Source organism: Pleurodeles waltl, chromosome 9 (genome assembly GCF_031143425.1).
Source record: "Pleurodeles waltl isolate 20211129_DDA chromosome 9, aPleWal1.hap1.20221129, whole genome shotgun sequence".
NCBI classification, from domain to species: domain Eukaryota; kingdom Metazoa; phylum Chordata; class Amphibia; order Caudata; family Salamandridae; genus Pleurodeles; species Pleurodeles waltl.
Genome location: NC_090448.1, coordinates 384,924,185 through 385,068,363, shown reverse-complemented (window position 1 = coordinate 385,068,363; position 144,179 = coordinate 384,924,185). Strand labels below are relative to the sequence as shown.

The 144,179-nt window shown below is 43.9% G+C and overlaps 1 protein-coding gene across 4 annotated transcripts; it reads left to right on the top strand.

Moving 5' to 3' along the window:
* The first annotated feature begins 49,089 nt into the window (after positions 1-49,089).
* Positions 49,090-135,740, top strand: LOC138259346 (zinc finger protein 586-like). Of its 4 annotated transcripts, none has more exons than XM_069207008.1 (9): positions 49,090-49,371; positions 59,009-59,135; positions 65,421-65,510; positions 72,749-72,847; positions 89,697-89,810; positions 107,855-107,965; positions 115,025-115,114; positions 118,793-118,903; positions 134,935-135,740. In XM_069207008.1, exons 1-9 carry the CDS (start codon positions 49,330-49,332, stop codon positions 135,591-135,593), a joined length of 1,443 nt encoding a protein of 480 aa, XP_069063109.1. In that variant the 5' UTR covers positions 49,090-49,329; the 3' UTR covers positions 135,594-135,740. The 4 variants fall into 4 exon arrangements, with proteins under 4 accessions (XP_069063109.1, XP_069063108.1, XP_069063111.1 ...); XM_069207007.1 differs by having other exon boundaries at positions 72,746-72,847; XM_069207010.1 differs by lacking the exon at positions 107,855-107,965 and having other exon boundaries at positions 72,746-72,847.
* The last annotated feature ends 8,439 nt before the right edge of the window (positions 135,741-144,179 follow it).

Here is a 144,179-nt window from a genome sequence, read left to right as displayed (position 1 = left end):
CTTACCTGTGAAAGCAGATTTAGCCGGACTTGTAGACCTTGTCTTTTCTTTCTCATATTTCAGATCAAGATGGTTGTTGTTACCAAGGTCACTAGAGTATAGATTTGAAAAATTTCTAAGCATAACATCCTCTGACATTTTACTAATAAAATATATACAATGCTCACCGCAAGTAAACAAGAGAGTATCCTGCATCTGTATTTTGTCATACGCTACCCTTTTAGCAGCCTTTCTAAATGCATGTGCTTTTTTTAAATACATGAATATAGGTTTTTTATAGATGTGGTGTGTGGGGAATGCTGCAGCGCCGTCAAACACTGTAACCGCTTGTTTATCTAAAAAAGAGCCACCCAATAAGTTCCTTCCCTATAGTGTGAATCTGTGTTAAACAAAAGAGTGACAGGCCTTTTTATCCCAATTTCAAAGGGTAACATATCAATTGAAAATACCTTTAAAAAGTATTTCTTGGCATATTTAAGTCACAAATCTGAAAAGTATCCATTTTACAATAGTTTAAAGATGATCAAACACAATCTGGCGAGTGTGGTTGATTTGGATGACGATGTCAAACACAGCAAATGCAACCATATTCACATATGCCGCCAGGGGTTGCTTAAAATGTACTTCAGCTGTTAGATTTCCATTCTTGATCAGGTTGCGGTGGTCGCCATTTTCCATGTTAAGGCATACATCAAATGCAAACGGAGTGTACCCCCCATAACTTTCTCTTGACATGACAATCCCAGAGTCACGCAGGTGTTTTCCTATTATTGAAACCAGTCCTAGATATTCCCTAGGGAAATTATTGTCCTCAAAGCAGGGTGTCTAGGTTTTTGCAGAAATCACAGTGCCCTCGTGGAGCAGCACCACATAGGTGATGTAGGTTTTGAAATTGAAAGGGTTTGCAGTGTACAGACTGTTAAAAGCTGTATTATCGATAAACCTTATGATAATGAGTTTTGGTAGGTGTCCCAGAAATGCATTTTGTTGGTGGGTTAACTTCGTCCCTGCGGGAATGCTGAATATCTTCAAAGCTACACTTTCAACCTTGTACTTAACATTCGATAGCTGTAAAGCTTCGCAGTGTGCCAATCTGATGCTGGGTGACACTTTTACTCCCTTTACAACTAAACTAGTGGCCAGTATGACAAGATAATACCGTTCTGCATCACCACTCATGAGGCAGAACAAGTCTTTGTTGCGGGTAAGTTTGATTTTAAGATCGATACTGTTGGTGAGCAGTTTATCTTGGAAAAAGAGGTTGGAATGTATACAGCCAAGGAAGTCAAACCGTTTACTTCCAGATGAGAATCTAGCTTCCTTTACAAAACCTTTATTGGGTCCGTCCAGCTCATTGTCTTCAAAAAGTGCATATGTGTCCTTGTAGGAGCTGAAAGCTAGGTGTTCAGGGCATTGCTGCTGTAATTGAGAATGCTCTTGATATGTAGGGTCTGTAGGTGTACCTGTTATCACGCTTTGTAATGGGACAATTGAAGAGAGTAATGTCTACTTGGTTAAACATTGTTGCTACGGGGTAAGTGATTGTTAACCACTTTAGCATCATCGTCTATGTTGGTACCGTTCATTTTTGTGATCTTACAGACCAGATGTAGTAGAGTATTGTTGAGATCCAGATACATATTGGTAAACTCTATTGCTGTGAGCAGAGTTAAAGCAGCAAGAGTCGAGACGTCCATGAAAAAGCTACTTTTGATGCTGGTCTGCATTGGCTTGAGAGTAATTAGGTCTAGCTCAGATTTGGCGCATTCTCCAGCAATGCAAAGCACAAAGGACATGGCTTCTGTTGTTGAGTTAAAAAAAATATTTACTTGGGCTGTTGTTTTCCTGTTCTTTGAGGCTTTCTTCTGGCTTGCGCACCTTCTTTTGTTAGAGACTTTTGAAGCGCGTCTCAGTTTTTTGTAGGATGTTGTCAGGTCCCTCCACATTGATGCTGTTTGCTTCCTTTTCACACCTGTGTTATGCTTATGCAGAAGCCCAGTTCCTTCTTAGGGTTGTTTTTTCATTTGTTCAGCTTGCGCCAATGGCACAGACCCTACCACGTCCTGGGAATAATTGTAGCAGCCGCTTTGATGTGGGATTTTGCAATGTCAAAACCTCTTTTCAAGACAGACCACAGCTCTTATAAGCAAACTGCGAAAAAACCTCCCAGCCCTGCGCCACATATAACCGGGTCACCTTGAAAGGATGGATGCCCGCCAAATCTGGCCTGGTGTCGATAAGAGTCACTGTACGGGGCAGGGTTGCCGTATGTTTTCATGAACATCATGATGACGTTAATATTCACTGTTGCATCGTGTTTTTAAATGAAGCCTGACAATCACTTTCCCGTATTTAACCCCTTCGCTGCTAGGCCTTTTCCCCCGTGCTAAGCCTTTTTTGGCTATTTGGACTAGTTTGCGCTTAAGCCCTAATAACCTTTTGCCCACATAAGCTATACACATCAAAATTGTGTCCTTGTTTCCAACATCCTGGGAATTCTAAAGGTACCCAGGTATTGTAGATTCCCAGGAGGGAACTGAGAAAATAGCCAAAATACAGCTAAATGTTGAGTTTTTAAGTGCTGCAGAAGAAAGCATCTGTGTTTTTCCCCTGCAAATGGCACCGACGAAGGGTTTGTGGCACTAAAATCACCATCTTTCCAGCTTTCAGGAACAGGCAGACTTGAATCAGAAAACCAAATTTTTCAACCCAGTTTTGGCATTTTACTGGGACATAGCCCATTTTTCCTATTTTTTGTGCTTCAAACCTCCTTCCAGTTAGTTTTAGAAATAGGTGTTAAACTATGGAGAGCTATGCATTTCTAAAAAGTAGATAACATTCTAAATTCAGCAAGGGGTCATTTGTGTAGATCCTTCAAGGTTTTCCTATAGGAAAATAACAGTTGAAATAAAAAAATAAAAAATTGAGGTGGAAAAAACAGCCATTTGTGTCTATGTTTTCATCTGTAACTTTTTCTAAGTATGGCACATTTTGAAAAAAAAACAATATACTGTTACATCCGCTGGACCATTCTGGTTGCAGGGATATACAGGGGTTGTATGTTCACCAAGAACCCGAGGGACCCAGAGCCAATAACTGAGCTGTACCTTGCAATGGTTTTTTATTGTGTACCAGGTATAGAGCAAATCATTTGGTAAAATATAAAGAGTGCAAAAACAGGTATGAAGGAAACCGATGTATTTCCTGAATGGGCACACGATATGGACTTAAGAAGTAGTATGTATTTGCACATCTTTAAATTTGTGAGTACCCATACTAGCATGTGAATTAGAGGGCATTTCTCAAAATGCCTTCTTTCTTATACACTGTCTTACATTTGGAAGGCACAAATGCAGAGAAACACAATTGGTAATAACACTTGTTCTACAATTCTGTGTTCCCCCATGTCTCCCAATACAAATAGTACCTCTCTTGTCTGAGTAGGCTTAGGTCCCGTCACAGGAAATGGCCCAAAACGCACTGTGGACACATCACATTTCTCCACTGAAAACTGACATTTTTTTGCAATGTGCCTAGCTGTGGATTTTGGGCTCTAGCTCAGCCGGTACCTAGGGTAACCTAACCAACCTGTACTTTTTTTGTAAACTAGATCCAGAGGGAAAGCAATTCAGGATGGAGTGCCTTGTGTGTCTCTTACCAGGTTCTGTCACCCAGACTCCCTTGCATACTTCAGAATTTGACTAAAAAACACATTTTCCTCACATTCCTGTAGTGGAAGGTTCCGGAATCTGAGGGGAGCCATAAACTTCCTTCCACCCAGCACTCTCCCATGTTTTCCAATAAAAATGGTACCTCACTTGTGTGGGTAGGCCTAGCACCAGCTCACACACACCACCAGCCAAGCACCAACCCGCACACACCGCCAGCCAAACGCCAGTACATGCACCATGCACCCCACCACCCAAGCCCCAGTACATGCACCCCACCAGCCAAGCACCAGTCCATGCACACAGCCATCCAAGAGCCAGTCCATGCACACCACCATTACATTTTTTTAACAAAAGAGAAAACAGAAACCAATTGTAAGTAAATACAAAACTACAAACACAACAGCTCTAGCTAAATACATCACACTAATGCCAACCATGAAATTGAACAAAAAATCAAAAATGATACAGACCAGGCTGTTCACTTTTACACTCACAGTTGCTCCCAAAAACTCTTTTGCATGTGGTACAATCTAAAACATGTGGGCACAAACAGCCCGGGTTTAGAAGAACAGTCAGGGCAGTGCATACGACTCTCCTTCCGCATGCCTGTTAACAGACACTACATCTCTGACAGGATTGTGTTTTTGTGCATGGAAGGAATGCAATCAGCAAACTGGTGATCTAGCCACATCTTCCACCACTCCAACTCTAGGAACAATTGCCCACTCCACTAAAACAAGGCTGGTGATCACAGACTCCTGCAACGGAACAAGCTTCATCTATGATTCTGGAGAACAATCCTTGAAGACAACAAAAGCATTGAAGATTGCTAAGAATGGATAGCCAACATTTTATATCAAATATAAGCCTTACGAACAGCACCGTAAGGTTCCAACCTCTGATCTACTCTAGCTACAGCACCCATGTGCTTACTGTAGTCTAAAATGCACACAGGTTTGCCCACTTCAGGAACCTGACCACAAACAGTCATAGGTCAGGTACAAATTACACAGCTAGCAGTTCAACACTACGCAAGGCCCTGTATTGTCCCCTCTCAAGTTTTTTTCAAACAAACTAGTTTAGATAACCTTTACATTTAGAGCGGACTGTGCCACAAGCAACAGTGCCCACTTTGAACAATCTCCTGAACAATTTCACAAAAGTGTAGAAGCTATCTACGTATATAAATGGTAACCTTTGTTAACCCCTTCCCCGCCACGGACGTAATGGTTACGTCCATGGCAGCGCCCGTGTGGCGCCATGGACGTAACCATTACGTCCTGAATGCCTCCCTCGGGAGAAGCGCTAGCGCTCCTCCCAAGGGCCGCCCCCCCACCCCCCTAGGTCAGGGCTGACCGGGGAATCCCTTCCCTTCCACCCCCGACCCCCCCAACCCCCCCCTGTGACGTCAGCGCGCGAGCGCGCGCTGATTTGTCACAGGGGCCTCCCTAGTCGCGCTGGAAGCTCTGCTTCCAGCGCGATTGAAAAAGAAATGCAAAAGCATTTCTTTTTCAATCACTTGGGAGGCCCGGAGGGGCTTCAAAGGGAAGGAAAAGTATTTCCTTCCCTTTGAAGTCCCTCCGAGGGTTTCAAAAGCCGGATTGCTTGCAATCCGGCTTTTGAAACCCCACTAGACACCAGGGATTTTTATTTTTTCATTGAAATTGACAAAAGGGAGCGACCCCTTGGGCAAGGGTCGCTCCCAGGGGGGGCATTTTTTTGAAAAGGCCTTTTCTGCCCCCCCTGGGGGCAGAAACCTCTAGGCACCAGGGACCATTTTTTTTTTTTTTTTTTTTTTTTTTTCATTTTTTTTTATTGAGGTGGGGAGCGACCCCTTAGGCAAGGGTCGCTCCCCTTGGGGGAAAATTATATTTTGGCCATTTCTGCCCCCCTTGGGGGCAGATTGGCCTATTTTGATGAGGCCAATCTGCCCCCAAGGGGGGTAGAAACCACTAGACACCAGGTTTTTTTTTATTTTTATTATTGTTATTGACAAAAGGGAGCGACCCCTTGGGCAAGGGTCGCTCCCAGGGGGGGCATATTTTTGGGAAGGCCTTTTCTGCCACCCCTGGGGGCAGATCGGCCTACTATTAGGCCGATCTGCCCCCAAACCTCTAGGCACCAGGGACCATTTTTTTTTTTTTTTTTTCATTTTTTTTTTTTTTGGTGGGGAGCGACCCCTTAGGCAAGGGTCGCTCCCCTTGGGGGAAAATTGTATTTTGGCCATTTCTGCCTCCCTTGGGGGCAGATTGGCCTATTTTGATGAGGCCAATCTGCCCCCAAGGGGGGTAGGAACCACTAGACACCAGGGAGTTTTTTCTTTGCGTGAATTTCACGCAAAGGGAGCGACCCCTTAGGCAAGGGTCGCTCCCTGGGGGGGAGGGCAATTTATTTTAGGCCATTTCTGCCCCCCTGGGGGCAGATCGGCCTATTATTAGGCCGATCTGCCCCCAGGGGGGGAAGAAACCTCTAGGCGCCAGGGCAAATTTTTTTTTGTGTTTTTTTTTTTTGTTCTTTCTTTTTTTTAGAGATGGGGAGCGACCCATCAGGCAAGGGTCGCTCCCCTGGGGGGCAAATTGTATTTAGACCATTTCTGCCCCCCTGGGGGCAGATTGGCCGATTTTAGGTCAATCTGCCCCCAAGGGGGCAGAAACCACTAGGCACCGGGGATTTGTTTTTTGGCGCCAATGTCACGCAGGGGGAGCGACCCTGTAGGCAAGGGTCGCTCCCGGGGGGCGTGGGGTGGGGGTTGGGGGGGCAAATTTATTTTAGGCCATTTCTGCCCCCCCGGGGGACAGATCGGCCTATTATTAGGCCGAACTGCCCCCGGGGGGGGGGCAGAACACTCTAGGCGCCAGGGCAATTTTTTTTTTGTGTGTTTTTTTTTTGTTGTTTCTTTTTTTAGAGATGGGGAGCGACCCATCAGGCAAGGGTCGCTCCCCTGGGGGGGCAAATTGTATTTAGACCATTTCTGCCCCCCTGGGGGAAGATTGGCCAATTTTAGGTCAATCTGCCCCCAAGGGGGCAGAAACCACTAGGCACCGGGGATTTGTTTTTTGGCGCCAATGTCACGCAGGGGGAGCGACCCCGTAGGCAAGGGTCGCTCCCGGGGGGGGGGGTTGGGGGGGCAAATTTTTTTTAGGCCATTTCTGCCCCCCACCCCCTGGGGCCTGCTGAGCTACAGGCCAAACACCACAGGTAGGCACCTTGCAAAAAACACCTCTGTTTTCTGTGAAAAAATATGTTGTGTCCACGTTGTGTTTTGGGCCATTTCCTTTTGTGGGCGCTAGGCCTACCCACAGAAGTGATGTACCATTTTTATCGAGAGACTTAGGGGAACGCTGGGTGGAAGGAAATTTGTGGCTCCTCTCAGATTCCAGAACTTTCTGTCACCGAAATGAGATGAAAAAGTGTTTTTTGGGCCAAATTTTGATGTTTGCAAAGGATTCTGGGTAACATAACCTGGTCAGAGCCCCGCAAGTCACCCCATCTTGGATTCCCCTGGGTTTCTAGTTTTCAAAAATGCACTGGTTTGCTAGGTTTCCTCAGGTGTCGGCTGAGCTACAGGCCAAAATCCACAGGTAGGCACTGCTTTTTATAAAAAAATGTGATGTGTCCACGTTGTGTTTTGGGCCCTTTCCTTTCGTGGGCGCTAGTCCTACCCACACAAGTGATGTATCATTTTTATCGGGAGACTTAAGGGAACGCTGGGTAGAAGGAAATTTGTGGCTCCTCTCAGATTCCAGAACTTTCTGCCACAGAAATGTGAGTAACGTGTATTTTTAGCCAAATTTTGAGGTTTGCAAAGGATTCTGGGTAACAGAACCTGGTCCGAGCCCCGCAAGTCACCCCTCCTTGGATTCCCCTAGGTCTCTAGTTTTCAGAAATGCACAGGTTTGGTAGGTTTCCCTAGGTGCCGGCTGAGCTAGAGGCCAAAATCTACAGGTAGGCACTTCGCAAAAAACACCTCTGTTTTTTTCCAAAATTTAGGATGTGTCCACGTTGCGCTTTGGGGTGTTTCCTGTCGCCGGCGCTAGGCCTACCCACGCAAGTGAGGTATCATTTTTATCGGGAGACTTGGGGGAACGCTGGGTGGAAGGAAATTTGTAGCTCCTCTCAGATTCCAGAACTTTCTGCCACAGAAATGTGAGGGACATGTGTTTTTTTAGCCACATTTCGAGGTTTGCAAAGGATTCTGGGTAACAGAACCTGGTCCGAGCCCCGCAAGTCACCCCTCCTTGGATCCCCCTAGGTCTCTAGTTTTCAGAAATGCACAGGTTTGGTAGGTTTCCCTAGGTGGCGGCTGAGCTAGAGGCCAAAATCTACAGGTAGTCACTTTGCTAAAAACAGCTCTGTTTTCTGTGATATGTCCACGTTGTGTTTTGGGGCATATCCTGTCGCGGGCGCTAGGCCTACCCACACAAGTGAGGTATCATTTTTATCGGGAGACGTGGGGGAACGCTAGGTGGAAGGAAATTTGTGGCTCCTCTCAGATTCCAGAACTTTCTGCCACAGAAATGTGAGGAACATGTGTTTTTTTAGCCAAATTTTGAGGTTTGCAAAGGATTCTGGGTAACCGAACCTGGTCCGAGCCACACAAATCACCCCTCCTTGGATTCCCCTAGGTCTCTAGTTTTCAGAAATGCACAGGTTTGGTAGGTTTCCCTAGGTGGCGGCTGAGCTAGAGGCCAAAATCTACAGGTAGTCACTTTGCTAAAAACAGCTCTGTTTTCTGTGATGTGTCCAGGTTGTGTTTTGGGGCATATCCTGTCGCGGGCGCTAGGCCTACCCACACAAGTGAGGTATCATTTTTATCGGGAGACGTGGGGGAATGCTGGGTGGAAGGAAATTTGTCGCTCCTCTCAGAATCCAGAACTTTCTGCCACAGAAATGTGAGGAACATGTGTTTTTTTAGCCAAATTTTGAGGTTTGCAAAGGATTCTGGGTAACAGAACCTGGTCCGAGCCACACAAGTCACCCCTCCTTGGATTCCCCTAGGTCTCTAGTTTTCAGAAATGCACAGGTTTGGTAGGTTTCCCTAGGTGGCGGCTGAGCTAGAGGCCAAAATCTACAGGTAGTCACTTTGCTAAAAACAGCTCTGTTTTCTGTGATGTGTCCACGTTGTGTTTTGGGGCATATCCTGTCGCGGGCGCTAGGCCTACCCAAACAAGTGAGGTATCATTTTTATCGGGAGACTTGGGGGAACATAGAATAGCAAAACAAGTGTTATTGCCCCTTGTCTTTCTCTACATTTATTCCTTCCAAATATAGGGGTGTGTGTAAAAAAGACATCTATTTGAGAAATTCCATGTAATTCACGTGCTACTATGGTCACCCCGGAATTCAGAGATGTGCAAATAACCACTGCTCCTCAACACCTTATCTTGTGCCCTTTTTGGAAATGCAAAGGTTTTCTTGATAGCTATTTTTTACTCCTTATATTTCAGCAAATGAATTACTGTATACCCGGTATAGAATGAAAACGCACTGCAGGGTGCAGCTCATTTATTGGCTCTGGGTTCCTCGGGTTCTTGATGAACCTACAAACCCTATATATCCCCGCAACCAGAGGAGTCCAGCAGACGTAACGGTATATTGCTTTCGATAATCTGACATTGCAGGGAAAAGTTACAGAGTAAAAAGTAGAGAAAAATTGATGTTTTTTTCACCTCAATTTCAATATTTTTCTTTTTCAGCTGTTATTTTCTGTAGGAAACCCTTGTAGGATCTACACAAATGACCCCTTGCTGAATTCAGAATTTTGTCTACTTTTCAGAAATGTTTAGGTTTCTGGGATCCAGCATTGGTTTCATGACCATTCCTGTCACTGACTGGAAGGAGGCTGAAAGCACAAAAAATTGCACAAATGGGTTATGCCCCAGTAAAATGCCAAAATTGTGTTGAAAAATTGGGTTTTCGGATTCAAGTCTGCCTGTTCCTGAAAGCTGCTGAGTTTAGCACCGCAAACCCTTTGTTGATGCCATTTTCAGGGGAAAAACCACAAGCCTTCTTCTGCAGCCACTTTTTCCAATTTTTTTGAAAAAAACAAAATTTTCCCTGTATTTTGGCCAATTTCTTGGCCTCTTTCAGGGGAACCCACAAAGTCTGGGTACCTCCAGAATCCCTAGGATGTTGGAAAAAAAGGACGCAAATTTGGCTTGGTTAGCTTATGTGGACAAAAAGTTATGCGGGCCTAAGCGCGAACTGCCCCAAATAGGCAAAAAAAGGCCTGGCACAGGAGGGGGAAAAGGCCTGGCAGCGAAGTGGTTAAAAAGTCCTCTACGAAGTTCCCACACAATTTTCTCACACTAACTCCAAAAGTGAAGGACAACCATGGCAGTCAATAGTGGAATCCCTACTAGTGTACACCCTGAAATTACAGACATATCCTGTACTACTCTCAGACAGCATACACATCCTAATTCCATAACATGCCCTCTTGCTAGGAATGTACTACCTAAAAACAAAATGGCCCTTGAACAGGACCAAAGGCTCATCCACAGCTATTTCTTTTCCTGGAACATAGATCTCTGAACCAGATCAAGGACAGGTCAAATCTTAAAAGGACGGTCAAAATCAGGGTGATCTTGTGGCAATGATGAAGCATTATCAACACAACACAGCATCCGAAGCAGAACCAAATACTGATCACGACTCATGATTGCAGGAAATATGGCCACTGCCATCAAGGGGCTGGTAGACCATTATGAAGACAGCAACAGCTTCCTTATCAAGCCCATCAAAAAAGTTAAACCCAAAAACTTCTTCAACTCATCCAGATTTGTGGAGTCCACTGGGTAGCTCTAGAGCGGGGCTTAAGTCTGGCACTGTTGTCCCTCAAATACTGTTCAGCATACAAATTAGTCTGGTCACAAATCTCATCCAAAAATACATCGTCTATAAACAACTGAAAGACATTTGTGAGCAAAACGTTTTCAGTATTCACTCTACACCATGTGACACAAATAATGGCAGGCAACACTGGCTGCACCATGTTTGTGGCAACCCAGGGTTCAGCTCTTCCAATGGAAAGACTTTCAGCCCCAGGCTGCAATCTAGATGACTCTTGCTCAGTATTGGCACATCAGTGTCCTCCTCTAAAACAGTCACTTCCTCCGCACTGAGGGTGGCTTCATCATCAGATGATTTCTGTTGGACAGAAATCTTGCACTTCCTCCTCAGCCTCAGATGCAGAGTCACACTCATACTCAGGGTCAGAGGAAGATTCAAAAAGCATACCAACAACCTGTTAAGCTGTGCACTTGCGGCTAGCCATAATCCTTACTAATAAAAGAAACTTGACAAATAAGTCAACAACAACCAACACAGTGTACAATAAGTAATAAACAAAGTGTGGCTTTATCACAAAGACATGTATACTCAAAAACGATACCACTCACTTGCCAGAGACAGCTAGATTCAACAGCACCTACTCTGCACAGACAGAGCAAGCACCAACAATATCCCACTTAAAAGGACAAAAATACACATAAGACAGCAAAATATACATTGTGCACAAATCCAAGGAACATTTCACACAAAATAAAACGTGAGCTAAATATGGTGCTATTATTACACCATTTACAAAAAAGTATTCATGCGTAACAATGATACTCATTTGGAGTAAACAGTACAAAAACCTTTTTCTTACTAAACACATATAACTATGCAAACTGCAGATCCACCAAAGCCGAAACTGCAAGCAGGAGTCACAGCAAAGGAATCAAAGGCTTTGCACTAGAATAAAAAGGAGAAATAAAACATTATGATCACAAATGCAAATAATGCACCAGTCCACACACACCAGACAAGCGCAAGTCCACACACACCACCAGCCAAATATCAATACACACACAGCCAGCCAAACACCAGTACACGCAGACCATCAGTCGAACTCCAGTTCACACACACAGAAGCTTTACCTGGGGACAGAAGAGCCGAAACATATGATGAATCTGCCCCCAGGGAAGCAGAAATGGCCACAACAATCACCAAGGGGAACAACCTCTTTGCTCAAGGGGCCGCCCCCACACAACAAAATACAACATCACAAAGACATCCTGGTGTCTAGTGGCTTCTGCTCCCCTTGTGGGCAGAGGGGCCTAAATATTATCCCTCTAGGGGGCAGATGGGTCTAAATCATATGTCCTATCTGCTCCCAAAGGGGGCAGAAAAGGCCAAAATATTATTCCCATAAAGGAGAGCGACCCTTGCCCAAGGGGACGCTCCCAAAACACAAATATTGCCAACACAAAGAAATCCCTGGTGTGTAGTGGCTTCTGCCCCCCCCCCCCCCCCTTGTGGGTAGATGGGCCTAAATCAAATGGCTGCTCATCCGCCAAGGGGGAGCAGAAGCTTCCAAAATATCATCCCCCTAAAGAGGCGTGACCTTTGCCCGAGAGGACGCTCCACAAACACAAATATTGCCAACACAAAGAAATCCCTGGTATCTAGTGGCATCTCCCCCCCCCCCTTGGGGGCAGATGGACCTAAATAATATGGCTGACCTGCCCCCAAGTAGGGCAGAAACAGCCAAAATATTATTCCCCTAAAGGGGAGAGATTCTTTGCCAAAAGGCCGCTCACCAAAAACAAATACTGCGCTCATACACATCACAAACACTTCCCTGGTGTCTAGTGGTTGCATTCCTGCTGTGCAGTCCTAGCCATCACACAGCAGGAATAAGCTACAAAGAGACATCAGAGGAAAGGAAACCCTTTCTTTTCCCCCCATGCCTCTTTGCCTTCTTCAAACCCTCACGGGAGAATTTGCCTACCTATCCTCTGACACCCTGGAAGCAAATGGTTCACCACGCGCACTGATGTCATAAGATAGTCGAGGGGAAGCAGGGGTGTCATCAGAAGCGCTTTTGCAGGCATTCCTGATGGGGGGTGCCAAAGGGTGGCCCAAGGGGGGTGTCAGCGCTTCCCCCAAGCGTGGGTGCTAGGATGGCTAGGAGCCGTCTGACGCACACGCCCACTGTGTCATCAGACGTCTACTGCCCATTTGATGCATGGAAAGGATTTAACACCACCAGTTCAGACATGTCATTGAATATCATAATGAGGATAGTGTGAAAGTGTTTTTAGGAATCTGTATGTATGCCAGGTTGATATATTGAATATTTACCAGTGTGTTGTTTTCACCCTCATAACTATCTCCCACCCTCTGAGGCTTTATAATATCAGTATATGTGAAGAGCGTATAGAATCCTCTGTTAATTTGAGGACATGATGGGTCCGACTCCACCATGCTTTTTATAGGTTATACAATCCCTAAAACCCTGCTTAATTTACCCATGCAAATAAACTCTGTATCAGGTCTGGGCATTCTAATAAACACCTCCCTTCTGATGTTATCTAAATGTAACTGAATATATGTGAGAAAACAGGGCTGATTGCAGAGGCCCCCTAACTTCTTGCTCCCATTTTCCATTTTTTGCTGGTGTTTTCCTGACTCTGATGGTGCCCTGGGTACTGCTAACCAGTCCCAGGGCCTGTGCTCTGTGTAAAATCAATATGCAAATTAGGCTAATTATAATTGGCTAAGTTAACCTACCTAAAAGTCCCTAGTATATGGTAGGGCATGTAGGTTTAGGGACCACAGCATAGGTAGTGCACCCATAGGTGCACTGTTGATGTGGCCAGTGTCATTTTAAAGGCAGGCCTGCCTTGCTGGCTGCTTTTAAATTAAAGTTGTATGCAAATTCGACTTTGGAATTAAAAGTGGTTCCAAAGTCTTAAACTACCTTATTTTTACATATAAGTCACCCCTAAGGTGTGCCCTATCTGCCCCTAAGGCTGGGTGCCATGTAACTATAAGCAGGGACCTTATAAAAATAGATTTATAAGCCCTGGTGAGGTAAAAACAGCCACATTTGTTTTTCCCTCATTGTAGTGAATGGACTCCATAAGCTAGAATGGGGAGACTTTATTTTAATTTTAAAAGTCCCCTTAAGTAATGGATATCAAGAGTTTGGTATCAAATTAATTGTTATAATAAATCCCACAACTTCCAGTTGTGGGATTTAATATAATTTGTTCAGGTAAAGAGTTTTAAACTTTACCTGAAAAGTTTTCAATTTCAGCCCTGCATTGTTTTTGCTGCTGTGCTCTGATTTGCCAGCCTCTGGCAGCCTGGCCAGGCTGCCTTGATGATGTGTGAAGTGGGCTGGCTTCACACAAAGAGATGTGCCAGTGGGAGGGAATTTCCCCTCAGCAGATGGTGAGGCAGGAAGGGGGAGGGCTGCCAAACTGGTCTTCAAAGGCAGAAAAGGACATTTGGAGCAACCCAGCAACACCCCCACATCCTGCAACCCCAGACAACTAGGTGCCCTCTTGATTAGATTAGGAGAGGGCAGAAGAGGGGTGTGTTTATGATTTTTAGCCACACCAGTGGGTGGGCTCAGCCAGATGTAACCTCCAAAAATCATTTTCAACCATGATGGATTTTTGAGGAATGTTGCCTCCTGGGATTGATTTTTGCCACACTTCCCAGGAAGTGGTCATCACAGGGGGAAGGACCCTGCACCTGATTGGAGAACCAGGACCCCCCTGCTTTTCACCCAGGAGCAAGGATAAAACTGGCAGACCTGCACCCACACCTCAGTTCCCTACCACATCCCTACCAGGAAGAACTACAGAAGAAGAAGGACTGCCCTGCTGGACCGCTGGCCTACACCTGGAACCTGCACTCTGAAGGACTGCACCAGCTGCACACTTGGGCTTCACCACAAGAAGGACTTTGCCTGGCTTCAACTGGTTCAAGGAGGGACTCCCTGTTTGCTACAGGTGAAGAATTGCTAACCAGAGTACCCTGCACCAACTCCTGAAGAAAACAACCAGCTGACCACTGCCCAGTGGCAAAAAAGGAGTTTGCGCCAGGTGCATTCTGGGAGTTGTAGTCCACACCCCCAAGGATCATCTCAGAGCTTCTGGGCCCTTGGGGTGAGCTGTGGGCCCCAAAAGAACCTTAAAGGAACATCTGGGAGAAGATCCAGAAGTTTGGAGAACTTTTGAAAAAAAGCTCCATAGAGGGACCAACCTGCCGGACCAACTCTAGCCAGCTTGCCTCAACCGCGACCCGGCCTGATTTGCAGGTTCGTCCCAGTGAAGAAAATCTCCAGAAAAGAGACTAAGGGCCTCATTCTGAGGCCGGCGGGCGGCGGTCGCCGCCCGCCTGGCGGGAACCGCCATATGGCCGCTCCGCGGTCGAAAGACCGCGGAGGCCATTCTGGCTTTCCCGCTGGGCTGGCGGGCGACCGCCAGAAGGCCGCCCGCCAGCCCAGCGGGAAACCCCTTCCCACGAGGAATCCGGCTCCGAATGGAGCCGGCGGAGTGGGAAGGTGCGACAGGTGCAGTTGCACCCGTCGCGAATTTCAGTGTCTGCTAAGCAGACACTGAAATTCTTTGTGGGGCCCTCTTATGAGGGCCCCTGCAGTGCCCATGCCATTGGCATGGGCACTGCAGGGGCCCCCAGGGGCCCCACGACACCCCATACCGCCATCCTGTTCCTGGCGGGCGAACCGCCAGGAACAGGATGGCGGTATGGGGTGTCGGAATCCCCATGGCGGCGCAGCAAGCTGCGCCGCCATGGAGGATTCCTGAGGGCAGTGGAAAACCGGCGGGAGACCGCCGGTTTTCCCTTTCTGACCGCGGCCAAACCGCAGCGGTCAGAATGCCCTTGAGAGCACCGCCAGCCTGTTGGCGGTGCTCTTGTGGTCGTTGACCCTGGCGGTCAATGACCACCAGGGTCAGAATGACCCCCTAAGTCTGAGCGTACAAAGTTGACCAGGACCTCCCAGCCAGCGTATCCGAGGAGGGCTCCAAGGACGTCGGATCAAGATCCAGGTTCACCCGGTCGAAGGATTTTCACCTCGAAAAAACGACTAAGTCCGAAGGTAAAAATCTCCACTGAGGGCTCCCGCGACACGTATCCAGAGAAGAGTTCCAGGAGGGCGGATTGGACTGGCAGGTTCGTCCCGCTGAAGAAAATCTTCAGAAAAACGACTAAGTGCGAAGGTAAACTTTTGACTGAGGCCTCTCGCGGCCTGTAGCCGAGCCACGCTCCATCGGGTCAGCCTTAAACTTTGACTTTCCCCCGGTCGAGGTGCAACCAGATGACCTGATTGGCGCTTTTTGTTTCTAGGCACTAAAAAACAATAATTCTTTAAAAATTCATATCTCCGGTTCCCCTTATCCGATTTTATTCATTTTTGTGTCATTTTAAATGTAAAAATATAATCTATTTTCATAAATTGGTTTTGGATTTTTAAACTGTTTCCTGTATTTTATTTAATTACTGTTTTGTGATATTTGAATGCTTTACACTCTGTCTCCTAAGTTAAGCCTTGTCGCTCGTTGCCAAGCTACCAAGGGTTGAGCTGGGTTTAATTTACTGAGACCTAACTGGACCTAAGTGGAGATTAGTGGCCTATTGCTAAGTGTAGGTACTTACCTGCCCTTACCAATAACCCATTTTCCTACAATATACAAATATGTGTCAAAGCTGGCTAAAGATTTGTTGATGGCCTCGACTACTACAGCAACATTGGGGTAGTATCTGGAAGAAAACCCTACGTGGAGCTATATGCCCTCCTGGTCACGCTTTATAGTAAATCTGGCCTCTTCCCTGGTAAACATATTTCATGTTCGGTGTATTGGATTTCAGTTAGAGCTGCCTTCCAGTCCCCTTTAAGGTCCACCGGTTTGGACAGTTTTACTGTAAAATTAGAAATTTGATTATCAGGGAACATGTCCTTCGACGTGTTGGAAGGTAATGTGATAAAAAAACTGCTCTGTCTCCTAACCTCTCCATTTGACTAAGGCTTGCTTCTTAGCCCCTCTACCTTTCCATTTTAGAATTTTTTCAACCGTGTAGACCCGCCAGGGATCAGCTGGCACCTTTTTTAACTCTTTGTTGTAAAAGCTGCCCACAACCTCTTCTTCATCATAATCTTTTAAACTGTAAATATATGTATGTTCATTAAGCTCTAAGTTTAATAAAAGTCTGTTGGTAGCCTTTTGAAAAGACCCCTTTCAAATTAAACACCCTAACATGATCACCTTCTTTGGAAAGAGTTTTTTTGCTTTGATTGCAAACCGATTGCCGTGCAATGTTATTCACACTGCTAAAGAATTTTTACGCGTTACAGGGATTGGTGCTATTTTGATGGTTCTGTGGTAGCTGGCATTATAAACATTTATAAATGTCTGTAACACATCCACATAAAAGTATGTGTGGTAAGCCATGAAATATCTCTACATCTTAGATTTAAAAGCTCTGTGAAAATGTTCTATCTAGGCAGTTTTGTCCTCCGTGTGTTATAAATGATGGATCAAGTGTAGTTTTAATAAGTTCTGAAATGGTTTGTTTAAAAAGTCTATTCCCACATCTGTCTGCATTTCTGAGGGGTTCTGCCTTTGCCTAATATGGCTTTAAAGGCCATAGTGACACTTGTTTCCGTCTTATCGTGTAGCACTTCCGCAAAGTTGTACTTGGACAACACATCTATGAGAGTTAACACATACTGTGCTCCGTTAGTGTCTGTAAAGATCTTGAAGACTGATTATATCGCCTGCCATTGACAATCTATTTGTGTATTAAAGATGGTGGGACTCCTCTTGAAATGCTTCCTAGTGGTCTTATGGAGCAAACATCCCTTTTCCCCAGACAGCCACTCCTTCACCAGCTTTCTACTTACTCTTTTCCAACCCATGCCCCTCTAAACTAGGGGACATATTTATAAGCGCTGCCTTAGCATCCTTTTTTTTTACACTAAGGCGTCGCTAACCAGTTCCCTAGCCTGGGCCATATTTACAAAGTGGTGCAATGCAAGTATTGCACCACTTTGTAACACCTTGGGCCACATTATACCTGCGCCAGGTATAATGTATGCAAGATGGGCGTTCCCCCGCAGGCAGGCAGGCACAAAAAATGGCGCAGTGAAATCTACAAGATTTCACTGCCCCATTCTAGCGTCATTTTTTAATGCCTGCCCAGGGCGGTAAAGTGATGCTAGTCCATTAGCCTATGGGCCTTCCTCTGCTTTGCTGCTAGTGCCAACATTTTGGGCTCTAGTCCAGCAAAGAGCCACAGTATTGTCAAATATGTTAACTCTATTGTCCTAACGTGTGTGCGGGTGCGCTGTACAACCACCAATGTATTACTCATGTATCTACATATTATTACAAATATGTCATGAATCTGTAAATCACTTTATGAACTCTTTCCTAAAAGTGATGGTACTACAATTCTAAACTAAAATGGTGTATTACATTGAAGTGGCATATCCATCTGATCAATTCTAGACAAAGAAACTTCAGATGTTTATAGACCATAATATACATGAAGTGCAAATAGTGCAAAATTTAGGTATATAAATTGTGAAAAAGTGTATCTTAAAAGTGAACAATCATAGTTAGATGGCTACAAAGTAGATATATTTTGGAGCTCAATACCAAGTATCCCCACAGGTATAACATCAATTAAGAATTGCCAGTGTTACTATATGTACACTTCTGAAAGTGACTCATTGTCACTATATCATTTAATGCTATGAGAATTTTATGATGTTCTCCTCTATTATTTGTAAATCGAAGGTTACAACATACATCTATTTTCCGGATGGGATTTTTTTCTTACCAATAGTAAAATAATTAGAGAACATAATTGGGTTTATTAACATTAATGCCCATGCAGTGATGCTCATATTTAGTGATTGGGAACAGACAGTGATGTTAGGTTACACAGACTTTTGTTATTTAGGAGGACTATTCAAATGGCCATGTGGATTCTGGCGGTAATATGGATATTATGAATAATATGTGTGACATTAGCAGGACAAACTACCATTAGCAACAAAAACCTACTTGGGCAAGAATGTAATAAACTATGTTCTGCTGAGGTAGAGCATGCCTGACACCTTGTCTAGAATCAATCAGCCAAATATACTCAATCGATGTGATACACAATTTTCGTTTTAAATTGTATAACTGACAAGTACTGGAAGAGTTAAAAAGTGACTCACAGAATCTTGACATATTTGTACTAATATGCATATATATGATAATGGCTTGATGGGTTGACCCAACAACATTGTATTAATTGAAGTCACTGTAATATTCTGCATATTCCATCAAGGAGGCATGAAAAATGTTTTGCACCATGGATTATTGTCTGTTTAACTGTCACTGATGCACAAGTATTTGTATTAAAGGGTGGCAGGGCACAATCAGGGTTGACAAAAGCGCACGATGAGACAAGTTACTAAATGAATTTAGCAACATAAAATAATTCTGGTCTGCCACCATCTTTCCTGTGGGGGATTTCAGTTGATTATGTAATTAAATATATAACATTTAATTTTTTCATGTTTTGTATTGGTATCTATATTTTTATTTTGTAAGAATATTAAATTGTGATGTTTTATAATATAATTTTTTTCTCATTTTATTTTTAGATTTGTATGATAATTATTATATTTTTTAAATTAATGTATATATTTAGGTATATTAGGTGAAATTATTTTTATATACTTTCTTTTCATATATATTGAGGTTGTTAGATTTTTTTGTTATTTTTCTTGTTTTTTTAAATTTAAGATTCGGAATATTAAAGCAGCCATCTGCAAAGTCAAACGCTTTCCCTGCTTAGGTTGGTGTTGGAAGAGTAATTCTGACCCCTCCAAAGTCCATCGCTTTCTTTACTGTTCCTTAGATGGAGTCAGAATAGTACATCTTACCCCTCCAAAGACACTCACTTTCCTTACTGTTGCTTAGGTAGAAGTGGGAAAAGTAAATCTGACTCCTCCAAAGTCCATGACTTTCCCTACAATTGCTTATATTGAAGTGAGAATAGTCAATCTGACCCCTCCAAAGTACACGGCTTTCAAAATTCAACACATTCTGTACTGTTAGGTAAGCTGTAGTGGGAATAGTAGTTCTGAGAATTTTTAAATCCAACACTTTCCCTACTGCTGCTTAGGTTGGAGAGGGAATAATAAATATGACCCCTCCGAATTCAAATGTTCTGCCTACTGTTACTTAGGTTGGAGTTGGAATCTTAAAGCTTACCCACACAAAATCCAATGCTTTCTCTTCTGTTGCTTAGGATGGCATATGAATAGCATACCTGACCCCTCCAAAGTCAAACACTTGCCTTACCGTTGTTTAGACTGGTGTGGGAGTAGTAAATCCGAGTCAACCAAAGATCAACACTTTCCCTAATTTTTCTTATGTTGGAACTGGAACAGTAAATCTGGTCCTCCAAATTCCAACATTCTCCTTACTGTTTCCCAGGTTGGAGTAAGAGTAGTGAATGTACCTCTCCAAGACTAGTGTCTTTATTTTTTCATTTCTAGTATCTGATAGTACAAACTGGTTTTATTAGATTTTATTCGTTTTAAATAATGTTTTTTTTTAAATATTAGGCTTTTGTGCTTCTTTCAAAGCATACATTTGTATTTTATGTTTGTAGTGCATCAATTTAAAAAAAAATATTTTTGATATTGTGTTCTTCTATAGTTTTATTGTCAATATTTTTGACTTTACATACAAAGGGCCTCATTACCAGTGTGGTAGTCTTACAACCGCCACACTCGCAGTGGGAGTCTGGACCGCCGCTTATGCAGCAGTCCGACTGCAACATAACAAACCTGGCGATCCGACTGCCAGGGAACCACCTGCTCTGCCAGGATCTTGGATCCCAGTGGTCTGGCGGTGGTAGAGATCGTAATCCGTCAGGGCAATGCTGCAAGCACTGCTGCCCTGCAGATTACGACTTTGTTCTCCGCCAGCCTTTTCATGGCGGTAACACCACCATGAAAAGGCTGTAGGAGAACAGGTGAAGGGGGCCCTCCTGCCAAGCACAGTCCCAAACATTGTGAGGATGCTGGTGCATCCTGCGGGCTACAGCATTGCAGCCGGCACAGTTATGAGCTGGAGACAATGCTGTAGCCTATTTCTCGCTAGGCTGACAGGCAGAAACTGAGGTTTCCGCCCCCCAACCTAGTGGGAAACTCTCAATGGGTCCGGCGGGGAGGTAGCCAGTGTGGCGGCAACCTCCCCTTCGGAAGTGCGGCGGATGGTAAAAACCGTCTGCCGAACTCCTAATCAGGCCCAAAGTATCTAAAGATGATACTTCTGTTCTTGACATTTTGGGGTAATACTTTTGTTGCCAATATTTTTAACAGCGATGTTTCATCGGACAGCACTTTCTCAGTGTGGGCAAGATTGGAGTGAGAATAACAAATCTAACTTCTCCAAAGTCTAAAATTTCCCACAATGTGCCTGGGGGCTCGATTATGAGCTTGGCGGTTGGGCAGCCATATCGCCGATGTGGTGGTCCCAAGAAGACTGCTGTGCCGGCAGTCTCCCGGCACCGTATTATGGTGTATGCAGGTTGAACAGCCAACCGCGTAGACATTTTGCTGTCCCACAGCAGCACAGAGGGCTGCAAAGTTGGCGGTGTGTACTCGCCGTCATGGCCAGGGCCAACTGCAGAGCTTAATACTAAAACACAGCTGACATGGCGGCCTCCTAGTGGCGGTTGGCTGACGGTGGTAGGCTGTATCAATGAGCTCACAGCAAAGCACCAGTAGAGCGCCCATTGGATGGATTCAACAACAACACAACTGACATCCATTGGCCACACCTGCAAATCACACAATAAAACACACCCCATCCCAGACCATGATCCTTTGCCTTGCCACTGCAGCACAGCAAGACAGGGACCACTCTACTTTTTTAAAGTTGTGTTACATAAGGCAGCCCTTTTATCCTATCCGATTTTACACCTTTCACACATTTCTTATATTTTTTTCTCCCCAATATCACTTGTCTTGTTTAGTTAGTCACTGTTACCAACTTTACTTTCAGCCATGTCACGGCCCAAAAATCCTTGTTTTTCAGAAGATGAGTTGAGAGTCATGGTGGGTGAAATGATAAGAGTAGAACCACAATTGTTTGGAGCTCAAGTCCAACATACTTCTCTCAGTAGGAAAATGGAAATGTGGCAAAGGATGGTTGACAGAGTGAATGCTGTAGGCACAACCTTGCACACAAAGGGGGATATTAGGAAGAGGTGGTACGAGCAGAGGCAGAAGGTACATTCCCTGGACTCCAGGCAACACCTGGAGTCCCTAAAGACTGGTGGGGGTCCTTCGAATGCCCCATTAAAACTCTTTCCCTGGGAGGAGAAGGTCTTGGCCATCCTGCATCATGAGGGCTTGAAAGGAATAGCTGGGGGAGCAGAGTCTGGTAAGTCACACCACAAACACTGTCACAAAACTTCAATGTCCTGTATGCTCACATCTCAGCTTTTGCCATTGTGTTGTTCATCTACGTTCATAACCTGCGATACCCAAAGTATCAGAGACGGTAGATTACCAATGTGTATTGTTATATGTAACATCACATGTACCAATCTCCATCAAATGCCATATGATAGAATGGGGCTGTATGCTTTTAATGTCAAAAGATCATCCCAGGACCCATGGTATGTGTCAACATGTTAATGTGCACCTCAGTGCTATAAAGCGCATTTCGTCTCCCAGTGGCACAGGACGCCTGTGAGTGCAGCAGGAGGGACTCCAACTACCAACCTACATTGGGGGTCCCAGGAGGTGGCCCCTTTCATCTGCAGCAGCACCCAAGCCCTATAAAGCGCCTTTTGACTCCCCATGGCGCAGGACACCTGTGAGTGCAGCGGGAGGGACTCCAACTACCAGCCTGCATTGGAGGTCCCAGAAGGTGGCCCCTTTCATCTACAGCAGCACCAGCATGCTATAAAGCACATTTTGTCTCCTCGCGGAGCGGTTTGCACCCGGGCCAAGGGCAGGAACATCCTGCACTTGTCAGAGACAGGAAGAGGCAGGGCAGGGTCACTTCCCTTGGTTTTGGTCGTGTGTGCCTTATAAAGTTGCTGTATTGCTGGACTACCACTATTGCCCTGTGAGGAGGTGGCTGGAAGCTGTTGGATCGCTTACCATAGAGGACTCTTTATTATTGAAATCTACATCATGGGTAAGCGCAAAGCAGTGGATCAGCTTCATGGTAAACAGAAGAAAAGCTCAAAGACTGTGCCCCTCGGGGTTGTTTTAAAGCCATCATCTAGCGTAACGCTTGAAGACACTCATATTGAAGAAGTGGAGCCCTGATTGGGGGGCCTAAGACTGGGGTAGGTGGGAACCAGCGCAAGGCGGATGAGAAGTTAGTTCCAATTTTCATGCCCAAGTAGGGGATGCATACTCAGCGCTTTCCCCAAAATCAAGCTAGAGCTGATATAGTCAAACCAGCCGGAGGCATCTCGGAGAGACTTCACAAATTGCACTTTCAGTCAGGGGCATAATCCTTTAGAGACGGGTATTGTCTGCGCTAACAGATATGCAGCATTGTCTGACAAGTTACAAAGCTCCTTAGATGAGGGGGATGATAGGGAAGGTTGTGTACCTGAAAAGGGTCGTGGCAATTCTAGAGTGGCAGACGCAGAGACAGGCCCGAATGCAGGAGTGGATCTGTTCTGGTTATATCTCTGGTTAAGCCGCTACAGGACGAGGTAATGGAGCTAAGGGCTCAAGTGGCATCTGTGGCGGGCGAAGTAGAACATTTGAAATTATCAAAAGTGGCAATGAGTGAACAGCAAGCCCCCCTCGGTGAACAGTGCCCATACCAGATTGATAGCTCACCAAACTAAAAGGAGGGACTACCCTGTAATAACTAGACTTCCACTCACGCTAGGCCCTTATGTGGCACAACCTAAAACTAACTCAAGTTCTCTGTGTCTCCACCCCCGAAGATTTCACCATGGTCCTGGTAGGACTCATGACCAAATCGAGGGTAGCAAGGGTGGTGGTATGAGTGAAAGTTAGTGGCTCAAGGATGGGTGTTCATCTGTACATGGCGATCAATGAAAGTTGTTTGTGAGTGATGCGGATCAGGGTGGAAGAGACTTGAATAGTGTCCTTTTGGTAAATGTTCCAAAGCTTGCTCAGGGTGTAAAGGACAACGAGGTGTCACTGACAAATAAATGTATACATTAGATAAGGCACATTAGCAGCTGTTATTCTGTCATCAGGGCTGACATTACATTTGTCAAAAAATGTCATGATCCATTCCACTCTACAGGCGATACCGACTGTGTTAAGATTGGTTACAAAAAGTGCTAAGATGGTAGAAAGGCTGGTGGGGTTGCAGCTGTGGAAAGTTCCCCAAAAACCTACACATTTGCAGTTTAAGCTTAAGAATACCTCATCTCATGAAACCTCACCACCACGATTCTGTGACGTCCCCCATACCCATGCGCAAAGAGAGCTGGTTAGGATGGCAAATGACCCCCAGGTCAGGACCACAGGTAACATTAGCATCTTATACTGGAAAGTGGCTGGGCTGAGCTCCAAAGTGGGCGATGAAGAGTTGGAAGATTTTATGGACCAATTTGATGTCTGTTTGATACAAGAGACCTGGCGATTGGATCTAATTTATAGACATGGCTATATTAGCTTCTTTGTGACAGCAACTACTGTGGGGAGGGGGTGCCCCTCGGGCGGTTTGGTAGTAACGATTCACACCTCTCTCAATGTTGTAACCAGTTCCATTTATGTTCCATCTTTAGATATTCAGTGTGTCAAAAATACAGGGCTAAATACCATCAAACTTCTAATGTATAATGTTTACAACAGGGGGCTCAGAGGTGGTAAAGAAACCATTACTCTCAAGCAACTGAGGGCACATAGAGAACAATATGCAGCATTCCATAATGTGATTATCAAAGGAGATTTCAAAACCACCTTCGAACCTATGGAAAGCAATGTTCACAAGATCACCGGGGAAGAGGACAAGGAGTGGGGGGGTCCCTCTTTTAATTTTCCAACAGCAAAAAAATGGACAAAGGCTGCCTATCAATTGCTCTCTTTCACACTCATGCATGTGATGATGGGTTGTAATGGGCATACTAGGTCAGATTTGCAGGCTGCCCACACTCATAACAGATCGAATTGCACCAGTCGAATCAATTATATTTCGCTCACTTTGCCCCTGTGGGAGTTTGTGGATAACAGCATGATTGTAAGTAGGATTGATAGCGATCATAATTCCGTTGCATGCAAATAGGTTAAGCTGCTGGGGCACTGAGTGCAAGGTTTTGTATTTAGGTCTGTTAACATGATCCCATCCAATGATAGGCGTAGGTTCAGATGGGATTGCATCTCTTCTAGGCCAGAGGAATGCCTCAGTTTCTGCAAAGGGGTTCACTAGGGATTGTCTGGTTGCCAAGCAGAATCTAAGTCGAGCTGTGAAGAATGGGGATCCTGCATGTATTAGACAGCAAAGGAAATTATATAAGTTGATCCAGGCAAAAGCCACACTAACTGGGAAAGCTTGGGAGGAGTTTTAGGAAAGCAGTGTTTCGAAGGACTGTAAACAGTTCTGGAACCTCATAGCCAATAGGGGCCAGTGTCTCAGGTGTTCTGTTTCTAGCTCCATCTAGGCAGAAACCTGGACAAAGAACTTTTCAGCTCTGCTCTAGCTTCCACCTGGTTTCCCCGCGACGAGCTGCACACCGTATGATTTGGGTCTACAGGCTTATTCACCATCACTCAGATTAGAAAGAGAGGAAATGTTATCTGCCATTAGCTGTGTTGCCTTGGGAGAGCGGCAAGGCCGGATGTGATCCCAGGAGACCTCTTTCGACAGGATCCCGAGACATGAGCAACATATATAAATCTGTTATCTAATGCGATTCTAGAGGGGGCTAAGATCCTGGTTAGCTGGAAGGTAGCCAAGATAGTTCCCATCTATACAAAGGGCTGTAGCTACTCTCCTCTAAACTACAGACCTATCAGGTCTGCTACCTTTGCGAAGGGACATGGGGGTCAATACTATCACCCATAAAGCTCAATTACGATTGCTGATGTTCTAGAGGCGGCTGAGAATAAAACCTGATCTGGCTGCCTATAACAATGCCCTTAATGAAGTGGTAGAGCTGGATAAGAATTTAAAGATCCGTTGGCTGTGGTTTGGTAGGGACACCTTGCTAGCAATTGGTTTAGGAAATTACTGGTGCAAGTCAGTGATGTTCAGTCCATCTGGATGCAGTGATTTTAAACTGTACATCCAGAATCCCATTTGTGGTTGACTATCATCCATCAGCTCCCAACTACTTCTGGATGTACCGTTTAAAATCACTGCATCCAGATGGACTGAACTGCACTGACAATACCACTTGATTTCTGGCACAGGTGACTCTGGCTATCCTAATCTTCCCTTGCTGTGGACACCAGGGAATTCAGGAATGGGGGAACTATGTTTCAGTGAGGCCCACAGGAGGACGAGGCGTGTAATAGAAAGAACATTTGGCCTCCTGAAGGCCAGATTCAAGCGCCTCGACCTATCTGGAGGTGACCTCCTCTACTCCCCCCCAAAAGGTATGCCAGATAATAGTAGCCTGCTGCCTGTTCCACAATCTAGCCCTGAGACATCAGATACCATTGCTAGCTGATGATGGTGAGGCAGCTGGACCAGTGGCTGTTAATGCTGACATGGCAAGTGATGAGGAAGCAGAGGAGGAAGATGCAGCTGACTCTGGGACTGAGCTCATCAATCAATACTTACAGTGACATACAGGTATGTTGAGTGTGAGTTTGCAAGTGTTGTATATCCACATGAACTGCTGACAATAGTCCTCCTGAGTTGACTCCTCAGTGGGGGTGTAATGTGGTCCTATTCCTATGTGTGTGTTGGGGGAGCTGACTGATGGAATGTAAGGTGCAAGACTTGAGAATTGAGGGTTGTACATGGCAGATGGCATCTAAAGTGATTTGTGATGAATAATCTGTGACTGGTGATGTATAAGTAGTATCTGGGGGGCCCTGCTTAGGAGGTATTCTACACTGGGCACAACATATGCATGTGTGCTTTGTGTGACTCCATGCCTTCCATCCTGATGGTAATATTGTGGGTGGAATTTTGTTGGGCTGGCAGTGCTGGTGGTGAAACCGCCTCTTCCCCCCCTCCTGGCAGTGTCGGATTTGTGGCTGTTTTTAGCGGTCTTCACAGTGTGAGTTGTAATACAGCGGTTGGATTACCGTCAACATGGCGGTCTTTTGGTGGCTGCCACCACAGTAGTCTTCCGAAAAGACTGCCAAAGTCAGAATGAGGCTCCATATGTTGTGGCCATACACTTCCCTTGTATAGTCACCTTAAAGGCTTCCCATACCACTCCAGCAGAAGACGATGCGCCTGTATTCACAGCAAAGAATTCCCACACTGCCTCTACAATTTATTTTCGGAATGCTTGATCTTGTATCGCTCCGAATTGGAAATGCCACTGTGGTACCGGCGCCACATAAGCCTGGCCCTGCAACTCCACCACAAGCAGAGCATGGTCCGATATAGTCCGGTCTAAACACTGTGCCACCCCAAAGTGAGCAACCTGTTCTGGATGAACAAGCATGTAGTCTGTTCTGGAGCAGATCCCTTGTGGCGGGGAATATAAAGACTAACCTCTCATCTTACCGTGCTGTGCCCCCCATATCTTCAGCAAGTTCAGAGTATCCATGCCTTCTAGTAATGCCCGAGATGACCTGCCAGTGGCCGGGTAGTGGGCCTTGAGCCATATAGATTTCTGTCCAGCACACAGTTATAGTCACCCATCGAGATGATGTCATAATATGCATGGTGTGTCAATAGACATACTACTCCCTCAAAGAAATCTGGTGTGTCAATGTTGGGTGCATATGTATTTATTAGTACCATTGGTCTGCCATATATTTCCTCTACCACGCCTACGTATCTGCCATCTGCACTGTCAGTTCAATTTCCACCTTAAGGGTGACACTAGCATCTACCCATAGTAATACCCCATGGGCCAATGATGTGAAACTGGCATACCACAGTCTGCCCCTCATTTAGTATGTATCTTCTTGTGTTCCTGTGGGAGTAGGTGCGTCTTCTGCAGCATTACAGGCAGCGCCTGATGCTTCCACACATATGACTATATTCTCTGCCGTTTGATATGACAAAGCTGTCACTACCATGTGGGTGAGGTGTGTTCCTCTCCTGTTCCATGATCTGCCAGTGTCATTATGTTACTACATTGTGTGTAGCTTAAACTCCTCTCTCTTGATATCATAAGCAAACATCCCCTCTCAAAAACCAGAAACTGTATTGTCCTCCCTCCCCCCCAATCTGTGTGGACCACCCAAACCTGGCCTCTACAAGTGACACATGCTGTGTCGACTCAACCCCCCCAAGCAAAAACAAACTTCCCACACATACTGCATTGCTCGCGTGGCCCTCAGTGATGGGATACCTTGAAAACCACATCACCAGTAGTTACACACGCTCTAGGGAACACTAATATACCTTTCCCATAATTTCCAACTTGTGTGTTATACTTAATCAGCGGATATTCACCCCTCTTGGTTCAGTATCAGTAACCTCCCACTTAGCCCAAAAACGGTGTCAATTTGTTTGCGCCTTGCTCTGTCTTGTCAGTCAATGGCTCTCCATAAACTGCATAGCATCCTCAGCATGGTCAAAATAAATTATCTTCCTGTGCAGGTCCACCCGAAGGTATGCAGGAGGCAAAAGAGCATATACTAGTCCACGGTCTCTCAGTTTCAGTTTCACTTACACGAACGATTTTCTTTTCTTTTGGGTTGCAATATCATAGTCGGGATAGAAAGAGATCTTGTTCCCATTGAATTCCACATTTCCTTGATGTCAAGCCACCACCAAATTGTGAATTTTATCCTTATACCTTAGCATTCGAGCAATTAGCATTCCTGGCGATGCTCCAGGTTTTGGTTTGACATCCAGGGTTCTGTGAGCCCTATCCACATGTAGCCCCCATCTTTCTCTAATCCCTGCAGAACGGTGGACAGCCAGGTTACCAGGAATCTTTCTACTGTCGTAGACAGACCTAATATGCAGACATTATTGCTCCATGACCTGTCCTCCAAATCCACCAGCTTAGCCTCCTGCATCTGTAGGCACCTCTCCCGGTCCGCCAGCTGACTAGTATGAGTCGCTAAGCTTTGTCTGTACTATCAGCTCTTGTGCCCAAGTCCTTCATGTGCTCTCTTACCTTGCCTATACCATGGACGTAGCGTCACTGTGATAGCCCCCCCCCCATCAATCTTTCTGGTAATGGCCTTGTTGGCTTCCAGTATCAAGATTTTAGTATCCACATTGGTTGTAGGCATTGTCTTCCCCCATGAGTGGCTTCTCACTAGGGGTTGTACCTTGGGCCATCCTGGCCAGTCCCTCCTCGATTGAGTGGCATGTCTTGGGGACTGTGCCCCCTTTGGGTTTAGGTGGCATTCATGTCCAGTAACATGGCGCTACTGGCGTCTGGGACCAAGTACACTATGATCGTCCCTTTGCAGCTCCCTGTAACAAAGCAGTCCAAGCTAGCCCCTGCAGTGTTCACTTTAGGTACTTTTGGGAGTATGCCATGTTGTGGTCAATAGAGAGAAAGATTAAATGGGGGAGGGGGTACTGCCGGGCATTCGCGATTGCACCCTAGAAACTGCAGAAGCGATTTGGCTAGCTAGGAGGGATGCGGAGCGAGGATGTTAGTTGCTAGGTTAGGAAGAGAAGGGCAATGAGAGATAGGATGAAGGAAGGTGGCACAAAAGTGGGTGAAGTTACGGGTATAAAGAGAGAAGAGTGGTGTACAGGGGAAGTCTAGGGTGAAGATGTAAGAAGGTGAGGTGAAGGGTGGAGTCTCTTGTGTTGTGCATAGTTTATGCCATGGGGCAGAGGCACCCTTTAGACTTCTCTTGCTTGTTTGCTCAGGCCAAAAGATCACCTGCCAGTGCTAAGAGACTACTAAGAGTGCTGAATGCTTTACAGTTCCTGTCATTCATTTGTTCAGAGGACGTAAGGTCATGTTTTGTACTATACAGAGTTGTTTGTGCGTATGTACATACCTCTCAACTCACACACCTTTTGTTGGTGCAACACACCCTGGAGGGGTTCTTTTTTATTTTATTTTAAGATTTATCTATTGAAGTTTTACAAAAAACAGAAGGACAGGGAAGGCAACGGCATTTGCAGCAAAAAGCATCAATCCAAAACAATTGTCCTATTGCAAACATGGTTTGAGATGTGTCAATGACTGTCTGAAGCATAGGGAGAATTCTAAGGTGGGCAAGAAAAATGCCAGGGCAGAGAGGAGGAAGGGCTCACTCAGCAAAGCGCCCGAAAGGATAGTGCCACGTATAGGGGAGCGGAGCACACGTATCATGGCCCACTTGTGCAGATTCCCAGCTTGTTAAGGCCCATCGTGTGTCAGGCACTCGTATCATCAGAGGGTGGATTTGCAGCTGCAGTAGACATGCCCACACTCCCAGCAGCTGGCACATTCAATAAAGCTCCAGGGGGACCAGATTTCATTGGGTCGCGATTTCACATGCATCAGGTCCCAGTAGAATGCAGCTGTTCTTGACAGAAGGCAGTGTCCTTGAGCCATTCTGCCGTGCTCTGCGTTGGAGGCCCCACCCCCCGGCAGTACCTCCGCCGTTTGTCTTTGAATATGACATGCAAATTCCCCTCCCACCCCCGTTTAGCATGGTGGAACGCACACTGGGTAGGTTTACTGCATTTCAGTATGTCATCTCGTGACTAATCTGTGTGAAGCAGGAATTGTGAATGTCGTCTCCAGGACTTGGAAGGTGGGGGGCACTGCAGGGAAGAAATCGTGGAGTGTGCGGAGTGCTGCAAGCAATTAGTAGTATGTGAATGTGTCTAGGAGGGACCCTGCAGGTCCTGCTGCGGAGTGATGAATTTGAACATTGCCCCCCATAGTTGTTAGTTGCAGAGCATGCATTCTGGATTCAGTGCCAGCACTCAATGTAATCAGCAGTAGGGGGGCGCCCAATTAGCGGTATTGAGGGGACATAGAGGAACTCAAACAGGCCTGCCTACAGAGGTCATTTCAGGCCCATATCGTTCAAGCCAATCTGGAGTAGGCAAGGGGCAACGTGACCGTGTTCTGGCACAGTGTACGCCATGAACTGTGTGGGGGAGTGCCAGTCATGCGCATACTGACCCTCAGCGCAGTAATAGTACAGGTCCATGTCAGGAGCACCCATCCCACCTTGCTCAAATGGTAGTGTCAACACCTCCCAAGTGATTTGGGGTAGCCTGCCTGCCCACACAAAGTATATTTAGTGGGATCAAAGTCTCCTATGAAAAACCAGCAGTATTGGAAGCGGCAAGAGGATAAATAGGAATAGCAGCTTAGGAAGCATCACCATCTTAGTGATGACCAGTCTTCCAGTCAAGGACAGCAGGAGTGAAATCCAGCCACCTATGTGCTCCTCCAGCCAGGTCATTAGGTGTCCATAATGGTCCCGCCACAGATCGTCTGTATTCCTACTAAGCCAGAGCCCCCGGTATTTCACAGATACCCTGGCCCATTGGAAGGGAAAATTTGAGGTAAATTCCTCAGTCACATCCGTAAGGGGAAACATGAAAGACTTAGCCCAATTGATAGTTACTCCTGACAGACCTCCAAATCTGGTAAACTCCTGTATCAGTGGGTCCAGGTTGTCGCATGGACACCTCACATATAACATCACGTCATTGGCGTACATACATATGAGGACCCCTCACTAAAGGCTCCATAGCAATAGCAAAAAGTACTGGTGACAGCAGGCATCCTTGGTGACTGCCAAGCATCACCGGGAAGGGGGAGTGACGCCACCACTGACACGCAGGTGGGCGACTGGTTTGGCATATAGGAGGGTGATTAAGAAAATAAACCTGGGGCCAAAGTCTAATTGAGACAGTTGTGCAAATAAGTAGCGCCATTTGAGGGAATCAAACGCCTTGGTGGCATCTAAGAACAACGCAGCCGTGCAGAGGCCTGGTTAAATATTGTGTACAAGTGTGAAAAAGGGACACAGGTTATGGGATGTCGATCTTCCGGAGACAAAATGCACCTGGTCAGAGCGCACAATATAGGGCCAGCAGGGGAGCAGTCGGGAGACTATAAGCTTAGCAAGGATCTTATTGTCTACATTAATCATAGATAAAGGGCGATAAGACTCGCAATGCTGAGGGGGCTTGTCTGTCTTAAGAATCGTGACAATTAAAGCTTCATGCAGTGAAAGGGGCAGTACACCAGCAGCGAGGGACTCCTACTACATTGCAAGGAGGTGGGGGCAAAAAGCTGTGCATATTCTTTATAGAATGCTGCTGTTAGGCCATCCAATCCAGGGGCTTTGTCACCTGGCAGGGCATTGATAGTCTGAATAATCTCTTCCTGTGTGAAGGGCTCATCTAACTATCATCTGCTAAAAATCATCTGTGATTATCATCAAGCTACAGCAGATATATTGAGTCAAGATAGGAAATGAGATCTGGGGAGGTCTCAGTCAGTCTGGACGAATAAAGGGAGGAGAAGAAGGCTGTCATCTCCCTCTGGACTGCCGCAGTGCCTAAATGTTCGCTGTGAAGTCAGCTATGTAATCTCTGGCCTAGGGCTTGTTCAGCATATTAGCTAGGGTCTTACCAGCTCTGCCCCCCTCCCCATATCTCTGGTTGCGTGCCTCCTTCCCCAGGAAGTGGGTTCATCTCTCTGCAGCTTCCTAGTCCTCTACCACTTTACTCCAAATGGTCGCCAGAGCAGTCGGCGAGCAGTTTTCAAAGTGTTGGAGCTCTAATGCACAAATCTCTCCCTCAAGCTGTGCCAGCTCCCCTCGCAGTGCCCTCCACACAACTGCGTGTTAGGCTATGCAGACCCTCCACACAATAGCCTTGAAAGCCTCCCACAAAAAGTCTACAATGTCACTTCTGACCTCCTCTTGAAACACCTGATCCTATAGGGCCCCAGAGGGGAGTTGCCATGTGAAAGGGCAAGGAGCGTAGCCTGGCAGGGTCAGCTGTAGTAGGGCCAGGGCATGGTCTCACAATGTCCGAGGCAAGTGTACAATGCTAGTAGTAGAGGTGTCCGCATCGTGCATCACCAGCCAATAATCTATGTGAGACCAAGTGGTATGCGTTGATGAGATACAAGTGCCCTCCAAGCTGTCTGCGTGTCTTGTGCTCCAGAGGTCCACAAGATGGTTGTCAGACATGAGGAGGCAAAGCTATGCAGCTTCATCTGGATGTGGATGTAGGACTCGCTGGAGCTATCTGCTCCGGAGTTCAGAATTATGTTAAAGTTGCCTCCACATAGACTGCACTCGTGCCAACCATGCCCACCAACCCCCAGACCTCGGCAAAGAAGAAGGGGTCATCCACATTGGGGCTGTACACCACTGTCAGCTGTAGCGGAAATCTCTGGAGGGTGCCTGACAATAATAAAAATTGACCCTGAGGGTCACAGAGATTCCCTTACGGATTAATATAGCCACTACCCAGGCATAACTGGAGTAGTAGGTTACGTGGCATTTTCCCACCCAAAGTGCGCACAAATCCAATAGTATGGTTTCAGTAAGATGTATCCCTTGAAGCAAACATATATCTATCCAGGGGCTTTGCAGATAGGCCAGTACACCATGCTTTGCCTCTGTCATTAAGACCGTGCACATTTCATGTTACATACTTAAACAAGCGCCTGGAAGTGGGAAGAAGAAGAGCAGAATCTCTGATGTATATGGAGCATGCAGCCGACCCAGGAGTGTGCAATAGAATGCTGAATAGCCACAGAAGGGGGTAAAGGAACAACAAGCAGCCGAGGGGCTGCAAACATTACCAGTATCCCACCAGTCCACCCACCACCCATATGACTCTCCAAAAAAGTCAAGGCAATCACACTCTTCCTCCCAACATCCCAAAAACTAGACTCAAGAAAGCAAGCAACCTCCCACTTCGACCTCCCAATCAGGCCAAACAAAATAGTACCACCTGCCTTGTAATCTCAAAACATAGAGCATTAGAAGCAATAAGGGAGTCATCCCGTGGGGGCGAGCCAGAGAAGCAACTCTATCCCAGCCAGAGTAAAGCTGGGTGGCCAGGTTTATGACAGTTTGGAGGCAGGGGGCCCGAGGTAAGCACCCGTCCACCCCACAAACCACCCGAGTTACCAGGGTCCCAGCTTGTGTGCAGTGTTATAGCATTCAACACTAGGGAAATTTTGTATCCACAGGCCACATGCTAGTTGCATGACCCCCAGCATGAAGCATGCCACTACTAGAGTGGGTGAGGGTCACTAAAAAAAGAACAGATGTCTCTCCTAGTAAGGAATAACTAAAAGATCTGACTTTGAAAATGTTAATAGCTTGTGGGTTTGGGGATACTTTGTAACAGAACATATCCCCATAATTTGCTGTGTTCTTATATACATATTAACTTTCAAACACAGTATAATACTCAAGTTCAGAAAGCATGGAATCAACTGTTTTTACATCCCAGTCATCAGAAACAACCCCAGGTGTAATAACATAATGCATAGAAACTTTGAAGGCATATGGAATTTGAATGACCTCAGTGGGTCCAAATATCATATGATACTTTATGCCAAACAATCCCATCAGGGGCAAGTCTCTTCGGAGTTTATGAGAAGACAGGCAATGTGTCAAAACGCATCCATCAGTTCAACAGCAGAGCGTTCAGGAAGATAATGACCATTTATCAACAGAAAGAAAACAATGACAAAACCAATCCAAAGCAAGAAGACAAGCTCTGTCAATAGTATTCATAGACAGTACCATGGACAAACCAAATTATTGTTTTTGAGGCAGTTATGCACCTTATGTGTTCCTCAAACAGGTGCAGCTGCAGATGTATAAGAATTTGAGGAAAAGTCATCAATGTCAACAAAATAACCAGAAGCAGTCTGTGCAAAAACGGGATCCAGTGCAGAACTGGTAAATGGACCCAATGGTGGTGGTTCATAATAAACATTGTAATCCGTTTGTGTTGAATTAGAATAGTAGAGGTCTATATTTCAGATGTTTCTTGTTGGGGAAGTGGTGATAGGAAGTAACAAAAGGTGATTCTCTACCCACCTCCCCCCAAGCTTGGGGAGGCAATTGTAATATTAGTACTTGAAGAGGCATTGCTGAGTGCTTGAAGAGGAATATCCCGTTGAGTAGTGAGAGAGGCTAGGGAACTATCCAGGAATCCTCATGGTCCATTTTGCAGGATTGTCCACATGGTGCAATTTGACATTGTCAATTGAAACAAACGGTTTTCTTTAGAACAAGGCAGCGGTGGTATAATAACAGTTCCAGTACCATGTATTCAAAGGACTGGAACCAGTGCTCTATTTGATGGGCCAAACTCCTTTTTCACAGCAATGTTTTCTCGCACTAGATCCCCAACTTTAGGACTCTAGCTGGTAGATGTTGTTGGCAAATCCCTCATTCCCAAGGTGCCGGCATTAGAAGATGAATTTTCATCACAGAATTGTTGTATTTCCTGTAAAACAGTGACATGTTCATTTATGTCAAAGGGTGTTTCTGCCACATAGCTAGGGCTATCAAGATCTAGAACAAACATAGGTATCCCAAATAAGAACTCGTAAGGTGAATGTCCTCCCAAGGAGCATCTGTCTGGGCAGATTATTTAGTTCTCTCTGGGCTCCACATAGGTGATGAAGCCAGCTACGTCCAGAACCTAATACCATTGCTGTTAAGGAAGGCTTTAAATCTCAGTTCTTCCTCTCCATGACTGATTTACCCTCAGGATGGTATGGTGAGGAATAATGGAGTTGATCATCCATCATTGCCAGGGTATCCCTGAATGCCTTGGAGGCAAAAGCAGGGCCCTGGTCTGACTGGAATGCTTCAACTGCATACGTCCTGATGAAGACTTGCAAATCTTTAATAACTGATCATTGTGGTCATACCCATAGGAATCTAGAACATGAGTCAACAGTGACTAAGATGTATTTGTATGTACCATCAAGTTGTAAGGGTCCACAGTGGTTGTAGTGGTTTGTTGAACACTAAGAGGGGTGCCTGCAGTGGGTGTTTGGTGGTGAACCCTTTAATTTGCTGGCAGATGTCACAACAAAGGACATACTGTTTGATCTGCTCGTATATAGACCTGGCCACCAATAGCATTTTTGTAAAAGAGAGATTGTAGCAACCAAACAAGCATGGGCAGAAGCAACACCCTCATGCGCTGCTTTAATGAGATCTAATCTCTGATCTTTGTTGGGGATCACGTGATCACCCACCCCCCGGATAGTTGCAAATGCAATGTTTTGGGCACTAAGGTGGTAGGAATATTTACCAGGGTATGCTTTTGGTAAAGGCTTGCCGTTAGACAAAGCTTTCACAGCAGGCAGTGTCTCATCATCCATTCTCGTATGAGAACAAGTAATTGCAGCAACAGAAGCCGTAGCAACTGCAGATTTGGCAGCTTTGCCAGCCAAAGTGTTTCCTACAACGTGTACTCCTACACATTGATGACCCAAAGTATGAACTGCATGAGCTTTTGGTAGTCTGTCCTTAAGATCTGCTACCCTCCCCCACAAGGTTTTGTGTTTGATGGTATCCCCTTTTGAGTCTCTGAACCTATTCAGGCACCAATGATATAAGTAATCATTGTAGGCCTGGACAAGTAGTACGAGTTACACACAATTAGAGTATACTGTTCGGGATCCGTATGTATCAGTGCCAAAATCAGAGCCTTAAGCTCTGCAAGATGTGCTGTGCAGTCCCCTAGGGTCTGCATGTAAGTATGTTGAGGGTGGAATGTACAATCCCTCATCACCCTTCTAACAGCTGTGCAAGAAGCAGAGTATAGGTGTTTAGTACCTACAGCTGATGTGTGTCAAACAGGCACACAGTATATGGTTTACAGCACTGATACTCAAAGTACGGCCCGGGGGGTGCATGCGGCCCTCCTGACCTTTAAATGCGGCCCCTGGTCAATAGCAGCAATGGGCTGCTATTTACCTAACTCAGCACTAGCATACAAAGATGTCACATAAACAGGCAATCATTTATTTAAAGGTTAACAAAGTAAAAGAAAGGAACACCTTCATTTTAAAGACATCTTGCAGCAAAAAATCACTTAAAAATTCAAAACAGGTCCTTTATTTACAAGCAGAACCGTTTCACCTTAGTACATCGGATTATATATGTGCATTCAGAAGTATTTCTTTTTTAAAGTGATAGTTTCAAAAATGGATTTAGGAGCAATCACCCCCCACAATGAGACCAGTGAACTAAGACGCAAGCCAGTTGTTACGTGCACTCTTTGGGTGGCCTGGGTTCTTATTATACATGAACACCATTCTAATTTTTTAAACCAAACTCAGGACAACGTTTTGTATGGTGCACATCCTGACGTCGTGTATTTTAAGGCCCTCTTATATGTGAAAATGAAGAAAAAGGAGTGCTATAGAAATAAAACAATTGACTAGAATCACACAATTTGGTTAAGTGGGGAAGCTGGGATTAATCCTAGGTTTTCTTGTTACACATGGTGCAGTTCAGCCTCTAAATATTTATGCTTTGCTTCCCCTACACCCTCCTTACCGACAACCCCCTCTCACGCCGCCCCCCAAACTCCTCACTGCTGGGGTTAATGGGACCCTCACTCACATCGCAGACCAAAGATTTTGGCCCCTGGGAAAATGTTTGTGAGTACCCATTGTTTACAGTAAGCTGGCTGCTTTAATCAGCTTTGCATGCTTCTTTATGGTATTTCTTAAAGCCACAGTCCATTGAGCCGATTACCACACAGGACAGTCTATTCTGAGGTTTTTTGTGTATGTTTATGGTTCTTTCATGGTCCTGAGTAGGCATAGGCTCGAGGGAGAGGTAGGAGATCTGCTTGGATGGGCTTAGTTGCAATCATCCCTAACATGTTTGTCATTGTGAAATGGCCAGAAGTAGTCATAATACGTAGTCAGTTGGAATCTACAGTTGTGGACTAAATTAGAATCCTCTGGTGACAGTGGTGTATGGCAGATCTCTTCAGTTACTCAATGCCTGTTCAGTTGGTAATGGATATGCATGCTTTTGCTATGGACTAGACAGCAAAGAGCCAGTGAAAACCTGCCTTGCAGGGAGGCTCGCAGGGGTCCCTGGGCTATACTTGCTGGAGCACTGTGCACCGTTGACAACATGGGTAGGACATGACCTGTTAGGTTTGAGACTTATGTTAGTGTATGTGGGTCAAGTAGTGTAAAAGAGTAATCATGCAGACTGACTGAATTACAATCAGCTGCTTGCCCACTGAGTGTTATGGTATAGGTATTTGTGAGGGCCAGGGAAGGACTTGACCATACTATATAATACTCAGGCTAGACAAAGATCTGTACTTCATAACCTTCCTAGACATGGAATGTCGTGTGCTAATTGAGCTGTTCCAAATTTGTGGACTGTAGATTGTGCCTGATTAGCAATTATTGTTCTGGGTTCTATCCCAAGGTTTTGGATGATCTAGTAATCTTGGAAATAGCCATGTTTTCACTTCTCTTCTGAAGTGTAAATGCTCCTCACTTTTTAAAATCTTGGCTGATTGTGAGTTTCAGAGCTTGGCAGCTTGTACTGAGAAAGCAGTGCCTCTTATGGATATCTTATAGTAAGATAGTATGATGATTGATGGTACAAGCCCTGAGCAGTGCCCTATTTTGTTTATATTACTTGAATTTAACTTGCAGGCATAGTGTTTTGTTTCCTTAGGAGGCTATGTGGGTGATGCATGGTGCTTTGAACACTGGTCGCATAGCTACATGTAGCCAGGGAAGTGATTACAGAACTGGTGTTATGTGGTTTCTTGGGAAGAGGGGGGGAAGAAGCCTTGCAGCAGCGTATAGGATTAGTTGTATTTTGTGTATGTGAAAGTGGTGGCACCAAGAAATCGGCTGTTGGCATAGTCAAACTTAAAGATTGTAAGTGTGAGTATACCTTGAAGCTTTTGTTGGTATCCAAGGTATGGGAATGAGCTTTGCATTGTTTTCATTGAGTAGTAGCTCCTCTTTGTAACCTTATTGACATGTGGCATCAACAATAGCTCTGAATCGTTGGTTACCCCTTGGTTTGTTACCTCTCTTTTTTCAATAACTTTGAATAACTGTATTTACATTTTGTTACAGTATAAATTACATTACAGGTCTAATTATATTATCTCTAGAAAGTTTTGTCTCCTACCATTGATCAGAGAAAGGTTTTCAACTTCCGCTCCAGTTCTTCATTACTTGGTAAAGAACTGTATATCAATACATATAGGGCCTCATTACAACCCTGGCGGTCAAAGACCGCCAGGGCTGTTTTGGCAATTGTACCGCCAACAGGCTGGCGGTGCAATCTTGCCGATTACGACGCCGCGGTCGCACCGCCGGGACCAGCGGTTTACCACCATGGTTGTCCCGGCGGTTTTAATCCTCCAGGGCAGCGCTGCTTGCAGCGCTGCCCAGGGGATTACGAGTCCCCTTCCCGCCAGCCTGTCCATGGCGGTAGAGACCGCCATGGAAAGGCTGGCGGGAAGGGGAGTCACGGGCCCCTGGGGGCCCCTGACTGCCCATGCACTTGGCATGAGCAGTGCAGGGGCCCCCAGGCACAGCCGCACACTGCTTTTCACTGTCTGAACAGCAGACAGTGAAAAGCGTGACAGGTGCAGCTGCACCCGTCGCACGGCCACAACACCGCCGGCTCTATTAGGAGCTGGCTCCCATGTTGCGGCCGACATCCCCGCTGGGCCGGCGGGGGTGTCAAAATGGGGCCGGCGGGAGTGCGGCCGCATTGGCGGCTGCTCGGCAGTACAACCTTGGCAGGCGGCCTCCGCCGCACGCAAGGTTGTAAAGATGGCCATAGTCTATTTAGCAACACATCATATCCATAACACAATACTTCTAAAATTTTTGTTCTCCTTATCACAAAGCATATTGAGAACATTTCTGTTTATCTTTAAAATATCTATTCTAATTCTCAGTAACAAGTGTCTTTCAGGGGATGGTCTTACCACCACTGTTTGTATCAGAAGTGGAGGTGGTTATGCTTGCACCAAGGCCATGTCTTTCACCCAGTATTGTAACATTTGTTTACTTTGTCACATTCTGTTGTGTCGATCTTTCCATCATGTATGTGTTCCAAAGCTTACCCACCAAAGACTGACTGTAGGCGGGTCAGGAGCTTTCCAGTTCTGGGCCACTGTCAGTTTAGTCACCCACAGCAGATGAGAAATATGTTTATTTGAGAGTGACAAAAATGGAAAGTATTTGCTCATTTTCATTTCACAAACAACACTATCAAGGGGTTTACTGGTAGTCGAACATTAATAATGACTTTTAAACAAGATAGGACCTCTCTCCAAATACCTCTTACATTTGTTCACTACCACAACATCAGAATACTTGAGCATTGCAAGAAATTGGGTTATTAGTTGTGACGGATGTGAGTCCTTGACAAGTAATAAGTCCGTAATTGTCTTTTTACTGTTAACCAAGTATACCATTGTAGTATAGTCCAGAACCTACTCAGGGGAGGTGGTGTGGGCTGGTAACTCTAGCTCGCTGGTATGCAACAACACTCAATACGTCATTGTCCAATTAGAGCTTTTTTTTTAAAGAAAAATGGAAATTACTTTTATTACACACACCACTAAATATCATGATTAAATCACAAATATATACCATTAGGTAGATAGTGATTACTTTGGTGACCCAGTCATATCAAGTTACACCTCTAGTGGGCCCTGAAACTAACAGCCACAGTACCCACTACTGATACTAGATGCAACACTGCAATATAAGAAGTGGCATTTTCAGTAAGGAAGGCCTACTTTTTTTGTCAAGGTGTCACCACATCATCAAAAGCAGCCATATGTTATTTTTAGGTCTTGTCTGCTTTCACCTGGAAAGCACCCACAACCTCATGAACCTCGGACTCAAGCAACTGGTCACCTCACCCACTCACTCAGCAGGACACACGCTTGACGCAATTTTCACCTCCAGCAACCACATCACCTTTACCCAAACCACCGAACTCCACTGGACTGACCACCACTGCGTCCACTTCTCCTTCATGAAACCCCCCACCCACCACCGACAACACACCGCACCCTACCGAATGTGGGACAAGGTCACCAAAGAACACCTGAACGCCAAACTCACACAAGCTCCACCCCCCACCACCAACGACCCCAACATTGCTGCCCACAACCTCACACAATGGCTAACAACTTGCGCAGACTCCCTTGCCCCACTAAAAAGAAACAACAACACCCGCACCATCAAGATCGCCCCCTGGTTCACCACAGAACTCCAAGCCTCCAAACGGGATTGCCACAAAATTGAGAAAGCATGGCGCCAAGAGCCCTCAGTGAGCAATTTCTCCACCCTCAAAACAACCATTCGCAAACACCACCAACTCATCCGGACCACCAAACAGTCATTCTACAAAGAACGCATAGATAATAACTCACACAACAGCAAGGAACACTTTACCATCGTCAAAGAGCTCACCAAAACCAAATCCAGCACCATCGACCCCCCTAACACCCAAACTTTTTGCAACTCCCTCTCCAACTACTTTCAGCTCAAAATCATAGACATACACAACAGTTTCACAGCATCCGCACCCACCGTCACCACCGGACACGACTGACATGACCGACAGCACAACGCCCCCCCACACCAACCAACTACACACCTGGACCCCAACCAACGACGAAGAAACCAAAAAAAACATGATCTCCATCCACTCAGGCTCCCCCACAGACCCCTGCCCCCACCACATATTCAACAAGCCCAGCCAAATCATCGCTCCCCAGCTCCGCGCTGCAATCAACAGCTCCTTTGATGCCTCAACCTTCCCAGACACCTGGAAGCATGCCGAAGTCAACACGCTCCTCAAAAACCCCAAAGCAGACCCGGAAGGCCTCACGAACTACCACCCCATCTCTCTTCTCCCCTTCCCCGCTAAGGCCGCTGAGAAGATAGTGAACGCCCAACTGTCTCACTTCCTAGAGAAAAACAACGCACTCTACTCCTTCCAGTCTGGATTCTGCAAGAACCACAGCACTGAGACCGCCCTCATCGCCTGCACAGACGACATCAGAACCAGAGTTGTCAAGGGCGAGACCGTCGCTCTCATCCTTCTGGACCTCTCCGCAGCTTTCAAAACTGTCTGCCACCAAATCCTCCGCGCATGCCTTTTTGACGCAGGAATCCAACACAAGGCCCTAGACTGGCTCACCTCCTTCCTCGCCGAAAGAACCGAAAGAGTTTGCCTCCCATCCTTCCAGTCCCCAGCCACCAAGATCATCTGCGGGGTCCCCCAAGGATCCTCCCTCAGCCCTACCCTCTTCAACATATACATGGCCCCCCTCGCCAACATCCTCCTCCCCCACGGAATCACCATTATCTCGTACGCAGATGGCACCCAGCTCATCATCTCCCTAACCAGGAACCTTTCCACCGCCAAGACAAACCTACACGCCAGACTCCTTGACATCGCCAAATGGATGACAGCAAGCCACCTCAAACTCAACTCCAACAAAACAGAAATCATCATCTTCGGCTCCAACAAGACAGTATGGGACGACTCCTGGTGGCCCCCTGCCCTCGGACCACCCCCAACACCATCCACCCACACACGCAACCTCAGCATCATTTTAGACTCATCCCTCTCCATGGCCCAGCTAATCAACACCATATCGTCCTCCTGTTTCAACACCCTTTGCATGCTACGGAAGACCTTCAAATGGATTCCCTTAGAAACAAGAAAAACGGTCACCCATGTCCTCATCAGTCTGCTGGACTACGGCAACGCACTCTACGCTGGTACCACAGCCACGCTTCAGCAAAAACTCCAGCGAATCCAGAACGCAGCCGCACTTCTCATCCTCAACCTCCCCCGCCACGAACACATATCCGCTCACCTCAGATCCCTTCACTGGCTGCCCATTAGCAAAAGGATCATATTCAAAGTCCTTATCCACGCTCACAAATCTCTCCACAAAACTGGACCAGCCTACCTTAACGAACAAGTAAACTTCCACACACCTACTCAACGTCTCCGCTCCGCTGACCTCGCCCTCGGCACAGTCCCCCGCATCCAACGCACCACCTCTAGCGGCAGATCCTTCTCCCACATCGCCTCCATCACCTGGAACTCCCTCCGCACCAACCTATGCAAGACCCAGGACCTCCTAACTTTCAGAAAGCACCTCAAGACATGGCTTTTTGAGCAGTAAACGGCAACCCTTTCCCCCCTCAGCTCCTTGAGACCCTAACGGGTGAGTAGTGTGCTTAATACATTTTTTGACTGATTGATTGATTGATTTTTTGACTGATTGATTGATTGATTGTCTAGACAACCCATACACTGTCTCTGCATGCCCTTTTGTTTTCTATGAGTGGGCTTAAAGACCCCCCCATTACTTACCATTGGTTGGCTTCATTGTTACTCTCATTTGCTTGCTTCTTATTGATCAGCTACCATATGCTTCCTTCTTCTTTATGTATGTACCCCTCCCTTGGAGCATGAATACATTTTCTGTGTCCTTCGACTGCTCTTTTTTGTAGATGCTGCTTTTTTCTTTGTGTTTATGCATTCTATCAATGTGCTTCTTTTTCATCTGACTCACTCGGGTATAAGTCCCCCTTCTGCTGTTCATAAAATAGTACTTTCCTTTCTTTTTGATAATTAAGTTATTTTCCCAGTGAAAGTGCCCGGTTCTAAGCGGGAAACAAAGTCTGTACATGTTGAAAACCACTGGGGAGCTCCACCACCCCTGCGGACTCCAGGCACAAGGCTCAGATGCCTGTACCAGGTGTGTTGACTCTCCAGTTCTGATGTGGGAGAGTGTGGAACCTCTCTGTTGGCCCAGGAGAAGTCCATGCCTCACAGGCTACCCCATACTGGTCCGGGAGCTCCACAGGCCTGAGTGTCAATGTTCCCAGAGCTCTCCCCAGAATCTTTTTGAGAGGTACAGAGTGGTGGTGCTTCTTTTTTGGTTTGTGGGGCACTGGTCCCAGGCACTGGGGCTCACCGGGGCATTTAAAGAAATAAAGGTGGAAAGCCACACACATTCCCATTGAGCAGGCTAACCCCCTCCTCCCCCCCCCCCCACCACCCCTGGACCTTGGCTGCCCTCAGGGACTTTTGAAACTTCACTACGGTGATTCCATATGCACCAAAGCCAGACCGGTCCACCAGGGGGACAACACTTTCTTCTGTAATAAGGGAGAGCGCAGGGCCTGCCTACTCCCCTTTAGCTCCTCACCCAAGACCTTTCCTCTGTGTGGGCTCCTAGAGCTTTTTTCTTTTTTTCAGCACAGAGTCAGGTGTCTTCTTTCTTTCTTTCTTCTGGTATAGTTTATCCCAGGTCCATGCACGTTGAAGCCCTGCCGGCCCAACAAACAACATTCCGCCAGCCGGCCCAGCAGAATGCATGGCATGTACAATGCTAACGGCTCCACATGGAGCCATCAGCAATGTAGCAGTGCTGCAGGTGCAGCAGCACCCGTCGTGCATATCACTGCCTGTAAATCAGGCAGTGATATGTGCAACGGGGCTGTGCACGGGGCCCCTGCACTGCCAATGCCAATTGCATGGGCCCCTGGGGGGGCCCTGGGGCACCCATTCCGCCAGCCTTTTCCTGGCAGCCTAAACCTCCAGGGAAAGGCTGGGAGAAAACAGGTTCATTATCCAGTGGGCAGGGCTGCTTGCAGAGCTGCCCTGTCGGATAAGGAACTCCGCTATCGCCAGGCTGCCTGGCGTTGACGGAGTTCCGCCTGTGGCAGTCTCGCCATATCCATTATATGGCGGTCTGGACCGGCATGCCGGTGGCGGTAATTTCCGCCACCACCGGTATGGCGGCCCGGACTGCCATGTTCATAATGAGGGCCAGAGTCTGAGAAAATTACTAAACCTTGAGATGCCAGGAGTGCAGCTCTGTGGAATTGAATGTAATAGCTGTACACAGGATCCTTGTCTACTATAGAACTGGTATGTTAAACTAGTCTCTACACCTAACTATGGTGAAACTGTACTTTAAGGCTGCTTTTGCTCATAGTGTATAATACAGGGATACACATATATATAATATATATAAATATATATATACATATGCTTTCTAATATCAATATAAAGACACTTTAAGAAAAGGGTATATTTGCACCCAAACGCTCTTATGTCCGCTATGTGTGGTCTGCAAATGTCAACGATTTGTGTTTGGGACACAAACTCTTTTATCCTCCCCCCCAAAAACAAATATATATAATATTATGTGATACTTGCACCTAAATGAGATACTAAATTGACTATCCCAGCCAAAAGATGCAGCACTTCCATAGGTTATCGTATTAGAGTAATAACCATTTATTTGCAATCTCTTCAGACATTCATGACACGTTTCGACTTCCATTTTCATTAATAATCACCACACGATTCTGCCACCTACATCGATATTACAATTTCAATCGATGAGTAAACTTTATTTATACAGCATAGTGCCAATTTTTATCATTGTTGAAAAGGCACTGTGGCATTGTTAGAATCAACTGGCTTACAATACATAGCCCCCTTTCTACTTCTATTATTGGAGCGGGAACATATTTAAACGATGAGATAGAAACCGGACTCCGTTTGAGAGCCATTAAGCGCACTTGTGGCCCAAACAACAATACACCATTGAATGCAGGTGAGTGAAAGAGTCATAAATATTCAATAGTGAATATTTGTAGACTTAATGGCTATCCCATGGAGGATACGCTTGTAGTAATCTAATGTATTTGTATATTTCGGATATCATAACTTTTCGGACGGGAAACCTTCTTAATATACCGGGCCACGTCTGATTACAGAGGTGAGTGAGAGAGTTACTGATATGGAGGAGAGAGAGAGTGGAGGGAGAATAACAATAAATATAACTATTTAAAGAGGGATACTCGTATCAGACCATTATGTAATTACATTTAGGATATGTCGCAACTTTCTGGACGAGAAGTCTTCGTAACAGAAAGTATATTTCTAAGAACTATAAAGCAAAAGGAGTAGATCGGTACTCAAAATTAAGATACCACGGATGAAAGAATACCAAATGAAGAATACCAGAGAGGAGAGGTAATAATTAAAGATAGGTAAGGGAATGGGTGCACAACACGGATTCTGCACGAATATTTCTAGTGAATCCCTATAAATGGGATTATAAGCTTATGTGTGAATGCATGCATCTCTCTGGTGAGATAGCATGAACACATTGATAGATATTAGACTAAATAGGAATGGATTGAAACACCACGGGAGGCGGAACTGAGGCAATGTACAAATGTATAATGTAATGTTTGGTCTCCACCTGATGTACATTAAGCAATCAATTATACTGCACAGAATGGGTAGGTGCACGCAAACATTACTCTGGACAGTGCATTAAAGAATGTATATTATGTGTTATTTACACCCGTAAAAAGCCCTGAGGAAGTCGCGGGGCAACAGACCCCAGATGAAACACGTGTTGTCTTGGCTGGAGTGATATTAAAAATAAGAGGAAATAAAGAAGAAATTTTGGACTTTATCGGGACTGAATGTAGTTTATGTTTACAATATATTTAAGAAGACGTGTGCCTTGACTTTATATATTCAAGGTTAACAATCCTAGGATTGTTGAATTCACAAGGTTTAAGGGTAGGGACCTTCTAAGAGCACTGTCAGTTGCTAATACAAGATGACCAGCATGAAACTATAATATACTATGCAAAGGTGAGCGCCATCTCTCCATTTTACCACCCCAATTGTGTAATAACACTGTTAGAATCACTCCCCATGTTCCTCACAATTCCTCAGAGTAAACATTGGCAGTTTGTGTGCCTCAGTCAATACACATTTTTTCACAATCCATGCAAAAAATGTAAAACACTATATTCATAGCCTCCGAGCCCTTACCACTGAGCAATTTATCAATGAAGGGCTGCATCAATACTTTGGGGGTTTGTTACACACATTCACAGTTCAGGAGTTTGCGCACAGCGAGAGATATACACACACACACATATATATACATATATAAATATATGTATATATATATATATATATATATATATATATATATATATATATATATATATATATATATATATATATATACATATTCATTTTCCCAAATAGGAATCATTAATGTTTGCAGACATAAAACGTTTGGGTGCAAATATACCCTTTTCTTAAAGTCTCTTTATATTGATATCAAAAAGCAGACAAAGAATCTCTGCTCATTTATGTTGAAGTTTTAGTGCTGGCCAAACTACTCTCACTTGTTACTTCATTTTAGTATTAGACCTTCCAACTTGTGAAATATTTTCACCTGTATGGAGGATGTAGGGCCTTGGTATGGGTGTTTTTTTGCAGGCAGGTCCTGAGTCACTTTAACTCACCATCTCCCCCTCTCACATACAAACAAAAAGCTTCTGAGGCTGCTGCCTATGTCCTGAGAAGGTTTCACACCCTGAAATGAACATCGGAAGTGTGGGGCCTCCAGAAGATTAGATAGAAACCAGCTATCTGCAGTTTCAAGCTTAATTTTGGGCACACCGTGTGATATCGGCTCATCGATGCTGTGACCATGTGAAGGAAACTGATATTGTGTGATACACAGGGCTCTATGTGAGTTCTGTAATATGTAGAGCACTACCCAGCAATGCAAACATTCAAGATTTAAAGACATTTGGGGCCATGTGTACCAACGCATTTTCCCATAGACACGGAATGGATAAAACCCTTGCTACATCTGGCCCTTGGTTTGACAAGATAACTCTAACTTCAAGCAAAAGCATCACAGGTATGGATGACACCTGGCTGGCTTTTTACCTGCCTGGCCTGTATTTTTAAGTCCAGGTTGGTAAAATACTAGGAAAATGAGTGAAATTCTGTATTTTTTCCCTTCTGCAACATAAATCTAACAGCAAACAGAAAAAGAAATCTGTCTAAAGATGTGAGTGTCTAAATCATTTCAGAAGGATTATTGGAGAAAACAGATGGCTTATTGCTAGGTTATAAAAGGATCATGACAATTTTGCAAAAGTTATTTTTATCCTGCCAGCTCCTGGATGTTCCAGAATAGCAAAATATGAACATCTACTCATAGCCAATCCTGAGGCGTTCAACCCTCAGCAAAATGTTTCTGACCTACTCACTCCATGAGCAAGTAAGGCTAAAATGTAACCTAGCCTGGTATCTGTGCAATGATTGCTCTTCTTGGATTGGTGCTGACCTGTGTAGGCCTTCTAATGTGGGTGGGCATTCATTGTGTGTATGTGTTGTGTGTGTGTGTTTATCTGTTTCCTTGAAATACCCCTAATTGTAAAAACAAATATTGGAGATTGTCAATTTAGTATCTCACATTCCGCACTGCATGGCTAAAAAGCAGTGTCATCCCATTAGTGAACAGGCGGATGGATGTTCATAACCACACACCTGCATCAGTGGTCGAATTGGGCGGGATCGGAAGGGCAGTACGTGCCCATTATTGTAGTGTCGCTGCTCCCCTACTTCTTGTAAAAAGACAACCGCCCTGGGACGGTTAATTCCTTTTTTTTAAATGCTTCAGCTGAAGCGTTGTGCAGTCTCCTGTGCTGTGAAACCGAAGCCGGCTGACAGCTAAACATACCTTTCTGCCAGGGTACTTTCTTCCCCGAAAGAAATGCAAATGTGTACAAGGAGTTAATCTGCAAATGTATAGGGAATCTGCAAATATAAAGGACGCTTGAGGGACAGCACTAGCTTTAATTGATCAAATCACTCAAAGCATCGTGATAGCAATGATTTATTTTTTGAGTGGTAGTGCAAAGAATCAAAACTGGGCTTCAAAGTGCATGCTTTTGATCGGAATTGCATTTACATAGAGTTTACTACCCTGAAGAGGTGTTGAAGGGACAGTTATATAAAAAAATGCATTACATTCAGTTCGGGTATTTCCAAAATCCATTTTTGGATGCACCATTTTTTTTATCTTAAAACTTTTTGGTGCATTTTGTCGCAGTTTTTATGATACTGTGTATAATGCAAGTTTAAAATGACTTCCATGTTCACACAAGCTCTAACCTTTTAGCACTAATAATACACGTCACTATTCTACACTGCACTAACCAATATTATGTGGCGCTCGGGTAACACACAGACCTCTGCAGCGCATTTACTAACAGAGGTTTCATAATATACTATAGTGCGTTTCCCAGTGAGTAACAACGTTTTTTTAAATCTATTTTTCATTTAAGCGGAGTTATATTTTATATGTAACTACCTGTCGGTGAAAGACCAAAAGAACTTACAGTATATTTCCTTTCTTAGCCACACCTTTGACCCCGCTAACACGCTCACTGACCCCGGCCCCTTAGCATGTAGCGTCACAGTGCCCATACTTTAATTAATGCACTTCGACCATTGACCTGCATTTAGACTAGTGTATCTCGACTGAGCAGCGCAGTATGTAATAAACATACACAGGGCATGTGCAAGGAGGTAGTGTCTCTGTGCAGTTACTCATCGGTCATCCCTTGTCCCACAATGAGCAGGCGCGAGTGAGCAGTGTCTTTTCAACGAGCTTGATCACAGATTTTCACTAACACTCTGGCGATGCACACAGCACATCTGTTTTTTTTTTTGCACGAGCTTGTGTTTTGGGGGGTTCTGTAGTTGTGCAGTATTTATCGGCACGGTGGCCTCCCTGCTGCAGCTTCTTTATTAGGAATACTTTTAAAGAGGGTCTGTTTGCTTGCCTATGCTGTTCGTAGGCAGGGGGAGTGTGTCATCATGAAGAATATAAAAGGAAAGTCCCAGCAGTGTTCTGATAAGGTAAGTTATGACGCCTAGTGATGGGCCTTATTGGTCGGAAAAGGACTCTCCATGTATGAACAGTAGCACGCCCACTTTTGGGGAAGACATCCGTTTTTGAAAAAAAGGAAAATACTATTTTAGCTGTCTCCCGCCAAAATTCCATCCATTTCAAAGCAAGTTAATAGGGGACCTAAACAGTTACCACGTTTTTTCTCCAGACCTCTCTTTTAGGAGCTTCATACCGTTGACATATACCATACATCTAAGTTGCTCAGTTCCTGACTGCATCGGATTGCATTGATTTGCTCGAAAAGTTAACTTGTTTAACAGAATGTGATGCAGATTTCAGACCAAAACGTACTACTTCTGTTTCATGGGGAATCTTCTGTTCCTAGCAACGTCACTCGGACATCTAGGTTTTTTTTATGTAATGGTTTAAACTTTGATGTTCTTATTTAGAGAATTTTAAGATACACGAATATATGATTTTGCCTGAATTTAGGGTAGTTGCAGTTTTATGTACGTTTCTGATTTGTGGTCGCCCAATATTTTACGCCACTTTATGAATGTGTACCTCACTTTGATATTACTGCAATGTTATAGTTCATTGTGGTTTTATACGTGAGGGCTGTGTCAGAAGGACAAATAAAGTAGTCGCACAACCGGAGTTTTTCTTACATTCTGATTAGTGTCACCGCACAGTAGTATTTTGAAACCAAGCAAAAAGTCGTGTAAGAAATACAAATGTATATCACACCGAATATGCAGTGGCATATTTGGAAAACTCACCGTTAAGGAGAAAATCTAACCTATTGGCAGTTGCCTGTAGTTAGTTATAGTTGGGACCTAGTTTACATTGAAAAAGCGTTTTTTGACTTGCCCCTATCTTTGGCACTGTTGTGCGTGGGAAGTTCTGGGGTGCTCAGCCAAGTGGGGATCAAGAAAACTGGGGCAGGGGGTTTAAAAAAAACATGCATTTCCCATTTTAATTTCTGTAGAGATTTTGGACTCAACTACAGCCCGAACTGCTGGACAGAATTACACCAGATTTGGCGGGAAGGTAGCTCTTGGTCCAGAAAGAGTTATTTTTAGGGTTGAGCGCACAAGTGCTCTGTCCCTCTGTAATCTCTCTTTGGGCTTTTAACCACGCCCATGTCACACCTGTCACTTTCATTAGTTCGTGGGCTTGCCTTTTAGAATCCGCTTGCTTTCATTAGTGAAAGGCATGCATACGTCATGCCTTTTGCGGTGTTTGGCACACCTACACAGCATCGGTAAACTACTGAAAACATACGAGGCTTCACGTTTTCAGCCTAGTTTGTGCACTACTTTATCTTTTTTATTTTCCACGCAGCGCGATCGCTCTGGGTTTTACATAGCGCGATCGCGCTCATTTTTTCTTTCAATTTATGTGGCAAGAAATGTCTGGTTAGGAGTTTACAACACTAATAGTTCTAACTCAAGCAAATGTGAGACCCGGTGCATTGCAAATGATTGTTGTCATTTGGTGTAACTCCGTTCAGTAGTCTTCGAGATATTCAAAGAAAACCAAATTTGTGTATCTAGGCTTGCTACAACTTCACGAATACCAACAATCTCCTGCAGAGATATGAGTCTCAAAAATAAATGTAAAAAAAAGAAAAGGGGCCAGGTACTTTTACCCTACCCCGCTAGCCTTGATGCAGGGGTCACCCAGAGATCCCCCCCCCCCCCCCCCCCCAGGGCTAAAAAGCATTTTTTGAATTAAAACAAGCACTCAGTAAATCGTGACTATTTGTGAATTTTGCCGAAATTAAAAAAAACAAAACGAAAACCAACCATGGTCTCCCGCTAGCTTTTATTTTATTCCACTGGTGGATCTGGTCCGAAGGGCATTGCCATAAAATAGGCACAGGCCTCCCTTCTAGGGCTTATCAAAGCCCGGGGACCACCACCTCCCAGGGGCTAAAGTGTATAAAATAATGTAAGGGGAGCCCACGTAGCCCCAGGGACCAACACCTCTCCAGGGCAATACATTTCTATTACTGAGGGGGAGCATTCAGCCCCCCTGCAGACCCAGGGACCACTACCTCTCTGGTGCTAAACATAAAATTAATGCAAGGGGTCCTATGTGGCCCCCACAGCCCCAGGGATCACCACCTCCCTGGGGCAATTCAAGTGAATATAAGGGGTGGCCCTCCATCCCTGGGGGCCACCACATCCCTGGGGCATTTCATGCAGTTTAAGGGGGGGCGTGGCCGCCTCACCTCCCAAGGAGCTGCCACCTTCCCCGAGCCGATATAAATTAATGAGGGGGGTCTGTCGCTGACCCCTGACCCTAGGGACCACCACCTCCCCGGGGCAAAATTGAACAATGGCCCTGGGGACCGCCGTCCCCCAGAGCCAACTCCTGCTACCTCCTGAGGTACCCATCCTTTGGAAGTTTGCTTTTGCTTGGTGGGAGCTGTCAAACAGCTCCTGCTTGCAGGAAGTGGAGTTTTCATCTGTTATTTGCATGCAGGGAAACAAATAAAAGCATTGCTCCTGCAAGCAGGGAGCTGCTATTTCAAGCAGCTCCCTGCTTGCGGGAGCAATGCCGGCTCCCGCAGGACGTGGGAAGCCAGTGGGGCCTTCAAGCTCCCCTTCTGTTCTCTCTCTCTCTCTCTCCCTCTCCCCCTCTCATAATGGATTTGTTGTTACAATGGTCTCTCCATGCACTAACTTCAAAGTGTTACAGTAGAAGGATGTTTGATGTGAATGTTATACTTATTTTGTGATACCCAGCACAACATGGTCACTTGTGGCATACTGGTGAAGCTCTTGGACTGTTGCTTAGTAGGTTGAAGATTCAGATCCTGGTATCTTATGGTAGTATGTCTATTTGTTCAAGTATTGAATGTTAGGCATTCCTAGTGATGGAACATTGCAGTCTTTTTCCCATCAAAATCTTTGGTTTGCATGTCATAGTTATGTCTGGATACTGCACAGTATGCAGCCACCTATGGCCTAGAGGTTAAGGTCTCCAACCCTCACAGTGAGGGTTGAGTGTTCCAGTCTATGTGTGTCAGTGGTCATTTCTCTTCTTTAGTTTCTTTTCAACGTCAAAATTTAAGGTACATACCGAAAGGTCATCAAACTCTTGATAACTGCATCTTTCTTTTCAATTTGTCTCATTCTAACTATATCATTCTGGGGTTGGGTGGGTATAGGGACTTGGCTGCAGGCCAGGCCTTGCGGCCAGCCCCCGCTGTGCAGGGCCAAATGCCATGTGTGACGCAGGGTTGGGTGGTTAAATGGGCCAACACCCACTGTGCTCGGCCAAAGGCCATGCGTGGTGGTGGTTGGATTAACGTATAGTAATTAAAATTACTTTACGTTAAAAAAATCATAGAAATTCACTGAAAAATCCAAAGGTTACTGGGGCATTAAAGTTAGGAAATAGAATTTAAAAAAAAACATAAATTCATTTAAAAAAAACATTGTTACAGGGATGTTATAGTTAAGTTCTGAATTTACTTGCACAAAACCATAAAAATTCAGCAGTTATATGCAGAGTTATTTCAAGTAACTATAACTCACGTCTTCACTATGCACTACTAATTATCCCAGATATTACATGTAGCAAGGTGAAGGTATTATATGGTATAAGTAGTCTTACAATGGAATCCCAACACAATACCCAGTAGTGAACCTCAGATTCACTCTCAGCAAACCCTAGCTCAGTACTGGTAGTGTGGCAAAGAGCAGTCAGGCTACTTAGAGGAACATGTGTAAAGCATTTCACATTACTAACATGGACGATAAGTAAATGACACAGCTCAACAGAAATCCAACACCAATTTAGAAAAATAGGTTAGATTTAAATTTTAATTTAGACAATCAAAACAAACTTTGTAGCTTTTGTACAATCGGAGTTCTAAATTGTTAAGTCTTTAGAAAATACAGTACTTTGTAGATTTAAAGGGCTTCCATTGAAGTCAGTGGGGAAAATAGCAGTGTGCACTCAAGCACTTGTAGGGTGAGTTCCGACAAACCCACAGGAAATTAGGATTCTGTGGGGGCCTAGACTGAGATTCAACAGTCAGACTTTTGTTAGCTTGCCCAGGGAGTCTGGTTGCAGAGGTGACATGGCTGTCCTTGGTGCTGAATGGTCCGCAGTGGCTGGTGCGCTTTGCACTCCGTTGCAAAACTGGACTTGGGGATGGACTCACACTCCACCCTTCGGATGTAGAGGTCTTTCGGGTCCTAGGACCAGGAATCGATAGTCGGATCTTCACCACTCCATCCAGTGGCTCAGGGTTCAGAGGTGACTTCTAGATGTCACTCACTGGGCTGATCGTGCCAAAGATGCTTTGCTGCTGCAGTTGAAGTCACTTCCTTCAGGCTGCAAACCCACAGGAGAGGGGTCGCTAATGATGTCGGTCTCTATGCTGGGTGGGGGGGGAGGGCCTGAAGACGGTGAACGTCTTTTGACTGCCGGTTTCCAGTTCTGCACTTCTGAGGGAGGATTCTGCCATCTTAGCAGACCCTAAGACTCGTGGGTTCTGGGTAGAAAAGTGACGCACTCCCACAGGAAGTCATCACTTCAGATGCGGATTAGCCGCAAGGTCTAGAAGCCCATTGGCCACTGTCCCTCTTCTTTGCGCTGGGACTGGAGTACAGGTCCTGTTGTTGGTGTGGACGTCTCTTTATGCTTCTTTCTTCCAGGTAAGATCTACGTTCTGGTGTCAGGGGAACCCCTTAAATCCTGGTTTACGGGGTGTGTAAGTGTCTGAGGGACAGTAGCCAATGGGCTTCTAGTCCCTGCGGCTAATCCGCATCTAAAGTGATGACTTCTTGTGAGAGTGCGTCACTTTTCTACCCAGAACCCACTATTCTTTGGGTCTGCCAAGATGGCAGAACCCTCTCTGATCAGTGCTGACCTCCTGGCCCACCTACAAAGTGTGGCTAGTCCTTTGGAGGTGCACACTTCCTGCATAGCTAATTTCCTGCCACCCTCGCCGGGCAGGGCGGGAGGGCTTTGTCCTCCATTGGGTGGACAGATACTTACACATCAAAGGCGGAGGAAGCCTTTGAGGCTCACCGCCCTGATTCTTATCTCACTAGCCAGCCTGGGTGGGAGGAGGTGTGACCCCCTTCCTACTCATGCCTTTTGTCTTATGTCCTGCCAAGGTGATAGCACACCCAGCAGGAGGTCAGACTCTTGTCTGTGGTGGCAGCAGCCCCGGAGAGTCCGCCAAAACAGTACAGGAGAAAATAACTTGGTGGGCACCCCCTAAGGGTGCCACCTGGGCATCTGCTGTTTGATCCTAAACATGGGTATCATGTTCAGGGTTAAAAAGCACAGCGTTTGATACCAAACATTTGGGGATTTGGCTGGGCCATGGCAGAGTTGGACATCTGGGCAATGATTAGATGCCAGCCCATGTTTTCCAATGGACCACAGGTTACTCGGGCCAGCATTGCGTTTTAAATTCCAGCACGTGGGCATATGTACTCCTGCACATATATTCTCACTCATGGGAAAGTGCACCCTGCTCCCTAGGCTAGAGGGGGCCTGCCTTAGGGGTGACTGACCTGTCCGTGGGGAGTAACAGGGACTCTGCCTGCACCTGGTGTGGGCAGAGTCTCATTCAAGCAGCATGCTGCTTGTGCAGGCTGACATGGCAGCTCTGCAGTCTCTCTTTTACTTGGGATACTCGGGGTGGCACAATTAGTGCTGCAACTCTGGTGACCCTCTTTACCATCCTTCTCCTGGGCATAATTCACTACGGACTTACAGGGGTGGTTAGGTCTTTGGCAGTTGGCCTATGTAATTCGGCAGACAATTTAAAGGAAAGAGCATTAGTACTGGGGTCTGGTTAGAAGGCCTCAATACATTGACAGGTCAAAAACAACAGCACCTGACAGCAAAAAGTGGGGGGTGACCATCCAAAAAGGGGCATGTTACAACATTACAGCACTCATAACAACATCTATAACGTCATTAGAAATATAAATGAGACTTCAGCAGTCAGATTAATGAAGAAAAACCTGTGCCTGGCAAGGGCCCAAGTTATAGTATAGTTATAGAAATAACTCTAACTATATGTGCTACATTTCTTTGGTTTTGTGTGAGTAAATTCAGAACCTAACTATAACATCCCTGTAACCTTTGTTTTTTTAAGTGAATATATATATATATATATATATATATATATATATATAATATATCACAAATCTAGATACTGTACATTACTTGGGGGAATGGGAGACAGTCTACAAGACTGTACATTAAGTGGAGATTTCAACAATACAGCTCATACATTGCATTCCACATTTTGAGGTACATGGATAGTAAGTAATTTGCCCGAAGATATGCCATGGTGTTCACAGTGACCTGTCCTATGTAGTCATGGAGGGACCACTATGGTGTCCAAGGCATCAAGTAAGCCAGACTGGGTCTGTAATTTAATGTTTTTGCCAGGATGTTGATTTCTCATCCAAACGAGTATTCTCAACCACGAGAGGAGCCACATTAGGGAGACAACCCTCCAGAAATTTTACAAAAGTAGCACTCAGGATTCCCCTGTGCATGTATGAATAGCGCAATGAGTCCTTATTTTTTTCTACGTGCCCTGAAACTTGTAGTCCTTCATTAATGGTGGTGTTGGATATGGCCCTTTCTGCAGGGTTTCCCCTGTCTTTTTGTCTTCTGACGTCCTGTTTTTGATCCCGTGCTGAATTTAGTTTTTGCTGGCTTTAGGAATCTCGACACTTTACCACTGCTGACCAGTGCTAAAGTGCAAGTGCACTCTTTCTACATGGTATTGGTGATTGGTTTATCCATGATTGGCATATCTGATTTACAAGCAAGTCCCTAGTATAGTGCAACATTTGTGCCTAGGGCCTGTAAATCAAACACTACTATTAGGCCTGCAGCACTGATTGTGCCACCCACATGAGTAGCCCTGGAAACATGTCTTAGGCCTGCCATTGCAGTGCCTGTGTGTGCAGTCTTAAACTGCCAGTTCCTCCTGGCAAGTACACCCACTTGCCAGGCCCAAACCTTCCCTTGTACTACATATGCATTACTCCTACGGTAGGCCCATGGTAGCCTCATGGGCAAGGTGCAGTGTATTTAAAAGGTAGGACATGTACCGGTGTGTTTTACAACCCCTGATTGTGAAATACTGCTAAATTCGATTTTCACTATTGCAAGGCCTGTCTCTTCCATGGAGTTTGGAGTCTTTCTTCTCACAATTTAAAAATATATCTTTTGGTGAAGTTGGGTTTTAAAGTTTAAGTTTGAAAATGCCACTTTTAGAAAGTGGACATTTCTTGCTTAAGCATTCTGTGCCTCTGCCAGCCTATGGAATAAACATCTGGGTCAGGATGACAGTTGAGCTGTTTGTGAATTCACTGTAGACTAAGGGAGCTGCAGGCCAGGCCAGAAAGGCAGGGTTCCTTTGAAGTTTGCCTACTTCAAAGGCAGAAATGAGTATATGTATTGGATCTTTGAGACCACAACTTTAGAATCCTCCTAGACTGAGGACATTCTGCGAGGAAGAAGAGATGGATACTGTAGGAGGGACTGACACTCTGCCTGTTGCTTTGATGTGTTGGCCTGCTGCATCCATCCTGGGAGTGAAAGGACTGGACTTTGTTTCCTACATCCTGTTTTCAAAGGTTCTCCAAGGGCTTGGACTGTGACTCTGTTAAGAAGTCTCAGGGACATCAAAGACTTCATCTGCCAGCACCTGGGCTCTCTTGTTGAGTGTCAAATTAATTTCCTGGGCACTTGGGAGTGATTTCTGGGGCAACCAGGAAGAAACCAAACATATCAACTCCAGAGCAACTTTTGAACTTGCGCCATTGTCTGACTTCACGGCGCTGCCTGCACCGGAGCTGTGGTCCCCGTTGAGTGCAATGACTGCGACCGATGCCGCTGCCGTCCCTCTGAAGTCCCACCACAGCATGAGACCTGAGTTCCGTGTGACTGACGCCCGTGAGACCCAACTCCGACTCTGCTGCAGCACCTGTGGCCTGTGGTGTGCTTGCGACAGCGTGAAGTCGACACCTCACATCTTGACTTGCTGAATTCATCGACCCCCGCCGGGCCTCCATCGATGCCTCATTACCTCCCCTGCAACCGTTAGGAACCAACGTCTCACCACCCCTGCCTAGCAATAAGGAACCAATGCTGCACCTCCCCAGTAGCAGTAAGGAACCGATGCCGCACCGGCTCCAGCGACGCCTCACCTTCCCGACTCAGTGCAGTGACTTTGTTTCCTCATTGTTTTCAAAGGTACTGTGCCTGGGATCCGGACAGCTCCATGACTGGGCCGCACTCCCTCACGAGTGGCGTCGGACTGTTGAGGACAACTCTGTCAAGATGCTGTGGTAGCCCCAGTTGGAGCTATTCTGTTTGTAAGCGGAATACTAACATTTAGGGCCTCATTTCAACCGGGCGGCCGCCAATGCAGACACACTCCCGCGGGGCCGATTTGGAGATCCCCGCTGGCCCAGCGGGGATCTCGGCTGCAACACGGGAGCCTTCTCCAAATGGAGCCAGCGGTATTGTGGCTTTTCACTGTCTGCTATGCAGACAGTGAAAAGCTGCATGGTGCCATGGCAGGGGGCCCCTGCACTGCCCATGCCAGTGGCAAGGGCAGTGCAGGGGCCCCTCGACTCCTATTTCCGCCAACCTTTTCATGGCGGTTCAAACCGCCATGAAAAGGCTGGCGGGAGGGGGACTCATAATCCCCTGCCCTGGGGGATTTAAACTGCCGGGACTAAAGTGGCGGGAAACCGCCGGTCCCGGCGGTGCGACGTCGTAATTCCCCAGGAAGCACCGCCAGCCTGTTGGCAGTGCTTCCGTCAAAACAGCCCTGGCGGTCAAAATCCAGCAGGGTTGTAATGACCCCCTTAATCTTTAAAAATTCATATCTTTACTTGTGTATGTAGGATTTTTGTCGTTTTGGTCTTGTTTTATTCAGATAAATATTGGCTCTATTTCTAAAACTGGTGTGGAGTCCTTTGTAGTGTTTTCAGTGTGTGTGTGTGCGCGTGTGTAGGGTGTGTGTGTGTGCGCAAATACTTAGCACATTGCCTCTGAGATAAGACTGACTGCTTGTGCGAAACTACCAAGGGGGTGAGCAGGGGTTAGCTAAGGTGTGTGACTCCCTTACCCTGGCTACAGTGAGGGTCCTTTCTTGGACAGGGTGCAAACCACTTCCACCTAGAGGCCCCATTTCTAACAGGTGGTATGATCATATGTACAAGTTTCAAAATACAAAGAAAATAACTAGACTGGATGAGCGTCTCACATATGAAGGATTCTAGACAATTAGCAGAATTTCAGTCTTTTGTTTTTAATGGAGGGGACTGTGAAAATCGATTTTTTTAAAGGGAATATGTGCGAACCTGTATTTTACATTGCCTTGTTGTAAGATAGGGCTAATCTATGATCTAAGTGAAGGCAGCTTTCCAAGGCATGAACTGAGTGAGAGTTCTGCTAGAAAGAGAGTTTGCACGTTTGTCTTCAGAATTGGCTCTCAAGCGTAAACTTAGCATAAAGAGCGCGGACATGGCCATAAAAATGACTTTAAATAATACCATTTATAGAAGTGCCCTCCTACATGACAGAGTAAATTGTGATGTTAATGCATCTGTGATGTACTACTTTTTGTTCAAGGTGCCAACCACATTTTGCGATGTTGCTGCCTGTTTCTCAGAAGAGGAGTGGAAGCTTTTACACCACTGGCAGAAGGAACTTTACAAGAATGTGATGAAGCAAATACACCAAGCCTTCAGTTCTCTGGGTGAAGTTACACTGTCTTTTGTACATAATGTATGACTAGAACATCCTGACACAAGTTAAGGTTTCTCAGATATTGATTATAAGTGATTTTTCTGAAGACTATTACTAGGTAATGTTTCTTACAGATACTTTATTCTATTAACACCTTTAGATTTTATACCTATAAAACTTTTCAGTAAATTCCTAACTTTATAAAAACGTAGCAGGCATAGCATTGTGTGGTGCATATTAATGGAGCAGCCCAGCAAAACCACAGTAACGCTGAAATCCTTCTTTGTGACATGTAACAAAAGCTGCTGCCTTTATATTGCAGTGTTGAATGGTCCTCACAAGCACATCTCTATAGTCCTTGGGTCCATTCACTTGCTTCCAAATCACCAATGAATGATCTTAGACCAATAAGCCTCTAATGGCCTATGTCCTGTGTATCAAAGAGCTAAACTCTTGAATGTATGCCTCAAGACAGCAGTTGCACTCCTCCATTGGTTCTCTATTGCAGTATCCCAAGTTCATTCGATAAGGAACTGGTCTGGGCTTTACCAGCACAATGCTTGAACAGACCTATTGCTTGCTACACACGTAGGGAGCACTCTGGGTCTGCCCCTTTCTGTTATTAGGTTAATTCATCCAGTCTATTTCAGCCGTTGGCGTGACACTTTGTCATTCAATTCACCCATTGCTGTTGGCTGTTTATGTGTATTCTTCTGTGTCCAATGGAATGCTTGTTCTGAACTGCATAAAGGAATAATTTACAACGGTAGCCCTCCAGGTTGCTTTAACATACCTACTGTACTAGGGTTGGCACATAAAACTTAGACCTACTGGTGTTCCCAGTGCTTGTTTAAATAGACCTTAAGACTCTGGAAAACAATTGCCAACCCATTGAAATTGACCGAGAACCCTCGTACATTTAGATGTTTCTGTAAATTACCCCAGTTACCTAGGATCTAACCGAGCTTTGTTAAGTGTTTTGCTCAGTTTCTTCTCCAGCTTAGGGTAAAAGATGACCTTAACAAAACCTAAAAAACAGAAGATACTTTTAAATGGAAAGAATGTGTACACACCGATTCTGATTTCTAACCTGAAAGACTGGTGGAAGTGTGGCCTAGGTTTGCTAAAAATCTCATGATGAATGGAATTAAAATATTAAAGCCGTAGATGTCATTAACCAGAGACCACATGGAAGAAGTGGGCGTGCTGCTGTCTAGGTGGGAATTCATTATTCGAAATTACCACAATGCAAGGAGGAAGCCACTCTCATTAATGCCTGCCAGACTTAGATGTTCAAACATAAACATGTGCACAGATCAGCTGTGTTCACAAGTAAAAAGGCAGCGAGACCTGTCAGAAAGTTATAGCAATCTGGAATTTGGCCCTGAAAGCTGCAGACGAAGACAACATTGCCACTTGGCTGTTGATCAGCAGCAACGTCAGTTATTTGTTCTGGGGCTGGTACCATATAAGAATAAATGTGGCAATGAACTGTTTCCTTGGTTCTGTCTGTGAGTTCAGAGCAATATTTGCTGTAAGTTTCCTCATGTTTGTGTGTGTATGTGTGGGGGTGCTTTTTGAACATTGTGTTTTTGAACATTAGACGCTTATAGCAGACATATAGCATCTGTTGAGTCTTGCCCTTGACCTTGACCTTGAAGATTAGGTTAACTTTTGTAAGCAAAAGGGAAACTCCACATGCAGGGCATTTCCAAATTCTAAACACTTAAGTATGAAGGGGTGAGCTAATGATTCCGGATCCCATGTCAACAAAGAATGTAAAAACCTCTATTAACTGTAGCAGCTCGTCTGGACTGCCATTTCAACTGTGGTGTCAAATAGAACTCTGAGATGTTAGACGTTGATCATGGGACATGCAAGGTCCCAGGTGGAACATGAGCTCACTCTGCCTGTTCTCAAGTTTACAATGCAAACCTACTAACTAAACCAAGTTAAGCCCAAGCCTTTGTCTCTCTTTCTAGCATGGCACCTCAATAGTAGTAAAAATGTTATGAAGTGGTATTGCAGGACAGTCGCAGAATGATCCATATCTTTGGTGTCTTTAGTATACTGGAGGCTCAAAATGGCTTGGCTTCTGGCAACTGATCAGGGAAAGATTGGTTGATATCTGAGATAGACCTCAGTATTAAAACAGCCATGTTTTGCTCAGAATAGAGCTTTCATATCAAACAAAAGGGAACTTTGCATATAGGTTGTTTCCATTGGTGTATTGGTGGGCATCACTACCCCCAGGTGCACACTCATAATGTAGTGGTCTTAAGTCTCTCTGAGTGGGTGTCTGCAGCCCCCTTAGTCACAAGAGAGTGGTTATGGCCCCCTTCACGACAAAGGGCAACTCAGTGCGGGGCTGTATGCACTAAGTCTCCCTCCTTGCCCTTCTCCACAAAGCCCAGAGTGGGATCGGGTAATGCAGAACATGCCAACGTGTTCCCATCCACACTGCCAGTCTTTGTGTAAGGGCATGTGGTCTGTCTTGGGTAGTAAGACCATGGCAATATACAGGGCTGTGCCAGTCTGTAGCAGCCTCATGAGTTGGGTTCAATAAGGACCCTAATTTCCGCTGTCTAAAGTACAGAGTAGGTAGCAAATGTAAGAACCTCCTGGTTGGTTTACATTCAACAATCCCTCCCTTTCCTTCCACATAACCCGATAAACAATGGTCAGTCAGCTGTTCTGTAATAGAAATATACGTCCAGGAAACCCAGGCTTCCCTCATTTTCTTGAGTACCAGCCAAGTTCCAATGAGGATGCTCTCCAGTATAAGTGAACTGTTGTGGGTTCTTGACTTGCGCCATTGCAAAGTGCCCTGATTCCTGCCGTACTACAGAGCTTCGTAGACAACAATGAATGAAAGCCATATATTGGGTATTACAGAAATCACCTCATCATTTGCAGGTCACAAAACGTTTTGCAAAATATAGGCATTGTGTAAATTGCCGCTTTCATATATTTTATGTAAAAGGTTTGTGGGAAATTAGGTTACTGATTGACTGGGGTGTGAGCCCTGTTCAAGCAGCAACCACAATCCTTGTCAGGGTAAGGCACAAGCAAACCCAAATAGACCTGTGCTCACCCCCTGGTACCTTGGCACAGAGCAGTCAGGCTTAACAATGTGTAAAGTATTAGTGAGACACTTCAAACATTAGAACAGTGAAAGCACTACACAAAAAGGATCCAGCAACATGTTAGAAAAACAGAGCAGAACTTATTATATAAAACAAAACTAAAACAACAAAAATCCTATCAGTAGGACCAGAGTTCTGAGTTTTTAAATAAGAAACTGTAAAATAGTGCCTAAAAGCATAGCTGGCTACTTTGGACTGGGTCAAAGTCAAAAACATAGGCCAACCGCTATGGAGCGGGAGCCATATACATTCCCAGATTAGTCCCACTGAAGCTTTAGGAGTCCTGTTCACTTTGGGTAGGGTTACAAGGAGAATGTTGCAGGCGGTAGTCAGCGTGGTACAAGGATGAGGCATGGTGTCACAGACAGGCGGGTTGGAGTTTTGGGTAGGTGGTCTTCCGGAGGTAGTTGATGCTTGCTGTGGGAAGAGATGGGCTAGCGGCAGATCACACTTAAGTTCAGTGTGAGCAGCACATTCTCAGTGCAAATGGGCCGGTTCGCAGTCATGAAGAACCCAAAAGCCCGATTTCAAGAGCTCATGAGCCACACCAATGGTCCAGGATCTAAGAGAATCTACTTAAGGGGTCCAGAACTTGCTGAAGATGGGTCCAGGAGCTGTTGAGGTGCCTTTTTCTGAAGCTCAGATCACGAGGCCAGCAGACTAGCCCTTGGATTCACTCTGGAGTCCTGGGTTCAAGTTGAAGTTCCAGGACCAGTTCTTCCTCCCGAGGCAAGAGGGTAGTAGCAGTCCAGCAGAGTGACAGTCCTTGTAGCAGTACAGTAGTCCTTCTTCCTGACAAAGTATTGTCATATCAAGAAGTGTACTGAAGTGGTGGTGACTGAAGTCCAGTATATATGTCTGGTGCCCTTTCTCTGGAAAGTGAGAGAAACTTCTAGAGTTCCCTTTGAAGTCCCCAGGCTCCTGCCTTCCCTGTTCTGGGTCCAGACTAACTACAGGGATATGCAGTCTTTTGTATCTATACATGGCACAGCCTACACAAGTGTAAGCAAGGCTGAGCCCAGCTCCTCACTCCCATCCTGCCAGTGATGACTCACCTAGTCACATCTAAGCTTCTCATTGTGTGTGGCTGTCTAGGAAGAATACTGTAAGCCCAACTTCCAACTACACCCTGTCATGTGCCCAGAAGAGAAGCTGAAGGCACCAAATGGCTAAGGCAAGAAGCTAACAACTTTCTAAAAGTGACCTTTTCAAAATTGCAATTAAAAATCCCACTAAGTCCCACTTCACCATAAGTTACGTTTTTACATTGTGATTCCAGAGATACTAAACACGAACTGGTTATCTCTTCACATTTGGAAATTACACTTTGAAAATTAAATAAGGTAACTCTAGTGTTATCCTATGGGAGAGATAAGCCTTGCAGTAGTGGAAAACTACCAGGACCTGTACTTTTTAAATACATTGTGCACTGCTCTCTGGACTGTCCAGGGCCTACCCTAGGGGAGACATATGTATTAAAAGGGAAGGTTTGGGCAGGAAAAAAGGTTTATTTTGCCAGCCTGAACTGGCAGTTTAAAACTGCACACACACAGACATTTTTAAAAGGACTACTTAAGTGGATGGCACAGTCAGTGCTGCAGACCCACTAGTAGCATTTAATTTACAGGCCCTGGCACAGGTATTGCCACTTTACTAGGAACTTACAAGTAATTAAATATGCAAATTGGGTGTAAGCTAATTTTACCATGTTTTAAGGAGAGAGCACAAGCACTTTAGCACTGGTTAGAAGTAGTAAAGTGAACTTAGTCATAAGGCCAGCAAAAACAAATTCAGCAAAAAGTGGAGGGTAAAAGGCAAAATGTTTGGTGGGTGGGTGACCCTGCAGAGAGGGCCACACCCAACAGGGGTCCTAATGTTCATTTATGGTAAGACAGCAATGTAATTATTTAAAGTATTTTCTTTGCATTCTCACCAAGTCAAATGCGTCCTGTGTCCCAGAGTCAGTTGGGCCATGTCACCGTGAATATGGTGCAAAAATTCATGATTTAATGATACTGACTGGTGTTAGCATGTAAAATGAGGAACATAACTTTGTCAGCTTAGGTAGACATTTTATTTCCAGAGACATCCAGATATCAAAGTGTTGGTCAATAGGCCAGTTATCTTCATAATGTCAATAATAGGCACGAAGAAATAATTGAGAAAATTATTTTAAAAAAAGGGGATTACTTAATATATTCTCGGGTGAGTGAAGAGTTCCGGATAGAAATCTCAGATCACTGAAATAATGCTCGCTGAGGTGCACATTTTAAAAGAATGCAACTGTTCGCACAATGACTTGTGTATTACACCAGTGTCCAAGATGTTCAGGACGAGGAACATGGAGTCACATGACAATGACTTGTTCAAATATACAGACATACTGCAATTATATATTTGCATTTAGAAGTAATTGGATGGGAAAACTGACACCAGATCCAATCTTAGTTCTGTTGGGAAGCTCAAAGCATCTTGGCCCAACCCTGATTGCTAGATGTAGACGGTGCTTTATAGTGATGCTGTTGGCTCGTTCTTTGATTACAGAACCGTGGGTAGCAAACGTTCCGCTCTTTGATTACAGAACCGTGGGTAGCAAACGTTCCGCACTTGTTTGATTTCTGATTACAAAAATAAGAGAACAGTACGCACGAATAAAAGAGTGAATGATAAAAGAGTGAATTTTTCACATAAGCCTGAAAAATTTGAGGTCGGTACTAACCCATATGAATGTTTTCAACGTACTTTTGATTTGTATTGATTCCCTTGTATCTATTATTATGGCTTTTATGTTTTTCTAGAAAACTGAATAAAAACGACAAAAATATACATAAAAAGAGGAAAATACAATTTGTGTTGTTCTTGGGCACATTCAAAATTTTATATAGTGGATCTGTGTTCGGTACCACTGAGACAGATTCCAAACACACAGTTCTGCACCTGCTTTGTCCGCATTGGCGCATTAAAGGCAGGAGGGGCTGTGCTTCCCTAGCAGTTGTCTCTTGTGTCTCCGAATACACTATTGGTAAAGGACTTTCACGTGCTCCAGAAGCGTGAACCAAGGCTTATACACCACTTTTCTAGGGCAGTGCTGTATTTGACCAATTTTCAGTAACTTCCATTAACTAATGTTGTTTTTCTTTCTTTAACAGGTCCTCTCATTGCTACCTCAGTCTTTTCATTAAGTCCCAAAGAAAAGGGAGATGTCTGCACGAAGGACCTTCAGGACTTAGAGATACATGGTAGTATTAGCTTTTTCTCAAATAAGTAGCAGAGCAGAATTGATCTCGCGAGCTCTCAAAATAATAGACGTATTTTGGATCTTATTTTTCCAAATGCTTGTATTGTGTACTTGCTTTTTCAACAAGATGGCCACCTTAACAGAAGTAATACTTTAAACGATTGTAAATGGTTTTAACCTAGCCCATTGGGATCAAAAGGCCCACTCATTCGTCTGACTATGGTCTGTAACACCCTGTAGGTGAGGAGGTGATATTTTAAAGCTTTCCTAAGTTAAGGACAAGTGAGTGAGATAGGCTGCTGGCATGCACACCCCGGATAAGGAGCATACTGCCATGCTAGAGTACAGTGGATAGGATCATGATGGGTTTGAGAGAACAGAGTAGGGGATGATGCGAGAGAGAATGCAGAATGGAGCTTGGAAGGCTTTGGTAAAGTAGCCTAGAGATTTTAAATATTACTTTTATCGACAAGTAAACATTTGAGGGATTGACAACATGGCAGGATTTTACTGCATTTCTAGAGGCATAAAATGAGGTGGATGACAATGGCAGGTGTCATGGTTTGGACTGCTAAGCTGATTTTACATGACTACGCCTTTAATTAAGCTGTTGCAGAGTTCACACATACTCTTCAGTGCTTCATTGCTTTCTTGCTTGGTTTTTGATTTTAAAAATATTCTCATATGCATCAATGCCTAAGGTGAACCTAATCTTTAGCTTGATGAAAGAATGAACTTTTGTTAGAAGGAGAATACGTAAAACATATGAGCCGTAGCAAAAACAACCAAGTCATTTGTTTTTGAGGACACCTATCGGCCCTTGTAACCTCGCTGCAGCAGGGTCTCAGCATCTGCATTATTACCACGCCCTAATGCCCCAGCCTTCAAATATATAGCTTTTTGTGTCCCTCTCAACCAGTTTCAGTCTTGGTGTGCTCTTCACTCATTTTGGTTTTGACTGACATTTTAGTACCTCTCCACCCTATGTCGATGTTCTCTTCTTGTGCCAGGAGTGGCAAGTGAGTGAGACGACAGTGGGTAAATGGAGATGCTGCGGGACGTAGGCAGCGGTGGGTGCGGCTTGGAGAGGTTGCGCTTCACAGGACTTCAAGGTTTGATGAGAGCCACAAAGTTTTTATGAGAATTACACATAAACTGGGTATAAAAATAGCTAAATAGGGTATAGCCGAATCTATCTTTTGCAGCTCATCCAGTCAAGCCCGGCACAACCTCTTGCAGACTAACAAAATGTCAGAATGGACACAGTCATAAATACAACACTAATATTGTAAAGGCTGCAGTAAACCCACCCGAGAATGTGAACATAGCGAAATCTATTGCTGATGCCCCGGTACTCCTATATAAAGGTAACATATTTTTCACCAAGCATGCTGCTAAGAGATACATTGTGTGTACTTAGCAAATTATACTATAATATTTGACTGATCTCCCATTGGCCTTCAGAGACCACTGAACACATACTGTCAATACCGTCGAGATAAATAGTTTAAATGCAGTATTCAAAAGACAAATATTTAGGAAAAGAAATATGAAACCGAAGCACATTTGAAAGTTAGATGGAAAGGAGTTGGAAGGTGTACAATGTGATACATTTTTACGGGTAAACTTTGCAAGCAATCTATCCATTATGGACCACACAAGGGAATGGTCCTTGTTCAAAAATGTCAGCTCTTCATAAAGTTTACAACTATATCAGTAGAATATCATTTGAGATGTTAATATATTCCCTTAAAGCAAAGCATATAAGCTTGTTAATATAACTTGGTATTGTGTAAGGGGGTAAGAAGGGTCCACATTTTGCATTAAGGTAAGAGTTAGGTATAAATGCAAAAGAGTTATCATATTCACATCAAGTTGACTTGCAAGTAGAAGGAACACAGTCACGCATAATAAAAAAGTCAGTTGATGAAGAGTCACCTCACATTTTGCTTACAACTGGAGCATGAATTTTGGAACACCTGGGACATGAGGAGAAGAGTGGGTAGATGTTGGAGGAGAGTCGAGATAGAGATAAAACAATTGTTAAGAAACTCCAGTAAGGAGTATGAAATTTCATAGTATTGATAGGGAGTAAACAGTGCTCCAGAAATATTTATTGTTAACACAATCACAAGAGGTCAGGCTCTGGATGCTAATGATGAGGGTGGAGTGGCTCCAATCAGTAGAATTTACTAGGAGGTTGGACAGATACCTCTTATAAAAAGAGGCTAAGCCCAGTCTGTATGGAAGTGGTACAAACTCCTACTCCTGTTTGTTTTTTTGTCTGAACAAAGAATGTTCCAATTTAAAAACACAGATTCAAGAGTTAATGAAATCCATCTATCTTTCTATCTATTTATCTATCTATCTATATTACCTAGTGGCGGTCGCCACTACATAGTTATAGTTAGGACCCAGTTTCTATCTAAAAAGCATTTTATTTTACTTGCCTATATCTTTGGTGCCATTTGACAAATCTTCACAAAACTTTCCAAAACAATTTGCCAGTCACGTCACCAGAGTGATTTCTTTTTTTTTTTGGTGTAATTCCATTTAGTATTATTTTGAGAAATTAAGTGGGAAGCAAATGTGCATATATACTGTATCTAGGGACGCAAAGGATTTGCGACCTCTCCCCAGATTTGATTGGCTGATAACACTTCAACAACAGAAGCTGTTGAAGTGTTGTCAGCCATCTTGGGACTCGGCTGGAGCAGAGTCCCAGAAAAAAAGTAAAAAATAAAGAAAAGGGGCCAGGGTATGAACCCCTTGACCCCTTAGCTCTGGGACCCCCCAGCGCTAAAAAGCATTTTTTTTATTTATTTTATCACAGAGTTACGGTGAATCCGCAGACCCGCACTTCGTTATTATAAAGCCACTGGATGGGCCCAGTCCCGGGGTCATTTGCTTAAAAATGCAGGGAGGGCCTCCTGGCCCCTCCGCTGCCCCAGGGAGGCCTGTGCCCCTCCCCCCAGGGACCCACCCAGACAAAATGCATCAATTGTGCACAGCCCCTGGGACCATCACATCCCCCAGGCTTCATTTTATTGATTTGAGCGAAGTGGGGGCCTCCATGTTCTTTGCAGTGGGGCCCATCCAGTTTTGTTACATCACTGATTGCCACAGTGGTTCCTGGCACTGAACAAAATGACCTTGTGTGCCAATATGCTCCTTGTGGAAGAGGAGAATGCGATCACTCACAGTAAAACTACCTGGTAGAGAGAGAAATAAAAGTTTAATAAAATCAAAATGTCTTTGTTAATGCCAGACCTAATTAAGGACCCGATTCTTAAAGAAAGTCACAAAAGTGCACCCTTGGTATATGTCTTTGAATTAAAGGCTTTCATGAATTCACAAGAACTTAGAGAAGAAGACCAGGAAATCGTGCTCCTAGAAAATATTTGTGAACTGTATTTTAGCACAAGCAAAAATGCATGTGTAGATCTGCACATATGAAAATCTATTGAGTGTTTACAAGTCCACTTTCCCTTTAACCACTTTTTTCCCCAACCCTGGAAGAACTTCTACTTCTGCCTTTGTCAGGAGTAAGTTTCCAACTTTCTTATTATGGGAAAAGATTAGAGAAGAGGTGGTGAAAATCTTTAAAACATGCAAGTTAGTATGTTTGCAGATTCAAAAGCATTCCAGCCCTGGAACTATTGCTTACTGCTTCCTCCAGCCCCAATATGTAGGTCTGCAGAAAGGTGGCAAAATATGGAAATTGCTATAGTAGGGATTGAAATTGCAAGTATTCAAGCCCTACTATAGTAGTAGCCCTGACATAATCTGAGAGGCTGTTATCAGAGCTTTTACATAATGAGATTGCTGCCGTAATTTGTCGCCGTACTACGTGACGCCAAAGGGACAAGCAGATTTTTTTACCGGACAAGTAGATTTAAGAAGCAACCTGTCCCATGGACAAGTAGATATTGTATTACATTTCACATCTAGTGTGTGTACTACTCAGTGGCGGTCACATTGGGTTGTTATAGTTACATCAACTTTTGTGAATCTTCACAGAACTTTCCAGAAAAGTGGTACTTTTTGTATAGTTTACTAGTTTGTGAATGTAAAGTTTTGAGAGTAATCCATTGAGGGGGGCGCCGAGAAAAAAGGGAGATCCCAAAATGCAAAGTCCCCATGCATTTTCCATAGATTTTTTTGAATTGTGCTATCACAAAAACTACTGAACGGATTACACCAAATTTGGCAGTAAATCTTGGTCCAGAAGTTGTGCTTTTTGGGTCGCTGTCTTGTTTGCTAAAGACATCTTGGGGGCATTCACTAAGAATGCATTCTGCCCATTGCTTGCCATTGGCTTTGTCGTTTGTAACTCACACTTTCTTGCTTTTCATTTGCTGGCTTTATTTTTTTTAGGCTGTCCAGCTTGAGTTTGGTCATTCCCTTGCCAAAACGTTATTTACAGTATCCCTCCGACTGCTCCCTTTCTGTAAGCAGGCCTGTAAATCTTGTTCTTATCCTGTCACATTTGCTGTGCATTCAAAGACTGAGGTCCAGTGTCAGGTGTTGTCTTCCGAGGCAGCTTTTTTACTTTTCTTTCTCTGACTTCAAAGTGAGAGGATTTAAGTGACAATCTTGCTGGATACTTGGGGTAGAAGAGAGGTTTTTTAGCACATGACAACATTCAAATAAACTGTGTAAGTATTTCAGAATATATCAGAATTGAATGAAGCAAATTTTGTATTTCTGAAGTGTGTTAGAAAAAATACTTTAATATAATCTGAACAAATCATTACCCTGGATGATGCAATTTTCGCACATTTTCATCTGTGCACTGTATAGATTTATTAGTAAAGCTGAATGTCTGTGCAACTGTAATGATCATTTCAATTGAAAATGCGATGTCTGAAATGGCCGGGTTCTACCCCACCATGAACACTCCACTCTATGGCACTCCACTCTATTCTGCACCATTCCACTTTACTCTGTACCACTTCACTTTACACCGCTCTGTGCCACTGCACTCTGCACCACTCCATTCAACGTGACTGCACTCTACTCCTCTTCACGCTATACCTTACTATTCTACTCTGTTCCACTCTACTCTGTGCAGGTGCACTCTGCTCTACACCACTGCACTTTTCGCCACTGCACTCTACACCACTCCTGTCTAGGCCACACCAGTCTACTCTGTACAACTCACTTTACTCCGCTGGACTCTCTGCACTTTGCATCACTGCACTCTATGCCAATACACTCTATTCTGTTGCACTTTAGTCTGTAACAGTCAACTCTGTGCCTCTGCATTCTATGCCAATCCACACCTCTAATCTACTCTGCACCACTGCACTCTATGCCATTACATTCTATGCCACTCTATGCAATTGTGCTCTACCCTGCACAACTCCACTGTTTGCCACTTCAGTCTACTGTGAAAAATTCACTCTATGGCACTGCACTATGCGCTACTCTTAACTCTGCACCACTCCACCAACTCTGCCTCACTCTACTCTTATGCATTCGCCACAACTGCACTCCATCACTGCAGTCTACGCCACTGAACTTTACTCTGCATCACTAGTTTACGCCACTGCTCTCTACGCCACTCTACTCTTCTCCACTGCACTCTCCGCCACTCTACAACATAGCATTCTCCACCACTGAATTCTACACCACTCTTCCATGCACTACTCCACTATACAGTACTGCACTCCACACCACTGCACTCTATGGAACTGTAATATACTCTGCACCATTCTGTGCTACTCTATTCTGCACCACTTTAAGCCACTGCACTTTATGCTACTCGACTCTACTCTGCAATCTACGCCACTGCAATCTATGCCACCCTACTCTATGCCACTGCCCTCTGCATCACTCACCTTTGCTCCACTCTACACCATTGCACTTTATGCCACTGCACTCTATACCCTCTACTGTACTCCACTTTAGTCTGGCCACTCCACTCTGTGCTACTCATCTCTGTGCCACGCCACTCAATTCTGCGCATGCACCCTACTATGCACCACTCTAATCTACGCCACTGAATTCTACGATGCTGCATTGTACGCTGCTGAATTCAATGCCATTGCACTCAATGCCACTGCACTCTACACCACTATACTCTGCAGCACTCTATGCAGTGCCAATGCACTCTACACCAGTCCACTCTACTGTGTGCCACTCTACGTGACTCCACACTTTGCCACTACAATACGCTACACTGTGTGCCTTGCCACTCCATTCCACTCTTTGCCATTCCACTCTACGACACTCCACGCCAATCTCCTCTACGCCACTAACTTTTAGGTATGCTGAACAGCAGCCACTCTGGTGTACAACATGGCTAAAGCACATTGACATAGCCAATAGCTCTTGCATAAGCTAGACCTTTGGCCTTTGCCAGTGCTTGTTGTGATTTGGTGTAAATCGTTTCTGTAGTTTTGGCAATATAAAGCTCCACAAATATTTGTATATTTGGACAGCTGGGCTCAAGGGACTCTCACAAGAGTCCCTCAAACTCAGTTTAAAAAAATAGAATCATCTGCTTGGTCCAGGGGACTTTTTTAGCCTGGACCATCTGGCTCTATCCCACAGAAGCGAAGCTCTATTTGCCTGCCTGTAACATGCTTATACTTTATGCCCAAGATTGGGTAAAGTTTTTAAGACTGATTTTATGAAATGATGTTAAATTAATGCTTCGGAGAATGAGTATGAATATTGTAGATGTTTATCTTAATGGTTCAGATATATGTATTGAATCTTAACATTGTATACACTGTAACGGCTGTTGGTGTTTTTATTCGGGCACTTTGTTGGCCTGAAACAAACATAAAATAAAAGCTAATTCAAATTGAAGCTTGTAACTTCACTGGCATGAAGAAGAGTGATTTCTAGGAGGTTGGAGTATTGGTTCTGATTTCCAATTGACTGTGAAGAAGGGAGAGTGTGTATATTGTCTCCTAATGGTTCATGTCCATACATTCATTTGTACTATTATCATAATTTCCAGTTGTTTGAAACTGTTGAATGTCGTGCACTTCTGCTTCCTCCGGTTTACGTCTGCAATTCCATTGTCTATACAACTATAGTTTAAACATTTGTTTATAATTACCTGAGTGTACTTTCTTTTACCCTATTTACCATTGTGCGTTTTTTTGGATTGATGGTTATTGGCTGATGGGCTTTACTATGTTAACTTTAAATAAATTAGCTATTTGAATGCAAATTCTTGCTGGGGAAGCGAAAATCATTCATTTGTTTCTTTTTGCATAGAAGTTTTTGCCGCCGAACCCGAAGTATTATTCACGCCAAAACAAAATTTGAAGGAGGCCGATGATACAGTTGAAATGGAAAACTTTGGAGAACCAGCCACAGGTCAGAAGTAATTGACAATTACATCTATTTCATTGTGATTTTCAAAATAAACTTGGAAATCATCTAGTGTAACTGACTAAGGAAGAATGATGTAACCTAACAACTGGGTTGGAAAGGTGAAACTGTGGAATGGATTTATCGGGCAATTGCACAGGCAAAATGTTTATTTTTTATAACCTCCATTTTAAATTTGAAACTTAGTAAAACTGCATGAAGTAATGCATGAATGATAAGGAAAAATAAAAATGTCCTGTTTGTTCTGACATCACTCCATAATAGCAGAATAGTACCTAGCCTCTTCTTTCTATAATGGGTAAACATTATGGGAGAGGTGTGGTGTGTTGCCTTAGATGCATCATATATGATCACGGACCTGCAGGGATGGTGGTGGCCCTCACCGAGTTGTGTTATTGAGTTCAGCCTCATGCTCTAACCTCACTCAGTTACTACTCGGACTATTTATTTATTTCTGCTCAGATCCAGCAATGCACATTCTATTGTTTTCCCACCTCTTGTTTTGATAAATTTTTGGGGACAGTCCATTACATAGACTCTTTAATCGGTTTGATTTCCTTGACATAGGAAGCCAATTTTGTTCTGAAAATAGCATTGCGAACATCACTGTTATGCTTATGAATGCTTAACGAAATTGTATTTATTTTCATACCGACGTATATGCCCGCAAAGAAAAATGATTCAGTAAGATTACATTTTTGCTGCCCCATTTAGTGAACTCTTTGTACCCATGGTAATCTTAAATCCAATGTATGTTATTTGGTAATTTTGTGTCTGGGTGCATACAGAGCAGTGTCCACGGGGAAAATGTCCTCACTGAGTCCCTGATGTTAGCTTTCCATAATCTTTATTGAGGAAGGCAAGTACAACCATACATAAACAAGAACTGACTTTTCAGCATAATAGTAATGGAACATTCCCCATAACAATAGTCACTCTGGGTTATAACTTCCAAATAACATTTTAGGGCATGTCTTATAGCCTCTTCAATCTTCACTCTGTGGTCATGGAACTTGCTGATGGGAACAGCTTAAGAGTAGGAAAAAAGAAGAGGAAACAATCAAACCCCACAATCAAAAGCATTGCACCCGTATTAAGCTACTAAAAGTCCTTAAGGTACAAAATAAGACTTTAGGCATCACAAGAACTTGGCGCTTGTTTTTTTTATAGGCCCCCGGGTAGGCAGGTCCCTCAGCCATTAAACATTTTGGGCAAGATATGTCAAAGGGTTTTGTCCATTCTGTGTCTGTGGGAAAAAGTGTCCATACATATGTTCCTCTGTGTTTTGTGTCAGGAGGCCATCACCTCCCCGTAGCTTTCATTTTTTTTTTTATATCCGGGGCCCGAGGTCCCCCTCCTGCCCTGGGGACTGCCACCTCCCCATGGCTTTCAGTTATATATATATGGTGGTGGGGGGAGGCACGCCCCCTGTGTCCCAAAGACCACCACCCCCTGGGGCTTCTATGATATCACATGCCGGGGCCCATGCTTCCCCCCCCCAGGACCACAACCCCCAGAAATTCTTTTAAACTATATGCGCCCGCACCTCAGGGACCACCACCCCCCCGGGGCAAAGAGAAAAAAAGAGTGAAGGGGGTCTGTTTCGGACCACCATTAGCCGTGGGGACCACCACCCCCGGGGTTATGTCAAGGTTGGAGGGGGGTCACTCGTGGAGACACTGATGGCCTTGGGGACCTCCACGCCCAGGGTCGGTTCCTGCTATGTCCCACACTTCCCACCCCCGGGACATACCTGTTTGCTGTGGCTTAGCAGCCAAGCCACAGTAAACACTTTGAGTTTTGACAGCAGGACCTTTAAAGCAGGTCCTGCTGTCAAAATCCAAAGCTTTCATCTTACGTGTGCAGGGAAGAGAGATGAAATGCTTCAGCAAGCGCGGAACAGCTGTCAAAGCAGCTCCGAGCTTGCTGAAGGAATGGCACTGCAAAAGAAGCCTTAAGGCTTTCCCTGCAGTCTGAGGTAGCCCATAAGGGCATTTTGTTAAAAATATTTAAAAAAGTAAACAAATAAATCTGTTGAGACGGGCTCCCCCTCAGTCCCCGTAGCCCATAAAGGGCAAAAAAAAAGGTTTAAAAAAAAAAAATGGCAATAGCTCAATGTGAAGGTCACGGACCTTCACACTGAGCGTTAAGGGTTCGAGCCCAGCTGGACTCGTTTCCCTTTTTTTTAACTACAAATCTTTAAGGCTCATACTGAAAGGTAATCTTACACGTTTTTAAATAACAAATACATTTTTCTTTTAAATTTGTCCAGAAATATCTCATTCTAAGTATGTCATATATCAAAGCCTAAACAACTATCTCTCTCCCTCTCACTCTTTCTCTCTCTTTCAACCTTTTACACACTCACACACCAACTCAGACACTTACGCACCCACTCACAGACCCACTCAGACTCTCATGCACTCACTCACAGCCCAGTCTGATCCTCACGCACCCACACACAGGCCCACTCAGCCAGTTACGCACCGACTCATACACCCACTCACTGTCACACCCACTTACAGACCCACTGAAACCCTCATGCACCCACTCACAGACCTGTGCACATAGTGACGCACCCACTAAAACAATGATGTACGCACTCTCACACCCAGAAACACTTTTTGACAGCAACTCTCACCCCTGATACACCCTCTCACACATATTCTTACACCGAGATAGGCAGCAGCAATCTTCTGCAGTGCTTGGTGAAAGGGGCGTGCGCAGCAAGGGGTTGTGTAGCTGGGAGGGTTGGCCGTAGGGACTGGCTGCAGGCCAGTACTTGCGGGCAAACCCTACTATGCACAGTGCAAGGTACGGTGCGTAAAGGGGGTTGACCTTGCCCAGGCCCTGTGGTCAACCGTGACCGTGCGAGGTGATGGTTGGATTAACATATAGGGGGTTGCTATGCAGACAGTGAAAAGCTGGCCGGGGCCCTGTTAGGGGGCCCCTGCACTGCCCATGCCAGTGGCATGGAGGCCCTTATTACGACCGCGGCGGTAGAGCCGCGGTCGCACCACCGGGGCCGGCGGTTTCCCGCTGTTTTAGCCCCGGCGGTGATAATCCGCCAGGGCAGCGCTGCCCTTGGGATTATGACCCCCCCCTACCGCCAGCCTCTTCCTGGCGGTGCAAACCGCCAGAAACAGGCTGGCGGTAGTGGGGTCATAATCCCCAGGGCAGCACTGCTTGCAGCGCTGCCCTGGCGGATTATCACCGCCGGGGCTAAAACGGTGGGAAACCGCCGGCCCCGGCGGTGCGACCGCGGCTCTACCGCCGCGGTCGTAATAAGGGCCTCAGTACCACCAGCCTGTTGGCGGTACGGACGCCACAGAGACCGCCAGGGTCGTAATGACCACCATAGTATTGAAAAATATTATACGTTAAAAAAAAAAACCCACAGAAATTCACTTAAAAAACAAAGGTTACAGGGACGTTATAGTTTGGTTCTGAATTTACTCGTACAAAACCATAGAAATTCAGCAGTTATAGTTAGAGTTCTTTTACGTAACTATAACTTGCGCCCTATGGTGACTATAACTTGCACCTTGGCCATGCACAGCTAATTACTCCACACATTATATAATTGATGAGATCTTGTATGGTATCTTTAATATTATCACTGCAACATTTGCAATAAAATTATTGTTTAAAAAAATGTGCACTGCAAGGGCGCGAGTTATAGTTACCTTAGGGTGCAAGTTATAATTACTTAAAAGAACTCAGCCTGTGGTGGTCCTTCAACAATGGGACCACCACCAAACCTTTCAGCTTGAAACGCTCTTTCTGTCTAGGTCATCTCTGGGTCCCCACACTAGGTGGGAGTGGGGCAAAATAGTAACCTCTCCCACCATTCAATATCTTTTTAAGCTCTGTTATGGCTAGAACTTTTGTTTTATAGCTGGGAGTAGTTTGTGTATTAAGGGCCTTGTTTGTAATAGTACTGCAGTAGGCCTTCTAGGCCTGGAAATGTGTAAAGCACTCCTCCCTCTAGGGGCTACATATATGGTTACACTGCATTACTTTCTGCAATTCTTTTTTCATGTTGTTATGCCTTCTAGGGGCTGACTGTATGGTACATGACTATTTCAGGGGTGTGGAATTTATTAAAATATCTACTTGTCCAGGGGACAGGTTGCTTCTCAAATCTACTTGTCCTGTAAAAAGATCTACTTGTCCCTTTGGTGCCATGTAGTGTGGCGCCAAATTATGGCAGCAATCTCATTATGTAAGAGCTCTGATAATAGCCTCTCTGATTATGCCAGGGCTACTACCATAGTAGGGCTTGAATACTTGCAGTTTCAATCCCTACTGTAGCAATTTCCTTATTTTGCCACCTTTCTGCAGATCTGCATACTGGGGCTGGAGGAAGCAGTAAGCAATAGTTCCAGGGCTGGAATGCCTTTGCGTCTGCAAACCTACTAACCTGCATGTTTTAAAGATTTTCACCAGCTTCTCTCTAATATTTTCCCATAATAAGAAAGGTTGGACATTTACTCCTGACAATGGCAGAATTAGAACTTCTTCCAGGGTTGGGAAGAAAGTGGCTGGAGGGAAAATGAACTTGCAAATGCTCAATAGATTTTCACATGAGCAAATCTACACATGCGTATTTACCCATGCTAAAATACAGTTCACAAATATTTTATAGGGGTACGACATATACCATGGGTGCACTTTTGTGACTTTCTTTAAGAATTTGGGGCCACATGTAGGTAGGTTCAGATTTGCAAATTGCGAGTCGCAAATCCGAATGTAGGATGGTGTCCCTGACACCATCTGTGATTCGCAAGGGCTTCGCAAATGCCCACCTCATGAATAATCATGAGGTGGGTCGCAATTTGCGACCCCCTTGCGAATGGCGGCCCTTACAGGGCTGGTGGCCTGCTGGAGACAGCAGACCACCATGTCTGTGACTGCTTTTCAATAAAGCATTTTTTTTTTTGTAATGCATCTCGTTTTCCTTTAAGGAAAACGGGCTGCATTACAAAAACGAAAAATGAAACGTTTTCGTTTCACTTTTTCAGAGCAGGCAGTGGTCCGGAGGACAACTGCCTGCTCTGAAAAAATGTTTACAGTGACATTCACAATGGGGAAGGGGTCCCATGGGGACCCCTTCCCTTTTGTGAAAGTGTTAGCACCCATTTGAAATGGGTGCAAACTGCAATTGGTTTGCTCCCGCATTCGGAAAACAATCCTACATTGCACTGCGAGTCGCAATTAGGAAGGGAACACCCCTTCCTAATTGCGAGTCGCAAACCCGTTTTGCGATTCGGTAACCAGGTTACCGAAACGCAAAACTGGGTTTGTGCATCGCAATGTGTTTTTTGCACGTCGCAAACAGCGAAAGTCGCTGTCTGCGACATGCAAAAAGCTACCTACATGTGGGTCTTGGTCCCTAATTAGGTCTGGTGTTAACAAAGACATTTTGTTTTTATTAAACTTCTATTTCTCTCTCTTTCGGATGGCTTTACTGTGAGTGATCACATTCTGCTCTTCCACAAGGAGCATATTGGCACACAAAGTAGTTTTGTTCAGTGTCAGGAACTACAGTGGCAATCAGTGACGAAACTGGAGGGTGCCCCTTTGCAAAGAACATGGAGGAGCCCCCTCTCCAGACTCACTCAGGGCAGGTGCTGTGCTGAAGGGGCCCCCTGGAGGGCGGCTGCGGGGCCTTTGTTATGCCACTGGTGGCAACGTGTGCTTTTAGAGTTCAAAAACGTTTTTTTTTTTTTTTGCCAGTGTTTGTTACAATGTTGAAGGCCTGGTAGCTCCCACAACAATAAAGTGTTACAAAAGCCATGTCAAAACAAGACACGCATTGATGAAACTAAAGGACTTATAAAAAGATGTCAGATCAGTTGGCTTTGTCGGTGTTTGTTTATTTTCATGCTTCCCATAATCGTGTTAAAAATGGTTACACTGATTTTCCATTAGAAATATTTTTGGGAAATACTAGCATGCATCAACACATTTTACTAAATGACACTTCATTTGCATCTAATCAGAGAGCATTCTGGGAGCATTATACTTAGCCTCATAGCCTAAACTTTTCAAACATGTGTATACACTTTTTTTTTTTTGTACTGGAACCAACGTCAGTAGTGAAGTGTGACCTTAAAACATTTATTTACAGCACTCACCCTAATAATGAAGGTTTTCAAATAATGAACCATAAATACAAGTTCGAACAGCATTACCTTTTGGAAACACATTACCTCAACTGCAGAGAGTTCCACTCTCTGTAAACAGGCAGCTAAAGGGTTTGTGCTGCAGAGGGTTGGGCCTACTTGTCCCAAGGACAAAGTAAACATAAAAACTTGTTGCCCTTGACCACAAACAAGATGTCCCGGGCGTCGGGCGATAGGAATTCCACATCCCTGCTATTTGTCTTACAAATGCTATTTTACTATTGTGTTCTCTAGGGGCTGTTTGTTCTGAGCATTGCAGTCAAGATACTATAATATTCACTACACTCGGAAACTCACCCCATAATGCTTTGCGGGGCATTCCTTTTACAAAACAGTTTTGCCCATAACTCACTGCAGGACGTGCTCTTTCTGTCTAAGTCATCTTTAGGTCTCCACACTGGGATGTGGGGGAGCAAAATAACAATATAAAAACATATATTCATTAATGGCAATATTTTCATTTTTTGCTGCAGATAGCGGAAGAAGGTAAATGGAAGTGCTTTGCTTATATGTAGGGACACTGGAATTGGAATTATGTGGCATGGAGGACCAAATTATGCAGCAGGGTTGACCAATTTATATGGCAAGAAAAGTCCACTTATGTATTTACAACGCCAATAGCTCTAATTCAAGCAAATGCAAGACATATTGCATTGCAAATGCTTGTTTTTATTTGGTGTAAATCTGTTCAGTGGTTTAGGAGAAAGTTAAAGAAATCTAATTTGTATACATAGGATTGCGATGAATTTGTGAATACTGCCGATCTTGTGGAGAGATCTTATTGGCTGCCAACACTTTAACCAGGAAGTGTTGGCAACCATCTTGAGACTGGGCTTTAGCTGAGTCTCAAAATAAAACAAAACAAAACTGAAAAAGGGACAGGGTACGGTTACTCTAATAATCTATCCATGTTCCAGGGGTCCTGCAGGGATAAAAAACATTTTTGTAAAATTTGCGGCGAGAATTGCAGATATTCACGATTTTTGCCATGATTTACCAAAAAAAAGCCTGCACGGTCTCCTGCACATGCTTTTATTTTTGCCCCCAGTGGGCCAGGTCCGAGGGGCATATTATTTTAAGGAGGGGGGTGCACCACCACCTCGCTAGTGCTATGAATATAAAGTAAGCGGGGGTGCTCGTCCCCTGCACCCTGAGGACCACCAACTCCCAGGGGCAAACTTCTAAATAAATATAAGGGAAGGTCCTGCAGACACCCGCCCAGGCCTGAGGGAGCTGAAAGCTCTAGCCAAGCAAAAAGAAACATAACTCCGCTTTCAGAAAGCTGGAGCTGTCAAACAGCTTACATGCGTTGTTGGAACGGGATGTCTTCTACATGTCTCTGGAGAACGTGCTTCCCCTGATGTATGGTGATCTGCAGGAAAGTCACTTAAAAGTTACTGTATGGTTTCTGGATCCCTAACTCAGTGAACATAATCATGCATGTCCACAGAGGATCTCCCTGTTTCCTTGGACTGAGACCCTAAGGTTTAACTCTGAGGTCAAGGGGGGCATGCATAGTGCACCCCTATTTCAGAGAGAGTGGCTACTGCCCTCTCTACCAAGTTGGTGGTAGACTGACAGTGTAGGCAGCAATAAATCTATAGTCAGGGATGCCTGTATCTTTGTACCCTTCGGATGGGGGGGACTACTAGCCACTCTCCTGACCAAGTCTGAGCAGTCTTCTTTCCTGTGGTCCTGTTGCCTTTATCTCCCTAGGATGTGTGTTTGAGAGCCAGTAGGTTCCCTAGGGGAGAATGGTGAGGTGAGCCATGGTGTTTAATGTGAGCTGAGGTGTTCTGCTTGACATTCCATCTCCCCGTGCCCCTCCCTATTCCTTGGCGAATCCTGGTGGGCTAGGGGTAGACACTTGCTCTTATCTGTGTTTAGCTGCAGTAACTGCTAGGAGGGACCCTTCCCCCCTTTCTGTTTGGTGATGGTCAGTGACTCCTGGTCTGAAGTTAATTAAAATTCCTTTCTGGGGAATAACCTGGGCTGATACCAAGGGCCTGTCCTGAAGGGACAGTAACTCATCCTTGCATGCCTTGTACTTGCAGTGAGCATGACACACATGTGCCTCTTGATTAGAGGGGCACCCAGTATTCACAAGTAGCAGACCCTCTGATTTGGATCAGCATATCGATCAGAGGTGATAGAAGGTTGGCCGGAGTGGTCAGTGGTTGTTCCGAGACTGGTCTTCGGTTCTAACAAGCATCTACAGAAGCCAGCTTTGGGCCTGTGGTGTAAAGGCAAGGAAGCTTGCTCACCGCGCCTGAACTTGAGAGAGTTTTCTCTGTGATGGATGGAGTCTGCTGTGAAGGAATTTGGCAGCAGTTAAAGAGCAAAAATATCAATCAGCAGCCTGGAAGCAGAGGACCAGCTGTGTTAGGATTGTCGAGCATCGCCTTGGAAGACAAGGAAATTGCAAACAGCTGCTTAAGATGAGGAAGCTTGCAGCACATAGAGAGAAACGGGGAAGCTTGAGTTCAGTCCTTGAAGGTGAGATCACTTTGCTCAGACCCCTCCCCTGTGATGTGGGAGCCTGTGTGACACTACCAGTTACCATCTGTAGCTGGTGAAGAGTGTCCTGGGGTACAGGCCACCCTATCTTCCTCTTTGTGATACTTGGGGGTAACAGGGTGTACTGGCACTCTGACCAGCCAATGCCCTCCTACAGCTAGCCAGTGGCCTCTGGGCTAGTGAGATTCTAGTAAACTGTGCCAGGACATCAAGCACCTGTTATCAGGTCCCTGACGCAACCAGAGCGATGTCCTTGCTAAGGACAGGAGAGCACTTCTGTTCTTTGGGTGGTGGGTTCTGGGGCTGATCTGGAATGTTTGCCTCATATGCTGAAACAACACCATTGCAATACAAGGATTGGTATCATAGCTCTAGCGAATGAGAGCAACCCTGTGCAACATAGTCTGTAATATGCAATGCTAATTGTGTGTCTACATGCTACCTGTGTTTTTATAGTACTTAGCAGATAACATTGGAGAGGAATTTGAACTGCAGAACTTGACCATAGAGGAATTAAAGCAAATGTGTGCTGACAGGGGGTGGAAGGTCCCAAGGTCTAAGAACAGGGAACATGTGATTAGTCGCATGAGAAAGTGCTGTGAGGAACAAGTCACTGCAGTGCGTGAGGTGGAGAGCATTGTTGTCACAAGCCTGCTAAGTTCGTCAGTGCAGGCTTCCCCTACACTTGTCTGTAGGCTTTCTCCTATGTTTTCCTCTACACCTGTCCCTAGACTTTCACCTCCCCCTATTTCTAGAGATAACTTTTCCCCTGCACCAGGATTTGCCTCCTTTCTGAGGGACTGACCCAGTTGAGACCCTGAAACTCCAGCTGAAACTCCGAGAAGCTTAGGATTTATCAGAGGAGAAAGCAAGGAATTTGAGAGGCAGAAGTTAAGGATAGCCCGCCAGGCAGAAGAGGAGCAGCGAAGGGCCAGGCAGAAAGAGTGTGCTTGGAAGGAGGGGGAAAGGCTGGAGAAAGAGAGGGAAAGGCAGAAGAAAGAGAAGGATAAGGAACTGGAGAAAGAGAAGATAGCCCTGGAGAAAGAAAAACTGAAGTTAACAGTGGAGAGAGGGCTTAGCTCTGAGGACGGTGAGTCCTCTTCAGAGTCCAAGAGCAAGGAAAACACCACCAGTGTACCAAACAAATTAATACACATGTATGTCCCAGGCACTGATATTCTCAGCTGGATGCATGCTTTTGATCTTGCAATTAAGGCTGAATGTCTGAATGGTCAGTCCAAAGCAGCAGCTCTACTGAGTCGCCTCCCACGGGAAGGGACTGAGGGGCATATTTATACTCCATTTGCGCTGAATTTGAATCATTTTTTTTTTTTTTACACAGATTCAGTGCAAAACCAACTCCATATTTAGATTTTGACGTTAGACCTGTCTAACGTCAAAATATTAGAGTGTGCACCATTTTTTTGATGCATGAACCTACCTTTCGTCAATGAGATGCAAGCTAGGCGTTCCATCTAAAAAATTGTGCTAACCCCATAGCCCCATATTTACCCCCTGTGCTAAAATGAAAAATGACGCACAGGTGGGAGGAGGGTCTAAATAACGGTGGAAAGCTTTTGGGTCCAGGCGCTAGGGGACCTGTGGACCCATTTCTATGGTTGAACACCATGCAATTGGTCCACAGGTGCCCTTCTCAAGCCCCAGGAACACCTTCACCGACACCAGAGGGAGACCGAAGGATGGGGGACCCCATCCCAGGTAAGTAGGGTAAGCATAGGTAAGTATTTTTATTTTTAAATTAAAGTGCAAATCGGGGGCCCAGCTTGGGGCCCCCTGCATGGCACAGAGTGCAGTGGCCATGCCTAGGGGACACTGGTCCCCTGTGCTGGCCATTGGGGTGGTGGGCTTGACTCCTGTATTTTCTAAGACAGGGGTCATGTGGTATGGATGGTTTTGCGTAAGGAAATGATGCTAGGCTGGTTAGAGGCATTTCTTTTGCCTCTAACCAGCCTGATGCTATTTTTTGGTGCAAAACCCCCTTCTCTCGTACCGCCACCCCCACCCAGCTAACGTCATTTCTTTTATGCCAGACTGCCCAGGGAAGAATGCGGTGCCAATGGCACCTGTGATAGCAAGTGTGCTTTCAGTAGGGGCAGACATGAAGGGAGGCTCAACTGAGTTAAGCTTAGCCTCCAGGGACACCTGGGAACTCGAACAAGAGGCCCTTAAGCATATTCACCCTAACTCGAGGGAATATATGAGTGCAGCTAGTATCAATGGAAGGAAGGTTCCTGCCGTGAGGTACACTGGTGCCCACAGGACTACGGTTGAACTAAAATATCTCAAACCCAAGGAGATCATCCCTGGTTCCTAGGGATATGGAATTGTAGCTAGTAGTGATATCATGGAGTACCCTCGTGCCGTAGTGGCGGTAGAGGTGAATGGCAAGAAGGCCATGGTTGACGTAGCGGTGCGAGAGAAGCAGGACACTCAGTGCTTTCTGGGAAATTATCTCTTTGAACCCGGGTTAGTACCAGGCCCTGAGGCCTATATGGCCTGGATTTCATCCGCTGTGCTCACTAGGGCACAGTCTGTAAAAACGACTTTCTAGTGGGGTGGGGACCACGCTAGCGGAAGAGAAACTAAAGGGGAATAGGCCAGAACAAGAACCAAGGGCAGATTCAGAGGAGGCACCGGTCTTGGTGTCTGCACCTCGTGCTCCAGTTGAAGTGAAGCATGAGCATCCAGAGGCAAATAAGGTGTTGGAGTCTGGGTTCCTGCCAGAGTTACAGGAGCTGCTTGCAGCAGGAGGACCATCCAATGAGGAGTTTTGTAAGGCACAGGCTGAGTGTGTTTCTGCGAAAGACTGCTCAAGGAAAGGTCTCTACTGGAGTAGTCGGACAGCACAAAGTGGGTTGGAAAGATGGACTCCTTTACAGTGAGCCCGCTGGCCCGGAGCCAGGAGCCAGCGAAAGGTTGGAGGTTCCTCAGGTGCACTGAAATGTCCTGTTGCAGCTAGCTCATGAAGAACCCTTAACGGGTGCACTGGGCATACAAAAGACAGGTTAGCACCTCTGTTTTACTGGCCAGGAGTTAGTCAGAATGTGGGGAAGTTTTGCCATACCTGTCTGGTCTGTCAGGCCAGTGGAAAGTCTGGTGGCCAAACAAAGGCACCCTTGGTGCCCCTACCTGTCGTGGGGGTACCCTTTGAGAGGGTGGGAATTGATATAGTTGGCCCCTTTGACCCTCCACCATCCTCAGGCAACAAATACATTCTTGTGGTGGATCATGCCACCAGGTATCCTGAGGCAGTGGCTTTGAAGAGTACTACTGCCAAGGAGGTTGCTAGGGCTCGTATAGGGATCGTTTCAAGGGTTGGCATCCCGAATGAACTTAATTTCATCTTATATGAAGGCCATGTGGGAAGAGGTAGGTGTGACTTACCACTTCTCCACCGCTTACCACCCCAGACTAATGGTTTGGTGGAGCACCTCAACAAGAGCATGATGTGAACTCTGTCTGTACCCCCCAAGAGGAAGTGAGATCTCTTGTTTGCTTAGAGGGATATACTGCAGAAAGGACAAGAGTTCAGTCCCTTTGAACTTCTTTCTGGGCTTATTGCAAGATAATGAGAAGGATGGTTCAGTTGAGGGAGCTAAGTTCACCTCTGAATTGACACCTGAACATCAGGTGGAGTGTAAAGAGCTGCTGGAAAGATTTTCTCATAATTTTTCATTTACTTCAGGGCTGATGCCTGTCTGTGTCCATGACATCCACAATGGGGACACCCTGCTTGTGAAGAGCAAGGCGTATAGGATCTCAGACCGTGTCCAAGAGTGCATCATGACTGAAGTGGCCAAGAGACGGAACCTGGGTATTGTTGAGCTCTCCCGTAGTCACTGGGCTAGCCCAGTGGTGTTAGTGCCTAAGTAAGGGTCAGCTGACCTGCGCTTCTGTGTGGACTATCACGGTCTAAATACTGTAACAAAAACTGATGCCTGTCCTATTCCCCGAGCTGATGAGTTGGTTGATAGGTTAGGTGCCACAAAGTACCTTAGTACTTTTGATCTAACCAGTGGTTGCTGGCAGGTTGCCTTTGCGCATGGTGCCCAGGAGAAAACAGCCTTTTCAACCCCAGAGGGCCTCTACCAATGTAAAGTTATGCCCTTTGGATTGAAGCAAGGTCCTGCCACTTTTTGCCGCCTAGTTAACCATGTGTTGTTAGGCCTGGAAGAGTTCTGTGTGGTGTACCTGGATGACATTCCTGTGTTCAGCAACTCCTAGGAGGACCACGTGAAAGACCTGGAGCAGGTGTTGGTGAGGATGCAGAGGACCAAGCTGACCATCAAGGCAACCAAGTGTCAAGTTGGACAGTCCTCTGTTGTTTATCTTGGGCATCAGGTGGGTAATGAGAAGATTCGCCCCCTGGAGGCTAAATACCAGGCTGTGCTGGGCTGGGAGTTTCCCACTACCTAGACCCAGGTAAGGGCCTTTGTGGGCCTTACTGGTTACTACCTGAACTTTGTAGCAAACTATGGGACTATAGTTTTTTTTTTTTTTTAAATATGTTTTTATTGTTATATCAATCAACAAGTAACACAAAAGAAAGGTACAGGTAGTTACAATGCGGTACAGGGGATAGCATGATACAGTCCTCCCTTGGTAGCCACACCTACTATTCCCAGACCGGGGCCTCCCCACCCAAGCATACACGAAAGCGCGGGAGCCCCCGCACATGTGCGCGCTAGGCTGAGGAGGCAGGGTACAACCAAAGCGCTATACTAGCCTACCTTCCGAAATAATAATCAACAGTTAGAGGGTGCAGAAGAGGAACACAGTGAAAGATCAGGGACTGGGCGAGCACGCGCAGGGATGGGGGGGCAGGGGAGGAGACAGATGGGCGAAGGGACACAACCCCCCACACATAGTTTAGCAATCCCGTCTCTGAGCTTAAGCTGTGCAGCCATGTACGCCGCCCAAAGGTGAGTGAAGGCAAACCCGGAGACCGGGTCTCCGGGCGGATGCGGGGGGGGCATCCCCTGGGAAGAGAGAGCGGCCACGGCTGTAGGTCTCTGCAGGGCGGTCGATGCAACCGTGTGCTCCCTCTCTTTCGATTAGTGCAGTTCTAGTGCAACCACTGTGTTCTCTTTTTTTTTTTTTTTTTTTTTTTTTATTAGTGATATGACTGGGCGCCCCCACGTGGCCGTGTCTATGGGACTATAGTTGCTCCTTTAACTGCCCTAACCTCTAAAAAGCAGTCCAGGGTGGTGATCGGGACTGAAGAGTGTCAGAAGACATTTGATGAATTGAAGACAGCACTGTGCAATGCGTTTGTGTTGAAGGCCCCTGATCACAGTCAGACCTTCTTTGTGCAGATGGATGCTTCAGACAAGGGAGTTGCGGCAGTTCTTGCTCTGCTCAATGAGGTGGGAAGGGAGCATCTGGTGGCTTTTGTCCGCCACCGACTACTCCCAAGGGAGCAGAACTGGTCTGCTGTTGAAAAAGAATGCTTTGCCATATTGTGGGCCCTTCAAAGATTCAGGCCTTACTTGTTTGGTGCGAAGTTTGTGGTACAGACTGATCACAAATCTCATCAGGGACTAGATTTCACTGTGTAATATAAAACAGGCCTACAGCACAGTAATGCAGCTGGCCTTTCCTGCCATGCATATTTTAAGCAGCTTCCTGCTTGTGGGAGAAATGCAAGCGGCCGCAGAATGCAGGGAGCCAGCTAGAACTGCGGGGGACTTCCGGCGCCCCCTGCGGTCCTGTCACTTCCCCTTTCTCTCTTCCATCCCATAATGGGATGGAAAAGAGAGAGACAGAGATTGTTAATTTAACAGTCTCGCCATACAATAACTTCAAAGCGTCACACTAGTAAGATGTTTGGTTGGCAAATTATAGGTACCTTTTGATGCACAGCAGAACAGAGTCACGCCTGGTCTACTTGTAAAGCTCTTGGTCACTCAGTAGGTTGAAGGTTCAAATCCTGGTATCTCATCGCAGTGTGTCTGTTCATTTACTCGTGTTTTGCATGTTAAACATTTATAGTGATGGAACATTTACGCCTTTTTCCCCTTCACCATCTTTGGTTTGAATGTCATAGAGATGGCTGGACACCGCACACTAATGAGTCATCTGTGACCTAGTGGTTAAGGTCTCAGACCCTCACACAGAAGTGTGATGGTTCCAGTCTAGGTGTGTCAGTTGTCATTTCTCAGCTTTAAATTCCTTTAAACTTCAAAAATGTAAAGGTACTTACAGAAAGGTGATCTCACTCTTTTTACTTGTCAAATATATATTTTTTCTCTTTGAACATTTCTCATTGTAAGTGGCGGGGTTGGGTGGTTATAGGGGGTTGGCGGTAAGGCCAAGCCGCAGGCCAGGCCCCACTGCCAACCCCTGCGGTGGTTTGATTAACGTATAGCAATTAAAATTACTTTACGTTTAAAAAAAACACATAGAAATCGCATGAAAAAAACAAAGGTTACAGGGACGTTATAGTTAGGAAATATAATTATTTTTAAACCTAGAAATTCACTTAAACCGCCAAAGGTTACAGGGAGGTGATTGTTAGGCTCACATTTTAAACATACAAAATCATAGAAATACAGCAATTACAGAGGTATTTCAAGTAACTATAACTCATGCCCTAAGGAAACTATAACTCGCGCCCTTGCCATGCACTGTTAATTACCCCTGATATTACAGCACTCGTGACATCTTTTATAACATAATTGATAATATCACTGTAACATTTGATGTAAAATTATTCATAAAAAGCTGTGCATGACAGGGGCACGAGCGATAGTTACCTGGGGGCACAAGTTACAGTTTCTTGAAGTAACTTTAACTATAACTGCGGAATTTCTATGGTTTTGTACTTTTAAAATGTGAGCCTTACTATAATGTCCCTGTAACCTTTATTTTTTAAGCAAATATATATAATATGAGTGATGATCTGACTGCCAGCTGAGACAATCACTTGTATATCCAAGAAATCTCCAAGTCAATAATAGGAAATGGAAAAAGCATTTTGTAAAGCCCCATAAGTGCTCATAGCAGATCTTAACAGCAATCTTTCAAGCTATTCCAAAGAGTCTGTGCAGTGAGTAAACACATTGAGCTGTGTTTTTGAGTGAATGAATGATGACAATACTTCATAACCTTAGGGCACACCAACGTTATTCTACAGAGTCGTTACCAGCACTGCCTGTTAATTGAAGGGAAAGTACCATTGATACTTAAAATTGAATCTAAAGGCAAATAACATACAGGCCTAAAGTGAAACTACGCCAGAAGAATACTAAACATTATACTAAGCAAACCGAAAAAGATACTGAAGTTAAAAAATATTATTTGTTTTCAAGTGTTTGTTTTTCTCAGCAATTTAGAAACATATCTTCACAAAGACAATGGTTATTGGCAATAGAGTTATAGAGCAACTCAGTGGATAAGTATTTATTCTGATGATTGTTATTGTAGAAGTGGGCCATTCATGCATAGATGTATTTATTAGTTAAGTTTTATTTTTACATTTTTGATGGTGCCTGTATTACTTGTAATAGTTTTTGTTTCTTACATAGTACAGTTAACCATTGCTTATGCGAGTATTACTCCCCAACAACCACAGCACATACACGTTAGATCCACAGCACATATAAGTTAATCTTGGGGCAAATGGAAGCATACGCCTGATATATGTAAATTACACTGTCGGTTTACAGGCACATATATGAGTAAACAGCCTTACCTTAAGTCCAGTTCTGCCAGACTGCAAAGACTGGTTGATTTACCGCAGGTAACTGAGACAATGAGACCTCATTTTCTCCCATCAACCTACAGCGCTAAAAGCTCATGTTAAAGGGGAAAAGGGCCTTGGTAGATTTGGGAAGTTAATTGCTGCATTTATGGAAGATACCCTCATAGACCTTACTGATCCTGTATTAATTCTCTGATCATAAAGGACTAGTTGCAGGACTATAAGATGTGGGTTTTCTAGTAGTGCTGTGAAATGTTCCTTATAAATGTGTCTTTCCCAACTCAAAAGGCATCTGTCAAAAATACTCAGCCACTCACTTTATCGTCTACATTCTGGCGCATTACCTGTTCCGTTTCACAAACTCACAATCTCTATTTCAATGCCCCTGCTTATATTTTTCTAACAGACTACTGTCTTTCCAATGCTGGCACTATGTTGAGAATGGAAGAAGAGTTTGACCCCGGTTCCACAGATCAGTATGGTGCTGGAGGAGGACAACGTGGCACTGCCATAAGATCAGGTAATGTTCCTATTCTGTTTGTTTTTTCTACATTTTCTTCTTTTTGAACAATTAATTTTCCTTTCATAGCACAGACTCTAGCAGCTGAAATTATCGTTAAATGGCAATTGTTTGTGGTATGAAGCAAACCATGGAGAAGTGTGGAACAATGGTTAGAGCGGCAGACCCTGATGCAGAGATCTGGCCCGGGACCAGGGTTCAGTTCCCCACATTGGCGGGTCTTGGGCTCAATTCCCTTGGAACAGATAATTCTCCCCTAGGTGCCTAATCTAATTAATGGGTCCCACTCTGTAACTCTGGGCAATAGCTTGCTTAATGTCCACAACAGCCCTCACAGCGCTTGGATGCCTGGCTTCACCTTGGGGCTGTCCAGGAGTGGGCGCCTCATAGGGAAAAGCCAGGAGGGGTTCCACAGCGGTATGCGTACAGCGCCTTGAAACCCTAACGGGTGAGTAGTGCACTATACAAGTGCGAAGTTTACAGTTTTTAACCATAACCCATGTGTGTTTGTATGTGTTTATGTGCTGCTGCTGTCGTCCTAATAGACTCAAACTATTTTCCGAGTCCTGGGCTGGGTCCTAACCTACCTATCTTAAATTGTACCACCATTTAGGTAAAGGCTCATCAGTCTAATACCATCATCTCTCCGGCAGACATTCTCTATAGGAATTCTATACTCCTTTACTGCAGCATGTCTTTCAGCGATGGGTTGATTGAGTGGCTCATTTTCTGACCGAAATCACTGCTCGACTTATATTGAGGAAATAGCCCCAATCAGCACATTGGAATAGCTGCTCATAAAAAGAAATAAAACCCTAAACCATAAAGAGTGGAGAAAAAGCTGCACCAGAAAGGGAAAGGCTACTATTGAGAACTAATTTAAAAAAATGAAAAATAGTTCCAGCTGGCCCCTTTATTGAACAGTTCATTCTTTATGTTCACAAGTAGTTTATGCAGTGCTCTACTGGTTTTTAACCCTTCAAATTAGATATACTGCATTGGGAGTTAAATGATCCATGTAGACACCCCCATATTCAATAATTCAAAGATTCCTTTCATTTGATTAATGCACTATGTTTTATGTGAGTGATAGATTCCCATAGTTATGTGTCCAGTCACGTCACCTTATGTTTTTTTGCTCTACCTATTTAGCCTTCGAGCTTTCTCAAGTTGATAACAGTGGACTGGTTTCTGTTACCTCTAGTAATGACTCAGTTTAGCAATTAAATTGCAAGTCTGTTGTTTTCTACAGTCTCATTATGCCTCAGCCCTCAGAGAAGTTAGTGTCTTCTTGCGTGTATGATGACTGGCGTATGGGAAGAAACTAAATGCTCATTGGATCGACTTAGCCATAAACAATTCCCAAGCTAATGCTATAAAATGTTTTTTACAGCCATATTTAGATTTATGTAATATAAACGTTACAGTCTATTTGTAAGGCCACTTTCACCATCTAAGCTGTTTTTTTATGCTGATTACAGATGTTCATCTCTGCAAACTGAATGCATACCTTATTATTTTGAGTAAAGCAGAAACCTGCTCTGAAGCTATTTATGAACAGTTTTGAAAACTGATGCAGAGGCCTGCATAGGACAGCAGACCTCTGTTACAGGATTTAAATTGACAGTGGGTCAGCATGGTTATGGGTCACAATTTAAAAAAGCGGCACACAAGACATTGTGGAAACCATTCAGCAGTCTAGGGGACCATTGTTTGCCCTTCCCGATGGCTGCAGCTTGCACACACACTCAGACACACAGTGGGTGCCTTCAGATATTGACAGCATACACTTTGTAAATAGCTACATTTTGCCTTTGGTTGGGCCAGTTCTAAGTATTTGCAGTGTTTGGCAACACAGAGCCCATGTCATTGCACCACCTACATCAGCATCTGCCCAACAACGTCTCTCTGGCTTTGCCACAATGATGGTCTCAGCAGTGTAGCCGTGAAGCATTTCAGGCAAAATCTAGAAGGTGATTTATGTGTTTTGTGTAATGACATGAGCTTGCCTGGGCCTCAACTGAAGACAGTGTGCAGCTCAGTCCCTTGACAGACTTGCATGACACACATCACGTCTCTTTCCACCCTATAGTGTCTTGCATGATTGTAGGAAAGTGTCCCTTTTGACATGGTAATCCCCACTTTATTTGAGGTTTTTCGACTGAAGGTGCACTGGGTTCCTGCTAACCAGGTCCCCGGTGCCAGTGCTCTTTCCCTAAAACCAGGTAAATAGTCTAATTGGGTATAATCCGCACACCCTTTTTTTACCTCTTTATGTTCCTAGTAAATGGTACCCCAGGTACCTACGGCCTGGGTACTAGAGAGGGCCCTTAAGGGCTGCAGCATGTATTGTGCTGTCCAAATTGCACACAGCCTGTCATTGCAGACCGCGTGCATTGGTGCAAGCCATGAGTGAAAACACAACATGGCACACTCATTTTGTGCCATACCCAGAATCACTACATCTAATATATGTAAGTCACCCATACAGCAGGCCTTAGAGCCCTAACGCAGAGAGCATTATATTTGATGTGAGGACATATCTGTATGAGCAGACATGCCCCTGTGATGTCTAGTCAAATTACTAGATATTACAAGTGAACAGGGAAGCCATCTTAATGTATGTACTGGACACTCTTCAGTACGAGTTCATCAGCTACTTAATGGCTTCACTTAAAGCTATGGTGTTTGGTATTGAAACACCTCATATTTATAAAACCTTACTGGTGCTAGTATTGGATTTATTCTGAAATACACACAGGGGGCACCTTAGAGGTGCCCCCTGAAACCTACCAGACTCTTAGTGTGCAGGCTGACTGGTATTGAGCAGCCTGCCAACACAGATGGGTTTCTAGCCCGAGAGGTTAGAGTCCACGCTCTCAGGGCTCAGAAACAATGCATGCTCCGGAGGAAGGTGTTATCACCTTCTCCAGCAGGATAGCTATTGAATCTGCATGATAAGGCCAGGGACTTCAAAGTCCCTGCCGTCTTTGATATGCGACCCTGGCTTCCCCCAGACCTGGGAGTTGCCACCCCCTGCCTTTGGGCCCATTTGGCACCTGACATTCAGGAAATTAGCAATGCAAGTAGGCGTGTTGTACTACTAGGCTATAACATCCCTAGAGTGGGCAGCCTGATGTGTTCCACGAAGGAAAGTTTCCACCATCTTGTTTTTGGTGTAATTCGGAACTCTGGGACAGAATTATGCCCACTCCCTACAGGAAGTTGTCATATAGGGGGTGTAGTCACCCCAGAGGTAAGTAGCCAATTGGCTAGTACCTACACTCCCCTCAACGCCCCTAAATTGGGTATTTAGGAGGCCCACTGACACCAGGAACTTGGATTTGTCTGACTGAGGAAGACCCGGGACAAAGAAGAGCCGGCCGGATCTGAGGACCAGCATGGAGTTTTGGTGCCAAACCCGGCCTGCCAGATGCTGTCCCAACAATCACCCTGACCCAACTCGTTCTGCAGCTGCGCATCTTCCAAAAGCATTGGAGTGCTGCCAGCACTTCTCCTCCTAGCCAGTATATCCCTTGGATTGGAGGAGCCACTTCCCTGCATCTGCAGGAACTGACCATACTTACCAGGTCCTACATTTTGCTGCCCATCAGGCCCACCCAAAGAGCAACTTGTCAGGAGAAGGTTGTGTGACTAGGAGACTAGCCCCAACGTTTCTACCAAGCCTTGAGATACTGCCCCCTTCAGGTATCTCACAGCACCAATACCTGGAGCACTGGAGCATTTGCTACATCCAAAACTTGTTTGTGTCTGAATCAGACACCAATGCTTCAAAAGGACGACCTGCACTCTAGGAATGACAGAGCTAACGAGGCTGCCCATGAGAGTGGCCCAACTGCCCTCCCCCCCCTTTACAGGGCTAGCCAAGACCCATGAGCACCTTTGATGCACAGGACCAGCTGACCAAAAACCTAGTGCACCTGAGGTCCACGGGCCGAGTCCACGTCAACGACTGTGCCCCCCTGATCCCAGGGCCCTTACAAATGAAGCCCCCATTGGGAGCTCTCTGACTTGTCTCCAAGTCCCCTTCTGCAGCCTGTTTCTTGTTGGCCCCTTTCTTCGCCAACTGTGAAGTGCGCAAGCCACTCAACCCGCCCATTACCTCTACAAATGGACTCCCCAGGGCAGGTAAAACCCAACTGCTGGGGGTTCTTATGACCTTGGCCTACTAGCGCCTTAAAACTAAAAGGGGACCCCCGAGTTACTTCTACAAATACTCATATGCAGTACATGTACTTTTCTATTGATAGTCGTTACCTCGTAAAAGCGCATGTGTGTGATTCACTTACCTTAATTTGAAGATTTCTGGTCTCGAAACATATAAAGTGTTGCATTTTTCTAAAATTGGTCTCAGGTTTCTTCTTGAGTGTGTCTCTCATTTATTGACTCTGTATGTTCAACAAATGCTTAGCACTCCCCTCTGAGAAGTCTAAACTTCTCACCCACGCTTCCAGAAAAGAGAGCATTTAGAGTTATTGCTTTAACCTCTGTCAGCCAAAGAGGGTCGCTTGTACTATCTGCAAAGTGCACCTCTACATTGGTTTACTGCATAGTTACCCAGCTTCCTACAGTGTTTTAGACCAAAGCCTTTCCTGCTCCGTGAGGGCTCCATATCAATGTGATGTAATCACTAGAATAGAATGTTTGAAAGACTGGTTTAGAACGTTGGAGTTCACAGGTACACACTGACGAATAAAGATGTGTGATTTACAGGTCCGTATGTGGCCTAGTCATTCAGGAGGTACCAGGCTGTGGAAGACGCTACAACTGGGGACAAGATAGGGGATAAGTAACCCGAAGCAGAAAGTGCTGTCCTGGACAGTTTGCCGTGGCCCAAGCAAACTACTTGTGCGTGCCACAAGTGCCTTCGTTGAAGTGCCAAGTCGACAGTTGGCATATGTGGAGTCAAAGCGCAACTTCAGCCAGTGTGAAGCTTGTGAATGGCAAGAGAGCTTCATGGAAAAGTCTATACATCGTTGGAAAAATAATTATGTCCAGGATCCTACAAAAGGTACTTCTCTGCCACGAAAAATAAAGTAATACAGCATACGGAGCATTAACGATGAAGGCGGATTCAACCAGGTTTACAAAGCGAAGTTAAAGGCAATTATCAGATACCAAATAGTGCTGCAATGCAGAGATCAACCAGGTGTAAGACAATACAAACTGAAGTGTGAAAAGAAAAAATAGATAACTCACTGAGCCCACCAAATAGAGTCATCGTACCACAGCAGTCACTGAAGTGGCTCAAGGAGAGGTGCTCCAGGTTGTGCTTACAGAGATGTCTATACTCAAAGCAGTTGCTCATCAAGCTGCCAAGTGAACTCAGAACACCTTCATAGGTCTTTCAAGAGCAAAGTTTGCAGGAAACTTTTGGATCTATGAAGTTTGAAGATAGCAACTAAGTAAGAAGATACCATTTCATCGATCTTACAGACGATCCTGAGACTCGCAAGTCAAAAGACTTTAAACAGGATTCACACAAACATGATCATTCAGTAAATTCCACACTGGTCTACAACGTTGCCTCCTTCCTTAACATTTGACGTTGCCAAAAAGCAAAATATTGGTGATAGTTGGAGTGCATGGATAAGGACATTTGAAGATTTCATAGATACACTTGAATAGACTGATAACAAGAAGATTATCAAATATCTCAGAAATCCTGTTGGTGATGTGTGAAAGAAGTCATAAAGAAGTCACATACTCTCAGATTAAAAATGCATTGAATCTCAAGTTTAATCCGGTACCAAATGTTGACTATGAATTATATGTTTTCAGTCAAGAACATCAAAAAGTTGGCAGACCAATCAATGAATATGTGGAAAGACTCAGCACACTCATCAAATACTGTAAGTTCATTGAACATAATGATGAAGAGAGGACCGCATGCGGCTTAGAGTAATCAATGGATGCTTGTCTGATTCATTTAGACAACGATTGCTGAGAGAAACTCTTAATCTGGAGCAAGTGTTAATGGCTGACAGAGCTGAGGAACGTACTGAAAGACAAGCTGCCAACATGGAGGCCAGAGGAACCCAGAGCGAGTCAGTCCTGAGTGTGAAAAGTATTTTGAAACAAAAGACTGAAGGACACAAAGTGATGTCCACACGCCAAAAGAAGTTGAGTTTCAGGTATAGATGTGCGTTTCTGCATGAAGGAAAGTGTCTTGCTGTTGGTCAGATATGCAAAGGCTGTGGAAAAGAGAAGCATTTTGTGACAATGCAATGTTCGACACGCAACCACAAGGCCAAGTGGCGACATCAGTTGAGGCAAATAGATTCTAAGCAAAGTCAATTGTCATCTAAATGATTGTCAAACAGTTCTTCCACTTCAATAATAAGTGAAAGTAAAGAAAGTGATTGTGCCATGTCAATGCTCACCTCAGAAAAATGTGCACGTCGGACTAGTTGATTGTGAGAAGAAAATTCTGTCAAAAAAAGTTGATATGTCAAAGTAATGAAATCATACAAACACTGTCCAAAGATTACATTGAAAAAAATCGATGTTCAATACCTTTCATTATCAATAGATGGGAATCATTAAATATAATGCCTGAAGACAAGTACAGTGGACTGTCTCCGTTACTGCAGCTTACTCCGTCAAAGACCAAAGTGTACAGTTGGGCTGCATCAACGCCCATGAAGAGTAGAGGTTGTTTATATCGACAGTGAAACATAAGAAAAAACAAAAGTACAAGCACCAATCCATGTGCTTCAATGTACAGCGGTAAGTGCCTCATTGTTCACTTTCAGTATGGCTGCTGATATGGAACTGATTTCACTGAATTACAACATGAATGGTCATCATGAAATAGTAGTAAGTCAGTTCGCTTCATTGTTTCATGGTTTAGGAAAGTTAAAGATTATGAAGGCGAAACTGCACATTAATGAGGATGTCCGTCCTGTTCCTCACAAACACAGACAAGTTGCTTTTCATTTACAAGAAGCCATTGAAAAAGAACTTGAATCATTACTTCAGCATGAAGTTATTGAACGTTTCACTGGCCCAACAACATGGATTCCTCCCATAGTAGTAGTGCCTAAAAAGGGCCAGGAAGGAGCTGTGTGCATATGCGTTGACATGCGCCAGGTCGAACAAAGCGATTGAACAAGAACGACACCCAAGGCCGCACATTACTGATATGATTACGCAAAAGAATGGTGTCAAAGTCTTTTCACGACTTGATTTAAATAAAGGTTATCATCAGTTAGAAGTTGAAGAAAGCTGCAGATATATTACAACCTTTTCTACACATGTTGGGTTGCTTAGGCTTATTTGGCTCTAAAAATTACAACCTGGTCTGAAGAAGAGGTTTTCAAATCTCTGACTGTGCCTGGGAGATTGGCACATGTCTGCTACCATCAGAATAGGCCAGTGAGCTGAATTCCTCCTGTTAATAAAATGTGGCACTATGAGTTTGAACTATTCAAGGCAGGATAATCCTTCTGCCTGTCAGAAAAAGAGAGTGTAGGTAGTTTTTGCAGCTAGCGAGGTTAATGCTATGAATATACACCTTACTGACTCATTTTATTTAGGCTTGTTATTTATGTTGTTATCCATTTCTTTGTAAAGTCGCTTCACTGTTACCAAAAAATTAGATGTCACTGTAACTACCTGTGATGTCATTGTGATGTCACTTCCTGTGGTATCAGGCTATATACACATCAGAGGGGCCTTACACTCTCCAGTTTTTCAGGGGCCCTAAAAATCCTTAGACCAGCATTGCCCTTCAGCTTTCATTATCTACTCAATGCTTTACCAATAAAATAGCAAAACAATAGCGCATTCTTTTGTGAGTAAAACAGAGGGGGTACCATTTCCTTGCAATTTGCAGTGTGTGCTTTTAAGTCAGCTGCACTGCTTTACAGATGCAAAGTACCTATTTCTATCTGGTTCACAGTGTTGTCTTTTCGTACTCTAAGTATTACAAATGTGTTCGAGGCCTATTTCTTTTTTTCTTGAAAAGAAAAGAATGGATTGTCACCTTCTTAGCTTTTGTCATGCAATGAAGTGTTTGTTATATTATAATTGTATCTATTTAGCGAGTACTATCCCTGACAAGGCATCAAAGTGTTTTTCCGCGACTAGCACGCTACTTCAGAACCCAAGAGGGGTTAGTGGTGGGTTAGTATAGGGCAGTATGAGTACAGTATTAGTATGAGTTAATTTGAGCGGAGGATATGTGAGTTTGTTAGTTAGATTGACTAGGGTAATGGAGGGATAGAGGAGGGAAGAATCCAAAAGTGTTAATTGGGAGTTTATAGTAATAGGGTGAGGCTTGGGATGAGTAAAGGAGAGATGGAGGAGGGAGGCATCTGTGGAAAGGGGTTAGGGAGATTATAGTAGCAGAAGAGGTTTTGGATGAGTCAAAGGTGAGATAAATGAGGTAGGATTTAGTAGGGATGTTTGGGAGATCATAGTAGTAAACTGAGGTGTGGGTTGAGCCAGGAGGGAAGAGTTTAGGCAGGGTTATTTTGGAGATCAAAGTAGTAGAATGGTTTGGGATGAGTCAGAGTGGGGATGGAGGATAGATTGATAGAGACATAGGGTGATGGGGAGACAGAGTAAAGCTTATGAGAGAGTAAACTTAATTACGTTAAAAAAAATGTTTTTTTATGTATTTCATTATTTTATTTTTTTTTAAAGATAAAGATAAAAGAACGTTCTTGAAGATGTGAGGTGGACAAGGGTCAAAAGGGCAGCCGGAAGGCCTGCTTCTTTTAACAAAATCCATAAATTCACCTTGTGATATTTGTTTGAAAGCGTGCAGAGGCTGGGTAGGTTTACTCTTGGAAGGGATTTTAGGAAACAGGTTGGTAGTGATGGTTTTCTTCTGTTTTACGTAGGAATCCAGTGTGTCTGCCTTGGTTGTGCAATGAATTGCCAGTTTATTTGTGAAATCTTGAGTAGTGGGATGACTTCCTTCACTGCATTTATGTTTTCTGAATTAATTCAGAATTTTATAAAATTCTTTAGTTGCAGATTTAGCATTTTGAATTCTGTTTGAATAGTACCTTTTTAGCTTTTTTGATTGATGATATGTATATTCTGTTAAGTTTGTGTAGCTGAAGTTTGTCTTGAATGTTTTTTGTTTTGTGCCAGGTCTGTTGCAGTCTTCTGATTTGTTGCTTTATCTTTTTAAGTTCTGTGTTTCTCTGGGGTGTTGGTTTTTTTTTCTCCTGTTTAGTTTTTCTGAGTGGTATTGGGATATCGAAAGCTTCCTGTAGCCACTCATAAAGATTTGGATCAGAATTTGTTGTGTCTAGATCTGTGTTGGCTGTTAGTTGTGTTTCTAAGTCTTCAAAATTGAGTTTGCTCCATGGTTGAAATATATATATATATATATATGTTCGATGGCATGTGTAGCTGCAGATACACATGCTTTGCACATCCCGCCATCTAGTGTTGGGCTGCAGATACACATGCTTTGCACATCCCGCCATCTAGTGTTGGGCTCGGAGTGTTACAAGTTGTTTTTCTTCGAAGAAGTCTTTCGAGTCACGAGATCGAGGGACTCCTCCCCTTTCGGCTCCATTGCGCATGGGCGTCGACTCCATCTTAGATTGTTTTTTTTCCGCCATCGGGTTCGGACGTGTTCCTTTTCGCTCCGTGTTTCGGGTCGGAAAGTTAGTTAGAATCTTGGAAAAATCGTCGGTATTGTTTGCGTTCGGTATCGGGTTAGTTACAACAGATCGACACCGACTTTGGAGGAGCTCCGGTGGCCCTTCGGGGTTTTTTCCATCCCCCGTCGGGGCCTAGTCGGCCCGGCCACGTGTCTCTTCAAGGCTGATGGAACGGACCCCATTCCGATTCTGCCCAAAATGTCACAACAAGTATCCGTATACAGATCAGCATCTGGTCTGTAACCTATGTTTGTCTCCAGAGCACAAGGAAGATACTTGTGAAGCCTGTCGAGCGTTTCGGTCGAGGAAGACATTAAGAGACCGAAGAGCGAGAAGACTGCAGATGGCGTCGGCGCCGACAGGACAAGGGCGTTCCGAGGAGGAAGAAGAAACCTTCTCCATTCAGGAGTCGGACTCAGACGAGATTGAGACCGAAGAAACGCCGAAAACCGTGAGTAAGACGTCGAAACATAAAACTCACGAGAAGACCACAAAAGCCCAGGGGACGCCACTGCCAGCAGGCCATGGCTTAACCCGAAAAATAGGTGACCGATCATCGGCACCGAAAAAGGGCTTTCTTGTGTCGAAGTCATCTGACTCCGGTCGAGATACCGGCACACAGCAATCGGGGCCGAGACAGCGGCTCCGAGCAAGTTCAGCACAGAGACAGTGGCACCAAAATGGGTCGGCACCGAGACACCACAAAGCCGAAAATAAAGAAGATTTCGTCGGAGCCCACAAAGGCGACCGAAAAGGTTTCGATTCCGAAACACCCAGCCTCGGAACCGAAAACAGGTTCCTACACAGAGGAACAGGGGTTGTCCTCCCAAATACAAGGACATAAGTTCGGACAAGAACTTGAATCAAAGGAGCCAGACTACACTCAAAGAAGGCTCCACATTCAAAAGGACACAGATAAGCACTCTTCCCCCAATTAAAATGAAAAGAAGACTTGCCTTTCAAGAAAAGGACAAGCAGCCACAGGCAAAGGTGGCAAGACAAGCAACTCCGCCACCATCTCCACCACCATCAGTACACACATCACCGGTAGCCACTCCACCATTGATGCAATCCCCGACTCATACTGCGATTAATCAAGATGATCCCGACGCATGGGACCTTTATGATGCCCCAGTATCAGATAACAGCCCAGACTGTTACCCTGCGAGACCGTCGCCACCTGAAGACCGTACATCCTACACGCAGGTGGTCTCAAGGGCAGCTGCTTTTCATAACGTCACCTTGCATGCAGAACCGATTGAAGATGACTTTTTGTTTAATACACTATCCTCTACTCATAGCCAATACCAAACTTTACCTATGCTCCCTGGAATGCTAAAACACTCCAAACAAGTATTTCAGGATCCTGTGAAAGGCAGGGCAATAACTCCAAGGGTGGAGAAAAAGTACAAGCCACCGCCAACAGACCCTGTTATGTTACGCAACAGTTACCACCAGACTATGTGGTTGTAGGGGCAGCTTGCAAGAGAGCAAACTCTCACACCTCGGGAGACGCTCCACCTCCAGACAAGGAGAGTCGCAAATTCGACGCTGCAGGGAAAAGGGTTGCAGCACAAGCAGCAAACCAATGGCGCATTGCCAATTCACAAGCACTTCTGGCAAGATATGAAAGAGCTCATTGGGACGAAATGCAGCATTTCATAGAACACTTACCCAAAGAATTCCAGAAAAGGGCACAACAAGTGGTGGAGGAAGGACAAAGTATCTCAAATAACCAGATACGGTCAGCAATGGATGCAGCAGATACAGCTGCTAGGACTGTAAATACTGCAGTAACAATAAGACACGCATGGTTGTGTACGTCAGGATTCAAACCAGAAATACAACAAGCCATGCTGAATATGCCTTTTAATGAACAGCAGTTGTTTGGGCCGGAGGTGAACACTGCTATTGAGAAACTTAAAAAAGACACTGATACGGCAATAGCCATGGGCGCACTCTACTCCCCACAGAGCAGAGGCACATTTCGCAAAACACAATTTAGAGGGCGGTTTCGAGGTCAAACCACAGAAGCCACAACCTCACAACAAGGCCCACTTATCAAAGCCAATATCAGCGGGGAAGTTTTCGGGTCAATATAGAGGGGGACAATTCCAAAAAAATAGAGGGAAGTTCCAAAGTCCCAAAACTCCTCAAAACAAGCAGTGACTTCCACGTCACAAATCCCCAACACATAACACCTGTGGGGGGGAGACTAACCAAGTTTTACAAACATTGGGAGGAAATAACAACAGACACATGGGTCCTAGCAATTTTCCAGCATGGTTATTGCATAGAATTTCTCAAATTCCCTCCAAACGTCCCACCGAAAACACACAATATGTCAAAAGAACACATGGATCTTCTAGGACTAGAGGTCCAAGCGTTGCTACAAAAAGGAGCAATAGAATTAGTACCAATTCAACAGAAAGGAACAGGAGTTTACTCTCTGTACTTTCTCATACCCAAAAAGGACAAGACTCTAAGACCCATATTAGATCTCAGAACATTAAATACCTACATAAAATCAGATCACTTTCACATGGTGACATTACAGGACGTAATCCCACTGCTCAAACAACAAGACTACATGACAACACTAGACCTAAAGGATGCATATTTCCATATACCGATACATCCTTCACACAGGAAGTACTTAAGGTTTGTATTCCAAGGGGTACATTACCAATTCAAGGTGTTGCCATTCGGAATAACAACTGTGCCAAGAGTTTTTACAAAATGCCTAGCAGTCGTAGCTGCACATATCAGAAGGCAGCAAATACATGTGTTCCCGTACCTAGACGATTGGTTAATCAACTGTGTTCACAACACACAAAGTATGTCATAGAAACCCTCCACAAACTAGGTTTCTCAATCAACTACACAAAGTCACACCTTCAGCCGTGTCAAACACAGCAATACTTAGGGGCGACAATCAACACAGCAAAAGGGATTGCCACTCCAAGCCCACAAAGGGTACAGGCATTTCACAATGTAATAAACGCCATGTATCCAAAACAAAGAATACAAGTCAAAATGCTGATGAAACTCCTAGGCATGATGTCCTCATGCATAGCCATTGTCCCAAACGCAAGGTTACACATGCGGCCCTTACAACAGTGCCTAGCATCACAATGGTCACAGGCACAGGGTCAATTTCTAGATCTAGTGTTGATAGACCGCCAAACATACACCTCGCTTCAATGGTGGAACAATATAAATTTAAACCAAGGGTGGCCTTTCCAAGACCCAGTGCCACAATATGTAATAACGACAGATGCCTCCATGATAGGGTGGGGAGCACACCTCAATCAACACAGCATCCAGGGACAATGGGACACTCAGCAAAAACAGTTTCACATAAATCACTCAGAACTACTGGCAGTATTTCTAGCGCTAAAGGCATTTCAACCCATAATAAGCCACAAACACATTCTTGTCAAAACAGACAACATGACAACGATGTATTACCTAAACAAACAGGGAGGGACACACTCAACACAGTTGTGTCTCCTGGCACAGAGAATATGGCATTGGGCGATTCACAACCACATTCGCCTAATAGCACAATTTATTCCAGGGATTCAGAATCAGTTAGCAGACAATCTCTCTCGCGATCACCAACAAATCCACGAATGGGAGATTCACCCCCAAATACTGAACACTTACTTCCAAAGTTGGGGAACACCACAAATAGATTTATTTGCAACAAAAGAAAACGCAAAATGCCGAAACTTCGCATCCAGGTACCCACAAGATCAGTCTCAGGGCAATGCGTTATGGATGAGTTGGTCCTTCCATATTTGGTAAACAAGTTGAGTCAAAACAAACTCAAACTCATACTAATAGCGCCAACTTGGCCAAGACAACCTTGGTACACAACACTACTAGACCTCTCAGTAGTGCCTCATGTCAAATTACCAAACAGACCAGATCTGTTAACTCAACACAAACAACAAATCAGACACCCAAATCCAGCATCGCTGAATCTAGCAATTTGGCTCCTAAAGTCCTAGAGTTCGGACACTTAGAACTTACACAGGAATGTATGGAAGTCATAAAACAAGCTAGGAAACCTACCACTAGACATTGCTATGCAAATAAGTGGAAAAGATTTGTTTATTACTGCCATAATGAACAAATTCACCCCTTACACACATCTGCCAAAGATATCGTAAGATACTTAGTACATTTGCAAAAGTCAAAGCTAGCTTTTTCTTCCATTAAGATACATCTTACCGGTATTTCAGCTTACCTGCAAATTACGCACACAACTTCATTATTTAGGATACCAGTCATAAAAGCGTTTATGGAAGGCCTAAAGAGAATTATACCACCAAGAACACCACCAGTTCCTTCATGGAACCTCAACATTGTCTTAACACGACTCATGGGTCCACCTTTTGGGCCCATGCACTCTTGTGAAATGCAATGCATAACATGGAAAGTTGCATTTCTAATTGCCATCACATCTCTAAGAAGAGTAAGTGAGATTCAAGCATTTACCATACAAGAACCATTTATTCAAATACACAAGCATAAAGTAGTTCTACGGACAAATCCTACATTTTTACCAAAAGTCATATCACCGTTCCACTTGAATCAAACAGTAGAATTACCAGTGTTCTTCCCACAGCCAGATTCTGTAGCTGAAAGAGCACTACATACATTAGACATCGAAAGAGCGTTAATGTACTACATTGACAGAACAAAACAAATTCGGAAAACAAAACAATTATTTGTTGCTTTCCAAAAACCTCATGCAGGAAATCCGATTTCAAAACAAGGCATTGCTAGATGGATAGTTAAATGCATTCAAACTTGCTATCTCAAAGCAAAAAGAGAACTGCCTATTACACCGAAGGCACACTCGACTAGAAAGAAAGGTGCTACCATGGCCTTTCTAGGAAATATTCCAATGACTGAAATATGTAAGGCAGCCACATGGTCTACGTCTCATACGTTTACCAGCCACTACTGCGTGGATGTGTTAACAGCACAACAAGCCACAGTAGGCCAAGCAGTATTACGAACTTTGTTTCAAACAACTTCAACTCCTACAGGCTGAACCACCGCTTTTGGGGAAATAACTGCTTACTAGTCTATGCAAAGCATGTGTCTCTGCAGCTACACATGCCATTGAACGTAAAATGTCATTTACCCAGTGTACATCTGTTCGTGGCATGAGTTGCTGCAGATTCACATGCGCCCACCCGCCTCCCCGGGAGCCTGTAGCCATTTCGAAGTTGATCTTGAACATTTGTAAATTTGTAAATATATCACTTTAAACTACATTAGGTACATACATGTTTACTCCATTGCATGGGCACTATTACTATAATACACAACTCCTACCTCACCCTCTGCGGGGAAAACAATCTAAGATGGAGTCGACGCCCATGCGCAATGGAGCCGAAAGGGGAGGAGTCCCTCGATCTCGTGACTCGAAAGACTTCTTCGAAGAAAAACAACTTGTAACACTCCGAGCCCAACACTAGATGGCGGGATGTGCAAAGCATGTGAATCTGCAGCGACTCATGCCACGAACAGATGTACACTGGGTAAGTGACATTTTCCATATATATGTATGTAAGGTGCTATGGGTGTGTTGATTTGTGGTGTTTTAGGTCGGAAAGTTTCCAAATGGTGATCTGACCATGTGATTGGCGTGATGTTTGGAACAGTAACTAGTTCACGGTTTGCAAAAATGACATCTAGGATATGTCTAGCGATGTGTGTGAGAATTGTGTACAGTCTGATGTAGGTTCAATATGACTAGGCCAGTGGTGATAGCTTTTGGATGGAGCATATTGGGTTTGTCAAACCAAATGTTTAGGTCCCCAGGAATGCATAGGTTTGATTATAATGTTATAAGGTTTGAGACTGTGTCTAGAAAAGTGTCTGGGTATCTTAAATTGTTAGGTGGAGGTCTGTAAAGAAGGAGACATTTACAGGAGGAAGTTTCTGTAGGATGCACCTGGTGAGGAGGGCCTCACAACCTTGTATGGAAATTTTGTCTGTGTTACTGTGATTTATTGCTTGTTTAAATATAGTAGCAAGACCACTTCCTCTTTTGCCTATACAGTTTTGTTTGATGGGTTGATAGCCTGGAGGAATGGCTTCATGCAACACTGGGGGTTTTTCATTTCCCAACCATGCTTCCGTTACAAATAGTAAGTCAGGATGTGTGTCAGTGAGCAGGTCGTAGATGGGGTGCTTGTGTTTTGAGAGTGATCGAGCATTTATAAGTAGGCAGTTTAGAAAATGTGTGTTTGTGGTGGTGTCATTTTGTTTTGGAGAAGGGTGAGCAGTATATTTTGAGCATGTAGCAGGTTTGTTGTTAGTTGTGATAACTGTATGAGGGTCGCAATAGTCCTGCTTTTCTATTTAGTGTTCCTGGTCCAGCGGGCATCGGAGGCATTTTGTTGGGTCTGTGTGTGTTGGTGGTAGACTTGGTGGCTGAGAGTGACATGGTGAGTGTAGTTTACTTTGTAGAGTAGCCGTATTGTGTAATAGACAAGAAGATGCAAAGTTGCTAAGAGTGGTATTTTGTTTGTTTTGTTTGCATCTGTTTAGTTTGGAAGGAGTATGGGTTAGGGGTGGTGGAGGAGCATGTGGATCATAATGAAAGGCTCTAAATTGTGCAATGGATGAGAGGCGGGCAAATTAATGTTGCTGTGTTGGGGTGCTTGTGTTAGATCTTTGTGAAGAGTGAGAACATAGGAGTAAAGATTGGTCAGGAATTGTATTTGTGTAGTCATGAGGGTGGGAGTGGGTGTGACAGAAAGTATGAACATTTCTGTTATTTTGATGTGCTGATGTGTGTGGTTTATTTTGTTTTTGTCAGATAGTGAGATGATATATTGATGTAGTGGTTTTCTGTGAAGGATATGTGTGTGAGTTAGTGCTGGTGAGTGGTATTATAATATTACAGGGGGTGTTGATGTATTTTGGAGAAGAGTGTATGAGGTACGTAAGAGGGGATAGACGAGAGTTAGGGGTGTTTGTGGTAGTTTTGATCAGTGGAAGAGGTAATATGTTTGGTGGAGTGGACTGTAAGGATTGTATTGGTGTGTGTAATTGGTGAAGAGATGGGGAGGGTGTTTGTGGATGGTGTGATGGGTTTAGGTATTGTCACAATAAAAGGGGGTCTGGCAGAAGAAAATAGAGGATAGTGCTGTTGGTTTGTATGTACGGGGAGTGTGTGTCTGCATGGCTGAAAGTAATCTATTAAGTGGTTTTGTGTTGTGTGTTTGTGATGGCAGGATGTGTTAGTGGGAATGGACAGAGTTGTGGTTGGTGTGAGAATGAAGGTGTCTTAATGTTGTAGTTGTGGTGGATATGTGTATAGGTGTGGTTTGTGGGATTTTGTGCTGGTTGATGAGACATTGCAGTCTGTAGGAGGTCTGTTTGTGGTGCATGAGTTAGATGCCTTTGCTGATATTGTGTTTGGATGTTGGTGGGTGTGTAGGGAATAAAGTCCTTTCTGGTAAATGGAAAACAGGGCAGCATTTCTGTCCCTAGGCCCGGCCAGGCCCAAACAGGCAACTGTCCTTGTCCTCTCCGCCCTTAGCCTCGATGCCCGGGCGGAGACTCCCTGAGCCCTAGGCTGAAATAACCCTATTGGCCAATAGAAACCTAGTCCAAACCCTAACCAATCAGATTTGTAACCCTAAACTCTTGAGCCAATGGGAGACCTAGCCCTATTAACTAATCACACCCCTAATCCAGACTACCAATCACAACAGTAACCCTAAAACCTCAGTCCAATAGGAACCCCAGCTCTAGTACCAATCACAATAGAAGCCCTAAAACCACAGACCAATAGGAATCCCAATCCTAGTAGCAATCAAAATAGAAGCCCTAAACAAAGGATCAATAGGAATCACAACCCTAGTACCAATCAAAATAGAAGCCCTAAACCCACGGACCAACAGGAATCCCAACCCTAGTACCAATCACAAAAGAAGCCTTAAAACCACGGACCAATAAGAATCCCAACCCTAGTACCAATCAAAATAGAAGCCCTAAAACCACAGACAGGAAGGAATCCCAACCGTAGTAACAATCAAAATAGAAGCCCTAAAACCACGGACCAATAGGAATCCCAACCCTAGTTCCATTCTAAATAGAAGCCCTAAAACCACGGACCAGTAGGAATCCCAACCCTAGTAACAATCAAAATAGAAGCCCTAAAACCACTGACCAATAGGAATCCCAACCCTAGTACCAATCAAAATTGTCGCTCCTTATATCAAAAATTTATTGATCTTGTTCATGTTATCTGTGAATTCCACCTAATGTTATTAAAGACACCATAATTCTCAATTTTTTACTTGAATGAAGGATATTCAAATATGAGGTTTCTTCAGAAAACTACTTGTTTTTTTTTATCAGGGCTTACTGATATTGTATCAGTTGGTTCGTTAAACATAAAAATCAAGGAGGAATTGTATTCCGTGGACCCCCTTGACTGTGAGAAGCAGGGAAGCATCTCCAGGGCCACACGTGAGTAATTATTGCTAATCATATTGGAATTGAAGTAAGCCATATGATCATCTGCCCCATTGCCTGGGCCAGATTAGATAACAAAATGTTTGCCAGTGATTGTCAGTAATTGTTATTGTGAGTCATTGCCCCGACAGCACATGGGTAGAGCCAAAGCTTTCCAGAGGCTATGTGATGTATAACATCAGTTTGATAGGTTCTGTTATTACAAAGATGTCATTCTATAAAGTGTTTTCATATTTCAGCATTTATCGACCCCTCTAAAATACGAATTCTCTAGGGTGAAGTATATACCGGATGAAATAAATACCTCCAATTAAGAATTTTAAGAGGAACATGAGTAATTAAATGTAGAAAGAGGTTTTACTGCACCTCGTTCTGCATGGGTCGAAATTTGTCCCCAATTTTTTTCCCTTGATAAATTTCTGCTGGGTGGACTTCTCTAAACGTGTCAAGAGAAAATTGCTAGGCTGTGGTGCTCACAGCAAAACTTGAAATTTCGAGTCAAGTGCAAACTGCATTTTGCACATTGATCGGAATTCACCACTCTACTTGGAAATGGTGGCAGTATAGAGGAGAGGAGAAATGATGAAGCCAGTTCCGCCCCACTGAAGCCTTCCTACATTGATTTGAGTGAACTGTGTCTCAGGAGAAAACCGGCGCACCCCATTCCCACTGGTCTGGCACCAATGTGTTGTGTGCTGGAAAGCGGGGAGCTGTTAAGTAGAAGATAAGCAGTGGACATATCTCCTGCGCATTTTGATGGGCACTGCAGCTCTTTGTTAGTTAAGACTAATTAACATGATATCTCCTGCCGTTTGCCCTCCAAAACTCTCCAGACACTGTCTTTGTCCTTAACCATATATAACCTGGAACAGTGAATGGCATTATATCTCTAGGCACACAATTTGTAATGCAAACTATTTCTGCTATGGCTTAAAATTTAAATTGGGCTGGGCTTTCCCTGTAGCACATGCGCATTTCTGCAGTCCACCCCACATTTCTGCGAGACACACCAAGACTTTAAAAGGGGAACTTTAAAATATTCACTCCTGTACAGTGATAGCTTTTGGATTACTGTAGGCAATATTTGGTGTAATGTATACGCTCAGGAGCCTACTAAGGTATTGTCTATTGAACTATCAGTATACCTGGAAATAAGTGAGTTGTGTTTATGGAAAAAAACAAAAGTATTGGGGTATAAAAACCAAAACATCCCTTGAAAGTGATTGGTGCAACGGTTGTACTAGGTCAGTGCTCTCGATAATGCGGATTGTAATTTTCTCAGTGTTTTGGAGCTGCCTGTCATATTGCTTTTCCATTGGACATTTGGTAGAGTTTTGTATTTTATGAATGTCTTCCTGTTCTATGTTTTTGCTCTACAGCAGTGTTTCCCAAACTGTGGCTTGCGACCTACTGGTGGGTTGTGAGCTGATTTTTGGAGTTTGCGAAAGTCCAAGCAATAAATAAAGATGCCTTTAAATTCCGTGTTTATCTTGTCACATTTGCTGCACTTCCAAGACAGAGGTCAAATGTTAGTTTGTATCTTCTGCTGCTTATATTTTAACTTGGGAATTGGTGTTTACAAACTCTTCTCACTATGCGGTTAGAGAAACAAAAGTAAAGGTAATTATGTGACAAACTTGCTGGGGTACATAAAGTGCGAAAGGAAAGGGTGCCATATTTTCATACAACGAAATGTACATATCTGTAAAATAAATGTACAAATTCAGCAGTTAGGAAAGCAAAAATGAAGAACTTTTTTTGGAAATGTGAAGTGTGATGGAAACAAAGATCGTATTAGGATCAGAACAAATCAAGACACTATACCTGGTGATTATAGATAATAAATATTCACTGAAATCCTAATTCCGCACATTATCATTTGTGTGCAGTATGCGTTTATCAGTAGAACTGCATGTGTGTGCAAATTTAGTGACCATTTAGATGGAAATGTGTTGTCTGTAAATGGCAATGCTGTACCACACAATGCTTTAAATACATTAAAAAAATCTCCTGCCTCATGTCCATTAACACTCGGTGGGTTGCACATGTTTTCATACTAAAAAGTGGGTTGTGGTTTTAAAACTTTTGGGAAGCACTGCTGTACAGCATAAACAGGCGTTGTGTTGTAATGGATTATTTTTACTTCATTACATTTTTAATTTCTCAGGGCAAGCTCTTTACACACCATGCAGGGACAGGAATATCATTGTGCTTGGTTTACAGCGTTTTTTAATCCTAGGTGCTTCCATATTCATGTTTCAGCGCATGTATCACCCCAGCACTGATTCCTTGGGACATGCCAAGACCCAAGGCAACACCGTGACTTCTATTTCTCCATCCCTGCCCAAGCTCATGCTTTGTACATTTGTTAGCCATCTTCTTGCTTCTCACATTGTGTGTTGCCTGATAAAACTCAGCGCAGTGTGACCAGGGAAAAGACAGAGGTTTTTGTTGTACACCTCCATCACCAACATTAGTGATATCTGCAGTGTTTTCGCCAGTCTGATCTCACCTTTTCAAAATGGCAGGGCTAAAGACGCTACTTTATGTCTGCTGCCATATGATAGGCCCAAGGTATGAGTGTAATTATTTTTAAAAATACCTGCAACCCGTGCTTAGTCTTTGGATGCTCGTTTGTCTCCCTTTCTCCTGCTCCCTTCGGTGGGTGGTTAGCAAGCTGAAGTGATGTCATGCTTAAGTTATTACATCCATTTTTAATTTAATTCCATGAACCTTTTGTACAACTCTGTCTCGGGTCATTACTTTTAATTCAGAAAGGTTGTCCTTGCTCGAGAGAAGGCGCTCATGATAGGTCAAAAAGCAAATAGTAAGCTTTGCACATGCGAAATCCTGCCAGTGCCATGACCACACTCCCATTTTCACTAGCTTCTCTTTTCCCTTCAGCAGTACATTTCTTTGTGGCAAGGATAAGTCACAGGCTTTCCAGCTCTTCATGCTGCTAGAGTGCATACATAAATATTATCTCCCTGTACGTCATGCATATTTCTGCAGGGGTCTGCTGGATGCCTATTTTTTCCATAGGGTCACCTTGGGTATGTTCTGACAGTACATATTCTTGCAGAAGTAGTTGTCTCAGCTCAGATTTCAGTCTATGGCCTCACTGATCACGTTTCAATTTGCAATAATGTCTGTTCCTCTCAGAAGGGGTGATGCATTGCTTATCTCTCCTCAAATGTTCACCTTCACACTGTTTTTATCCATGGAATTGGGTTCTTAGCAGCTAGAAAAGGGAGTTTGGTATCCACTGTCCCTTGCAGGCCTTGACCATGGGGGCTGGTCTTTTCAAGCTGGTGGACACTGCTTCCTCAATATTGCCTACTCATAGATCATTCACCAGTTTGTAGCCTTCTACTACTCTAGAATGTTGCCATCAACTTTGGTTGAAGGTAAAGTAGACTATACTCGATGTGCATTGTCTGCACTGGTAGTCCAGCTCAATATTTGATGTTACCTCCCTTACAGCTCTCTGAGGAGGCGTGGAATGGAAGATAAATCGAAAAAGTCTTTATGAAACAGCCTAAAAACCAAATAATATCTCTGTGGAGCCTATTGCGTTTTTCTTGGATTCAGTCTGTATTCTTTTCCTTCTTAAATTTTATATGGGTGACCTAGATGGTCAAATGTCTCTGACTTACAAGGCCAAATAAAACTAATCAAGCAAGGTTCATGGTCCTGGATAACAAGCAAAGCTGTGGTCATTGCTGTGGTCTTAGATGCTGCTGTGGCACTTCTTGGTTGTTTATCTTTGGGATTTGCTCAGTGTTCAGTCCTAGTTCCTGGCACTGCTTTCCTACTGCCTTAAAGATTCACTGAACTCCAGCTGCTCTGCTCACATGATGCAAGTTGAGCTGAGGGGTCCATGATGCAGTGGACACACAGGAAATCCCTTGACAGTCTTTAGTGACCTTATTTCACATTTGTGGTTTGACCCTGCAGAACATGCCTTTTCCGAGATGTCTATGATTCAGTCAGCTTTGCCTACAGCTGCGCATTTGAGAATGAAAACACACACACACACGCACCTAGAAGGCTGTCCTTGTGACATAGTATTTTACAGTAGCCTAAATAAGCAAACACACGCATTTTATCTTGACTTCACACATTTTTTCAAAACTAGTTTCCCACTCACTTCATGTGCTGTCTGGAAAGTGAACAGTTTCGGGGTGATTCGTCACGCAAGGGCTGAGAAAAACGGGGGCTTCCCAAACATTTTTGCCAATGATATTTCCCATAGGGGTTTTAGACACAACTACAGCTCGAAGCACTGAACGGAATTACACCAAATTTGGCAGAAAGCTATCTCTTGGTCCAGAAAGATCTCTTTTTGTACTTTGGTGTAAATCTTTTGCTTAGTTTTGGAGTTAACGAAAAGAGATGTATATATAGAGACGCGGAGGGTCCGCAGAACAAACAGATCTCAACTAAGATCTGATTGGCTGCCACCACTTCAGCCAAGAAGTGGTGGTAGCCAGTGGCGGCAGGCAGCTTTAGGAGGGAGGGGGCGGGCGGGCAGGAAGCACACAGACACGCATACATGCACATCTATTAACAACACTCATAACATGCACGCACGCACCAAACATTAATTTTAAAAGTTCACACACACTCATTCTTTCACACACGCACGCACATCCATTAACAACACTCATACCATTCAAACATGCACGCACGCACCAAACATTCATTTTAAAACATCAGACACTCATTCTTTCACGCATGCACATCCATTAACACGCATAACATTCAAACACGCATGCACCAAACATTCATTTTAAACCATCTGACACACACACACTTACCTTCAGCTTCGAGGTCCCAAGAGGGTTGGGACTGCTGCCTTCCCTCATTGGCTGACCTCAGGTCAGCCAATGCGGGAAGGCAGCAGTCCCAACCTCGTCACAGAGTGGGATAGGGTCAGTGAGACTGCTGACCCCACCCCACTCTGTGACGAAGTGTCACTGATTGACACTTGCCCATGGTGCTTCAGGGCTTAAACCTGAAGTGCCCAGGGCGAGTGTCAATGGGTGACAATTTCCTCATCACCCAGGGGAGGGCCTTGAGGCACCTTTGCTGAGCCGAGGAGGTCACGCCCATAGGAGCTGTGAGCTCCTCAGCCCAGCAAAGTTCAGCTCAGGCAGCCAGGAGTCTGCGCAAATCATGCATGTCTCACTCCTGGCTGTCTAAGCTGAAAATGAAGAGTGTCTGTCAGGCTGACCTTTGTTCAGCCTAACAGACACTCTTCATGAGGGGCAAAAGGTGGGGGGGGTGGCCCCTCCGCCCTAAAGGACGGCCTGTGCCTGGTGATAGCCATGTTGGGACTTGGACTCAGCTGAGCTCCAAGAGAAACGCCCCAAAAAAAAAAACACTAGGGGGCAGGATAGGAATATCCTGACCGCGTAGACCTGATGGTGGGGTCCCACAGGTACCCTGCTTGGAACCAAAAAACATTTTTTTCTTGATTCAGTTTTGCCACAGAGGATCCACGGATCTTCAGCAAAGTTTTTTGTTTTTTTTAAGTGCAGATTCTCCTGCTTGTGTTTTTTCTGTTTTTTTTTTTAATGCCCCCCGGGTGAGCCAGGTCGCCCAGGTGGGGAGGGGGGACATAGATTTAGGAGGAGTAGGGGTGCATGAGGCACCCCTCCCTGGACCAACTTCAGCCGCAGGGCCCTCTCCTGGAGCCATTATTATTATAATAATAATAATGCTATGTCCAGGAGTGTCCACTGGTGCAGGCTGGGCAGGGAGACCTGTGTTTGATCTTGTTTGGCAGGACCAATTTCAAAGACATGCACTGCTAATTGCCCCACATATTACATCAGCCATGACAACTTTATGACATCATTGATAATATCGCTGCAACATTTGCAATAAAATTATTGATAAGAAAACTGCATGGCAGGGGTGTGAGATATAGTTACCTTAGGGCACGAGTTTTAGTTACTGTTTTCACTGGCCCACAACCTCAAATGTATCCAGTGTAGCACTTTATCATATTAAGGCCACTATTGCTAAAACTGGGCCAATAAGGGAATGAATGACTGTGGCTGGGTGTGTGGGTGAGACAGCGACTGAGGGTGATTGACACTGTTTGTGACTGAGTTAGTGACTAAAAGAATCAGTGAATGACTTTGTTAGCCAGCGTCTGAGTCTTTATGATTAAGAGGGTTTGAATGTATCAAGCAGCTTAGCTATTCAAATGTGACTAGATAATTATAAGTAAGTGGCAGAGGGTGTGGCTAGGGAAGACATAACAGAGAGCCAAAAGAGACGGTGGTAAACCTTTGTAGGAGAGTCTCTAGGCTCTACTTTCTCAGTACTAGATGGCAGGCATTGAATATCTACCTATTTCCAAGCCTATTCAAACAAGCATCATGCTCCCCCTTGGTTCACTGAAATTAGTACTTCCTGTTATGGGAGGTCTAGAAATGAGGGTCGGTTGTGTGCACTGCAATAAAAATGGCTGCTGTAATGAAAAACGTAGCTCCTCATGATGTGCAAATCATATAATTTATTGTATTCTTTTTCGATTAATTCTTGAACAGGCTACATTATTTACTCTAAGTGGACCCCATGCAGTTAGTATAGCTCCTTCAAAACAGTTTCTGTTGTGGAACTCTAAATGTAATATGTTTTAGTGCATTCCCAAATCTGGAATTGTGTCCCAAATGTGTGATTTCATTTTGTCACCTTCTCTGCATTTTTTGTAGATCTACCTATCTTGCTTACATGAATCATTTTTTGGAATGTTAAACTCGGTGTATATATTTAAGCATGCCTATATTTCTACATAATTTAATAGGAAGATCCTATAACTGCCCTGCTCCTGAAAGGTTATAATATTCTCCGTTGTATCCTGCTCTATGCTAAGGCTTATGATGTCCCTCAATTGTAAATTCACATTGAAAAGTGTGTTGAAGATATACATTGATTTAGATACAAAAGGATGTAGCCATGTTATCTTATTTGACACCCTCTGTAGCGTATTTAACTAAAACTATATTTGCAATAAAATTCTTTCAAATTCTCTATCAGGTTTTCCATTTCACAATTTTGAGGAAAGCGAGCAATTGGGGAAATTTCATTGTAAAGAGAGAGAAGAAAGTAGCATCTGCCTCAACTCTGGTAAGCTGCAAACATTTCAGTGTGACAAGTTGCACAGATTGTACACACATAGGACAGCGTTCCTAGAGCATGTCGTTGTACATGTCTTTAGGATATAGGATGTGAGAAAATTCTCTGAAAGGGTTAACAAATGTCCACAAGAGTTAGCTTAAATATGTGACAGACCATCAAGGCTGAATGAGTTGTTTCTGTATCTTTAAGGATCTCTAGACACTCTGGGCCAAATCCTTCAAAATATGAATACAAATATTGATTTTCAAGGGAAGGAGGGTCTTTAGAGGTTTGTGTGGCACGCACTGGAGGAAAGAGGACAAAAGAGAAAAAGGGTGAGATAGCTAGCTCAGTAGAGTGACCAAACTCGAGGAGAAGGATGGAAATGTACACAATCGATGTGTGTCATAACTATACACATATGTCACAAATCTAGTAGTAAAATCAAAGTAAATTCAGTATTGTCAGATGGTCCTTTATTAACTAGGACTGCTTAACGACCTAACCAGGTAACGTGGAGGAGTGAACGTCACTGAATTACCTTAAACTCTAGCCAACCAAATCAGAAACCCAGCTAATCTGCAATTCTCCTAACAATTGGGATAACACAGTGTGGTCTACCTCCATGGGAGTCGGTCCTGACCCAGTACCAGCAGTAAGAAATGTAGACGTTCTATTAGATGATAAAATTTTATTAAACAGTCAAGATTTCCCTGTGAAAAAAGTATTTTTTTTAGCTAGGTACTATATGGCACATCTTTTCCTTTCTGTCTGAATCACAAGTTAACAATCATCAGTGTTTTTATACATTCGCCCATTAATGATTGCACTATTGGTTATCTTGGCACCAGAATAACGTGACAACATTGTCTACAACAAATCTATTTTCATAAATATCCTTTACAAAAAGTATCGCACCATTGGAGTTAAACATCTACAGGTATGTAGCAGTATTTTTGAAATTAATCTTTAGGCCAGAATATTTCTGTCAAGCAATGTTTTTGCTTATGAAATTCTGACATACAACCATTTGTGTTTGCACACCAAAGAAGAATGATGCTAGACTCCAGTGGACCATGTTTCAGTCAAACTCAGAACCTTTGCTTGGCTCTCCATTAAAAAAAAATAGAAATCGATTTAAGATGCTGTGTTTAGTTTATAAAATACCGGTCTTCAAGTTGTCTTAGTGCTAACTTCTCGCCTAAACTTGTGATGTGGAAACTGCGAGCAGCCTCACTGAGATTATTAGTCACTCCAAACTTTAATTTAGCTGCTTTTGGGGCAGAGACTTCAGGGTTCAAAGGAAGGCAGCGTCTTCCTCATCACTTCAAAGAAGAAGAAACGTGATGACGTTTAGGAAAGAAAAAGCTAACAACGCAGATTATTTACCACAACATCTAATCAGTCTTTTACTTTCTTGGAACTTGCCCATACAGTCTCTACAGCGTCAAGAGACTGCCTTGTAGCTGTATAATGATCTCTGTAAATATCCACATCAAGAAACAGATGATGTCAGTAACAATTGCCCTATTGCAAAGGGCTTTTCCTTTAGATATTACATGTATATAACTCTTCAAACATTTTTAAGTCAATATTTAGGAACAGAACCCACATAAAAGTGACTCGATTCTTTCTTATCTCCTTTTGCTTGCACTGGACAAAATCATGTTATGTGCACAATAGTTACAAATTAGTAGCACCATTTACCCAAAATCTTAGCATACTTTTTTTACACCCTCTTGAACTAGTTCTTCTGTTGTCGAACAAAAGTATAACCCTCTTAATTATTCTGTCTTTGAGGAAGCTGTCTTCGACAGCCAGTGCTCTGCAATATCTCCCTTAGGTAGCAACAGCTCCATACCAACTAATTTCTTTTTGCAGCCATTCATCTGTTATTGCCAGTATCATAAATTTGGGGTCCATACATATCACCCTCTGCACCACCTCAGCATAAACAGCGAACTATCACTTGCCAGTGTTGGCCAGTAAAAGGGCAGTCCCATACAACATGAAAGTAAGTGGATTTAGGATTATTACATCTAGTACAGTGGGAATTTGGTATTACCCATTTCCATAAGCATTCTGGGCAGTAATAAAATCTGTGTCAGTATTTAACTTGGATCACCCTAACCCGGGAAGATATGGCGAGCGCCCTTGCCGCCAGTTTAGCCTCCACCCATTATTTGTCAACCATCTGGCCTACAGCTTCTTCCCATTTCTGTTTTAAGACAAGCATTAGGTCTGGGAAATTAATTAGTAATGAGCAGTAAAATTGTGATATATCTGTATCTCCCAGTTCCTTTATCACAAGTTTGGCCTCAATTGGGTTGCACTCCGGGATTCACCTCCAGTTTATTGCGATAACACAGTAAGGTGTGTCTCAGTTGCAGATACCAGACAGACTGAAATTTGTGCAGCTGAAATTCCTCTGCCAACTCATTATATCTGATTGCTGGACCAGATGTTGCTCAAATTGGAAATACCTACCATATCCCATGTACGGAACCAAACCAGTCAGGAAACCCATGCCAACCATTTACACTGCCATGAAAGAGCGGACTCCATCAAGATACCGTGCCACTTGAAATTTTGAGAACGTCATGCCAGCAAAGGAATAGTATTCTAGCAATGCAGGGCAAGGCAGACGGAACAGCCCTGCCATAGAATAGCACCAATAGGCCATATTTCCGCAGTGCGTCTAGTTCCAATAGGAAACCTAATTCTTGTCTATCTTCATGCACTCGTCATTAATCATAATGAGTTGTGTGGCCTAGTGTTTTATAGTTTGATATCTGCCCAACCCAGACGTGCATCATACACACTCTGCCTACATTTAACAAAGAAGATCCACACTATTTTATTACCCCTGTGTAATGTTAGCATCAAGGACTGGAAGGTCCCCCAAAAAATGGGTGGCAAAATGAAGGGATAAGTCTGTAATATGTACTGAAAGTGAGGAAGAGAAAACATTTTCAGCAAAGCCACCCTGTTGATCAACAAAATTAGAAAGGTAGTCCACATCTTCATCTACTGTTTTAATATTCCAACCAGGGGAACAATATTAAATTCCCAGTATCTCTGTCGAGTTCGTGCAATTTCCACCCCTACTAAATAAAAATTGTCCCCCACCTCTCTCATGCCCACATCTCTAAACCAGCAAGGGCGGGTCCCCAAAAAATGCTCATATGTAGTTTTGCTCCAGTTAACCTTGCCATTGCTCCAATGAAAGCCCCTTACCAATGCTTCCACTCCTTGCCATTCACCAAGGGGTTCCATAACCAGAGCAAACAATAGGGTAAGAGCAGGCAGGCCTGTGTGGTGCCCCTCTCAATTGGGAAAGTCTCTGAGAGTACACCATTTACTCCACCCTTGGTTCATGGGGCTGCGCACAAGGTCTCTATCTCCAAAATCTGGGGCCAAAATTCATTCAGCTCAAGACTCCAAACATGAAGGGCCAATGCACTGTGTCAAAGGCCTCCGCTACGGTATATATATATATATATATATATATATATATATATATATATATATATATATTATATATATATATAGAGCCACCCTAGTCCCAAATATGGTGACTTTAATAAAATAATAAATCTGAAAGAAACAGGTCTCAAGGACTAAAATGTGGGTTCATTCTGAATGGGAAAATGTGTGTGTACTCATAAATGTATTTTTTCACAACAGGGCCAGAAGTTATCACATCCGCTCCATCAATTGGTATTAATGAAGAGGGAAAGACCTACGCCATTACCATCAAAGACCACAGAAGAAGAGAAGAACTTGCCACACATGAGGGTCAGTATACCACAAGAAGCTGCTTACATTCACACATCAGTAAAACAGTCCGGCGGAGCCACATGGAACAGCACTTCAGATTCTGTACAGTTACCATTCAGATGTCCCTTTTTGTGTTGTTGATTTCCAAAACTGACAGGCCTGGATCTGTTTCTTAAAGTTCTATTGTATGATTAGATTTGTGTGTGTGTGTGTGTGTATAGCAACATCCTCGGCCCCACTGTGTGGGAGTCTTAGGGAAGATGAAATACGGCTTAGTGATTATTTAAGAAAATTCCTTTTTTTTGTCCTCATTGGCTTTCAGGTTCCAATATTGCACTGTGAGGGCCTTAACCACCTGAAGATTCCAGAAAAGGCTTTATGGGGCCACTGGGAACTTTAAGCAAGTGTCAGCGGCCACTACCGGTAAATGGGCTTTAATCATTGGAAAAATACTCCCTTAATTTGGGTGCCCTCCACTCCAAAAAACATGTCCATAACATATTTGACCTCCTATTTTGCTGACACGCCAAGTCCATGAAAGATACCCTATCTACCACCTTCAGGCAGTTGTACACAGTAGGAGGTTCGGCCTTTAGCCAATTATGACAGATTTTTCTCACCTGGCAATGGGCATTAAGTAAAAAAAGACACTGAGCTGCAGTTTCCAAGTCACATATTCACACCAAAAACAGTCAGATAAGGTGTTGCATAGGTTCTCATTATGCTAATAAGGCTACTGGATTTGGGCAGCAGAATCACATGGATTGTGGGTACTAAGTATGATTCCATACCACATGTCACCTGTCAGCCTAATCCGGGTTCTCCTGCTAACTAGCAGCGCCTCATCTCTGGCCGGGATGATTGTGGCAACCGGGTGCATGACAAGAAAGACTCCTCAGGGGAATCGTGGTCAATCAGATCTTATCCCTTTCTCTCAGTTACTAAAGTCTCACATAGACAAGGATAATAGAGGCAGAATATAGTTCAAAAAGGATTTATTGAAGTAACTGCATATTAGATAAAAGAGCATGTATTGCAATAACTAGGATGATAAAACACAATAAAAGCATGCAGGTGACTAAAAGAGTGTAACACATAAACAGTTCTACCATACTGTCACTAGGAGTGATCGATATTACTCCTTCCTACACTATGTTTGAGCACAGCATAATAAGCCTAGTCCGCCCTTCAGGTTTCCCCCTGGGAGTACGTCATCCCTCATACCTGGAGAGAGAAGCCTTTAGTCTAGAGAAACACCATCCCCATGTGGATCAAGGGTTCGGCCATTTAAGCAAGTAGATGTAGCGAAGCAATCTGCAGTCAGCATACAGTCGTGGTCATCTAACTGGAGTCTCCCTCTAAAGTGTGTGGAACAAAGGGATGTTTTTATAACAAAACACCTGACATTTTAAGAAATGGTTCCCCACATATGAGTGTGTGTTTTTCTGTGAGTGTTGAAGCCACAGCATACCACGTTTGTCGACAACCATATCTGACTGTAGCCTTGGAGAAAGCACAAAGTGAAATAAATGTCCTACTAAGAACGTGATTCTTTCCTATGCGAAAGGACAATGAGCTAGAGAAAATAAAAAAACACTGCAAATGTGACTATTGCTAGAAAAATAAAGCAATGCTAAATAAAAATAAACCTAGGTTAAAGAACACAGCGGCAGGCCTAGTTAGCTAAAATAACGTGTCTAAAATATAGCTAAAATAGCTGTACAACACAGGGCCTACCTGCACCATTGTTGGGATTGTCTGAAATTACATTACTTACTTTGTGCCAAATCAGCTTTAGGGTGGGACAGCTCACTAGCATGTGCTTGTTCTTTTCTCCCTCTTCTCCACACTTTCTACATCTAGGCACCACTCCCATAATGAATTTCATCATTTTTCTCTGTGTCAGGTAAATTCTGTGTAAGATTTTAAAAAATGACTCTTCTTTATTGCGATGGGTTTAACTATAGTATTATATAATTCCATGATAATTGCCATAAATCTAGCTGCTTCGTGCTGGTCAATTATCCTTTTCACAAATGATCCGTCATCTTCATATGTGCCTCATCCACATTTGCAAGCACCCAATATCATATTTCCACCTACATCTTTAATGGGTTTGGATCCAACAGTCTCTCCTCATAAATCTAATCCATTTTTGTGCACCATGTTTGACTGGGCCACCAGGATGCCAGTTGGGGGTATTTAAATCGCCAAAACTCACCTCTGCAACTTTCACAAAAGTTGTCCAACTAATAAGACCCCCTTCGTCCCGTACCTACCCCCTTCGTTTTAGTCCTGCCTTCATTATGAGGAGACTCATCTTATCCTTTAAAAAAGATGGAGTCACAGGCGAGTCCCAAATTGGTGCTTAAGTAGTATAATATTCTAATACTGAGTATCCTCCTCACTCTGTACCATGTCTCTGCAAAGTACTGGAGTACTCTCAATCTAGGCTTATTTTTTTTTACTTTCAGGGACCCATATTTATTTTAAAAAGTATTCCTGACTCAGAGCCCCCAGCATACCAAAATAAAAGCTCCCTCCATATGAGTCGTCAGCATTGGCCAGCAGGACTCTGCAATTTTAAAAATGAAAAGCATACAGGTACATCTGGACATTAGAAGTATATCTGGGCATCAAGGAGGGCTAGACCTCCTTTGTCTTCACAATTTCTTGCACGACAATGTGGGCTTTTTTGAAGCCCAGATGAGAGCACCTATCTTTCCTTGTATGGCAGCTATATTCTTTTTGGGGAAAGTAAGCAGGATATTGTCAAACAAGGTCATTCTCTGCAGTCCTGTCATTCTTGCTAGATTTACCCTAGTTAAAACTCTTTGCACTTCCTTCTTCATTCTCCCTAAGTTGATTTTAGGTATCTCTTCTAGCTTCTGAGTCACCTCAATTCCCAAATATCTAATTGTGTGTTGAAGGTGAAATTTTGTTGTCCCAAGTTCCAGCCCATTATTTCTGTTTTGAATGTGTTATTATAATACCCCGAAAACCTACCAAACTGGTCTGAGATTTCTACTAGCCTGGAAAGGGCACTATTGAGATCTGCCCTATGTACTGTTAAATCGTCTGCATAATGAGCTATCTTTTTCTTCTGTGTCCCACACACAAAAATAACTATCTCCTCTTCTCTTAGAACTTGCACAAAAGGTTCTCTATAGAGATTGAATAGGAGTGGTGAAAAGGACTACCCTGTCTAGTGCCTTTAGAAATGGTAATACCTCTTGTTAAGTACCCATTTATCTGGATCCTGGCTCATGGAACTGTATGTACTTGTTTCATAGCCTCTGTGAAGATTGGTGGTAGACTAACCACCATCATCACCTCCCACAAGAAATCCCAATTCACTTTGTCGAAGGCTTTGACAACATTGATGGTAATCATTGCAAGTGGTTCACCATTAGTGGAAGCCCAATCAGCACAGGAGCTTTAGAAGTGAGTTAAGACGTGCACATGCCTACCCGGGATAAATCCTCTCTGATCTGAATGCACTATATGTTTGATTGCCCTTGCAAGTCTTTTATCAAGGATACCTGCATAGATCATTCAGTCAAAATTAAGCAAATATATCAGCCTTTATCAATCCACCAGTGTGGCATCTTAATTCAGCTTGAAAATTATGGCCTCACTCCAAGACGGTGGCTTAGCCACCTTTCTCAAATAAATTCCATTGAACAACTCCACTCGTATAGGAATGATAACTTCCTGAATCGCCTTATAAAATTCACCAGGTAAAGCATCAAGGCCAACTGCCTTACCATTGCTTTCCCTATTCAGTGGGTATCATGTCTTTTCATGCTAATCTCCTACTGCACAAACTGACAATCTGAAGCTGGTGCTCTTGGGAACTGCTTTTTTATAACCATTTCGCTATTTCAGCTCTATTTAATGTCAAAGTCTCTGTGCGTAAGTCTCAAAAACTCTCAAAACACAGGCCTACATCTTATCAAGTTCATCCGACCTGCTACCCCTATCTTCCACCACCAGCTCTGTAATATAATTTCTTCCCCTATCCCGTCTCATCTTCCATGCCAGGAGGTGGCAACTTTTTTTGGCATATTCAGAATTCTTCAAACTGCTCACCTCCCATCTAGCTGTACTCCTCTTCTCCATCAGCATCTTAAAAACCTCCTGCTGCTCAGCCAGCTTTATAATTATCCTCTTTTTTTCCTCCTCAGAGACCGCCTCCGTCCATTTGTTGTCTAGCTGTCTAATCATCTCCACAATAACATTAGATTTTCCCCTTTCCAGCCTCTTTTTCGGCCCCCAGCTTTCGAATTACACCTCGTATAAATTACTTATAAGCGTTCCAACCTATATTGTGGTTTTCTGTACCAGCGTTAACATCAGAGCACAGCTCAGTCTCTCTTCTCAACATGTCAACTATTTCTGGATTACAAAGTATGATTCTATTCACTGTCCACCTGTTATTAATTTTAGAGCTCTAAAACTCCAACATTACCACTGAACGATCTGAGCAGTGTGCTGGAATGTTTTCCACTTCTGTTATTCTGTCCAGATGTCCAACAAATTAACATCAACCAGAAAGCAATCTATTCCGGAGGAGGTCCAATATTTTTATTTTTTTCTATAGAAAGTATAGTCTCTGTCTCTCCCTGCTCTTTTCTGCGATGCCATTCAAACCAAAATTCTGTATTACATTCCTTAAAAGCTTTACAGCTTTAGGGTTACTGATAGGACCTCTCCTGATCAAACTATCTAAATTACTATTAAGAGCGATATTATAATCTTCACCAATCACGAAAGACCCTGAAAAATCCCAAAAATTCATTGCCATGGTACAAAATGGTTCTGTGTCATCGCAGTTCGGACCATAATACACAGCACATGTGAAAGCGCCCTGCCTCAAGAGGAATTTACCAATTAACTAACTACCTCCAAAACATGCTGTGTGTTCTACCAGCTCCACTCCAGCATTTCTCCTATGATAACTACATGTCTTGCACACATTGGTCTGTACTGACCACTTGTAAAACCCAATTTTGTTTACTAAATATCACCCTACATTCCAACAGTCTCAAATGGGGTTCTTAGAGTGTTTTTATCTGTGCATGTGTATCTTTCAAATATTGGTATGTCAGCTTCTGTCTATTTTTAGGCCACTAACATTCACATTATTATTTTAACTGTTGCTGCCTTCTGCCCTAGGCCCATGAGTTTGAAAGCTTTGCCCTCTGCCCTTGCTCCCACTTTATTATATCTGACCGGCAGTGAGGATTTTATTTTTAGCCTTTTTCAATACTTTTTTTGGATTTTCTCCTGTTATGCTCCCACCCTGTGATCTCAACCCCACCCTTCCCCAAGGAACCCATCCAGTGTTCTGTAGCGTAACTGTTATTCAGATTTGGCCAGGCCCCTAAAGGGAGAGACCAATTACACCACTGTCCAAAGGGTCATGATGACTCCACTAAGAGACTACAACCCCATCCAGTGACATAACCATTCTATACCCCATATCCATCGCCTTCTTCTTAGACGCCCCCTGCCAGCCCCTCCTCCCCCATTTTCCTCCCCCTAGCTAAAAAAGAAACAAAATGTTATGGATAAAGCTACCTCAAACTGTGCATCAGTTTAATCATCTCATCAGCCTTATCCACTGACCTAATATTATGTGTCTCATTTGTCCATACAATTCTAAGTATCATGAGTTAAACCTTGGCCCCCAACTTCACCATTTCAGCCACTCTTTGTCCCAGGTTCCACTGCCCTTACTTTATCGCTCTGCATATGTTGTATCTAATAGTGTATGTGTAGTTTTCCCCTCCTTATGGTTTGGCCTCAAGTGCACTGCCTAGTATAATTTCTTTCACACTATAAGTTACAAAGTTAATTAGAATTCTAATAGTTTTTTTCTGCTTCTTCTTATGCCTGAAGGACTCTTTGTGGATTCTCTGTATCTCTTTTACGAGATCAGTATCCGGGTTGTTCACCAGGACTCCTTCCCATAGAAGATTAATCACAAATCTGTTAAGATCTCCCCCTTTAAGACCCTCCAGCACATTCAGGAGTCTCAGATTATTACGCCGGTAGTAGTTATCCAGTCTTTCTACGTCTTCCTGTAACAACTGAATAAGGGACCTTAATGCAACTAATTCTGAGGTGTTTGTTTCTATCTCATACTGGACTTTTTCCATGCTAGCTTCCAGTGCCCCCATTCATGATGTGATCATCAAGCTTTGTCTCTAAGGCTTGACACAGGGCTTGGATGCTTTTTCGATTTGCTTCTAAGGTGTCAAACCACTTTTGAATCTCAATACGAAGATCCTGGAGCATCTGTTCTATTGAGATGTTTGCAGAGTCACTCCCTACGTGCCTTGAGGGCACACTTTCAGTATCAAGATTGTTAACATCACCCTCCACAGCCCAATTCATCATATCTGTTCTCCATCTCCTTCCAGCCACATATGTTAAAGGTTGAGGGTTCTAGGATTTGTTTGCCATCATTTAAAGTAGTAGTTTAAGGGGGCGTATTTTTAATGCGGCCACCTTATTCCTGGCACAGACAACATTTATATTGGTCCCATCTGGCCTTTTTTTCAACACACTGTTTTCGGAGGTGGTGAAACCAAGGGTCTGATTTAGAGTTTGATGGAGGGGCTTACTCCTCACAAACGTGATGGATATCCCGTCCACAGTATGTAGATCCCATAATAGCTTATGGACATCATAATACGGCGGACGGTATATCCGTCATATTTGTGACAGATTAACCCGTCTGCCAAATGCTAAATCAGGCCCTTAGTTTTTTCCCAGCACTTTTTCTATGGGTTGGTGGTCTACTTGGGAGGGAGAGCCAGTGTTTATCTGTTCAGCTAGTGTATCCACATAAGCTCCAGTAGATGATCAAGCCTGTGCTTTTCCCTTCACCCTCAGCTTCTCAACACGAGAGCAGGAACTCCCAGTCCAGTTCCACAGAGAGTTGCTGCTTCTTTCCCCCAGCCATTTTACACTGGCAGTTCTTAATTGGCTTTCCATGCACCTAACCAGTGTTCCCAGACAACTCTCTCCTACCTTGCTGGCCTTCCTCTCTTAACGACTGTCTCTCATCCCGGCCTTGTTCCTTCTTTCCAACTCCCCGAATGCCACTGGTGTTTCTCTTGATATCAGAAAGGAAAAAAGGGGAAAGCGAGGAATTGGTTGGTCCAGTGTACACCCTCCCAAAACCATAACTACAAAAAAAGTACACCGTTCCAATAATATTGACTCCACTCTACCAATTAGGTGCAGAGCCACAGATCAGTACATATCAGTTTATTTAGAACAACTGTCCTCACCCACCCATGAGTGACATGCTTCATCATTGGGCATTGCTCCTCGTCATGCCGGCACTGCAATGCCTGGCGTGCCCCACAGTGGAGCTCTCTCCTGGCGATCTTATGATCGTTACTGCTAGAAGGGTTGTGGTGAAAAAGAGGACTGGATGGAGTGAGAGTAAAAATGACTATAGGTACCAAAAAGAGAATCTTTAATTAGTGTATAGGTAGGAACCTATGTCAAGATTAAAAACAAATGGAGGGGACATACCAGGTGTGATGGCCTAATTTTGCACAAGTGCAAAAGTATCTACTACTCCCCTTACCAAGATAGAGGAACAAATACTAGAGTTGGGTGTGACTACTTGTCTACACTCCAAATGTTTCTCAGCCTAACCGTCCCTACGGATCAATCAGTGATTCTTCAGGACCTAAATGTACCCAGCCTTCACTAAAAAGGTGTTAAAACAGCTCTTATGTATAGCCCAATGGTACTTATCTCTTGTAAACGTGGAACTTATCACACTCTAAGTAATGACCTATAAAACTTAATTGACAAACCTATCATATACATTGATTCACAAGATACAGTGTTCACATGCACCTAGTGTGTGGCATGAATTGTGAAGCCAAACTCCAATTTAGATAACTGGTGTGATATCAAAGGGATAAAGTTGAGGCGTGCCAGTGTTCATCTAATATTGAGTGTCAAGAAGGTTTTTACCCTCCTAGATACAGGCACGGGCCCCCTGGAAGCACATGGATGCTACTACCCCCAGCGCCAAGATTGCAGTAAAATGTGATATCAGGTAGATGAGTCTGTTAAGTTAGTCTCATTATCCATCGTGGTAAAAGACAGCGTCTCCCAGCACCTCTCACCCGTCCCCAAGTTTCCTGTTTGTGTCTGCCCGTCTCCACCACTTCGTTGCTTGTGTTTGTTTGCTTAGGTCTTTTAAAGTAACTAGGGAGCGGTAGAAGCCACAGACTGGCAGCGTGCGCAAAGTGAGGAAACTCAGTCACACGCATGACTCGTGTGCGCCAAAATAGTTTATGCCGCTGCCTTTTAAAAGGGGCAAATTGTTAATACACCACAGCAAAGAACCACGGAAAGCTACGTGGATTTCTCGTGTTTGGGTGTTTTTATATATCTTTTCACACAAGGGTTTTCTTGACGTGGTTGATACGGTCACTTTAACTCCGCTTTAGTACATCTGTTTTTGTTTACTCAGATTAAACCCACCCATCCAGCGTTTCATATCCGCGTGTTCCGGGTATTGCTTTAAGCATGCACTTGGTTGCATGATTACACAGATCAGCCGTGATCCAGTGTTCTGGAGCATCCGGGGATGCTGGAGGGTACTGTCAAGAGGTTGCTTAGTTACATAAGAGCAGGTTAAAAAAGACACGGGTAACAGAGTTCGAGCTTCGGTTTACTGCCAAAATCCTGCATCTAGACCGGAAGACAAAACGAAAAAAAAAACGAGTGGGAACATGCTGGATTCAATCGTGTGGTAAAGATGTTGGCTCGTTAATGACTCCAGTCAGGCAGGGTTGACCAATTTGTGTGGCAAAAAAATCAGTTATGAATTTACAACGCCAGTATCTCTTACTCAAGCAAACACGAGGCCTGTTGCATTGCAAACGCTTGTGTTTCATACCGCAGAATATGTACGGCTTCCAGGCTGCCGTGTTGAGGACGGAGGTGTGATAAGAGGTTGTGGTCAGTCAATCACTCCTTGCAGCCGTGTCAGCTCCTGGGTCTGGCGAGAGGACCCCGAGAAATGCATATAAGTAAAACTTTTTCTTTAATGCCTATCCAGCGTTGCCTGCTGTCTTTTCGTACAAACGGGGGTATGAAGTGGGCTGCGCGGCTCTCGTGCGTGGAGTAGCGAGACGACATCTGCTAAAGGAGTGGGTTACGTTAGAGCTGCCTGCCGTGGCGTAGGTCTCAATAGTGCAGCGGCACCGGAACCAAATGAGCCCGAAGGGCCACTTTACCCCCTATTAGTGGCTGCGTACTCACCATCAAACCAGAGGGTGGAGGGTTGGGGAGTATTTCTCGCTTGCTACCCCACTGGCTACTTGAGTGTCAGCGGGACACAAGACAAGGGCTTGTGTTTGTTCCTGCAGATTGTTAATACACAGCGGGCCAGAATGAACGAAGAGGAAACACCCGAGGCACTGGAGAGGGAAGTGGAAGGCTTAACGTGGATTTGTTGCTTCTTTATGTTATGTTGTCAGCGGTTCGGCGGAGATGTGTTTGGGGGTGGGGGCGAGGGGGGGCGATTAGAGAGCCTTCTGAGGTGTGTGATAAAGGCAGCATGGTTATGTATGTTTATAGAAACCAGGCATGCTCTATTCCTGCCCCGATTAATGCAATTTCTGCGAATATCTGTAACTCGGGTATGAGCAGCGGCGAGTTTCTTTATGTTGAGGTATCAGCACTTTATGAAATGTGTAAACGAACCGGTCAGACCGCATTGCTTTGGAAAGGGATTCCCAATCTTTGTGTTGTGTTTTTCTCATAAATAATTTGCCCGAGGTGTTTCCGGGTCACGCCCTTTTCGCAGAGATGTGCGGGACAGTACTCCACCATTGCACGAACGGATGAATGCTGCACTGTGCTCCATTATCCTGCTGCGTGAGGTCATCTCGATAGAGCTTTCTGGCAGCCCCGACTCAAACGACCTAAACCCTCCTTTACTCTAACTATTATGATCACCGCTGCTAACGGAGCGCACCAGTTTAGGAGTTTGTAACGTTTTAGTTGCCCACATAGTTTCACACGGACTTACTGTTTGATATCAGACAAATTAACTGAACTCCTAGATGTCTACCCGCGAAGGAGGGAGCAAGAAGGGGTTATGTGGAGAGGGCATTAGGGTAAAAGGAGACTGGAATTATTGATTAGTGGGGGGATCTTTGGTGGGGTGACATGGAGGAATCGGGGCAGGAGAGAGCATTATAAGTCAGGGTACTCTAAGATCATGAGATTTTAGGGAAGGTCACGGAGAACGCCTGGGCAGCAGGACACTTTCTCCGTTGTGTCATCTCTCATGGGACTCGTCCAGAAAGAAAGGGTTATCTTTGTGCTCAAAGCTGACACTGGTGTGGGACTCTTGGGGGCAAACTTCTTCCCATAGTTGCTCATGGGTACCGGAGGACAAAGAGTATACAGGGCATGGGCCACCCAGTAAACATGCAGGAGCCAAGGGTAATGTGAAAAATACAATAGTTGAGTTGTCCAAAAACACTTGATGCAAGACATGCTTTATATGCATTTGGACCAATCTTAGACCTGCTATTTAGAACGCAGTGAAAATATTACTGCAGTGAATGATAGTTGTTCATTGCGCTCTCCTACAGTCTGTTTTAGCTGTCTGTTGAAAAAAGACCCATTGTGGACATCACCAGTACTTAGAGTGGGTTTTAGGTCAGCCCTTTGCTTACAGTGACTTTCCGTCCTCTTCTTGTGCTTGTCCAGTCTCTCAAGCTTAGCTGTTTTAGAGTGTTTCTGATGAAATTACATGGACCCTTCTACCACTTAAGATCAGGGAGCCACATTTTTAGGTTGAGGGTGCAAGGGCTTTTCGACCTGTTTAGACTTTTTACCACACCCACCTCTCACCCATCATTTTCATTCGTTCGTGGGCTTGCCTTTCAAAATTCACTTGATGTCATTGGTAAATGCTTTACATTTGTCCCACCTTGGGGTGGTTTGTTACCGCGTCGCAGACTGACCCTGTTACATGGATTATTGCACGATTGCTGATATACTTCAGCTTGGGTGAACAACTTTTTTCTTTTTTCTGCGCTCCATGGCTGCTATGATGCTCATAGCGCTGAGAGCGTGAATTCGATCGGAGGTATTGGAGCGCTGCTCACATTGTTTACACTGTTACCTAACAAGAGTCATTTTATTTTTGCTTTTGGCTTTTATTTGTGTGATCTGTAGGTTACTGCATTACCTTCTTGGATAATGCATGGTAAATATTTAGGTATTTGTGTTTTTATTAGCGCTAGCGCTTCCAGGCACAACGGAAAGCATTTTCTTTCCAGGTTCTGAGGTGTTTTAAAAGCGCCATCTCTTGTCATGCCCGGGCAAGCTGTTACTGTGTCCAGTGTGGAAAGTGAGGTCTCTGTGGAGTCAGAAGCAGGGGGTAGGGAGTGTGGACAGAACAAAGGGTCATCAGAATGCTTAGCAGAGACCTCGAGTGACTTCATAGTCGAGATTTGACCCACAGGCGGAAATACAAAGCTGTTCTCTCTCCAGAAAGAATATTAATCGCCAGAGTTATTTTGACATTAGATGCCCTCTAAACAGAAAAACAACACAAATGGGGAAAAAACAGCTGTAACAGTGAGCTGAAGGGCCCGGGAGTGGCTGGACATGGAATATATAGGCCTGATATAGCTTTAAAGTGCTTTAACATGTATATACAGCAGCCATGTTATTGCATAGTGCTTTAAAGCTATTTTCTTCTTTGAAGATGTTTGTTTTTTTGGGCCTGTGGGAATAATGAGTTATTGGTTTGAGCACAATATTACAACTTTACTGAACTCCTTATTAAATATCTATGAAATGTGTGCACTGTGGCCGCTTCCAAACTCTGTGTAGTCGGCCAGCCCCAGCTTATGAGTTGTGGCTTCAGTCAGTGACTAAAACAGTCAGGTAAGGTGCTGAAATCCTGTCTTTGCCCTTTTTTTACCATGATCCACTCCTTTCAAGAAAGCATTCCAACTGTAATATCATAAAGTTGGAAGGCAGCCCTTGGAGTAGTATTTGCAGAGTTGTCCAGCTCCCTAGTTCAAAACATGATTTTTTCATTTAGGTTATGTTTCTGCTTTGCATTCCGGGACTTGTAGTTTTATTTTTATAATGTGATACAAGCTGGAAACCAGCCCTTGAAGTAGTATTTGTAGAGTTGTCCAGCTCCCTAGTTCGACGCATGATTCGCTCATTTAGTTTATGATTCTGCTTTGCATTCAGGGGTCTGTAATTTAATTTTTATAACACGATACAAGCTGCGAATACAAAGCAGAAACCTGACTAGTTGAACTACACATGTTTGAGTCTGTGAAACTTGAGCTGTGTGTGTGTATTTATAAAACTAACCTCAAGGAGAGCCTATAGTTGATTATGCTGTACAATGGCCAATATATTATCACTAATATTTCAGTTCAAGATTAACTGAAGATCATTAATATCATTTTGAGATGGCTCTCCTCAAGCGTGTGAAAAATCATGGGCGTTTTGTTCGACTCCCCAGACTGCAGTAAAGTGACAGTGATCTAGCAAGCACGCATTCTTAGAGTACAATTATATATTTATTGCCCCACAGGCAATGTCACCTGTACCAACTGCCAAGTAAATATCTTTTACACCCGGGGGTAGTTAGTGTTTTAAGGGCCTTGTTTAAAAAAATATTCCAGTAGGCCTACTAGCCCTTTAGTTATATGCAGGGGCACTGGAATTATGTGGCAGAAAGGACCAAAATATCAGCAGGGTTGATGAATTAATGTGGCATAAAAGTCCAGTTATTCATTTACAATGCCAATAGCTCCAACTCAAGTAAATGTGAAACCTATTGCATTGCAAATGCTTGTTATTTATGTGTTCCTGTTTTCTTTGTATTGATAGAAATGTTCTCACCTTTCACCTGAATCCCTCGGATTTTGGGACTTTTGAAAATCGTGAGGATCACCCGGTCATGCTTATCATTAAAATAGCAGCCTCCAGCCAACATTCAATGCCTGCTATGTCATTAAATGTTAGCAGCCTTGAAACACACAGACACTGTGGCCCTAATTACGAGTTGGGGGGGCGGCAGGCCACAGTGTTTCCGCCCGCCGGCCCTGCACTGAACAGGGCCTTAACATTGACGCTGGCTCCTAGTGGAGCCGGCGCCAATGTGGCGGTGCTGTGGGTGCAGCAGCACCTCTTGCGTATTCCACTGTCCATAATTCAGGCTGTATAATGCGCGACGGGGCTGTGCATGGGGGCCTCTGCACTGCCCATGCCAAGAGCAGGGGCCCCCTGGCACCCCCATTCCGCCAGCCTTTCCATGGCGGTGTAAACCGCAGTGGAAAGGCTGGTGGAATGAGGACTCGTAATCCCCAGGGCGGTGCTGCAAGCAGCGCTGCCTTGGCGGTTAAAAACAACCGGGACCACCAGGCTGCCCTCATAATGTGGCGGTCCCACCGCCAGCCTGTTGGCGGTGGGTCCGCCACCACAAGTCTGGCGGTCATGAGACCGCCAGACTCGTAATGGTGGCCTGTGTGTTCTCCCAACAGTAATTTTCTGATAATGATCTAGTAGTAACACGCTGCTAATGAAAAAGGCACACATTGCTGCTTGGGACCCAGTGTGGAGGGTTGCGAGGCAGGCAGGGGGCTGACTAATCTGTATATCCGACATGCAGCTGGAAAGGGGAAGAGAAGAGAATGGTCTCTCATGTTACCTATATTTCCCTGGATTTTATACCACCACATGATGCTATTCCGGTTGAGAATAGGGGGAAGAACAAATATGCTGTTATTTGCAGAGATTGAGAAATGATGTGATCCATAATCTCATTGAACAAATGTGGTTTATCAAAATTTTTGTATAAGCTAATAAAATTTGGATTTAAGGAATTTAAAGGCACTCAATCCCATCAGAACATTGTGTATCTATATTTCGTCCATGGACACACATGCCATTGTGGCATTCTGACTCATGACAGTGCTTCTTTGAAACGTACATACAGTATCACAAACTCTCGTACCTCCTGTTACCTTCTAACACAATATTAGATGTATCATGGCAGTTAACATCATTCTTGCAACATAGAATGGCATGTTTTCGTTGGTTGCTGGAGAATATGTGAGCTGATCCATATGTGAGAGGTATATCTTTGGTTTGAGAGTCTGTAAGCATGTTAAAATTGAATAAGGACTTTCATTTTGTTCAACGCCTTTGTGGTGGTCCTGAAAGTGTTAAATGGTTATTTATAGTGTTGAAACATGTCGACCTTTGCATCTGATGTCATTATTACTCCTATGTGTTTTTAATTTGTTAGTGAGCATTTGGTTGTAATACTATTGACTTAACAATGCTTCCTGTATAATTTAATCATTTTGGGTATTGAGACAAGAGCTGTATGCATGGCACAAATCATTTGTGAGGCACAGCACATTGCGGGGTTAAGTATTAAGTGGCAACATTAGGGCTGATGGTTGCAAAGCAAAATATAGCGCGTCTTTGGAAGGCGGCACAAGCGCCAAAGCTGGCCAACTGGGAAAGGGATATGGACTGGTGTATGACAGCAAAACGAACAGTGTATGAAGCATGGGTTGTCCCTGCAGATGGACAAGGGTCTGAGGGAAATTGAATTAACATAGGGGAATACTTTGTGCCTAAATGAAGGTTAAGGCCGGTAAGGGCCAAATGGGAGAGAGAGGCTTATATAACGTACCTGAAACAGATGTTGGGGGGAGAGGGGTCAGAGGAAGGAGAGGTCAGACACAAAGGGGAAATCATATTTTGTGGTCAGTGTGCTGATGCTACATTATGCTTTCTTTTTTCTGATTTTGTTTTTGTTATAATTGCAATAAAAAGATTTGTAAAAAAAAAAGTATTAGGTGGCAATTCCAATGCAATTTCTATTCTTAGGGACATTGGTTGCAAGAGGTAGTGTATTTGGTTTCCCCACTGCTTATGTTGTGCCTTGATGTGGATATCCATGTAGAAAAGAGAAGCCCATGATGACATTTTGATGACTCCCTAGGATTATCGATAGTATTTGCAGGCAAGTGTCTGTGAGGAGCCATTTTCTTTGAGCCTTTTGTCTTTCATTATATGTCATGTGAATGAATGTTGAATGACTCACTCTTAGGGACAGATCAACATAAATTGCTTTTACTAACAGATGTATGAAAGTCAAATTATAAATAGTTATTTGCCATATTGGAATAAATGAAAAACAAAATAATCATAAGGCTGTATAAAAAAAGCTATTTAACATTCAGTATAATTTACAATAAATTATTAATCTTAATTTAATGTATGATTGTATGCTCTACTCTTATATATTTGACTTTGTAGTTTTGTTTTCCATATTACAGTGTCATAGCAGCTTTAAAGCAAAGAATATTTAAGACTTGAATTGTAAAATATTTGTCAATGGTAGCGCTTTTAAAAAAAATATCTCTGCAAATCTTGTAGGCTCATGAAATCGTTCTGTCTGTCTAGAGAAATGATAGTCCTCCTGGTCATTATGGACACTGTTTCCGGTTCTGGACTTGCACACGATAACCCAGTGTGTTCTGGGTGATTTAGTTTTATTTGGCTTCCATTGAACTAATTACACTAACTCATCTGAAAACAATAATTGTTAATGGGAAAGTTCTGGACACGGAGCACTGTCTAGAAGGACCTTATGAAAGAAATAACTATCATCATCAATGAGAGAAAAGTAACATGGCTGTTTTCTTGGACACTAAGGGCCAGATCATGCAACATCTGCACTGGCTGACTCGTACAAAAAATCATATTTGTTCTTGTCAGTCAGAGCAAATGTTATTTTTCCACTATGTATCTGTACAATTGTTTTATCAAATGGTATCTGCTTTGCATACTGTCACAGCACACATTCTTCTAGGATCTGTCAAGCTGGAAAATGACTGCCTGCTCTCTGCCAGAATATTGTCTGCAAAAATATTGTTATTGTGAAAAAAATTCACACACCGAAAGCAAATAATGTGTATTTATTTATAATCCAATAGGTGATAGAAGCATAAACCAAAAGAGAAATGCGAGGACATATTTAAAAGGTGGCTACAGGACTGCACGAAGCAAATCCACAGCAAAGGAGATCCAAGCAAACATTGCCCAAAGTGTGTTTGAGAGAAACAGTTCTATTAGCCAGATTTGGTCTAGAGATCATCAAGAACTGGAAGCTGATGGCATTACAGACTGTCAACATGATGGCATCTTAAATCAACCATCCTTCTATGTACAAAGATCAGAAACATACAAAACATGTGAGAGTGCAGCGAGAAATGACATTATTCCTTGTGACTCAGCACCACTGCAAGACTGCAGACCAACTCCTAAAACTGATAAATCTACCCAGAGGGGCGGATACACTGGCCATCAGCAAGCGCATAAATTAAAAGGAAGACACATATGTACAGAGTGTGGAAAAGGCTTTTCTGCAATGTCAACACTTATTACCCATGAACGAACACACACTGGGGAAAGGCCACACCATTGTACTATATGTGGAAAAAGCTTCAATCAAAGTGGAGTTCTTCTTAGACACCAAAAAATGCATACAGGTGAAAGACCTTACCAGTGCAGTGTATGTGGGAAAAGCTTCAATCGCAAGGACTATCTTCTAGGACATCACAAAATACATAAAAAAGGCATAGCAACATTGTGAGACTGATCTATTGGGAAAGAGGACAAGGAAATGCCTAAGACATGACTAGAGCTATGAAAGTAAGGAGTATCTGTAAGTCCGACACATCAACAAAGCAGTACAGAATACAATATGTGAACAAACTTGTAATAAAAAAGGAAGAATATTTGTGCGGAATGTTTAATAATTGGTCACCCAGACAAATCAAATTTTATATATGTTATGTGTTTAAAGCAGTATTGAAAATGTGAGTCAGTGGATGACTGTATGGAGCATGCGAAGGCTTGACAGTTCACAATGGCCCTCATTACTAGTGGCCTGGTCAACTGCTACTCTACCAAATTTCACAAGTTATTCTCCATTTGGATGGGGAAAACCTGTGATAAGTTATTTTATCAGCTCTGATAAATACTGATCCCTGGAATATCAGCATTTATGAGGCTGATAGATAACATATCCTCAGCCAGGACACTTGTAATGAGGACCTTAGTGTCCAGACATGTTGGCCGGATTTTTGTGATCTGCATTTTTAGGCATGACCATTTTGCAAATCTTAGAAATATAATAGACAAATTTGAGGGGATTTGTGTGTCTACGAAAGAAGAAACCAATATCTGTGAGACACTGCGGACACCACAACTAGTTCTGAACTGTTGATAAATAGTAGATACCAAAACTGAGGATAAACAACTGCGCTGTTAGAGAGCTCAGTTAATAGCCAGAGGCAGCAGATGCCCCGGGGAGCCACCGAATGCTACTGTTTCTGGGGAGACTGGGAGTACACTGTGGTAGTGGGATCATTTGAAGAGGACTGGCTAAGGCCTTGCTGTTACATGTGGGCGCTTCTCAAGGAGAAGCTCAAAAGAAATGCCTGCTCTCTGGAGCAACACTGTATAACAGCTCCAGCTGCGGTCCTCCCTGCTGAGTGACTTGCCCTGCTTTGTCACAACATCATTCTTTCAGGCACTACTCTCTTGCTGCAGTTTTTGGAGGTTAAAGCAACCAACACCCTGCGTAATTGTGTTTGTCTCCTATTTCTTCTGGTGTAGCTTATTATGGATGTGGAGTCTTAGTACGTTTCCTGGATATTTGTGAACTCCGCTTTTGTGCTGTTGCATTCATCAGGCCTGCAGTTGCAATGCAATATGCAATGTAATATGGAGGCTGTGCTGGGCTACCTTTTTTAGAAGAGACCAGTGTCTTTCCAAATTATTCCTGCTGACCAATTTCAGTGTTTTTCACAGTCTTGCTGGCCTAGAAGTGATGACACTGGAGTTTATAAAATTAATGGTTTATTAATTAACTTATTTTGACATCATTGCCCCAATGAGTCCACACGTTTTAATTAGTTTGTCAGTTTTAGTTTGTATCAGTGGGGCACTGGCCTGTGACTTGCCTACTTCAGGCAACTGGAGAGATCCTTGGATTGCCGGTGGCAGGAGCATAAGCCATCAACATAGTGAAGACTGCATTGACACAACACATTGGTAACATGATGGCAATGCTACAAACAGCATGATTAGAGCACAGTTCACCTCCCAGTCTGATGGGGATATGGTGCCGGACAAGGTTAGAACTTCCATTCAACCACAGCTGTTAAAGGTAACTCAGGAATCACTCTGAAATATATAAGATGATAGTTGAGTACGCAGCCCGAGGATTACCTCAGTTGGGAGGCTAACAAAGAATCAGAAATGGCTTCTGAAAATGAAGGTGAACAACAAGAATCATTTCAGCCATCCAACAGTAACTGTGAAGCTGTTTCTTACAACTAGACAGGCAACACTGCCCACCATGACTGCGCATAAAAAAGGTAAAAAAAGACTAATTCATCCTTCTTTCCTCTGTTCAAAAGTCTTACTTTCAATCACAGGGTAAGAAGTATCTAAGAGGCTGGTTGTGGGAAGTATAATGTGTGTAGCATGTGCTACTATAGATCACATGCTCTGCACACTCCTGCTATTCAATGTTGGGTGTGGATATTGCAAGTTGTTTTCCTTCACAGAAGTCTTTGGTCTCAATATAACTCATAACACCACCCCAAAACCTACAGTGCACTAGGACAAAGACTCCAACTCAGATGTTTTTTCTGGCATCAGGTTCAGACGTACTTATCAAGCTCTGAAACCCTCAAGCCTGTCCGTTCGACTGCATGAACAGAATCTTCAGTTACATCATGGAAAGATATTTTCAAAACCAATGCTTTGTAATGGATCTGGGCCCGAATGGTTCTCTAGGCCAGATTGTATGAGAATGAGTCGTATGGGTGTGGGTCATGGAGAGCAAGCACTTCCAATTCAGTCCTTAGTGCCAATCGAAGTTCCCGTTGTCAAAGTACTGATGTGTTTGCAGTCTTTGCTTGCCTAATGTGTGACTAGAGGGTAATGCCCTCAGGTTCGCCCCAGGTTGAGAACATCTAGTCTAACAACTGGAAAAAAGTCCCAGTGTCATATACCACAAGTATAATCTTTTTACTGGTTGGTGTGGCTAGACTACTGAATCACTTGTATGACTAGTGATAATGAAATGCAGACAGAATGGGGATCATTTTGTCCAGAAGAAGGTTATCGACCCATTTTGGGTGATAATCCAATGATCAAAATATGTTGACACTAATAGTGAGATGGTGGAGTGATAATTGCCCTCAGACCATCCATTCTACTGTCAAAGGAACCCACAAATAAAATCAAAAGGATTGCATATCCTATTACACAGTTTTAACTGTCCTTTCAGATCCCTGTGTATAACTGTTGAGCTCTCAACAAATGAAGGAATGATGGCACTCCACCTGTGTACAGGAATGTATACACTAGGCATGTTGAGGCATACCACGACACTGCGTGGGAGCATTACTTCAAGCCTTTTGGTATCATGTTAGAAGGTGGATCTTCTTCGATATATCATCAATCCTTTTGTGTTTTTTGATGTCATGAGTTGGGAGGCCAATGGATGATTCTTTTTCTCTCTTCTCCTATTTCCTGTGGATAATACAGGCACAGTCTATCTAAATCCAAAGGGGGTTATGGAATCTCAAAGGTTGCTAACTCCTTCATACACCACATCCCCTAACAATAAGAACAATTGTGGTAGATGGCCTCCTTCAACACCAAAGTAAGGCATTCTGAGCTCCGCATGGTCACAAGCAACAGGTCTATGGAAAGATTTTGTGTTGCTAGAGCCCCTTTTTCAGCACGATTTCAATTGGTGGAGCTATAACAACTTGTTGCAGGGCAGACATTTGCGTACCCTGAGTCGCAGCTGACCCTTACCACAGATGGTTCACTTATGGGCATAGAGGCACATCTGAAATACATGTCTGTACATGGTACCTGTATGTGCGAATAACAAGTGTCACATCAACCTTCTAGTGCTGACAGTGATCCAATTATCCCTCAGAATGTTTTACATACTAATTTGAAAGAAAACAGTGTTGGTGAGAACAGACCACACACATTACACACTGAAACAAAGGGTTTCTCACTTGGCCCTGGCATCAGAATTTGCTAAATAACTAAGACACTTGTCCAGTCTTCATTAGATCCAGGTCCTAATGGAGTGTCTACCAGGAGCAGATTACAATTTTGTGGATATGCTAAGGAGGATGCATCAGCAAGTGCACAGGTGGGAGATTAATTCCCAATTACTTCAACAGTACTTTGAGAGCAGAGGGAAACCTATGGTTTCACCACCACAGAAAGCACAAAATGCTCAAGCTTCGCCTCCTGGTACCCACACCCAGGGTGCATCGGTAATGCTTGTGTATGAAATGTTAGGAATATTTGCTTACACTTTTCCTCTAATACTTGTGACCGCCTTCTAAATCTCGTGGCACCAACATGGGCAAGACAGCAGTGGTAATTAGTGGTTCTGGAAGTCTGTCCACCCGTATGAGAAACTGTCTATCTGGGCAGATCTTGTAACCCAGCGTCAGGGTCAAGTGGGCATCCAAATGTTCAGTAAATCAACCTATCAATTTGGCTCCTTGAATTTGGGTACCTCACACTTCCAGAAGGGTGCCTATTAATGGTGTGTGAGGCCTGCAAGCCTACCATGCAAGATTGTTATGTGGCGAAGTGAAATCGCTTTGTTACTGCATAAACCATCAGACGGATCCCTTGAAACCATCTGTCAGGACATCATTTCCTATTTATTTGCTGCACCTTCAGAAAGTGGGGTTAGAATACACAACAGTGTGACTACATTTAAAAGTGGTAGCATTTTACATGCAAAACACACAGCATACATCTTTATTAAAAATTCCAGTCATCACAGCTTTTGTGGAGGGCCTTAAAAGAGTAGTGTATCAAAGGATACAGCAGCTCCCTATAGTGAATATGCCATCTGCACTGGCTCATTGGGTTTCTTTTTTAGTCATTTCACTCAAAGAATGCAGTATCTCTCTCAGAAAATTGCTTTCCTAGTAGCACTCGCTTCCTTGTGAAGGGTTAGCTAGTTGCAGGTGTTAACAGTAAAGGAGCCATTCATCCAGGTTCTCAGGGATAGAGTTGTCCTGATGACAAATCCTCATGCCCTGCCAAAGGTGCTTCCTCCCATCAACGTCAGTCAAACCAGTGAGCTGGCAATCGTCTTTCTACACCTTGTGGCAGAAGTAGCTTTTGTACACATTAGATGTCAAACAACTCTAATGTATTACATATATGGAAGTAGATGCAGTGACAGTCAAGCTCCACTGGCAAAAATCTAATTTTAAATATGCATTTGAAGAAGCATAGTTAAATGTACGCAAGTATATTGTGCTGAGGGAAATTTAACTCTGCATTCATTGCCTAAAACATGTTTTATAAGAAACAAGGGTGCTACGATGACTTTCCTAGTTAATATACCACTTACAGATATATGGAACTCTGGTGCATGGTCAACACCACACACATTTACTAAGTATTACTATGTGGACATTCACACTACCAAGAAGCACAAATCGGGCAAACTCTGCTGAGGATTTAATTTCAAACATCTTTTTGATATGTTCACTAGTCACAGCTTTGGGTGGGAGTGCACTTTTTTTATGGTCTATGCAGAGCATGTGATTTACAGCAACACTTGCTACAGATGGAAAATATTACTTTACTTCTGTCAGTTTGCAGCTTGTAGTGTTGTAGATTCACATGGCCTGTCCAACCTCTTCAGAGGGAGAACATATTTCTGATGTTTTCCTCACAGGATACATTCACAGTGTACTTTTACACAGTTACTGTTCTGTTTCGATACACTCCACTTAACTCACTCACTTGATGGGGGAAAACCAAAATCTGAGATTAAGTCTTTGTCCTTGTACATTATGGGTTTCGTGGAGGAGTCACAAGCTATCTCAAAACTGAAGACTTTAAAAAAAAAAGAAAAACAGCTTGCAATGTCAATGGCTAGTGCTAGATGGCAGCAATGTGCGGAGTGTGTTATCTACAGTACTACAGGGTACCGCACTACAAGGTGCAAACTGATTGTTACAGACTAACATTTTCCATTAGGTACCTAACGTGCTAGACCAGTGTTTCCCAAACTAGGGGCCGTCAGCCAATTTTTGGTGGGTTGATAAAGTCCTTGTAATTGTTGACAATCCACTTTTTTTTAGGCTGAGGTACTTTTTAGGTTTCACCTGCAAAGCGCTTTCACTGCACTTGTGAAATCTCTTGTAATTAAAAAAAGGGGCTTACAGCACACCCTCACTTTCCATTTGTCTGCTTGCCACTCTGTTTTCCTTGCTTTCTGCTGGTTGCAGCATGCTATTTCCCGTTGGGTTCAGGTTTCTCTTTGTGTTTGTTTTATCAGTGGAGCCTGAACCAAGTACTCCTTCCTTTGAACTTTTCGTCTGTGTTTTTTCATTCATGAATCTACTTTTTTCTTTAAGCTCATGCGTGTTTGGTGAGTGAATGTAATTTGGGCACCTGTGCTCATGACTTGGATTCTTTAAAACATCCTGCTTCTGTGGTGATTGAAGCTGCCCTTTTGAAGGTTTGTCATCGCAAACACTGTCATAGATTTCCCAGTTTGGATTATTTAGAACATGCAGTTTATGTGGTGATTAAAGCTGCTTACCTGAAGGATTGTCATCGGAAAACATGCTCGCAGATTTCATTATTTAACTTCACTATTTTTGCCACGCATGATTTCACACTGTTAAATACAGCGTCTTTTGTAAGCTGTTAAAAATATTTCTGAAAACAGTTTGCATTATTTGAGATAAACATATTCATATTTATTACACGTTTGTTATTAATATTGTCTTCTTTCTCTGTCTTTATTTTTTAAACATGGGTGCTTTCACAATTAAACAAACGTTTGACACATTTCACACATGCACTGTCATGGAATTCATTAATATTGCCATGTGGTAGTGTTTTAGCTATTAAAAATATCGCTCTGCCAGCATGCAGGTCCGATGAAAACGAACGCAGCCTATCATTTTAGAGAATCTTCCTCCCGTCACTTGCTCCAGTTACAGCGGCAATTTATGTGACCTTTCAGAAATCAGTTTATGTGACCTTTCAGAAATCGCCAGGTTAAGAGGAGCCTCTCGAGAGACACTTTTGGGTAAGCTGTAAAAACAATATTTTATGTGACTGAGTGCATTATGCCGATGTGTCCTCACAACTAGGCCTCATTTCAAAGGCTAATTACCCTTTAGGGAGAGTGAAAAGCCAGAAGAAAGATAATGATTAATGTCAGAATATTCGTTTTGAAAACCTCTTAGCAAGGCTTCTCATTTTGTTACATAGAGAGGAACTTATTTTCGAAGTTCTCTTTCCACATACATTAAATACACTCCCTGTAACTGTATGCTCCACATTAGATCCATTACTCTTAGAGAATTTGCAATTACAGGTACAGCTGAAACATTTAAAAGTACAAAACTGCATTTCACTCTTGATGTTACCCTAACATATGGTCATCTTGGGCAATTCACACTGTTTAAGGTGCTTTCACTGTCAGGATTCCGCAACTTCAATAGGGCACAATAAGATCTCTTCCCAGGAAAGAGCTAGCCAGCCTGTAACACTGTTTTAACAATACTTACGTTTCACTTTGATGTGTAAAGCACATGCTTTCTTACAGTATCGCTGGCAAGTACGATTTATGGCTCATTTCCTTTTCGAACTTGCTGTGACCATTTGTGTTTTTTTAATCTAAAAGGTAATTTTGGAGAAATTACAAATGTGTAAATGTGCCTGCAATAACAACCATTATTTCGCTATGGCTAGTTTTGGAGCATTGGATAAGTTTAAAGGCACTTTTGACAAATGCTTTTGTGTCTATGTTTAGTTTCACAATAATTATATATTAGGTGCGCAAGTGTGGCTTTTTCCAAACAAATGCATTAATGGATATGAATGATTTCTTCATTTGTCCTTGCACCGAGACTTTTATCATTTAAAAAATACTTGGAATACATTATTTGTGCTATCGAGGAATTAATTTTGCCACGCACCATTTTACAATTTTAAATACAGCGCATTTTACCTCTCGACCGGCATGCAGGTCCGATGAAAGGTTTGTTGTCATAAGCACCACAGATTTCCCGATTTTGGTCCTTTAGAACATCCAGCTTATTTGGCGATTGAAGCTGTTTAGTTGAGGGGTTGTCGCCGCAAACATGCTCACATATCTCAAGATTTTATTTTAGTATTTTTGCCATGCATGATTTCACAATATTAAATACAGCGTGTTTCCTATGCTATTAAAGATATTTCAGGAAACAGTTTGCCTTATTTGAGATAAATGCCTTCTCATTTATTAAGTGCGTGTAATTAGGTTTGTGTTCTTTCTCTGACTTTATTTTTTAAACACCTACGTTTCCACAACTAAACAAACGCTTGGCACATTTCACACATGCACTGCATATGATTACAATACACGCCACTATTATTTGTACTGTCATGGAAGTCATTCATTTTGCCATGTGGTAGTGTGTTATCTAACTATTAAAAATATCGCTTAGCCAGCATGCCGGCCTGATGGCAACAAATTCAGCCTATAATTTTAAAGAATCTTTGTCCTGTCACATCGCACAAGTTGCAATGACGGCAGTTCGCGTGACCTTTGCAAAGCTTCCGGGTTAACAGGAGCCTCTCGGGAGATGCACTTCCAGGAAAACATGTGCTTAAAAGTGATATCTTATGTGACTGAGCACATTATGCCGATGTGGCTTCACAACTAGGCCTCATTTCAAAGGCTATTTACATTTAAAAAAAATTCCTCTATTATCCACATGGGCAACTTGTAGTTTTAGTGACAGGCCAGAAGAAAGATAAAATAAATGTCCCATTCTAGTTTTGAATACCTCTGTGCAAGGCTTCAGCTCTTAGCACCCCTACAGGGTGTCCGAAGTGCATAGCACAGCAGCAATGACAATAATAATATAACAAGCTTTTGCAATGCAATGGGTCTCGCATATTTAGAATAATTGTCAACTTTTAATTACAGCACCCCTAAGCAAAAACAAAAGAAAACAGAAGGAAACTGAGAAAAGACGACTTGGCAAAATAAAAAAAGTTTGCTTTAAAAAGTAAAACTTAGCAATTTTGTTTGTCCTGCTGGGCAGGTTTTTGCCAGTCACAAGCCTTCTGTTTGCGGGGCACTAGTAGGTAAAAA

Coding starts and splice junctions, on each gene's coding strand:
- LOC138259346 (XM_069207007.1), top strand. CDS start 49,330: ATGAAGAATATAAAAGGAAAGTCCCAGCAGTGTTCTGATAAG. Junction 49,372..59,008: donor CCCAGCAGTGTTCTGATAAG/GTAAGTTATGAC, acceptor TTTTTGTTCAAG/GTGCCAACCACATTTTGCGA. Junction 107,966..115,024: donor AAGCATCTCCAGGGCCACAC/GTGAGTAATTAT, acceptor ATTCTCTATCAG/GTTTTCCATTTCACAATTTT.